General features: G+C 55.6%; 16 protein-coding genes across 19 annotated transcripts; 10 read left to right on the forward strand and 6 right to left on the reverse strand.

Annotated features, from left to right (window-relative positions):
- Positions 1-2937: 2937 nt before the first annotated feature.
- On the reverse strand, positions 2938-7817 carry LOC311218063 (zinc finger and BTB domain-containing protein 8A-like). Its single transcript, XM_084300530.1, has 4 exons — positions 7688-7817; positions 5650-6611; positions 4975-5144; positions 2938-4571 (listed from the first exon to the last, which is right to left on the reverse strand). The coding sequence occupies exons 2-4, from the start codon at positions 6587-6589 to the stop codon at positions 4239-4241; spliced, it is 1443 nt and encodes a 480-aa protein (XP_084156656.1). The 5' UTR covers positions 6590-6611; positions 7688-7817; the 3' UTR covers positions 2938-4238.
- An 8174-nt stretch (positions 7818-15991) lies between these two features.
- ZBTB8B (zinc finger and BTB domain containing 8B) lies at positions 15992-22071 on the reverse strand. The gene is made up of 4 exons (XM_084300785.1): positions 22059-22071; positions 20855-21802; positions 18155-18333; positions 15992-17845 (listed from the first exon to the last, which is right to left on the reverse strand). The coding sequence occupies exons 2-4, from the start codon at positions 21798-21800 to the stop codon at positions 17528-17530; spliced, it is 1443 nt and encodes a 480-aa protein (XP_084156911.1). The 5' UTR covers positions 21801-21802; positions 22059-22071; the 3' UTR covers positions 15992-17527.
- Positions 22072-22096: 25 nt separating this feature from the next.
- BSDC1 (BSD domain containing 1) lies at positions 22097-28928 on the forward strand. Its single transcript, XM_084300786.1, has 11 exons — positions 22097-22178; positions 22449-22509; positions 22885-23001; positions 23544-23714; positions 23822-23876; positions 24512-24627; positions 24786-24854; positions 25053-25134; positions 25296-25835; positions 26324-26427; positions 26990-28928. Exons 1-11 carry the CDS (start codon positions 22168-22170, stop codon positions 27020-27022), a joined length of 1359 nt encoding a protein of 452 aa, XP_084156912.1. The 5' UTR covers positions 22097-22167; the 3' UTR covers positions 27023-28928.
- Positions 28929-29455: 527 nt separating this feature from the next.
- Positions 29456-30663, reverse strand: TSSK3 (testis specific serine kinase 3; the record flags this gene model as incomplete). Its single annotated transcript, XM_084300526.1, has 2 exons — positions 29456-30117; positions 30519-30663. 2 exons carry the CDS (start codon positions 30661-30663, stop codon positions 29456-29458), a joined length of 807 nt encoding a protein of 268 aa, XP_084156652.1.
- Positions 30664-32624: 1961 nt separating this feature from the next.
- Positions 32625-50203, forward strand: KPNA6 (karyopherin subunit alpha 6). Its single transcript, XM_084300824.1, has 14 exons — positions 32625-32756; positions 40369-40502; positions 41242-41337; positions 41622-41721; positions 42024-42118; positions 43063-43194; positions 43421-43509; positions 44526-44625; positions 45636-45799; positions 46192-46270; positions 46636-46761; positions 47373-47500; positions 48004-48182; positions 49169-50203. Exons 1-14 carry the CDS (start codon positions 32753-32755, stop codon positions 49351-49353), a joined length of 1611 nt encoding a protein of 536 aa, XP_084156950.1. The 5' UTR covers positions 32625-32752; the 3' UTR covers positions 49354-50203.
- Positions 50204-50666: 463 nt separating this feature from the next.
- On the forward strand, positions 50667-57406 carry TXLNA (taxilin alpha). The gene is made up of 11 exons (XM_084300475.1): positions 50667-50892; positions 51304-51453; positions 52521-52859; positions 53009-53100; positions 54093-54263; positions 54665-54859; positions 55022-55141; positions 55441-55515; positions 56064-56156; positions 56550-56645; positions 56791-57406. Exons 2-11 carry the CDS (start codon positions 51336-51338, stop codon positions 57139-57141), a joined length of 1650 nt encoding a protein of 549 aa, XP_084156601.1. The 5' UTR covers positions 50667-50892; positions 51304-51335; the 3' UTR covers positions 57142-57406.
- Positions 57407-59593: 2187 nt separating this feature from the next.
- Positions 59594-61293, forward strand: CCDC28B (coiled-coil domain containing 28B). 2 transcript variants are annotated; one of them, XM_084300817.1, is made up of 6 exons: positions 59594-59647; positions 59972-60443; positions 60545-60702; positions 60779-60933; positions 61042-61064; positions 61153-61293. In XM_084300817.1, exons 2-6 carry the CDS (start codon positions 60298-60300, stop codon positions 61202-61204), a joined length of 534 nt encoding a protein of 177 aa, XP_084156943.1. In that variant the 5' UTR covers positions 59594-59647; positions 59972-60297; the 3' UTR covers positions 61205-61293. The 2 variants fall into 2 exon arrangements, with proteins under 2 accessions (XP_084156943.1, XP_084156942.1); XM_084300816.1 differs by lacking the exon at positions 59594-59647 and having other exon boundaries at positions 59806-60443.
- Positions 61294-61416: 123 nt separating this feature from the next.
- IQCC (IQ motif containing C) lies at positions 61417-64272 on the forward strand. The gene is made up of 5 exons (XM_084300815.1): positions 61417-61549; positions 61734-61877; positions 62410-62749; positions 62964-63082; positions 63318-64272. The coding sequence occupies exons 1-5, from the start codon at positions 61439-61441 to the stop codon at positions 63357-63359; spliced, it is 756 nt and encodes a 251-aa protein (XP_084156941.1). The 5' UTR covers positions 61417-61438; the 3' UTR covers positions 63360-64272.
- Positions 64273-64383: 111 nt separating this feature from the next.
- DCDC2B (doublecortin domain containing 2B) lies at positions 64384-67555 on the forward strand (the record flags this gene model as incomplete). The annotated part of the gene is made up of 6 exons (XM_084300582.1): positions 64384-64908; positions 65304-65361; positions 65784-65854; positions 66275-66406; positions 66577-66723; positions 67516-67555. Exons 1-6 carry the CDS (start codon positions 64631-64633, stop codon positions 67553-67555), a joined length of 726 nt encoding a protein of 241 aa, XP_084156708.1. The 5' UTR covers positions 64384-64630.
- A 1211-nt stretch (positions 67556-68766) lies between these two features.
- TMEM234 (transmembrane protein 234) lies at positions 68767-70734 on the reverse strand (the record flags this gene model as incomplete). Its single annotated transcript, XM_084300875.1, has 5 exons — positions 68767-69018; positions 69482-69574; positions 69714-69780; positions 70180-70331; positions 70722-70734. The coding sequence occupies 5 exons, from the start codon at positions 70732-70734 to the stop codon at positions 68957-68959; spliced, it is 387 nt and encodes a 128-aa protein (XP_084157001.1). The 3' UTR covers positions 68767-68956.
- A 44-nt stretch (positions 70735-70778) lies between these two features.
- EIF3I (eukaryotic translation initiation factor 3 subunit I) lies at positions 70779-75188 on the forward strand. The gene is made up of 11 exons (XM_084300850.1): positions 70779-70840; positions 71479-71571; positions 71687-71774; positions 72341-72406; positions 72703-72852; positions 72954-73081; positions 73351-73461; positions 73862-73951; positions 74180-74253; positions 74339-74431; positions 74760-75188. Exons 1-11 carry the CDS (start codon positions 70838-70840, stop codon positions 74839-74841), a joined length of 978 nt encoding a protein of 325 aa, XP_084156976.1. The 5' UTR covers positions 70779-70837; the 3' UTR covers positions 74842-75188.
- Positions 75189-76007: 819 nt separating this feature from the next.
- Positions 76008-79754, reverse strand: LOC311218231 (myotubularin-related protein 9-like). 2 transcript variants are annotated; one of them, XM_084300848.1, is made up of 12 exons: positions 79702-79754; positions 79317-79571; positions 79052-79111; positions 78635-78743; positions 78225-78350; positions 77956-78129; positions 77651-77868; positions 77360-77521; positions 77111-77252; positions 76809-77029; positions 76503-76654; positions 76008-76364 (listed from the first exon to the last, which is right to left on the reverse strand). In XM_084300848.1, exons 2-12 carry the CDS (start codon positions 79511-79513, stop codon positions 76201-76203), a joined length of 1725 nt encoding a protein of 574 aa, XP_084156974.1. In that variant the 5' UTR covers positions 79514-79571; positions 79702-79754; the 3' UTR covers positions 76008-76200. The 2 variants fall into 2 exon arrangements, with proteins under 2 accessions (XP_084156974.1, XP_084156975.1); XM_084300849.1 differs by lacking the exon at positions 79052-79111.
- Positions 79755-80659: 905 nt separating this feature from the next.
- Positions 80660-82013, forward strand: FAM167B (family with sequence similarity 167 member B). Its single transcript, XM_084300533.1, has 2 exons — positions 80660-81041; positions 81522-82013. Exons 1-2 carry the CDS (start codon positions 80760-80762, stop codon positions 81783-81785), a joined length of 546 nt encoding a protein of 181 aa, XP_084156659.1. The 5' UTR covers positions 80660-80759; the 3' UTR covers positions 81786-82013.
- A 4022-nt stretch (positions 82014-86035) lies between these two features.
- LCK (LCK proto-oncogene, Src family tyrosine kinase) lies at positions 86036-90620 on the forward strand (the record flags this gene model as incomplete). Of its 2 annotated transcripts, XM_084300827.1 has the most annotated exons (12): positions 86036-86137; positions 86237-86318; positions 86399-86489; positions 86615-86713; positions 86807-86910; positions 86996-87145; positions 87459-87611; positions 88539-88718; positions 89102-89178; positions 89261-89414; positions 89870-90001; positions 90335-90620. In XM_084300827.1, 12 exons carry the CDS (start codon positions 86036-86038, stop codon positions 90535-90537), a joined length of 1527 nt encoding a protein of 508 aa, XP_084156953.1. In that variant the 3' UTR covers positions 90538-90620. The 2 variants fall into 2 exon arrangements, with proteins under 2 accessions (XP_084156953.1, XP_084156954.1); XM_084300828.1 differs by lacking the exon at positions 87459-87611.
- A 1321-nt stretch (positions 90621-91941) lies between these two features.
- Positions 91942-105673, forward strand: HDAC1 (histone deacetylase 1). Its single transcript, XM_084300461.1, has 14 exons — positions 91942-92049; positions 95082-95194; positions 95586-95703; positions 98119-98193; positions 99292-99430; positions 100024-100165; positions 100884-100976; positions 101280-101388; positions 101563-101703; positions 102190-102298; positions 102404-102534; positions 103301-103447; positions 103543-103591; positions 103960-105673. The coding sequence occupies exons 1-14, from the start codon at positions 92001-92003 to the stop codon at positions 103985-103987; spliced, it is 1443 nt and encodes a 480-aa protein (XP_084156587.1). The 5' UTR covers positions 91942-92000; the 3' UTR covers positions 103988-105673.
- A 2188-nt stretch (positions 105674-107861) lies between these two features.
- MARCKSL1 (MARCKS like 1) lies at positions 107862-109848 on the reverse strand. The gene is made up of 2 exons (XM_084300506.1): positions 109716-109848; positions 107862-109064 (listed from the first exon to the last, which is right to left on the reverse strand). The coding sequence occupies exons 1-2, from the start codon at positions 109809-109811 to the stop codon at positions 108438-108440; spliced, it is 723 nt and encodes a 240-aa protein (XP_084156632.1). The 5' UTR covers positions 109812-109848; the 3' UTR covers positions 107862-108437.
- Positions 109849-124983: the final 15135 nt, after the last annotated feature.

Raw genomic sequence — 124983 nt, forward strand, 5'->3', positions numbered from 1 at the left:
ATATATACCAAATGGTTGGAAAAGGACATTCATTTTGAGCTTTTGGGTATTTTTTTGGTATTAATTGTGAAAATAACAGCTGAAAGCCTGTTTTCCCAAACCTTTTAAAAAGAAAGACAAGTGTCTTTTTCTTTTTTTTTTTATAATAAATACATAACTTTAGATAACTTAATGGAAAACAAAAATTTGGGGTATATTTATGCAGCAGTTGAAGGAGAAAACAAAATCAAGTATCACATAAATCATAGGTTTACCTGGCATGTGGAATTGTTTATGAATTACCTGAAACAGGAGAAGGAAGATGTTTTTGATTCCATGTCTCATCTTTTTAAGGAACAGCAAGATAGCTGCCAGAAAATAAGACAGTTAAAGCTGAGACACTAAATGGGGGATGATGAATCTATGTCTTTACTCTTGACTGTGGTTTTGTGAACACAATAAACATAAACCAAGCAAACAGAGACAGTCTTTCAATGACAAAGTACAGACAGAGGAACAGGACAAGGAACCCAGGATTGCACAGAAAAATAGAGGTATAAGAGAAACGTTTCTTGAAGTTGACACCCACCACCTAATCAGAGTAAACGAGGAATGGAAAAGCAGAAGACAAGAGAATGGCATATTGAAAACCAGTGAAGAATCAAAATATGCATTAAGAAGTAGCACTTAAGAGCATTCAAAGCAATCAGAAAGAGTCATGATGATGATGAAAAATGTACAAGGAAAAATAAAAATAGTAGCAAAAATCATAGAACTGCTGGTCACAGGAGAGCTCTGAGTGTCTCCAGTCCCACCTCCCAGAGGAAGAAGGCTAGCACCAATGTCATCTTGGATCAGCCATGCTTTGTCTAGCCAAATCTGGCACACCTTCGAGGGCAGCAATCTAGGAGGCTGCTCTCTGAACTGCCTGTTCCAATGCTGCACTACAATTTAAACCTTCTGAACTTTGACTTGGATGTACAATGGCAGTACAGAAACAGAATCTGAACGGATCAATATCAGCAGAAGCCAATGCAGTCCTATACAGCCTTCTCTAGCATCTAAAGATAAAACCAGGTGTCTTTCTTTTGACCTGACAAAGTTCTAGAAGCATCATTCAAAACAGTTGTTGTCAGGTAAATTAAATTATGTGGGAACAATCCTTTATGCCCTTTGCTTTCGTCCTTGGAGAAAAAAAAAGAAAATGTTACTTCTGCTAATGAGCAGCCTGTGAGCCTGACAAGAGTATGAAGACAGTTATCAGAGGCAATGCAAGGAGATTAAAAGAAATCAAAATAGGGTTACTTTCATTTAAAGAAAAACAAGCAAAAATACATGACCGGCTATGTAAAATGAATGACATAGAAAACATAAGGCACTTAACATTTATCTTGTCTTGTAATACAAAAATAACGGAACAACAACTGAAATGAAAGCAACAAATGTAAAAATGGTAACCTTTTTAAAATATAAAATGTAACTGACCTGTGGGTATCGCAGCCTTGGGCTAAAACTCCAAGCTTAATAAGATACTTTAAAAATGACTACAAATATTTAAGTACGCTATTTGAGAATAACAACGTATAAAAGCAGTAAAAACCCTTGTTTGCCAAGGCAAATCAGCAATTAATTTGCCTACAGTTAATGTCTTCATATGGATAGATTGTTCCATTTGCCCATTATAGCCACTTCACATCTTTTTTCTGAAGCATCTGGTCCTCACTATTCTTAGATTTACAATATCTAATTAAATTGAGTATTGATCCAGAAATCCCTTTGCTTCTAAAAACTCCCTCAGGTATACAAGAACACTTAATAGTCTTACCTTTGCAGTTGGCAGTTAAGATTTCAGGCCTAGAGTGACACTGTATATCCCCCAATGTACTTCCCTTTAATCAGTCCCCAAACACAGACAGAAATTAATCCCAGTTACTTTGTATTCTGGGACAGCAGGCACTGGTACCCAGCATTGTGCATACTGCTTAATTTAAAGGGAAATGAAAAATCTATTCAATTCTATTTTGGCAAGCATTTTCTGTCAAAATTTGCCATTGATTGAAGTTATTCTGTATTCCTTTATATATATATTTGTTATATATTTGATTTAGTTATGGTTGCCTGCGGAGTATTTCTTAACCATTTAATATTATGAATTGTAGGAGTAATAAGCTCCAAGAAAATAACTAGCTGTTTTCACGTCAAGTCCATTTTGTGGACTGCTGAGCAAAGGGAAGCATAAAATCAAGGCAAGTTTGTTTGGAAAAGATGTTTTTGTACAGCTCATCAGAAAGTTTGGTAAATTCTCCCCTTTTTCCTCCTCTCCTCCCCATGTCTAAGCCAGTGGACACTAATTTCTGTAGGAGCAATAAAATATCACTTCCTAACTGGACAAATGGAAAAAGAACGGTCTCCTTGGAACATACAGACTGGGTGCTGCTCGACACCCTGCATGTTTGAGGGAAGTGCTTAATGCTAGCACCATCAACTGAGGATGTGCTCCAGCTCTCAGTTGTGAGGCACCTAGGCTGGCCATCTGCAGCCTGGTAAGAAAATGCTGCACACTCTGGTAAATATGATAATAACAAGGCTATACAGTTTTTACAGAAATAAAAATAAAATAGTGACTTCTTAGCTGTCCCTGGGAAAGAGATTATATAGTGTATATATATATGTAATTGCTCTGTAATTAACCCCAGGTTTCAGCCAAACATGCTTACAAAATTGTTAAAAAAAGACAGTTTCCTAAGCCTGTACCCATCGAGTTCAACGATCACAATATAAAGACCAGTAAAACTCATTTCTGTCCAAGAAAATGCCAAGTAAAACCACCCAGCAGCATACTTCTCCTCTCCTCTTTGCAGTGCTGGTTAAGCAGAACTCACCAAGTTAGAAAACAAAGTGACTTAATTTTGTTTTAAAAGGAAACTTTCTTCAACATTAATCATCTCATCTCTTGTAGTCTAATTGTAGGTGAAGTTAAACAAATATGATGTCTAGAACTTTCAATACATATTTTTCACTGGCATACAGCATAGACTGAAAAGGGTTGGAATATGTTCTCTTGGTGACTGGGTGACTTTGGGAATATATAAATCGATAAGGACTCCATCTTAAAACTCACCAGTTTAAACTGAGGGCAGGTCAATACAAACAAGAGTAGTTAATGGTTTGAGATGTAAAATGTCATCAGTTCCATTTCTAATGATAGAGTATACATGCTATACAAGTTGGCTCTGCCTCCATTAATGGTGAATAAAACAGGGAACAAAGAGAGAACACAGCAGCCAAAGTAACCTTGTCAGGATTGTTTCATTCATGATGGCATTGAAAAGCTGCCACTGCCAATAGCAACGGTGTGGATGCAGGGCTACCAGTCATGCCACTTTGCCACTTTTGAGATGTTTTATAAAAAAAAAAAATTAATTATTTTACCAATGGCTATTAAAACACACTCCAATCTGAGTTCCCAATTTTCAGAATGAATAAAACAGCTACTGGCATCAATTACTGATCCATATTCATAACCACTTTATCTCTGATGCATTGACTGGGACTAGCATTCATGTGTTTATTTTCTTGTAAGGAAATAAGTCTTGAATGAATGATCTGCTAAAGATTCTCCTTATTAGAATAATTTTTTTACAAGAAAGTGCTTTTCCAGATATATGTGCTAAAAAAAATTACGCGCTTTTTCTTAATTCTCTGCCCAGCTTTTCTAATCATAATATGAAGACTTCATGAAATTTCCTGGAAGATTATCTTCATTTCTGAATGCTGAAGAGCAGTTGCCTTTATATTCTACAGTGGAGATGGCGGCGGTGGGGTACTTAGACTTTTCTCATCACTGGGAAATACCACATATAAAGCAAACATCTCTAAAAGTGTAAAAATTGGGTAATTTACAATGGTGTGCGACTTTTTTTCAAGAAGAGTATTTAGACCCTACCCCCATGAAAGAGGTTTTGAGAAGAGACCCACTGTCTACTACAGAAAGTAGTAGACTTCTATCCATGTAGTACGTCAGTGTCCATGTTCAGCCATCATTTCATTCAAGAATGGGTTATTTCTAGTGAAGCAAAGTATGGGTATTTCAATAGCAAAACTCAGAATGGACCCAATGATATGTCCATAAACATGCAAGTCCGGACCTGTTCAAGAGAAACCAATAAGACTTTGTACAATAACAGGCTGGTGGAGGGTTTATGGTCAGGACAGGAATTCCATGTAAAACGGAGAACGTACTAACGCTCATCTTGCAACTACCTAATGCTTGGTTTTACATCCTTTTCATCTGCTTCATCCTCACTGTCATCAACCTGCTGAATGACCAAGTCGGATGACCCATCCTCCACAATCTCCACATCAGATCTGTTGTCTTCTCCATAGTGCCACCTGGAATCCTTATCCCCATCTGCTGGAAATTCAAGGGGTGCTTCAGCCTCCAAGTCAATGCGAATACTGTCTATGCCAGCTTCAGCCAAGCACTCATTACAGAGTCTGTAACGTCTTGTCCCCTCTTGGACCACTTGTCCTGTTAGCTCAGTCACGTGGCGTTTACACTTTCTGCAGATAGGTTTACAAGCCTGATGAATCTGGGAAAATTGAAATGAATAAATTTGATATTTTATCCAGAGAGAAGTGTTTTTAAGATCACAGAAGTAGGGCTGGAGTAGCATCAAGTGGTAGCATTAACTCATTTCAAGGAAGTCATCAAACTTTAAAAATAAAACAATCGTGAGTGCTGTGATTGTCCACTTAAGCTCTATTACAGGACTTAGATAGCACACTACCTTTGCAAACCATCAATTAACAAAGAAATGCATCCCCTCTCATAGGAATTATGCTTCAAATTGACTTAAACAAAACCAGCTTAATTATCTACTACCTCTTCTTTATGGGAGTCAATATATCAACCAGATACACTTGTACTGTGTTTAATTTTACTGAGACAGATTTACACATTGAACAAATCATGCAGTTACTAAAAATACATACTGTTCGAAAATGGCTACTTAGGTGATCTAGCCTGCTAAATCTTTTCCCACATGCCTCACAAGGGTAAGGGCGCTCTCCTGTGTGACAGCGAAGGTGACGCTTTAGGTCTGCTTTTCTTTTTACCACGTGAGTACAGAACGGGCACTTGAACCTCATCCTGGGCAGATCATCTGTTAGGAAATAATTTTATTAAAAAAAAAAAAAGTCATAACACTTCCAGTCACGCTCTAAGAAACTGTATTCTAGTTATGAAAAGCAACAGAAACAGAACAGAAAATCACTCCTTTTTTTAAAAAAATATCATAGGTCTTTTCAAATACAAAGATTTTGTGTTTTCCTATAAATTACACAGTAATGCAACAAAGGAAAAGGAGTGGACCATTAGCTATATTAAAACGAGCTTAAAAAAACAAGATGATCATGAGTCTGGAGCTGTAGAGACACTAAAGATTATGTATGTTGAAGGACTACTTTGATTTAATTTCTTCGTAATTATTTCTTTATTCATTTACTTCATTTATTCATAATTACTGAAAAACAGAGCTTTGCTTTCCAAGCTTACATTTCTGGAAAACGGAAATGTATTTCTGGTAAACGCACACTCTTTCAGCAATGTGTATTTTCTCACTGACACCAGATGATTAACAGATGATTGCAGCATTAAAACAAATTTACCTTCAGTCCAGCCTCCCATGACACCTAAAATAGAGGGCATGCTTGCATACGGCTCATCTGCTTTTGAAGACTTGGATTTACTCGAAGAACGGGGTGATTCGTGCTCCTGCTGTGACACAGCCAAGCTTCTTGAGATCACATCAGACCCTTGACCGTACTGGTATCCCACATGAGGAGATTCAACTTCTGTTTCAATCTGAACTTGCTCCTCAGACTGAGTAATGTGGCCAGCAGGCTCAGCAGCCCTGTCCTCCAGTTTGCTTGATTTATAGTGAGGAATGTCAGAAGGTTGCTGTAGTCCCAGGTGCCGGGATTTCTTGACGGAATCCTGCCTTTGGTCATGTTTGGACAGCTGTTGCTGCGCATTTCTTTGAGAAGCAGGATAGTAGTTGAAATTGCTCCAAGCGTTTCCACCCATCATGCAAGTCCCTTGATCTGGATTTAAGTGGGAATGCGGGGGGCTGCTTTCTGCTCGCCAGCCAGCGCTGTACAAGCAGGATCGGTCCACGCCATTTGAATTTACCTCTTTGTCTGACAGGCTGAAGTAGCGATCCTTCTCCTTCTCGCTGATGTCTAGCGAAGACTTAATGAACGTTTTACACACGCTGATAACGTCGGTCATCTGAAGATAGCTCGCTGCTGACATGACTTCAATGACATTCTGACCGGTGAGGGACAGTTTGCCTGAATACACAAAATCTAAGATAACTGTAAATGTGTCAGGAGAAAAGGCCTGGAAGGTGGCTGTCGTTGGCTGAGTAGTTTCCTTCGAACTCTGTGAAAGGAGCATTTTGAAATACCCGCTGCTGGCAAACAGCACATTTCGGTGTGCTTTAAAGACCTTTCCCTCCACCAGGATGTTGCAGTCACAGAACAAGTCCTGCCTGCGCTGCTCATTTAGTTGCTGCAAGAGGTGAAACTGGTGAGAAGAAATCTCCATTCCAGACAAGATGCAAGTCACTCTTAGAAATAGAAAAAAATTAAGAATTAGAATCTTGATTTCAGCATTGTGCAACTCCGTAAAAGATGTCAAAAAACAGTTGTATAGATATTTTGAAAAAAAAATATATAAATAGGCTTAAATTTGTAAATCCGTTTAAGTTACAATATCCACGATCATTCATCCTTTTTCGAAAAGAAAAGCCCCAGGGGATGGCAGAGCCCGCTACGCCTGACCACGATAATCTCAGCCACGTCTGTGCTCCAACACGGCGCTCGGACACGCGAGGGCTGCGGGATGCACGATGCGCGCAGCCACCGGGAGCCGCGCAGCGCCCGGACCGGAGCCCAGGAGCCGCGGAGCCCTCCGGCCGCCGCGCTCGGACGCTGTCCCCATCCCCGGCGTGCCGTGGCCGCGCCGCCCGGGCCCGGCTCCCGGCCGCCGCAGGCACCGCGAGCGGGCACCCGGCGGCCGAGCCCTGGGCGGCCGCAGCGCTCCCGGCCGGGCTCCGCGGCACCACCAGAGGCCGCCGCCGCTCACCCGCGCCCGGGCAGCCCGGGACGCCCGGCGGCGCAGGGCCCCCGCCCGGCAGGCGCGGAGCCACCTCCCGGCTGCGCGGGCGGCAGCACCGGGCACGACGCCGCTCCGGCGGCTGCGGCTCGGCACGGCTCGGAGCCCGCAGCCCCCCCGAGCCGCTCGCCCCACCGGAGCCCCGGCTCCCGCTCAGCCGGCGCCTCGGGCGCTCCCCGCCGCCCGCCGCCCGGTGCCCGGCGCGGCCCCGCTGCCGCTGCCCGCGGCCGCCCCGCGCTGGCAGCGCCCCAGCCCGCCCCGCGCGGCCCCTCTCGCCGCGCACCCGCCGCCCGCTCCCGCGCAGCCCTTTGTTGCCGCGCCCGGCTCCTTCCAGCCGCGCCCGGGGCTGCAAATGGCGCCCGCGCCGCTCTCCCCGCCGCTCCGCAGCCCGGCCGCCCCCCGCTGCCGCCGGCTCCCGGCGCCCCGGAGCCCCCGACGTCCCTCGCCGCAGCCCGCCCCGGGCTGCCCCGGCCCCGGCGCCCGCTCCGAGCCCGAGCCCAAGAGCGGGGCTGCGCAGCCGCCACTCACCGGCTGGGTTCCGCGGGCGGCTGCCGCTCGGCCGGGAGGAGCAGGCGGAGGATGCGGGGTCCCGGCCCCCGCTCGGGGCTCGCTGCGGCTCACGGCGCCGTGCTGGTCGCGCAGCCCCGAGCCCTGGCAGCCCGAACGTGAGAGAAACAAAAGGTATTTGCTGACGTGGGCGTTGGACAGAGACGCCCGAGGGCTGGGGACACAATTAAAGGGGCAACGCACCGAATGCAGGCGCAGCCCAGCAGCTCCCTCCGCCTGCTCGCCCCGCAGTCTGGGCTGCTTTCCTCTTCCCACACCCACATGCTGCCCAGGAGGGGATGCGATGCCCTAGATGCTTCCTTCTCGCAGTTTTATGTGTAGCAGGGGTCCTGGTGACCCAAATCCTTCTTTAAGGTGCCTGCGGATTACTCAAGAGGAGATGCAATATCTTATGTTTTCCTATCTCAGTTACCTTCTGGGGAAAAAAAATGCATAATGTCTGAAATCCTACTACTTAAACCTCTTAACTTCTCTCACTGGAAGTTTGGTATCTTTCTCCTTCCTCTTCTTACCGCCAGGGTCTTTTCTCTTCTGTCTTGTCACCCCAGTTATTTGTCATAAATATTTGTTTTCCCATGTGAGCCATTCTGTCTTCACTGTATCCTTTGTGTCCTTTTAGCCCTCCCTTCCATAAAGTTAAGACATTCCATCTTGAAACAATTTACGTTCCTTTCCCCACTATAGAAAAAGCAGAAAGATATCTAAAGACTTTTTCCTCTGATAGTTAGAAACGTTCTCCCCATATATCATGCATTCATATTCAATTTATATCCGTTTATCTTGTGACAATATTTTTCATCAGCTTAATACTGCCTTTTTAATCAACATCCGTTGTCTTGTAAATTCCATCTCCTCTCACATTTTTATATGCAGGCCACGCTTTTAAAACCTTTCATGAGACCCATTTGCTTGTCCAAGACTCCATTCTGTGCTGACCAGCTTAAATTAATCATTCTTGAACATGAGAAAGTGTCTGGAATTTACACAGTATTTTTGCATGAATCTTTTCAGTCCACTGGACAATGGTGTTAATTATCAACTGGAAACATTTGAAACTATGTACCTACAACTGACCAGCCCTTTCCAGCCATGCTACATTGCTGGTTCTTAGTCATCTCTGATCAGTGTCAACTGCAAATGTCACACAATCCATCTTGCTTTTACATTCGAGTCAGAACCGTGTACTGAACTGGGCTGAACTGATCCCAAAGCCAGCCCAGAGGATCGTTAGCAGCCCTCTTAGTGCTCATCGTTCCCTTTTCAGGATAACCCAACACAACTCCAGTACCCAGCTTCTCAATTCTTACCATTAATTAATAGAGCATGTTGAACTCTGTTTGCAACCCTGGTGTCACTCACCTTAAGGAATGTATGTGGGAACCTGTAATTGTTCAGAGAGGGAGAGGAGAAATGATATAAGTGTGCCAGAGCTTTGTACAAATATCTAACGAGTGTGAGGTATCCAAATGAGTAAAATAAAATAAAAAAAAAATAATCAGGTGAGATCCATGGAAATCTCTAAAATCATGGCAGGATCAATAGGGGCTGATTGTTCACTGCTTATTCTGCTAAGAGAGTCAGGTGACAGCGAATGAAGCTGGCAGGTCAAGCCGAAGGATGTGGTTCTTCACATAACGTGCGATTAGGCACTGGAACTTCTTGCCCTAGGCTGTTGTGGATGTGAAGTGTTGGTGAGTGGTGCAGGGGTGTACCAGACGTGGTCACAGACAGACCTGAGAGTTCCATGCAGAAGTGCCCGTGCCTTTGGAAGCTGCCAAGTCATAAACTGGGGGAGGCTGGAGGAGATTGAGGTAGAAGTGTTGCTGTTTGCTTCTCTTATTCTTCCATGGAGTAACTGCTTTTGTCTGCTCTTGTGAACAAGACAACAGGTCAGAGGAGCTCACGCAGTTGCCCTTGTGTTAATTATCCCTCTGCTAGCCCTGACTTCCTAAAGCCACTGGAAGCTTGCTCCTGGCTACTAATAATGTACTTGCCTATCAGTTCAGCTAAGTAGCACAACTTTATATGTAACATCCTATGTATTTTTTCAGTTCTTCATCTGCTGAAAACTTCCTTCTGAAAAGAACATTCTGTAGGTATTCGTTCTGTTTGACTTAGCTGACTTTTCATTTACTAGGTACTTTCACTTGTGTACCAGAGAGTGCTGAGCTTGGCAGTTCGTATCAGTATCAGTGGGAGCTCAAGGGTTCTCCATCTGCTAGAAAGAGGTAACAGAATTTTAAAGGTAGAAAAAAATGCAGTGATATCTAGAGTAGATTAATTAGAATTTTTAAAGGTGTTGCAAGTGCTTTACTCAGAATACTTCAGAAACCTCGCCAAGGAGGCTGCTTGTGGCAGTTAAGAACAGCCAGGGAACAGACTGTTGGTTTCATCATACAGAGGGACTAATTTCATCCTGTTTTGCACAATAACACATCAAAAACAATAGACTGATTTTAGAAGGGCAGTTGTTTAATCTAGCGCTTTGCACTTCTAAATTTTAGAGATGCTGTATTTAACCAAGTTCCACTTGAAGTTGAGATATTGCTCAGAGAGTTTATCCAATGGAAATAAACTCAGCAACTATGCAGAGGAGGTGCTGCTCATGGCAGCAGGAGGAGGAGTGCTTCAGGTACAAGACTGATAGTCTGCATTTTAGAAAATAACTTAGAAATGACTTAAAGGGCAGTGTTGTTGGAGCTGATACAAAATTTATTAACATAGACTGTGCATTGTTTTATTTGGGTTTTGGTAACCAAGCGTGAAAGTATAGTTAACAGTTGCAGCAGTTAAAAGATATTTTCTGTAACACAAATATTTCAGGGAAATCACATTTTTCAGTTATGGTATGTTTTCTGACTTTAGGTATATTGTGATATTTCTTGCCAAAGAAAATTCAAGAGTGTAGACCAGAACAACTGACATACCATAGTTAAGGGAGACATGTACTGATTCACAAGATTAACTTGTTGGATTGGATTGGATGGAATGGTAATGGATTTTTCTCAAGTGTGTGAGTAAAGTAATATGAATTTACTCAGGTTTTTATTTTAAAATACAAGTAAGATTACATATAACCTTGGGCTAAAGTATACACAATTTATTTTGTCTTTCTGCCATGCAAGAAATAGCTGGATATTTTTTATGCAATCAGAAATTTACCATACTTGGGGAATTAATTAGTTGCTCGCTTTCTTTCTCTTTTTTTTCCTGCATGTAAAATGCATTTAATGAGAAGATGTGAACAGCAGGAATTTTAATCCATGCTCTTGCAAAAATAGTTGCTTTAAAAACAGTGTATCACCCAACGAGCAGGTTCTTTTAGGGGTCCCTGGTAGAATAAGGACCAGCCACAGGACTGTGGGTATGATTAGAGCTTTATTATCACACTAAAAAATTAGCAATCAGCATGGCTTATTACTATCTACAGTTTCTAGCAGCAAGAACAGCTTACTTGCTCAGCCCTCGGAGGAGGCAGATGGTGGCAGAGGTGTCCCTGACCGAGGCAGATCCCAAGTTTTGCAATCCAGCTGCAGTTCCAGTCAAAGTCCCACTTGGCGCTTGCTGCTGCTTGTTTTTATGGGCACTATCTGGTGTGCTGCTACGCTTCCTGTTGCAGACCGGGTGTCACCACACCCTGGGGACCCAGCACCTGGGCTTTGATAACTCCGCTGGACTTATCCCAGTGCTGGCAGGAGGCTCTTTCTGCAGCGTCAAACTACATTTCTGAGAACATCTGCCTATTCAAAAGCTTTTGAGAAATTTGTGTGATGTAAAAATACAGTATTTTTAGTTCATAGCTGAGTTATTCATCATTCCATCTCAGGCAACTTTCCAGTGTTCCAGGCTGTAACACCTTGCGAAATACAAAGTATACAGATAACAGATAAGGCCACGTCCGTCCCAGCCTTAATGAAGGAGCTTCTAAATTACGCAGACACAGCCTGGAGATAGGGGAACCATAGCCAAGACTCCAGAAATCAATTAAGGAGGAGATTATGATTTTCATTTAATATGCTGCTAGCTAATACCTGCATTTCACCTTAGTTCACTTGCCTCAGTATCACTTGACTATCACCAGTTCTCCACGTGACTAAGCCAGTAGTGATTTCTGTGTTCAGTTTCTGTGGTTTCTGTAGTTCAGCTTTCTTCATGAAGATCCCTAGCTGCTTCCTTGTTGTCTTCCACTACAAACACAACAAACACAAAGGCTTGGTCAGCCTCCAAGTCGCTAGGAGGTCACTTAATTTCTCAAAATGCCAAGGAAGTCATATTACTTTTCCTAATTTGTTTAGCATGGGGAGGAATCTCCCGTCTGCAGTAGGCCTAATATTGCCTGAGCAGGCTGTCCTCTAACCAAAGTTCTCAGCTTGGGAAAAGCCCCAAATTCGACTGCGGTGCTAACAGAGGCTGCAGCTCCGCCAGCATCTCAGCCTAGGGTGTCAGTGGCTTCATCTATGCTGGAAACCCAACTTCTGTACCAATAACTGAGAATTGTTGGGTGTATTCTTACCTTCAACCCAGCTTCCCGTAACACCTGAAGTTGTGAGCATATTCCCGTACAGCTCATCTATGTTGATGACTTAGACCTTGATCTGAACAATTAATTCTCCCCGACTCATTAGCAAGTTCACTGGCAGCCTCTCAACTCGCTTGATTGCCCTACCCTCAAGGCTGCTTTCCTTCTCCCACACCCACCTTTGCCCAGAAAAGACACATTTACAGCTGAAAGAATCCTTTCACCAAGCCGGGCCCTCGGGGCCAGGCAAACAAAGGCAGGGATGAGTGTGTCCTCCCTCTTTCTTGTCCCTTGAATTCCTCCTGCCCCGGCACATCAAAGCTTTAGTGCTGAGCAAGGGAAGAAACCTACACAGCTCTGAACGTCGTCCCTCTGTCCCCCGGAGCCCGTGGTGCCCTAGCGGTGGGGAGGGGGGGAGCTGACAGATTTACACTAAGGAGCATTTGAAATCCCTCACTTAGGATAGCCTGGGTACCTGTTACCTTTCACAGCATCCATCCCTTAAAATAGTAACTGCAAATCCTGGGAGTGTAGAAATGGTTTCTGTGTAGTGTTTGCATGGCCCTGCTGAATCCCACTCTCCTCCCCTCCTCTCTAAAGAAACCCTACCAAATCTACACTAAATTACATTTCCCGTTAGAAGACTCGATAGTAATCTTGTGAGATTTTTTAAACTAGTGTCCTCCCTTTGCATGGAAAATGGAGAAAACAACGCACTTACTATGAGATTAATATTTAATACTTTATGTTCTTTAACTATAAAAGAACCAGACTACATACAACAATATAAACATATATAGTACATATATTTAACATACAGTAAGGACAAATTCAGTAATGCACCACTGTAGAAAAAAAGTTACAAAAAGCACTTAAAGATTTGATCCCCACCCCTTAAAAAGGGTAAATTTTCTATACGGTGGGGGTGTACATTAACTCTCAACTTTGGTTTAATTTCTTTTTCTCTCTTCCACCCTGATACATACACTGGCAGAGAGCTCAACAGCAGGACAGGTACGCTGGCAGACCTGGCAGCTTGTGATAAATGTCATTGGAACTTCTCTGTTACTGATGTGCAAAAAACGTCCACTTATTAAATCTGGAAGGGTCTTCTGGGTTTGCACCATACTCTGAATTGTCTGTGAACACTGCAAAGCTGTCTTTTGTAACACACTATATTAAGACCTACGTAGACTTTTGATCCCAAATACCTGTGGAACCAGAGCACCAGATGCTGGTCCCTTCTTTCACTTTTCACTCCCTGGCATTTGTCTTTCTCATCAAACTAAACTATTGTTTAGTTTAGTGCGTACTCTAGCTTACAGTTTCACACAAGAGGAGAGAAGAATCCTCCCAGTCTCCAAAAAATTGAGGTATTCCAAACTTTTTGTGAACTAGAAATAGCTGTTTTAGCTACCAATAGCTATTATCAACCAACAAAAGATGTCTGTCTTGTATTAAAAACTCCTTCAACTACAACAGAAAAAGATCCCAATAAAATAAAAGTGATCAGATTTCATTGTTTGAAATAAAACAGTGAAAAGAAAGTGGAGGTTATTACATTTTTCATTGATTCAAGATACTCTAAATCAACAGATAAATACAGATTTTAAATAGAGTCTGTACAAGCAGGTTTTAAAAAGTCCGTATGTGAAATATCCAATATTCTTGCATGGTGATCTAGGAAAAAAATAAAATAAAAATTCCCCATTCGTTTTATTGTAGGCATTTGCCAAGATTTTTTTCTAGCTAGCATCTGTGACTGCTTCCCAGTTGCATGGATTTTTCTTGCCCAACATAAAAAAGAAAGGCTTTAAAAAGGTTTTTAAAAAATCATGATGGCTATAAAACTATGAGAACTGGTAAGAAAACAAAATCATTATTAATAATATAAAAGATCTTCTAATAAATCCCAGTTGGCTGGGTTTTGAGTGGACAGCATCCTTTTAATCCTTTCCTACCAAGAATCTCTTTTTTGCTTGCGCAGTGTATGTTAGCAGAAATGGATATGTTCATTTTTATCTCCCAAAAGTTGAAATGTGAGCCTTAATCTAGACACACTCAGGTTTACCAAGTCAATTTTTGAATGGTTAAAAAAAAATAAAAATCAAAGCAACCCTCTCAGAGAGTTTTATTTTCTAGACAGTCAAAAAACTCCGGAATGCTCTAAGATCCACAAATATAGTTAAGTCACTTCTACAAGTAAGGTTGGGTTTATAAGAATTCGTCACTTAAACTAGACTAAAGGACTCCAGTTATGAAACTGCCTTACAAAACATCAGTAAATTAAATGAGCACATTTGGAAGATTTACAAGGTCTTGCACCAAGAGGTTAAATGCACCATGAATACCAGTGCAGCATGTATTCCTTTAGAGAAATACAGTGCAATTATGTGCAAAAGTATACTAGAACATATACTCCTAGACAAAGTCAATTACATAGAGCTAAGACTTCAAAATATGGAGCCTGCATGGCCTTTAAAAAACTTTGAGAAAGAGATTATATTAGAAATAAGTTTCTTAAAAACATTATTTTCGATTCTTCATTAAGCACCATGTGAATATCTTATAACAGCTACATCATTTTCTCAAAGCTTGTAGAGGCTGGATTTACAATGGAAGATTTCAGAAAAAACATCAAAAACTAGGAGGAAAAGCACAGCAAACATTTACATGAACATCTGGTCACAAGAATGTGGATAAACTACATCCTCTTCTACCAAATACAAAAGCTGAAGGACCGCACTGAAAACAAAGTAGCACAATATGATGGATCAACAGGAAACATCGATTTTGGTGGTCACCTTCCATCTGGACTGCGAATGGCACACCCCCCACCCTCCCCAGTGTTACACGGACCTTCACACAGCTCCGTCCTCTATGCACAAGACACACAAGAATAATCTCTAAGACCAAAGGAAGCAGGATGAAGTAAAGTTGCTGAGATCTCCGCAGTCGGTCCTGCAGCTCTCAGTACAGACTTTCACGAGGTTAATTTCCCCTGCTCTGAATGTCTTCATAGCTTCAGAGTCAGCTAGCCTGCACCTCAGCACAGCTCAGCCATGTGGTAAGCTAAATCTTCTGACAGTTTAATTGCAGCGCATTAGCCCAAACATGCTCAGCTGATACTCCATATCTAGTGGCCTTACCAATATTTACAGTAATTTGGCATCTTCACGCTAGATCGGGATGCCTGGTCACTAAATATCATTGTGGATCCCTATTTACATTCTCACCCCGCTCTCATTAGTGAGCTAGTCTCCTAACACATGCAGATATTGCAACTTTTTCAGTGTTCTCACACACACAAGTCCTCCCGACATCAGGTAATCGGATTCAGAAAAAAACACTCTCTGAAGCTGTCTGCACACAACAAAAAATAGAGTAGCAGTCCAAAAGATTAGTGCCAGTAGGCTAGAGGTGGCATTTTCAAATGTGCTAGCACAATTTACAAGGCCATGGCTTGTTCAGTTTTTCAGAAGTGTGTAGGACCCAAAACTACAGCTGGATTTTCAGAGGAGCTCAGGTCCATATCTGGCACCTACACAAGTTGTCTCTGATGGTCCTAAGTTACATGACTAAAGTAGGGACTACAGAGCCCTGGATTTTCTGTCTTGTCCCAGTGAGATTTTTCTGCCTGTCACTGTGAGCTGTGTTCAGCTATTACAAACACAAATTTACAGATGATATGGAATAGGAAATACTGCAAGCTTAATCAGTTTGAGTTACAGAAAATAAATGTAGCAACAGTGTTCCTTGAGGTTTTTAGTGTAAAGTGGGAGGAACTGCTCCTACTTTGTCAGCTGCGTCTGGCTACAGTCTCTGTAGCCAGATCCCAGATCTACACTTACTCAGCTAGAAAGACTCAGGTATGATTTGCATTTTCATTAAACACAAACAACACAGTAAAGAAACATTAAAAGTCTTACTTCACAGTATCTTGCAGTTCCATCTCCTCTTTAAGGAGCAGTAAGTTACCCATAACCAAACAAGCCTTCTGTTTGGTGGTGTTTTCTTCTGAAGTTTCCCAGATTGATTTTGGATAGCTTACATCAACTCAGTTTTATCTGGAAAGGTAAAAATCTCACCTCCTTTGAAAGCCAACCTTTATCTACCCCAGCTGTGATACAGGAGGTCTACATTGGAGTTTAAAAAACAAAAACAAAACCACGACACTTGTATAAATTCGCACAGCAATATCAACCATGAGAAAGACTGCCGAAGACTAAAGGAAAATAGAGGAAAGGAAAAAGAATTTGCATACAAAGAGGCTAGTAAAAAATTCTGAGATTTCCCACCCAATTGCTTCAAAAAGGGTATACAGGGCTGTTTCATATGCATAGCTCATGTATACATATTTAACTACTCCTCAGCTACATCAGCTGAGGACTCACATTCACAAGTGATTATTTAATCTACTACAATTCCCAAGTAACCTGACTGATAGCTTTTCGCTTCTACTGTAAAAAGTTGAGAATTGGACCATTCACTTAGTCTAAACTGAGAGACCAGGACGCTAGACACCATAACGTGTGCTTAATGTTTCTTAAGCACAGACTACTAATGTCTAAATGACATTGAAGATACATCTGAAAATCTGTAGTCCAAGCTCTTGAAAGAGGAAGATGTAGCAAAAACAATTCAGAAAGAGAAACTTGTTCTCTAAATACCTGCAATTAAGGATGTGTGAAATATATTTATTCTTACTTTCTACACTTTCAGCAGCAGCATATTTTTGTTATTCTGGGTTGTTTGCCCTGGTTTCCAGGTCAACGCAAGTCTACAAAAACACTTAAGGTTTACAGCTTAGATAATACCATCCTAATACAGAAGGATCACAACCTAGTTTAGAAAAGTCCATGGTAATGGATGAAAACTACATTTCTTCAAATCTAATCTTCAGAGAGAAGACGGTGCCCCTTCCAGATCAGGGATTAAGGACCACGCCAATATTATTTGAAGAAACCTGTTATCAAAACAACAGATGTTCCGCCTACAAAATGTTGCCTCTTCCTCAAAACTAGGAAGCAGAGATACAACTGGAGATTGCTCAAGTAAAACCTCTGTGAAGCCCAGACAGAAGATTCTTCACAGAATTCTGGTGCACAGCACTGAAAACTTAAAAGTATTAAAAACTCTATTTCTCCCCATTCTTCAATTAAAAAATGGAATAATAATAATTAAAAAAAAAAGAAACAGCTCAGCCTCACTAACACAGTTTTCTGTTGCAAAGCAGCCACTGGCAGAGAGAGACCTTCAGTCCTCCCCCTCTCCTCCCACTGCTACATAAGTGTTTCTCGATCTGATAAACTCCTGTGGATCTCCTGCTTGTCATCAGCATCAGCATCATCATCATCAGCTGGATCGTTTTCCTCCCCGGACTCCACATATATGGGCCAGTCGTTATCCGTGTCACCCTTCTCCTGGCCCTCTGAGGAAGGTTCCATCAGGCTGAGGTTAATGGGCATCGAGTCGTCGTGCGTAGTGGTCACACAAGTGCAGCTGTCACACAAGCCAAAGCGTCGCAATCCTTGAGACAGGCTACTCGTGAATGTTCTCCTGCAACCTTTGCAGATAATTGGCTTGTTCGATCGATGCACCTGAGGTTAAAAATGAAATACTGTGATAAAAAGGCAATCTGGCTTCTTAGCTTTAGCTGTTTTTGGGGTGCTGGTTGGCACACGTAGAACATCTAAGCTAAGGGGCAGGTGACCCCACCACGCTGCCAGAGACAAAGATTTGGGACTACATAACTACTGCTGAACCAAACATCAGTTGCTTAAACTTATTATTAGCAAAGTTTATCTGAGTTGGCAGCAATCACTGGGTGCAAGATATTTTGGGAAATACAATTGGGAAACAATAAAACAGTCTGCTTTTAAAATTTCATGATCATCTTTCAAACTTACACTTAAAGCATGACTCCGAAGGTGTTCCTGCCGGGTGAAACGCTTCCCACAGGTCTCACAGGGGTAGGGTCTCTCACCTGTGTGAGAGCGAATGTGCCGCTTCAGTATTCCTTTCTGCTTGGCCGTGTAGGGACAGAACGGACATTTGTGAAGCTTGATGGGCACAACTAACACGTCTCCTTTTGAAAAAGAACACAGTGCATTAGATTAGGCAGCTCTGCAACATCAGGTATGTCGCCTTCTTGTCCTTGCTGCAAATCTGAGTCAAATTAATTGCATTTTCCACTCTTTTTGCATTTGGCTTACCTGGAATTTCTGTAGGTTGCGCAATCTCAAAACCCGTTAATGCAGCTGGAGATGATCATGTCTCTTGAAAATCAGCTTGCTTATATTTACATGGCTAAGTGAGTTGATTTTAGTGCACTGCACTGTCAGCCATAGAAAATCTTTATATATATATATATATAAAAGTATATATATATACCCTTATCATTAAACAGCATTCAAAACTAAAATCTTACCACGAATTACAGGTAGCAGTGCACTGTTTCCCATACACTTTTACAATGCACAAATTTAGGTACAGGGGACCCATCTGAAAATATGTTTGTTCCTACTGCCATTCACGTTAGCCTATCAGAAACAACAGGATGAAGGATTCCAATGTTCTTGCTGACAAAATTTTACTAAAATCAGACCACGTGCACACAAATATACAATTTATCAAGTCAGATGCAAAAATGGAGAATTAAATTTGAAGATCCTGTTTTATGTAAACATGGGTATTGCCAAGATTTTCAGTGTCAGCCCAGATATGAGCTGCCCTTGCAGCATGGAGGCTTAGATGTTACCTTAAAGGATTAGGTTTCTCTAACGTTTCAGGTACTGATTCAAAAAAGTCTTTGCATATTCAGCCTTGAACTCTTTAATAGTTACACCAATTTAGGTAAGACTGTAGAACATTCCTCTTACTGAGGTTTACCCAACTCAGTCTCAAAAAAAAAAAAAAAAAAAGCGTTTAATATCGACATGAAGCCATCAAGTGAAATTCATCTTGCCCAGCTCTGTACCTCTGTGAGGAACTGCTGGTCCCTCCTGGGCATCAAGACCTCCAATTACAGAAAGAAAAGCAGCTGGACCTGCCTTGCTTCCAGACTCTAGGGGTGGCGTTGACCCTCCATTGGCTGAGGTGGACCAGGATGACTGGAGCACATACACTCGGAAGGAAGTGGCATTTCTCATCTGTCAGCTTGAATTCATGAGCACACCATTCTTTTATCTTTTATTTTTGTCAGCCCTGGTGTCTTGTGAAAGTGCTGAAGGCAGCAGGAGCACTAAAAGCTGAGAAGAGGCATCTCCATCCTACCAAGTGCTTATGATGCTCGGTTTAAGCAGAGAAACATAGCTGAATGCAAGATGGTTTTTCCCCCCTCCTCTTATTTAAAGCACACCTACCTAGCATTAACATTTGCAATATGTTGCCACTAACACCTGATGTTCACTATCAAATCCTAGAAGCGTTTAATTTTTAATGAAACATTAACAATCCAAAGACCTTAAGAGGAGAAAAAGTAAGCAAAGTTTGGGTATTAGATGCTCTCGCCTCACTGCATGTCAGAAATCAGACATGAGCTGGTGATAGTGCTCTCTTCTGGTAACTTTAGTCTTTTGGTGACTGTAGGAGCAGATTATTGATTTTACTAGATTTGTTCTCTAAGAACAGTGAGAGAAGGTATTGTTTTTATTGGCTTTAAGATCACACTTGCATATTTGAACAGGAAATAACACAAATGTAAGCTTGCTATCTAGAAACAAATACTTGGTGGAAGATTCCCTTTCTGCTGCCTGCACTGTTATTCCATTTGTCATGTCCTCAAGTGACATCACTTGCAGTGTGTATTGGTCGCCTCCCTTCTTCGTAAGGCAGTTTGGACAAGGTAAGCTGTGCACCAACATGACCGTAAGCAGATAAAAATGCCTTCGTGCCCATTGCAGGAGAAATGCACATGGACACAACCACCTGCTCCAGGCCCCTGACACTGCTGCTGGGAGACATCGCAGCAGGCACAGGGCTTGTGAAAGCAGCAGCACCTCTGGTGACCAGCAGATGAAAAATGAGTCTGCCTCTGGAAGCAAAAGTTAAGTCTCGTCTTTATGCAGTACCACAGAGTTTAAAGCTTTCCACGCTCTTAAGGACATTCTAGGCATCACAGCATTGAACGACACCGAGTTCTGCCTTTCTGAAGGTCAAAGGAACGGCAAGCAGACTGATCCTGCAGCTGATTAGCTGGTAGGAGCTCCAGCGGAATAAGCTAATTCTGGTCTGTTCATCCCTCTTGGAGCAGCCCAACTTAACTTGCCAATTGCACTTTTAAAAAAGAAACTTCCTCTCATAATTTCAGTGTTTCAAATTCACCTGCCATTCAGCAGGATCCCAAATGAGACCGTTTATTAAAGCAGCATCACCAACACCAAGCTCCAGGATCAGTTTCAGACTGTGAACCCTACAGAAATACTTACCGCCCAGGTGCTGCACTGAATAAAGGAGTACAGCTTTCTTTGGAAGTCCACAACAATCGTTTATTTCGCTACGGCATAATATTCAGCAACACACTCCTCAACAAGAAAGTAACAAAGGAGGTCGCACAACTAGGCAGTTTCCTCACCAAGCACCCTGCCTACACCCTCGAGTCCTCTCACCTGCGTCCTCACCATACCAGTCGCTGTGAATGTCCATCATGGAGCTCATGGCTACCCCCGCATCCTCTGGCCTACCCTCAAAGCCCCGGACGAAGTGATGAACCACGTCGTCCTTCCTCTGAGCCGAGCTGTTGCGCAGCAGAGCCTCCAGGAACTGCTTCATGTGGTAGTTGTTGCAGGCCAGGTCCATCGCCTGCCCGCCGTGCAGCCCCTCGTCCATCTGCTCCAGGGACAGCGGGGTCGGGTACTGCTGCAGCCGCTCGCCCACCTCCACCTCCACCTCATCCGAGTCGAACTCCACCTTGGGTTCCACCCCCTTGGGCAGCGAGGAATTGACGTCCTCCGGGGAGTCGCTGCTCACCGGGTCCCTCACCACGAGCTCCAGGGGGTGGCAGCCGCTGCACTCCCCGCAGGGGGGGTCTCGCTGACAGCCCCCCACCCTCTCCTTGTCCTGCAGGGACGAGGCGGGGGCAGAGCCCTGGCTCTTGGAGCCGTACGAGGGGCCCTCCCTCGCGGAGCCCCCGCTCCCGCTGTCGGCCTGGTAGAAGGCGGCCTCCCTCTCTATCTTCCTGCAGATATCCAAGGACGACCTGATGTAGGCCTTGCAGAAGTTCACCACGTCGGTCATCTGCAGGTAGCTGGCCGCCGACATCACCTCGATGACGTTCTCCCCGCACAGATCCAGCTTCCCCGAGTAGAGGAAATCCAGGATGACGGAGAAGGCCTCGGAGGTGACGATGTCGAGGGACGCGGTGCTGTGCCGCCCGCTGTCCTGGATGTAGTGGATGAGCAGCGCGCGGAAGTAGCCGCTGTTGGCGAAGAGGATGTTCTTGTGCGCCTTGAAGATGCGCCCCTCCACGATGATGCTGCAGTCGCAGAAGAAGTCCCGCTTGCGCTGCTCGTTCAGCTCCCCCAGCAGCTTGGCGTAGTACGACTGCACCTCCATGGCTGCGGGCGGGACGGGGACGGGGACGGGGACGGGGACGGCGCCGTCACCGGAGGGCACCGGGAGGGCACCGGGGGGGCACCGGGAGCACCCCACCCGGTCCTCCCCCCCCGCCCCTCACACCCCCCTCCCCACGGCTTCCCCACCAGAGCCCGAGCCCCCGCCCCGTCCCGCCCCGCCCGGCTCCTCCCGGTGCCGCTCCCGGTGCCGGTGCCGGTGCCGGTCCCGCCCCCCCCTCTCCCCTCCCGGCCGCCGTACCGCCGGCCGCCCCGCCCGCCCGCCGGAAGTGACGACGCCGGGAGCCCCGCCCCGCCCCGGGGCTGCGGGGTGAGGGGTCGGTAAATAGTGGTGACGTCACGCCGCCGAGATGGCGGACGGGTGAGCGGCGGGGCCGGGACCGGGACCGGGCATCGGGGACGGGATCAGGACCGGCACCGGGCTGGGATTCAGGATCTGGGGACCGGGCCCGGGCTAGGATGGGTTGGGGTCTGGGCGTCGGTACCGGGCTGGGGTTCGGGAACCGGGCACCGGGCTGGGATCCGGTGTGGGGCTGGGCTCCGGGGACCGGGCCGGGCTCCGTTCCGTGCCGGTGCCGTGCGGCGGGGCCCGGCCCAGGCCCTCCCCTTGACTCCCGTCCTTCCCCGGCAGGGAGGAGGCGGGCTGGTGGCGGGGCTGGCTGCAGCAGAGCTTCCAGGCCGTCAGGGACAAGGTACGGGGCTGGGCACCGGGGGGCACCGGGAGCCGGCCGGGGGGCACCGGGATCGGGAGCTGGGAGGAGCAGCCGAGCAGCATTGCCCGGTGCTGTGTAACTTCCTGCGTGACAGCGCTGCTCGTGGTCATTACGCTACGTAACGCTCCAAACAAGGCTTTCCAAAACACCTCGATTTCGGTTTTTAACATAAAAAATGCCGTTCTGGGTTTTGGGAACGGCTGCGTCCCGACGTTACCCTGCTCACCACAGCCCTGCCCGTCGCACGAGTTGTGCCGAGGGCTCTCGGGGTGTCAGCTGTGTAAACGTCAGAGCGACCGTGGCTCTGCTGGAGAGCCACAGCAGGCAGATGATCTGTCTGTTCTCTTCTTGCAGTCCTCAGAAGCTCTGGAGTTCATGAAGCGGGACCTGGCCGAGTTCACCCAAGTAGTGCAGCATGACACGGCCTGCACGATCGCCGCTACGGCCAGCGTGGTCAAGGACAAACTGGCAGTGAGTAGAGGAGGGGGAGAGCTGGGGGCTGCAGGATGGGGTGAATGGGGCACGGCCACAGCTGGCACTGAAGGCACGATCCTTCAAACAGGCCCCAAGATACAAACACGGGCTGTGGGTTTCAGGCTTTGTTCCTGTGCAGATCTGATTCTGAGCCCTGTGTGGGATTTCCATGTGGTGTGAGGAACCTCTGGGAATGAGCGTGGGAAGGTGACCAGTGCTTTTCTGGCTCCTGGCAGTGTCACCATCATGTCGTATCAGACCTTTGCCCGAGCTGCCCTCTTTAGCCCCGCAGAGCTGTTGCTGTGCCAGGCCTTGAGCCTGGCTGCTTTTTCCCTCAAAGCCTCGGCTCCGTTCCCAACCAACCTCTCATGAAGGGCTTCCAGTCGGACCAGTGGCACCACACCCTTTGCACAGCCTGGACATGTGGCTGCATTGTTAGCACGCTTTGAAGGGAGAAAAATCATTCTTCCTGGAAAGAACACACCCAGAACGGACAGATTTGTCCTGTTACTTACACTATGCTGCTTCTCTCCTTCAAGAGGGCAGAAGGTTCCTCAGGTGCGACTGAAAAGGTGAGGAAGGGGATTTCTGACTTCCTGGGCGTCATCTCAGACACATTTGCCCCCTCGCCGGACAAAACCATCGACTGCGATGTCATAACGTTGATGGCAACCCCCACGGGGACCACAGAACCCTACGACAGCGCGAAGGTGAGTGCCCCATCTCAGAGCTTTTCCCCAGCACTGCACCTCGTCTTCCTGGCCCTGCTGCTGCCCCTCCACTGACTCCTCTTCCCCGTGTGTTCTCCTCTCTCCAGGCTCGCCTCTACAGCCTCCAGTCAGACCCAGCCACCTACTGCAACGAACCCGATGGTATGGGCACAGCAGTGCTGCCAAGAGCCTGGGGGGGTTGTTGTGGGGGCTGTGGGGTGTCCCCATCACCTACAGCCTGTCACCAGCAGTCCTGCCCTGCTGCCATCGGGACCAGGCTGGGCTGGGAGCCTGCTGTGGGTTCCACCACCCCTATGGCTGGTACTGCTGGCAGAGGACCCACCCTGCAGGGCCCTGTGTGTCCCTCGCAGCCGTTGCTGTGAGATTGGTGTCTGTCCCTGTGCGTGCTGAGCCTCGTGTGGGGCTTAGGGGTTTCTCTTGCAGCAGCGAGGAGCAGCTCCCTCTGGGGACGGGGAGCATGCAGTGGGTGGGGGGAATGCAGGCACTCCTCGGGGCTTTGGCTGCTCGGGGCTTGAAGCTGCTGCTCCTCCCCTCCCCAGTTTCCCTGCTTTGACTGCGTCCTGCTTGCAAATCCCCTCCTGCCTGTCGTGTGGGGTTTGAGGCCTCGAGGAGGAGGCCTGCTCGTCAGGGCTGCGTCTTGCTGTGCTCCTGCCTTCCCTCACCTGCCCTTTGCTCATCCCAGCTGGTCTGCTCTGGAGCATCTATCCGAGGAAACTTCCTGAAACTTTTTGTGCCTTGCTTGTGCCAAAAATTATCTCAGTGCCTCTCCTTCCCAGGCCCTGCTGAGCTCCTCGAGGCCTGGCTCTCCCAATTTCACCTGGAGGAGAAGAAAGGGGAGATCGCGGAGCTGCTGGCAACCAGCCCTTCCATACGGGCTCTCTACACTAAAATGGTAAGGAGCTGGTTTGTGGCAAACTGGCGCAGTGGTGCAAGTGGTAAAACCACTTGCCTTACACGGGTTGCAGTGGTGCCTGTGAAGTTCAGGGGGAGAGAGGGGTGAGGCAGCAGCCACAGCCCTCCCTCACGCCGTGATCCCTGTGTTGCTCCCAGGTCCCCGTGGCTGTTTCCCACTCTGAGTTCTGGCAGCGCTACTTCTACAAATTGCATCGCCTGGAGCAGGTAGGTCGGGGTGGGTGTTCCCCCTGCGGGTGGGCACGCCAGGCAAGGAGCTCTGTGAGGCAGGTCCAAGAGGCAGAAGGTTCCTTTTCCTGGAAGGGCAGGGCTCTGGGTTGCCATTCCTGGGTCCTTGTCCTCGCTGTGCCTGGGGGATGAAGGGACCGGGGCCACGAGCAGCTGCTGATGCTGAGCTCCCTGCAGGATGAAGCCCGGAGGGAGGCTCTGAAGCAGCGCGCGGAGCAGAGCATTCACCGGGAGGAGCCAGGCTGGGAAGAGGATGAAGGTGGGTCAGGGGGTGGGGGCCTGGGGGTGGGCTTGTGCAGACCTCAGCACCCTGAGTTTGGGAGGGCGGTGGCTGCTCCTCGCTCCCCGACGTCCAGCTCCTGGCCCAGCTGCTGCCGTGCTCGCTGAAACATCTCTTGCTTCTCTTCTGCCTTCCTACAGAGGAGCTCTTGGGGATGTCCCCCCTGCCTTGTGCAAACGTGAAATTTCCAGAAGCAGCAGAGAAAGCAGCTGCCCCTGCAGCCCCGGAGGGAAGCCACCCTGCTTCTCGCAAGGGTCCCTCAGAGGAAGGCTGGGCTGTCCTCCCTCCTGAGCCGGCTCCAGCAGAGGGGAGCCCCTCCGAGAGCAGTGAGAGCGTCTCCCTTGTGACTCAGATTGCAAACCCTGCCTCTGTGCCTGCCGCACAGCTACAGACTGGAGCACAGCCAGATGGGGCCAGAGACCTCTCCCAGAGGCTGCTGGAAGCCACTTCGGAAGAGCCGAGCTCTCTGCCAAAGCCCCCAGAACCTGGGCATCCTCCTGCACCTGCCCGGGAGCCCGCAGCATCCTCCGAGCAGCCGGCTGTTCCAGAGCCCAGAGAGGTGGAGAGCAGAGCCCAGGGCAGGACAGAGACTCTGAAAGAGGAGGGACCAACGGATCTACGGATCTTTGAGCTGAACTCGGACAGTGGGAAGTCCACCCCCTCCAACAACGGCAAGAAAGGTGCGTGTGTAGGGCCAGCGGTGCCGAGGCTGTGCTCTGTGCAGGGGGTGGGCTTCCCTCCCTCTGCCTGTCACCCCGAGGAGCATCCCTCTGCCCTGGGAGGTTGTGCCTGCTGTTGGGGCTGTGGCAGTCCCCATATCTGTCACTGTCACTCCTTACCTGGTGCGTTTTGTGTGTGAGTGAGGCGTGACCTGTCCCAGTTCTCCCAGCCCAGAGGAGAACGTGTTCTAGCACCCGCCTCTCCCACTTGTCCTGCGCCCGGGGGAGCAGCCCTCAGAAACAGCTGGCACAGAAACGCAGCTCAGTGCGTCCCACGCCTGGCAGGGAGCTGCTGGGAGCGGGGGAGGTTCTCCCTCCTCGGGCAGGGTGCGTTGGAGCTGAGCCCCGTGAGCGCTTCGTGGGCCTGCTCGGGCAGCTCCTGCGTTGGCCGGGGTGTCTGGAGAGCACGCACAGCCCTGATGGCTCTGGCGTGGTGTTTGTGCTTACAGGCTCCAGCACGGATATCAGCGAGGACTGGGAGAAGGACTTTGATCTGGACATGACTGAAGAGGAGGTGCAGCTGGTGCTGTCCAAGGTGGAAGCCTCTGGGGAGGTGAGTGCAGGGGAGGCGCTCTCTCAGCCAAGCGAGAAGGCTGCTCGGGGAAGGCGTCGACATTTCATCAACTCCTTGGGGTGATGCTGCAGCGCTCTGCCCTTCCTGGGTGCTTCCCCTGGGCCCGAAGCCAGGCAGGGAGAGACCACAGAGCAAAAGGGCCAAGCCCTCGGTGTCAGCCCTGCTGCAGGATGTGCGGATGTGGCTGCTGCTGGCCTGAAAGACAGCACCGCAGCAGGCAGGTGCCTGCCTCAAGCAGCTCACAGGCGGCTTCTCAAGGTGTCGCTCCCTCTTTGAGGACACGGGCTTTGCTTGGGAGCTCAGCATGGGGATTAGCTAGAGCAGAGAAAGGGTTTTCGTGCTTAAAGAAGGATGGATGTGCTTAAAGAGGGCTGAGTGTGCAGGTTGCGCAGGCGGAGCGCAGCAAGGAAATCTCTGCTGTGTGGGTGTGGGAGTGAGTGGATACGTCAGGCTTTGCACCAGCTCGGGTGCCCTGGGCAGGAGGATTTGCCAATAGACGTCTGAGTTACAGAAACAACAGAGATGTTCTTCTTGTTTGCAGCTTGAAGATGAAGAGTGGGAAGACTGGGAATAAACCACCTTCTTCCAGTGTGTCACAGGCTCATTTCCACCATCGAATGTGAATTAAATCACGGACCGGCTGTTCCTTTGTGTGTAACTGTGCTGGGGATCGCAGTTCCTGGCTGGAGGAATTTCGTTCCTGCTAAATCCTGTGGGCATCTCAAATGACCCCTTCAGACTTGGAGGAGGAGAAGGAAGCAGGAATTTGCTCGTACACGTAGCTGCTAGGGAGTTCATCTTCTCGGTAGGTCCTAGAGGCTGGCGAGGCCAAAACTGACTGCCCCAAAGGTGTCGGGTGGAGGCAGATGCGATGCAGGGAGGGGTCCCTGGGGTGAGCAGGCACTCGGGCACCCGGCAGGATTGCTTGGTGCTGCCGAATTGCCTGTTGGCTGAGTGTTTGCTTGTGTGTGTGTGTAATCGATGGTACAGCAGTTCAAAGGATCTTGGGTGCTGCTCCCACTCGCTCACTGCTCTGTGCTGCTGGTCAGGCTGTCCCCAGAGAAAGCCCCCACATGGGGAATGGCCAGGGGCTGGAGATGCTGCAGGAGAAGCCCCATTTGCTTTTTCACTCGTTGCCACAAAAAAGGCGGTTGGCTTGTGGCTTTGGCCCAGCGCTGGGCTGTTCTGGAAGGAGCCAAACTCCCTGCCAAACACTGAGCTTCTGCCTGGCTTTTTGTCTTGGAAGCCTTTTCTGATGGGAACTCCTCTTTGCTGCGGCAAGAGCAACAGCTCCTCTGAGAGCCAGGGCTCGATGCTTTCCCCTTCACAGCTAGACCAGCTGTGCTGCCTTCCTCTTCTGCATTCTAGGTACTTCTCATTCAATTCCCCAAGCAGAGTTCTTTGTGGCTTGCTCTCACTGAGCCCTTCTGGGCAGGCAGTGATTTGGGTCAGCTTGGGAGTGGAACCCTGTGCTGCGGTGCCCTCGCGAGGCCCCATTGTGGGCCACTGATGGCTTCAACACGCTGTGGTGCCAAGGCTCAGCCTCCTCCCAGCCCGGGGAGAGGCAGAGGCATCTGAGCACAGATGGCTCCTCTTGGTGTGTCTGCCCTCCTCGCCTTCCAGCCGCACCAGGGTCACAAAATTCCCTACGCTCACCTGGTTTCCCTCACCCAACCCCCTGTGACTGCTTGCAACGCTTCCTTCGGTCCCACGGCCTCTGCAGGCAGCTCTCTCGTGGTGCCACGAGGTGCTCCTTAGTGGGGGTCACTAACACGAAGTTATCCTAAAGGGGCAGAGCCCACGCTGCTGTTTTTTGGCCTTTTGGGTGGTGGTTTTATATGTGCTACCGTTGTCCTTCTGCCCCTTGCAGGGCTGCTCCATGTGAGCTGGGGCTTTCCTTCTGTTCCTGGATAGCATTAGCCTAGGTACACTTGGAAGACTTGATTTTATTTTTAATTTTTTTTTTTCTCCTCGCCGTTGGGGAGATTCTCAAATGCAGCTGCTCCCCTGGGTGGCTTGGTGGCAGCACCGACTTCAGGCCCTTGCACGAGCTCTTGTCTGTGCTGCAGAACCTGTGTGTGGGGTCCCGGGCCTGAGCTGCTGGTACACAGCAGAGCCTCTGAAACCTGCTGCAGCTTCGCCCTGGGGTGGGCTCAAGCAGCAGAAGCCCTTGTGGTGGAAGGTTTCTGCCGAGGGGTTGGGGCAGCAGGCTGAAGGCATGAGTCACAGCGGCATCCCTGGCCCAGCAGCAGAGCTTCAGGGTGCAGTGCTCCCATCTGTGTCATTTTGTTTTGTTTTTCTTTTGTCAAATTAACCATGGGGTTGTCTGTGCAATATTCTCTGTTCTGAACTATTCCGCATCTCCCTGAGCCTTTTCTAGCTGGGGCAAAAACCAGGAACACTTCTAACAGCTGGTAGTTTTGTAACAATGACTTTCTCCAAACCTTTTACAGACTTGCAGTTAACAGCAATTAAAGGAATTCTACAGAGTTGCTACCTGTGTCCTCCTTTCCTTTGCCGGCGGGGTGGGGAGAGCTGCCTTGAGGGAGCCAACTGCTTTAAATTTCTCTTCCCTTTCCTCCTACCTACCCTAAGGGAGGTTCACTTAGCTGGGGGGATGAATGGGAGAGGAATGAGGACAAGCAGAGGTGTCTGGGCAGCTGGGGTGCCCACAGCCGGGGTGCCCTGCTGCCTATCCACATGACCCCAAGTGTTGTACATCCTCCTGGCCCCAGTGCTGCACATCCCTGTGTCCCCCCCACATGCAAACACTGCCCCAGACTGCGTGGGGCTTGTGTGAAGCTTGCTGTGTCTGCCCTGCTCCCTGCCACTGAGGGCTTTGAGGGAGCAGGTAGAAGCATCCAGATACGAACCAGGCCCTGTCTCTGCCAGCCAGAGGCCTGGCAGGGCACCCAGGAGGCTGCATAGATGGTAAACACTGACATCCAAATTTATCGTCATTTTAGAAGCAATCTGTCCCATTGGGGGAGGGCAGAGCGGGCACTTCTCAGGGGTTCGCCAGCCAGGGGTGCCTGCTGACCCCCTCCACCGAGGGCCTCATGATCATATCTGGCTCCAGGAGCCTTTTCAGGAGGTCCTGGCACTCCCTGGAGACCCCCAGGTGCCTGGGCAGGGAGACTCCTTTCTGCTGCTGGCACAGCATCTGGGGGATGTTGGTGTCGTCGAAGGGCAGGTGGGCGCACAGCAGGACATAGAGGATGACGCCCAAGCTCCAGACGTCGCCCTTGCAGCTGTCGTGGGGCACCCCCTGCAGCACCTCGGGCGCCGCGTAGGCCGTGCTGCCGCAGAAGGTGCGGCTCAGCTCCCGGCGGCCCCTGGGGAGCAGCTTGGCGAAGCCGAAGTCTGTCAGCTTGACCGTGCGGCCCTGCAGCAGGGCGTTCTCGCACTTGAGGTCGCGGTGAGCCACCCCGCAGCCGTGGCAGTAGCGGATGGCCTCGACCAGCTGGCGAAAGAGCGCCCTGGCGCGGTGCTCGGGCAGGGGACCCTCGCGCAGCACGCAGTCGAAGATGTCCCCGTCCTCTGCCAGCTCCATCACCAGGTAGATCTTCCCCTCCGCGGACTCCAGCATCTCGTACACCCGGATGATGTTCTTGTGGTCCAAGCGCCCGACGATCTGGAGCTCCCGGGGCAGGAATCTCTGAATAAATTCTGCCAGGAGAGGAGGCAAAATTACTCACAGAGCAGGGCTGGGGCCATCCTTGAGCTGCTGATGCCCTGCACCTCTCCTGGCTGAGGCCACGGGGATGGGTAGAGGGAGGGAAGGGCGCACCGTGGGTGCTTAATTCCTTGTGGGGAACCAAACCTTTCCCCCAGGATGCTCGTCCAGAGAGGGTGCTGGGTTCTGCCTGCACTTGGCCCTCCCTGCAGTTGCAGGAGCAGCCAGCTAAATAATCGTTGGGTCACGGCCCCCAGCTGCTCTGCTGGGGGTCAGCATCCGGCTAAACTGCACTTAGGTGGAAAGTTTGGGAAACTTATTTTCTGGCAGGAATGGGACGTCTTCAAGGAGGGGTGGTGCCTCAGCCTGGAGTCCCTTTGGGGCCACCTCTTACCTTCTGGGCCTTCCTTCTTATCAATTATTTTAATTGCCACTTTCTTCTGATGCTTTAGGGATAAGGCCTCCTTCACTTTGGAGTAAGTTCCCTCCCCAATGGTCTTGCCAAGCTGGTAGCCATTGGCAAGCAAAAACTCCTCCATGTCCTCTTACGAGCCGGGACCAGTCAGCCTCAGGTCAACCCCCAGCAACTGCACAACAGCATCGCAGCACCCGGGGACTCCCCGTGCCCCCCAGTGGCATGCACAGCACCCCAAGGCCCCGCTCGTGGCCTGGTGCTGTGTGAAGGGGAGCATAGGGGGACCTCTTAAACCCGGCCGTGCTATTATGATGCAGCTGATGCTGCGTGAATCAGAGGTGACGGATGTGCATCAAAGTGGGTGACCACTCGACCGGGCAGGGGGGATAGGGCTGTGCTGGAACGCCCGCTCAGTGGGCACCGTGAGTAGGGGGGCTTACGGGGTGAGGAATGCAGGGGATGCGGGGCTGGCCATGCGTCCTCCCCCTCCTTTTGCCGTTGCTGCCCTTCCGTGTCCCTTCCCCTTTTTCCCCAGAGCAGGCAGGGGGGTGGCAGAAGGGGATTCAGAGCTGGCGTGCTGGGAACGTTTCGCTGCTCGGTGTCCTCCTGCACCTCCAGCACGGGGACACCGAGGGCAGGCAGTGGCCATGCCCTGTGCCAGCCTCCTCCTGCTGCTGCCTCGCAGCCGTGAGACCGAGCTGGGCACATCCAGCCAGCCCGGGCAGCTGGAACCAGAGCAGGCAGTGCCTCCTGCCCTTCGGCAGGGCAAGACCCGGCCCCGGCGATCCCCTGGGTGCTCCCCAATGTGGGGATGGGGATCTCAGGAGCCAGGCCCTGTGCTGCCAGCTCACGGCTCCTTCTCCCCCGTCAGCCACGTCCAGGGCCCGGACATGAGCTCCCAGGAAACACCGCAGGCCCGGAGGTTCCCCATCGAGGCAGGTGACTGTCCCAGCCTGGCCGCGGCTCCAGAGGCTCAGGAGCCGGTGGGTGCCGAGCAGCCTGCGGGAAGGTAAGGGGGTGCTGAGCCCCGCCAGAGGGACTCCTGTGGGGTGCAGGGTCCGACCTCGCCATGCCGCTGCCCTCACCCTTCTCTCTCCCCACAGGCAGCTGCGGCGATGCCCCGGGAGCCACTGCCTGACCCTGCCCCACGTCCCCATTGACGTCTTCCTTGCCATGGGAGGGAACTGCCGGCCACGCGCCACCTGATGCCCCCCGCGCCGCTCAGCCCCTGCCGCAGGAGGCCGTGGAGCTGCGAAGGACACAGATCCTTAAAACACTTTATAATGAAAGGACATCTTAGAGCGTTGCTGTGCGTGCTGCCCTGCTCCGAGCTGCACATGGAGCAGGATCGGGCCCGTGTCCCCTCAGTGCCTCCCCTGGCACGTGAGGGGATGTGAGGGGCAGGGGGGACATGAGGGGGCAGAACATGAAGGGACAGGGCTGAGGGATGGGGCTGAGGTGATGTGAGGGGATGGATTATGAGGGGACATGAGGGGACAGGTGTGAGGGGACAGAACGTGAGAGGACCTGAGGGGATGGGATGTGAGTGGATGTGAGGGGCTGGGGGGACACAAGGGGACAGAACATGAAGGGACAGGGCTGAGGGGACAGAGCTGAGGGGATGGAGTCTGAGGGGATGTGAGGGGACAGAGGTGAGGGGACAGAACATGAGAGAACCTCAGGGGATGGGATGTGAGGGGCTGGGGGGACATGAGGGGACAGAACGTGAGGGGACAGGGCTTGAGGGGATGGTGCTGAGGGGCTGTGAGCGGACCTGAGGGGACCTGAAGGGACGGGGCTGAGGGGACGTGAGGGGACAGACATGAGGGGACCTGAGGGGATGGGATGTGACGGGCTGGGGCTGAGGGGACATGAGGGGACAGACACGACGGGACGGGTTGTGAGGGGACCTGAGGTGACGGGGCTGAGGGGCCGTGAGGGCACAGAACGTGAGGCGCCATAACTGAGGTGACGGGGCTGAGGGGCCGTGACGCCCCCACCGTGAGGTGCCATAACTGCCTCAGGGGCGGCCGTTAGAGGCGGGCCGAGTCTGTCCCCCGCCCCGGTCCCGTCCCGTCCCGCCCCGGGGCGGGCCCGCGCGGCTCGGGGCCGTTTGGCTCCTCTCGGACGCCGTTGGCCGCTCGCCGCCCGCCCCCCGCCGCCCTCCCGCCATATTGTGGCCGCCGCCGGGAGCCGCCGTCTCAGGAGCCGCGATGGGTGAGGGCGGGACGGGACCGGGGGGACCGGGGACGGGACCGGGCGGGGGGCTGGGGCTCGGCCCCGTGCCCCTCAGCGAGCCGGGGGCTGCGGGCAGGGCTCGAGCAGCGCGGCCCCGGTAGGGCCTTTTCCCGGGCGGGGGGAGCCGGTGCCTCACCTCACGCCACCCCCCCCGGATTTCCCAATTCTCCTCTAAACCGGCCCAAAACCCCAGCCACAAGCGGCCGCTCCTGTCAGCGAGGGTCCCGGCAGCGCCGTGAGCCCCCCCCGGGGCCGGCCCCGTGCCCTGTCAGAGGCGCAGCGCTGTCGTTAGGGGCGGGTAATTAACCGTAATTAACCGCCGAGCGCTGCCCCTCGGTGGGTCCGGCGGTGCCAGGGGGTTTCTGCCATCCTGGCCGTGAGCTGGGGCTCCCCTCTCGGGGCCTTGGCGCTTCCCTGAGGGGGTGAGGGGGCTTTGGGGGGCTGAGGGGAGCGGGGAGCGAGGCCTGCAGCAGGAGCATTCCCCGCCAGCTTCGTCTCTGAGGTAAAAATTAAGGTCTTTCAGTTTTTAACTGCAGCAGCTTTTAAGCAGGCTTGTCCTCAGAAGCCTTAAAAATGCCCCTTGTGGAGGGATGCGGCCTGCCCGAGGGGTCAGCAGCTCCTCAGCCGCCTCCTGTGAGGCCGTGGCTGCCCCGGCTGCAGCAGCTCCCGTTCAGAGCAGCTTCTGGAACACAACGCAGCCTGGTGAGAAACCTCGGCCGGCAGCTTCGAGCAGAAAAACGTCCTCGGGCCTGTTGGAGCACGTCTGGAAACTGCGAGCGCTTTCTGTGGCTGAGGGTGTTCGAAGGAGCTTTCCCGTCCTTCCCCCCTCTGCCTCGGCGGTTCCTCGTTGGAGCTTGAAGCGTTTCTGACAGCGGCCATTCGGTGCTTCCCACTTAAACCTTTTAAAAGTAACTTTTAAAATAAGCAAAGGCTGCTTTTTCAGTGCTTTGGGTTAACAGGTCTAAATTGTGGCAGAATGCTGCTGTGCTTTGCATGGTGTGGGTCGGGGGTGCTGTGGTTTGTAGGGAGCTGTGGAGCGTTGGTCTCGCCTCCTAGAAGTGCCCAAAATCCTAGAAATGCCCCTCAGTCCTTTCCTCGTTGGCTGTGCAGGTTACAAATGTCCGGGTGTCTTTGCTGTGCTGCTCAGCCCATGCAGCAGGAATGTCAGGCTCTCAACAGAGCTCTCGTGGCTGATGAATTGAACTAGTTACTTGGCTGTTTTGCTTTGTTTGCTTGAGTTCGGGAGAGCAAACATGAACTTTGTAAAGGGGAGCCTGCTCATCAAAGTGGTGGGTGTAATAGGGGAAGTCCTAATTCCTCCAGCCTTTCACTTTTCAGCTATTGTACTTCTGAAGCCCAGACAAACATGCTTATCAAAGCACAATGCTGCTTGTTTCTGTAGAAAAGCACGTGCTGGGAGGGATGAGCTTTTTGGAATTCTGTAGCTCTCTGCAACTTTATTTCAGGCTGTGCTAGGGCTCCCGTCTCTCTTTTGGGTCAAGTTTGAGCTGATCCTTGGTTCAGAAACTGTTACGGAGGACTCCCTGACCTCAGGTGAGAGGGAGTTATGCTTCTCAGATCATCAATACACTCTTAAGGAAGTCTGAAGGTCTTGGGGCATGTAAATCAGGTTGAAGGGGATTTATAGGCGCCAAACCCCAGGCTTTCGGGGTGAAAAGGTCAGGAGGAAGTAGAGTTGAAGTTTGTGTTCAGAGAAACAGACTCAAGGACAGCGAGTTCTCCTGACGTCGGGCACGGGCAGCCAGCGGGAGGCCTCCTCTCGGGCTGACCACGGCGAAAGAGAAGCGTGCTGCAGGGCTCTTAATTCCTCCGAAGAGCATTTTTGTGCTCCCCTCCCCCTCGGCAGGCAGCAGCGAGGCTGTTGCACATTCCTGCAGTGATATCACGGCCCTGGCTCTCGCAGCGAAAACCGACGGGAATGAGCCAACGGCGACTGCTGCACCAGACAGCCAAATAACTGCGGGGATAAGTGCTCTGAGAGCACACCGTGTACTCCACGACAAGCACCCGGCCCCGGGTGGCAGCAGCTTGGTGTCTGAGACCTCTCTGCAAGACTACTGCCTCTGCTCGCTTGGAGCAGGCACTCGGAGAACCTGCAGGAGGACTTGAAAGCAGAATGAAACGAGCAAGCGAGCGACAGAGCGCAGCGCTTGGCCTCTCCTCCAGGGTTAGCAGCGGCTGGGTCACTGCAGGGCTGTGGAGGAAAAGCCTCGAGTTGCTGCTTGCTTGGCAGGACTCCTCCTGTAGTTGTTTGGTTTCCTTTTCCCTCCGTCACCTTCTGAGCAATGAAGCGATTTTATTCCCAATTTACTTTTCACTACAAAACCATCAAAATGACAGGTTCAGTATAAAATGAGAGGCTCAGCGTAGGAACCTGTCCTGGGCTCGTGTCTGCCAGCAGCTCGGAGCTGCCTCTGCATGCAGTGCACGTTAATCAACTGTTTGTGTACATTCAGCATAACCAACTTCACTTAGTTTGTGTTCAGGAAGCACTGATTATTTAGGCTTCGCTTTCTCCATTCCCAACTAAACCATTAAGTTGTCCTGGACACGCTCCTCTGAAGCTGGGTCTGTGTCTGTAGCTGCTGTCACGAAGAACCTTTATGCCATGTCGTAAAGCAGCTGCTTTAAACATCCCTTTAAGAATTGACTGAAGACGTGCCTGTGGTGGTGTGTAACGCATTACGTGTCTGAGGTTCAGAAGAACTTTTCTTTCTGTTGCTTGTCAAACTTCAGGAGCTTTCACAAATAAGACAGAAGAAACAGAAAATTCACACAAGCACCGCTAATCATCAAGTAAGTTTAGAGGGGGTTTACAAACTTACTTCAAGCAAAGCTTGGCTGTTATTCCTGTTACAGCTGCAAGACATCAGCTGTGGTCTTCAGAGCCACGCTTACAGAGAAATGGGTGGTTAATGCTTGGCTGTGTGGAGACAGGTTTCAGGTTTAGAGACACTTCAGAAATCCGTAATGCTGTTTTGTTTGGTGCCGTTGTGCTGATCTTTGTGGGTCAGGGCCTGCAGGGAGGCAGGTGGCAGGAGGTTCCTCAGGTGAGCTTTTGGACTGGAGAGACCTGAGGGATGTAAGCAGCAAGGTTGTCAGATGCATCTTTTTAGTTAATTGATTGTGTTTTGCTCTTATTTGTGGAGCTTAGGGCTTTTTCTTTCCTTGTAACTGACCAAGTTCATGCTGTTCATTGCCGTTGTGTAACTCTGCTGCTGTACTGAACTCCACACACGGGGCTGTCAGCCCTCCTTGCTGGCCAGGGGTCTTAGGTACGTGTCCTGTGGCCAGCACCAGGACTGTAGTAGACTCCTTACAAAGATTGCCTTCGTGGAAGGGAGTTTTGGCTCAAAAGCGCCTGGTGAGATCTGTGAGTGTAACTGTTCTGTTCTGTCCCTCCAGGCTGACTCAGCAGCACAAGTCCTGATTTAGACGTGCGAGCCCCTGCAGTGACTCAGCTTGGAGGCTTTCAGCAGCAGCCGAACTGTTGGAAGCAGTTGTGTTCTGTAAGGCAGAGCAGTGGGGAGAGCGTCAGCTGGAAGGAAGCAAGGCTGGGTGGTGATTCAGTGGTCTTGAGAAGCCGTTACAGTCCTGGCGTGGTAGCAGTGACCCTGGAGTCGCCTTTCTGGCTGAGTGCTGTGGCTTTGTTGGCTTCTCCGTGGGTGGTTACGGGACCTGAGGGCTCTGGTGAGCCTTCAGAGTCCACCTTTCACCCTGCTTTTTCATTGACCTGGTGAAAACTTTCTCATCGTTCAATATAGGGTAAGGAGGAGTGTGGTGTTCTGTTCGTTCTTTGGCTTACATGACCACAGGAGGATTTCTCCTCACTGAAGCCAACCATTGCCAGCAAAACCTACAGCAGGAGCCAAACTTCTGCGGCCTCCCCAAGGGGTTTCCTTTACACAGGGAACTGAGCAGGTATTGTTCCATTAACCTTCACCCCCAGGTTTGTTCCTGTAGCTCCTGCAAGAGAATTCTCAGCTCATGGACCACCTGAAAGCATTCCCAGAGTGAATTAACTCGATAATTTGGAGCAGGGTCCCTGGGGCAGCTGCAGGCTGCTCGGGGGAGCTGCTGCCGGGCTGAGCGCTGCGGTGCAGGAGGAAGCTTCCGTGGGGCACTGCAGGGAAGCCCAGAGCCCAGGACTTGTGCCTGGAACAACATCAGAACGATTCTGTAATTCCAGGGCGTGAGCCGATGCTATCTTGATGCAAGGCAGGGCCTAGCTGCTTGTCAGAGGAGAAAGCTGTCCTAGCAGAGGCGCAGTGCAAGGCGCTGTCCTAGCGCTCTGTGGGGGTTTTGGTGGCTGCTGAAACTTCCAGCAGCTGAAAGAAACGTGCCCTAGGTAGGTTTCCAGTGCTGCTTAGTCAAGAGCTTTTCTATAAAAGCAGAAACTTCTCAGAGCAACAACTGATGGTCAGTTGCAAAGTGCAAATGTGTGGCTTGAGCATTGCCTGCGCATCACTCGCAGATGATTGTGGATGAGTGCTTCTCCTGATCAGAGAATCAGACTGCCCCTCCAGCCTGGCTTAGTGTGGGTAGGATTTCAGTTAATAGTTAACGCTGCCGAAGCCTGGCTTGCAGATATACTGGATGAGCCAGATGTTTTGTGCAGAGAATTTGGATGTGCTGGGCCTCCTGCTGTCAGTTCTGTTCCACGTGTTTGCTGCAGCCTGGTGCTGACAGCGTCAGCTGAGCTCACCGTGGAGTTAGAATCTTGCACCGGTGATGTTGCTGCCATAGAGATGGGAGGTAACATCACAAATTGGCATTCCAAGGCCAAAGGATTGGGACAGGATGGACTGGAAACAGTCAACGGAAAGGACCTGAGGAGGTGTGTGCGCAAAATGAAGTAGGAAACCAGTGATGGTTGCACGGAGGTGTGTGGGTGTCCAGCCATGGGGGTCCCTGCAGTGTCACGGTGGTGCTCAGAGCTCCTGAAATCAGCAGCCTCATGCTGTGGGGCATAGCACACGCTGAGTGTGAGACCTTGGTGCCTGGCCGGGTTCCTTCTCTGCGCTGCCACCCAGCTCCAGGCTGCCAGGGTGTGCCTGGGAGCGGGGTTGTGCAAGTCCCCGGGCAGCTCGACTGTCATGTGCCACTCAGCTGTTTGTGTGACCAACTGGCTGGTAATCCCGGGCATAATGCTAAGCCACTTAACCACTTTTTTGTCCTCCCTTCCTTAAAAACTACCTTTTAATTGGGGACTTTGCCTTCCGAAGGGAGGTAGCCAATCTGTCTGTTAGGGATTCTGTTGTGATCCTTCTGAATTAAGCTGTTACTCCTTTATGTGCCCGTATCAGCCCTTAGAGCTGGGGCAGTCACAGGGATGCTTCACCAGCTGAACCAATGGCAATGGTGACATTTAATTCCTGAATTAAAATCTGCGTGTAGATGACGCCTTGCTCCTGGAAGATCATCTATAAACAACCCCCTGTACGTTTTGTCTTCTGCCTCCTGAAGTAGCTGCTACTCGGTCAAAAATAACAAAGATTCTCCCCTCCACCCTGGCATACAGCTCTGCTGGGAAGGGGGATGGCCAAGGGGGAGCAGGGGCCTGGCTTCTGAGAGCTTCAGGCTGCTTCCTTGCCGTGTCAGTGGTCCTTGAGGACGCGGTAGGTGTGTCAGACGCCTTTACAAACATGCCAGTTATTCCTCTGAACCTCTGCCTTGTGAGAGGTGAGCTCAGGGAAAAAGGAGCCCTGCTCTGACTTGTTTCAGCCCTCCACTCTCTTTGGAGGCTCTGTGTGTTTTCCTTGGTGGTGCTCATGTACGATGCAGTCCCTTTTTCATAGAGCTACTGCGTCCTAAACAACTTACTGCAAGGCTTTCTAACAGCACTGGAATACTGCTGCTTACTGATGAAGAGCTGGTGGCTTCTTTTCAGCCTCAGAGGTGCCAATAAGCTTGCAGCCTGCTGTGCCTACACCTCCTCAAGCTTCGGGATGTCTCTGGGGTCAGCTGAGCTTCAGAACGGGGTCAGGACTGTTTGCCAGGGGCATGTGTGGTTGTTGCAGTGCAAGTGACCAGAGGAACTTGATTTTTTTTTTTTTGGTGGTGTTTTTGCTTTATCTGTTGCCATTCACAAGAATGTCCTTGCTGATTTGACCAGGGAAGGGAATGCCCCCTCAGAAAGCAGATTCCATGAAAAGGAGCGTGGCTCTCCTAATGTTTAGTGTCTGCAGGTATTGTCTTGAAATCCTATAACTGAAAGTATTTTGTTTCCTCATGTTAACGTGAATTCTTCTGGTTGTTTCCTCTTTCCACAGCAGTGAGCTGCTGGACAGCTGTACACTGTACCTGTCTTTGGCTCGGCTGTGGGCCCTGCTAGCAGGAAGGCAGCAAGGTCTGAAACTTCTCCAGCTGATCTTGGAGGGCTTCCAGGGTGGCTGGAGGCAGCTGATAAGTCAGACGTGGACTTTCTGTAAGCAACGTGCCTGAGGAGTGCTTAAGGGTTGAAGGAGGAGGTCCGAGGAGGTAGCTGCCGACTTTCACAGGGTGCTTCACAGCTGCTCGGGGCAGGTGACAAAACACAGATACTGGTGTCCTGCAGACTGCCAGGGAATTGTTGGCTGGTCTCAGGGCTAACGGGCAGTTTGCTGCTCTGCATTATCACTGCTTCCTTCCTGCTCTGGGAAGGGCACGGAAGAGAATCCAAGGGATCTGTCTCATAAACGGGAGAAAGGGAGCGTTTGGGAAAATGGAAAAAGGAGTGGATGTGGTCGAAGCAGGGGGTTGTAGCTGGGTACAGCAGTGTTCAGGTTGCTGCTTGGCCCTGGTGGTTTTTACTCTGCCAAACAGCAGTGTCACTTCCCTGACTAGGAGGCAAATAGACGAGTAATCAGGTTTGAAGGACTGCGTTAGTCAGATATGAGGCAGCAAAATAAGTAGGTCAGGTACTGAACCCTCGCAGTAAGCTGGCTGGCAGGGCAAACGTGGCCTGTGATATGTGCAGCTTGTCTCTTGGCTGTGTTTTTAGTGGAGTTGTAAAATCAAGGCTGCAGTTTACTGCGAGCTTTGTTGGGTTTTTGCCATGCAGGTGTGGTTTGGTGCTTCCACGGGCTGCTCCGAAATGCTGAAGTTGGTGCAGTCACCCACTGGCAATAGGAACGGCCTTCAGCAGATGTCTGTGGCAAAGGGATGTCAAGGTGTGGGTTATTCCCTGATGGTACAAGGGAAATAAGATCTAACACCAAGCTAGAACTTAGTTACACACCTCCTGGACGGTGAAGCTCTCTGAGGAGAAGCTTTTCATATGGGTGACCTGCTCCAGTGTTGTGGCGTTGGATTCAGGTTCCTTTCAGAGCAGTAAATCTGCTCTGCTTCCTACAAACTTAATAACAGTCTTGCCTCAACAACACATCACCTGAACTAGTGTCAGGGTCATATTCCGGCCTGAAGCTTTTACTTCAGCGTGTAAGAGACCAGCTCTTGCTTTTTACATTAAAAGTCCATTTAATCTGGCTGTTCTTTGCTTTTTTATGTGCACCGACGTTCTCGTTGAAAATGACACGCTGGTAAAGGAACAGAGAGTGACCAGAAATCTGAGGCCTTTTCCTTTTCACAGAAACCATGGCGAGTCCTGGCAAGGATAACTATCGAATGAAGAGTTACAAGAACAAAGCCCTAAATCCTGAGGAAATGCGTCGGAGAAGAGAAGAGGAAGGAATTCAACTGCGCAAACAGAAACGAGAGCAACAGGTAACTCTCATCTTGACTAGCTTGTGTACAGCCTTAACACAACCAAGATTGTGCTGCTGCCAAACGGGAATCTTCAAGGATCTGTGCATTAAGGTTTGTTGGCAGTCCTCTTATTTTTCCTGTTCTGAGACTTTCCTTTGCTCTTCCTTTGTACCTAGCACAGAGTGTCGCTCACACCAAGGGCTCTCCAAGCACTTTGTCTTTACGGTACTGAAGGTTTTTGTTCACAGATCCTTGTTTTTAACTTTTTAATTAATTAGTGAATGGAGTTGCTTCAACCAGAAGCAGGGAGAGTAAGTGAAAGTATGGGCTGCATGCATTTCTTCACTCTGAGCTGTGTGTTTTTTTTTTTTGTTTTGTTTTGCTGGGAGTCTGAGAAAGTGAAAGGTGATTCTCGGGTGATCCGTGTGGCTCAGACTAAATGATTGCATCGTCTACAAGCTGTCTTCTCCCTGTTTTCCCTAACTTGTTAGGCCAAATTCTGCACTTGCCTATACCAGTGCTTCAGTGACTTGGGCATTTGCATATCTGAGAGCAAGCCTTAGCGTGTTTTATTATCAGGGCTTGTATGCCAAGCTAGTGTTCAGTGTGCAGAGCTGTTATTAATGACTACTTTTCTATTCAGGTTACGCTTCGTCTACAGCTGGCGGTATCTTGTTTGAGGAACAAGAATGTCTACTTGTGAAGACTGTTAATCATTGCTTTCTAATAATGACTCCCGTGTTTTGTTCCCCGTCAGCTCTTTAAAAGAAGAAACGTGGAACTGATCAATGAAGATGCCTCCATGTTTGATAGCCTCCTCGTGGATTCCTATGTTAGTTCCACAACATGTGGGGTAAGGTGCCTCTCCTTGCTGCGATCATGCCTTCAGATAGATTTAATGCTGATAGATTTAAAACTGATAAACTGCAACCTGTTTGTTTTTCCCTGGTTTGGGGAATGTTGCTAGTACTACTACAACAAACTGGAGAAGTCTGCGAGGAAGCAGATAGTGCGCTGTAATCTCAGACAGCGCATCTCTGGATTAACAGCTAGCACAACATTGTGGTAGGCTGCCTTGATTGAGATACCTTAAATAAGCTTCATGTGACATGGAACTGTTGTTCTGTCTCCTTTCAGGAGGGAGTGATCACAAGAGAGATGGTAGAGATGCTTTTTTCAGATGACCCTGACCTACAGCTAGCAACCACACAGAAATTCAGGAAGCTACTTTCCAAAGGTAAAAGTCCCTCATCCCTGCCCTTGGGTCTGGCATAGGCTTTATTTCAGAAGTATTTGTGCACTTGAAGTGTTGTACAAATCCCCAGCTTTGAGTTTGGGGAAGGCTATAATCTAGAAACTTGATAACCTAGTAAATTTACTAACTATTTACAATTTAATGTGTGTTACTGAAAGTGATTCTGAGGAGCTGTCCTGCCAAGTTCAGTACAGCTTGAAACCATTCAGGACAACAATAGTTCATGCTTGTTGTTCCCTTCTATTAGACCTATATACTATTTTGACACTGCATTACTATTTCAGAGCCAAATCCTCCAATAGATGAAGTGATAAACACTCAAGGAGTGGTGGACAGATTTGTTGAATTCCTGAAAAGAAGTGAAAATTGCACGCTACAGGTAAAGCAGCCTGTTAGGAATTCTTCACGGCGCGTAGCTGTTAAATCTTTGCAGCTGAGCAGCATGAACCCACTGGTGCTATTAGAGAAAAGTGGTTTTGAACCCAAAAGATGCAGGGTGTATGATATATGGGAGAAGATAAAGATAGTTTTAATGCTTGGAAAGGAGCAACAGAAAAGTTATAGATTGCTCTAAATTCAGTTCTTGGAAGAACGCTGGCAAAAATAATGAAAAACTGTATTTCAATTGTAGCAGAGGGGAATTTGTCGTTCCTATGTCTGATGTTGCTGCTGGAAGCTAGAGGAGCCACAGAGGAAATGTGTAGGGAGCAATTGTGTAAGGAAAAACCTCCATTATTTGAGGCTTTCAAGAACAGGCTAAGTGGCTGTTAGAAGTGACATAGGTAGTACTGACCCTGCCGTGGGGCAGAGGGATGGACTAGATGGCTTTTTGAGATTCCTTCCAGCTTGGTAATAACTATAGTTATCTTGCAGGAGTTAAAGATACTTCCATACATGGAGTTGGATCTCAGAGCTGATGGCTGCCTTCATAATTTTCTATCTTCCCTCTGGCCCAGGGCCACGTATCATGAGGCATCTTTGTAGTGTTAGCCAGATGAGAGGGTGGGCTGGAAGTGCTCGCACTGAATAGATAAAGCTTCCTGTTCTGTGTATTTCTGGGCTATGCATCTTCACTTTCATACAGGAAAGTGGTTGTGTAGGTAAATGTCTTCACTCATTCAGCTGAGCCAATGAGGAGGCAGGTGTGGGTTTTTCCTACTGTACAAGAAAGATCTTTTTCTTAGGGTATTGAGGTGTTTTGTTGGGGGATGCTTTCTCAAGTGTTTTAAGAGAAGATGAAAGAATTGTAGCTGAAATTTAATAGCAAATACCTCGCTACGTCACGGTTATTTTATTCACACTTCTCTTTTCTACTCGTTTCAGTTTGAAGCAGCGTGGGCACTGACGAATATTGCGTCGGGAACTTCCCAACAAACAAAAATAGTTATTGAGGCCGGGGCAGTTCCTATCTTTATAGAGCTGTTAAACTCTGACTTTGAGGATGTTCAAGAACAGGTAAGGTTCGCTTCTTTCTTTGGGGTTAGGGAATGAACCACAGTGGGTTGCACACAATTAAAATGCAATGTTTAAAATAAGTGACTAGTCTGAGAGCTGGCTGCAGACCACAAACTGAAGTGTCTGTTACCTGGAGTTACAGGAAAATGCTTTCTTAGCACACTACCCTTTTCTTCCTCTGTTTGGAAACTGCGTGAATGCTAAAACTGTTGCTGTTTCCTTTCAGGCTGTCTGGGCATTGGGGAACATTGCTGGAGACAGCTCTGTGTGTAGAGATTATGTCCTTAACTGCGCTATTCTTCCTCCCTTGTTAATGTGAGTAGCCATGAATACTTGCCAATACACTTTGTGAAGTCCCACTGCACTGCAGCAGAGCAATATTTGAGCTGGATGAACAGATTCCCTAGCAATGTGTGTTGATGGGAATCAAACCATTGGTACCAGATGATAAACTGGCAGCTCAGACAAGTATCTGATAACTAGTGGGACTTGGTAGATAACATGCCTTCTCACAAACCTTTACACTGCTCTGAACCTGCAGCGGGTGCTGTTGCAGTGTGCTTGCCTCTCTGAAGCCATAGGCCTTGCTGTTTCACTGTGTCCCTCCAAATGCCTGTTCTCGTGCTTATGCTGTGGATTTCAGGTGCTTGTCTGAGTGGGCTTCTCTAGGACTGAGGAAAGGGAAGCAGGTCTCTGCACACCACCTTGCCTCTGAGCTCTCAGGTGTGGTGCATCCCACCACAGTCAGAAGATCTGGCTGTCAGGAGTGTGCTCTCCAGCATCACTCCCTGCTTTGGAAGCGATTGTTTGCTGTATCCCATCCTTGGCAAACTGATGCTTTGTTACAAATGACCTGGTTTGCTATACTGGTCCTCCTGTCAGTCCTCTCTCTCAGCAATAACTGACCGAAGCATTCCTCAGCCCCCAGGACTTACCGTCTTCACTGCAGAGTAGAGGCAGCAGTTTGTCAGCTGGCCACTGAGAGGCCATCTCACCTCTGGTGCGAGTGTCTGGGCTGAGTTTGATCTTGGAACTGCATTTGACTAACTTACACTGCTTTCTGCAACTTGTCCAGCATGGAGCTTGCCTGTTCCATGTCACTGTAGTGTTAGGAAAGTAGCTGCTTGTTCTAGAAGTAGTTGTTTCACTCCTCTTCTTGCTCATTGAGAGGCTCGAGTGACAAAGGGCATGGCTTGAGCTACTACAGCAAGTGGAATAGTGGTTTGACTTCCTTACAGTCGTACAAGTGTTTTATTTTTTTTGATTCCCTTGCTGGTTTCCAGCAACTTACGTTCTGCACCAAGGGTAACGCATGGTAATTGTCTCTCTAGGCTCCTTACAAAGTCCACCAGGTTGACAATGACACGAAATGCTGTCTGGGCCTTGTCGAACTTATGCAGAGGGAAGAGTCCGCCGCCCGAATTCGATAAGGTGAGAGTAAATGCCTCGTTGGCAGATGTGATGGGGAGACACCCAGCCAAGATGTTTGTCTAAATTATTTTTGGCCGTTGGACTTCTGTAAGATGTTCTGGGAGGGAACGGGGTGAGGTTCTTCCTGCTGAGGTGGATCTTAGTGTTCAGCAGATATTTGAGTGCCTGTTTAATATTCTGCCAACCTCGCTGCATGGCTCTGTTGGCAGCCCATCAGCTTAAGCCCCTTGAGTAAGGGGCAAATGCAGACTTCTGTGTAAGTAGCATGTACTCTGGGCTACCCTGAACTCTTTTTTTTGTGATTGCTGGAAGCCTGCAACTTTGAGTTTTAGACTGAAAACTCAATTCTGAGGCATCCAGATTTTACAAAACAGGAGCTCTGTATCTATGTTTCAGCTGTGGTAGCTTTCTTCTTGCCCTTCCCTGGTATGCCAGTGGCACTAACAGAAAGTTCTGCTGGTCGTTCAGATCAGTCTCGTTCTTTTTGGTTTGGTAAATCTGAAATGGTTTTAGATCAGTGAGGTTTTTTTGTGTGTTTTTAAAATGAAAGCTTCCTTATCAAAGCTGGGAAGCCTGCAGTGAGGGGTGAAATCTAAATTGAGTGTAAATATAAAAACAAATACTTGAAGCACTTGGAAGTATAACTGTTGGTGTTCTGAATACTGAGCTTTTTAGGGTTAGTGAGAACAAGAATTGGAGCAGTGCTCTTGCATAAGAAATGGAAGGAGCTTCCAAACTGCCGCGTGCATGGTAGCACTCGTCTCAGGAGTCTACACTTGGTCCGAGAGGAAGGGATGTAATTTCAGTTTAGTATTAAAGCTGTTGAGGTAACTTTAAGCCGTGATTACGAGGTACGTAAACCAGCAAGGCAGCTGCTGACTTTGGGGAAGGAAGCTGTGGACGTTCAATATTGTTATCTTGTCAGTCAGCGTGGCCGTGTGGTGTTGGTATGCAAATGTGGTGGTCCTTGACAGGCTGTGACTAATGCGGGGTGGTGGCTGTTGTTGTAGGTATCTCCCTGCCTGCCAGTGTTGTCCCGACTATTATTCAACAGTGACTCTGACTTGCTGGCAGATGCATGCTGGGCTCTTTCCTATTTATCAGATGGCCCCAATGAGAAAATTCAAGCAGTTATTGACTCGGGCGTGTGTCGGCGACTGGTGGAGCTGTTAATGTAAGTATCTTGTCTCACTGCTCCAGCCCAGTGGGACTGGGCAGCAGTTCACTCCCAAATCATCAGAGCTCTCCCCACCTTGTGGGGGCAGGATCCGGGCACTGCCTTAACCAGCTCTGCTGGGGCAGTTACAAAAGAGGGTCTGAAGCAGGGTGGGAGCTGTAGGTTATCGGCCTCCTCTTTCTGAGAGAGGCAGAGCATTTTCTAGTGCTGGAGTGCTGGTTAATGCTGTACACTAAGAAGAACTTATTAAACACAGGTTTGGACTGATACTTAGAGTGTATGCTAGGGAATGGAATACTAAGTAATGCAGATGGGAGACTGGAGAGAGGATTTCCTAAATATCCAGGTGCAGTGATCTATTTGTTGTCCTTGCACCATCTTCCTTGCAGGCACAATGACTACAAAGTGGCCTCCCCAGCTTTGCGAGCGGTTGGCAACATCGTGACAGGAGACGACATCCAGACCCAGGTGAGGGGGATAGGAATGTTTTACAGATGCACCTGAAGAGGAGTACAACTCTTCATAATATTTGTCTGCAGCAAATTTTCCTAGGATCAAGGTGCACCATTTGCTTTTCTATTGTGTGTTTTTTTTTGTTTGTTTGTTTTTTTTGTTACTCTGGAAAGTGTATTTTTGGTGCAGTTTCAAAAACTCTGTTTTGGAAGGTGGGGTGGGATACCTTTCTTTACTACATAATGTAGAAGTGCCATTGCTCCCCCCCTTCCCTAAAAGGTCAGGGAGTGCCCATACGGCATATTCCCTGTGTGAAAATGGAAAGCATTTAACTTTCTGCCTGATACTGGTGATCTAACTACTACTTTCTTTCTCTAAAGGTGATTCTGAACTGTTCAGCCTTGCCGTGTCTTCTTCACTTATTAAGTAGTCCCAAGGAGTCAATCAGGAAAGAAGCCTGCTGGACTATATCTAACATCACAGCAGGAAACAGAGCACAAATACAGGTACAGCATCGAGTCATTTAACCCATCTGTAAAAATCCTAGATTCCAAGCTCAGCATGAAGAACTTGCATTTTTTCATATCTGATACTTGGAGGCTGGTTTTTCCATATCCTTTATTTGGAAGTTATTTGCAGACTTCTGCACGTAGCCATCTGCCACACAAAAGCTTTTTTTTTTAAAAAAAAAAAAAAAAAAGCTAATTGTACCTACAAAGACTGGGCTGAAATGAGTCCCGCAGATTGGATCATTGGAATAATGAGAGAGACAGCCCCAGTTTCTCTATATGCAATTAGAAATACCCCTTTGAAAATTTGTAGGTTGTTGAATTTTAATTATCCTTTCAATGACCTATGTACAAAGGCAGATAAATGATGAAAGCATTCCTACAGTATTGATGTAATAATAAAGATCACTGTGCTGGTTACAGAATTGGGTATCTTGCATTACTAGGATCTGGCTGAAGAATGAAATGGAGGAATCATTGAAGGGAATAGCTTGGAAAGTTCTTTCTGAATTGGAAAATGAAAGTAGAGATTTTGTTCAGGTTTCTTAATAGCCTTTTTAGAAACCATGTTGTCAATTCAAACACTTCTTACTATTCTCTCTCCCCAGGCAGTCATAGATGCAAACATTTTCCCGGTACTGATAGAAATCTTGCAGAAAGCAGAATTCCGTACGAGGAAAGAGGCAGCATGGGCAATTACAAATGCAACGTCAGGAGGAACTCCTGAACAGATCAGGTACTCCCTGGGGCTCCTCTTAAGGGAGATCTGTCTGAATGTATGGTAGCTTTGTCTTTATGGGAACTGCAAGAATAAGTAACAAGGGGCTAATTTGGAGAACCTCAGGGAGAGTACCTGAGACACAGGCCAAGCTATACAGGTCACATGCTGTGAAACTAGTTTCATTCTGAATTGAGGATAAGCCAGTCCAAACTACTCCCTCCCGTCCTGTTTATATAGCTTAGACTAGGCTAAATGTCCAAACTTGGTGACTGATTAAAATCCAGTGTGGATCTAATTTGAATAGTACCTGCATTTCAAGAAAATTATTATATAAAAATAAAAAAGGGAGGGGTTGTATACAAATGCAGATAAGTAGCTAAAAATTAGCCTTGCAAAATAGAAATCTTACATAATAAAGCAATATATTTTAGTTTGACTCACTTCTGTTCTTTATAACGGAGCAAAGGGGATGCTAGCTATCCTGGAAGGTGAATGTGTGTTCTTGGTGCTCTCTTTAGATACCTGGTAAACTTGGGTTGCATCAAGCCTCTTTGTGACCTGCTGACTGTCATGGACTCCAAGATTGTTCAGGTGGCGCTGAACGGCCTGGAGAACATCCTGAGGCTTGGAGAGCAAGAAGCCAACCAGAGCGGGACAGGCATCAACCCTTACTGTAGCTTGATTGAAGAGGCGTACGGTAGGTTGTGGTTGGTAGTCTTTGAAAACAATAGATTTTATTGAAAGGTTTGATGCTAGGTGGTTTTTGGTTGCTTTTCCAACTAGTGAAGGGATTTGGTATATTCTAAATTAGTCAGTATTTGCTCCAATAATAGATCACGCTGTCTTTTTTTAGAGTCTTACGACACAGCATAAGACAAAGCACTAGGAAGCAAAAGCTGTCATACTTATCTGGGTTTCTTAGAGCTGGATGCCAACTGCGTAATTGTAGCTCGTGCTGTTGGGAATATTAATCAAAATAAGCTGAGCTAAGCAAGAAGTCCGTGACTCTTCTTGCTGCAGTTGTATGATGGAAATCCAGAGAGACTTAGCTTTTCCCCAGAGAGGCCTAATTTGGTGTTTCTTGTCCTGTTCCTAATGCTTTGAGGAACAGTTCCTATTTTGGTCTGAAATGTCCTGTATACTGCCAGCGTCTTTTTTGCCCTCTCACTGACTGTTACATCGTGTGTCCCAGTAAGAATAATTCTTGAAATTCTTGAATATGTAATGCTTGGATGCTTCCTGTTCAGCAGTGGATTTAATTAGGACAGCTAAAGCTGTTGCTGCCCTTCTGCTGGAGATTACTGGGACAGGCCCTACCTCCTTCCCCCTGCAACTGCCAAACTTTTCACAGACTGTGATATTAATTTCACTGATGATTGGTTTTGTGCTCGCAGCTCTCTGCTGGAGAGCCGGTAAAGCTCTCTGCTTTAGCTGTATCAGCTAAACCTACAATTGGAAAGGCATTAATGCTTTCCGATACAGATTAAGTCCACAAGCAACTCTGGAGAAACAGGGATAGTTTTAGCTGTTAGTTGGCTTTAGCTGTTAGTGCTGCTCACAAAATGCTAATCTAACACAGACAAGGGTCTTGTAGTGAATAGGGGGAAGGGTGGAGGATGGATTTGGGACACTGAACAACAGGATCTCCTTGTTTCATTGCATTTCACTTTTTTCTTCTCTAAGGCTTGGATAAGATAGAGTTCCTGCAGAGCCATGAGAACCAAGAGATCTACCAGAAGGCCTTTGACTTGATTGAGCACTATTTTGGAGTAGAGGATGACTCCACCCTAGCTCCCCAGGTAGATGAGAACCAGCAGCAATTCATCTTCCAGCAAGCTGAAGCCCCCATGGAAGGTTTCCAGCTATAATGTGTCCGGGGGGAAAAAAAACAAAACAAAAACACCACCACAAACTTGCCAGAAAGCAACTGGGAGCAGCTGATTGTCCCATTCCTCCTTGCAAATGGAAGGCTGAACACCCACTCCACCTGTTAGGAAACAATTCTTCCTTCAAACAACTAGAAACAGTGCTTTGTCCTCATGGAAAGGAGGGGATATCTTGCACATTTTTTCTTTTTGCTGCTGCATATGTGTCTTTAATGCAGGCATCTGGGTGGAGGAAGAACACTGAGGTAACAGATTGCACCTCTCGGGGTTTTTTCTTTGTGGTGATCTCTCCCAAATGTCACTTCTTACCTCGGGTACTTAATTGAGATTTCAGCATTGGGTTGGGTAAGAACACAAATAGAAAGTAAGCATTCTGACAACAATAATTCTGGAAACCTGGGTTGATCTATTTAATTTTTTGCACATATTACTCTTATTAAAGACTCTAATTTGCCAAGAGCAAAGTTTGGCCCTGGCCTTTCTGCGACCCTCCTTGAGTGGACAGTCCTGACAGAGCTGAGTTCCCCTGAGACATGCTGTAAATGGACAAAGAAGCGGGACGACCTTCTCCCCCTCCTGGGATGAGTTTTCTGGGGGAAGGAGTCTTCCCTCGGCCTAGATTTTCGTGTTCCCGAAGAACTGCTGGTAGCACTCACAAGGAGAAAAGCACCAGGAGCGCTGGTAGCTGAGGGCAGGGTGCTGCCTGCACAGGCTTTGTTTGCATTGCTACTGATCGGAGTCACAGAACTGTTCAAGTGCTGAAACCCACCCTCATCGTTACTTGAAAGCTTTTTTTTTTTTTTTCCTGTGAGAACACGCTCTGAGTTCTGCATTTTCTTTATTTTTTTCTGACCTGGGGTGGGGTGGGGGTGGTTTAAGGGCTGTGTGGTGCTGACTGCGCCTCACTTCGGGCTTTACCCCGGTCACATCATGTACATTTACTTCAGGAAAAGAACCCAAATCTCTGTATTTTTATATAAAAATATATAAATATGCAGGGAAAGCGGCCCCGTGAGGCGGGTAACGGCCTTGGGGGGCGGGGGAGGGGCGGGGTTGAAGGCTCGGCCGGGCCCCAGCCCTCTGCGAGGGCTGCTGAGGGGGAGGGCGCGGGGCACGCCGGGAGTTGTAGTCCTGGAGAGGCCGCGGAGAGCCCCGCGCGGGGCACGCCGGGAGTTGTAGTCCTCGGGGCTGCCCGCCGCGGCTACCGCTTCTTGCCGGCGTTTCCCGGCAGGCCCCGCGGTGCCCGTCGCTGATTGGGCGGCGGCGCGGGGCGACGCATGCGCGGTGCGCGCACAGCGAGGGGCCCGGGCCGGAGCCGCTTCCTGCAGCGCGGGGACCGGGACCGGGACCGGGAGCGGGGCTGGGGCCGCGGCCGGCAGCGGCGGGGCCGGGAGCGGCGGCGGCGGGGCCGTTCTCCTCCCCTCCCCCTCCCCACCGGTCCACCGGAGCGCCGCCGGCTGCTGGCCGCTGATTGGCTGAAGGAGAGAGGGGCGACTACGTCACGCCGCTGACGCCACGGGGGTACGTGCGTGACGTCACGGCGGGGCCGGAGGGGGGGCACGCGGGGTCACGGGGGGGCGGCACCGGGGGCGCTGCCCCCCCCCCTCCACTCCCCCCCCCTTCAGCACGGGCCGGGCCCGGAGCCCCCGGGAGCGGCGGCCCCGAGGGGGGGGGCAGGAACCGGCCGCGTCCCGGTGCCCCGGAGCTGCCCTGCGGCGGGGGGGGGGGCGCCTGCTGCCCGTTAAACCCCCGGGCTGGGCCCCCGGGACATCGCGGGGCTTTGTCCCGTTAAACCCCGGGGCTTGGCCCCGTTAAACCCCAGGTTTCACCCCGTTAAACCCTCGGGCTTGGCCCCGTTAACCCCCCGGTTTCACCCCCGTTAAACCCCGGGGCTTCCCCCTCTCCCCCCCCTCCCCGTTTCTCTTCCCCCAGGACTCGCCGACACCGAGCGGGCGCAGGCGGCGATGAAGAACCAAGGCGGGGAAGCCAAGGCAGCCCCGCGCCCCGCGGGATCCTCCGTGGCCGGCGGCGCCCTGCTGCTGGAGGAGGGCGACACGGCCGAGCCCACGGCGGGGCTGGAAGGTGGGGAGGGGACACGGGGACAGGGCTGGGGGGTGCACTCCCTGCCTGCGGCTGGCAGCACGAGCAGGAGGAGCGGGGAAACCCCAAGGGAGGGTTCCAGGCCTGGAGACAGTGGGGCTGCTGCTGCTCCTGGGTGCGGGCAGGGTGCTGCGCTCACCCCTTGGTGCTTGGGTGAGGGCAGGTGTGGTTTCGGGGGCAGAAAGTCCTGGTTTTCTGTAATTCCTGCGTGTACACGGGTCTGAGGTAGTTCCTGCTGCTTTTCTGAGGCGTGGAGTTGATGCTGGTGTGGAAATGATGGGGTGTTCGTCGGGCTTAAACCCTCAGGGTCCCGTACAGAACGTGTCAGCCAGCCCTCCTGGGGGTAGCCTTGAGCGATCTGCCCTGTCGTTAGCACTCGATAGAAATCATTCTATGAAAGACAAAAAAAACAGTAATCAGGGGGTGCTTGGTTAACGTTAACCTCGCCTTAGATTCTCACACCTCGTAAACGTGTGATGTAGGAAGTGCCCAGTGGATAGAGATAGCTTAATAATAGAGTTAACGGAGTTAATTTAATAACCCAGTGCTGTAAATTCTCCCTTTGGGGGAACTTTGGAAGCACAGAGGTGTGCTGAAGGATGTGCTGTCTGCTCTTCCCCACGTGTCTGCTGCTGGGGATGAGACGCGTTCGGTCTGAGCCAGTGCAGCTGCTCCTACGTGTGGGAAGAGGGAATAACCCAAAAGCTGGGCTCTGGGGAAATCTGCAGGCTGCTCCTCTGAGGGAGAACTCGTGCACAACCTGCTTGTGCTAAAGGCTGGCGGGCAGGGGGCAGATCTTGCTCTTGACAGATGTCAGGGGCTCGGTCATGCTCTCGTGATCAAAGGAGAGGCTGCCAGGAATGCACCTCCATTGTCAGGGCGGCCGCCTGGAGCCTCCTCCTGAACAAAGCGCCTCGTGCTGCTGGAAGTTCAGCCTGCCCCGTGCCGTGGGGAGCTCGGGGAAACCTCTCCCTGGCCGCGTGTCTCTGGGGAGCAGAGAACAGGCTGCGTGGGGGCAGCGTCATGCCTTGTGTCCGCGTCTCCCGCAGCTCCTCTCGCGCAGGAGGACGCCAAGTCCTCCCGGCCTGCCGTGCGTGACGTCTCCGAAGAGCTGAGCAGACAGCTCGAGGACATCTTGAACACGTACTGCGTGGATGCCAGCCAGGAGGGTCCGGGTGAGGACGGCGGGCAGAGCGAGCCCGCGGAGCAGGAGGAGGCGGAGAAGTGTCGCAGCGAGTCCCCGAGGAACGGCGAGCAGGAGCCGGGTGGCCCCGAGATGAACGGGGAGAAGGAGGGCACCAAGGGGACCGAGGAGTTCCGAGCTGGCGAGGAGTGCGGGGAGCGGGACCAGAAGAAGGCTCAGGAAAAGAAGAAAGCCAAGGGCCTAGGTAAGAGCTGCCCTGTGGTGGTTGTGGAGTTGGGAGCTCTGGCCCGGAGCAGTGACGGCTGCGAGGCCTGCTTTGTCTCTGCCTTTAGGAGGCAGAATTCTGTGTGAGTTATGTTTACTTTTTTTTTTTTATCCTGTGTCTCGTTCCAGGCAAGGAGATCACTTTGCTGATGCAGACGCTGAACACCCTGAGCACTCCAGAGGAGAAACTAGCAGCACTGTGCAAGAAATACGCTGAGCTGGTGAGTCCTTGCATCTGCGTGCCAGGTTCTGGGGCAGAGGGAGGAGTGCTGCAGCGAGCACCAGGGCTGTGCGGTGAGGCAGACGATGGCTGCAGATTATTTTGCTCTTGGTGTTGAGAGGGACAGTCCAGGAACACGCCTGGAGCTTTGCAGTGTATGTTCTGGGATCTCTGTGGCGCTGGATATCGAAATATCAGAGGGCAGGCGTTGCTTGGTCTGGCTGGGCACTGTTGTTTTGATGTTCTGTAGAGGTGTAAGTAGGGACAGGAGCATTTTTGACAGGTCTGCATGTAAGAGAACTTCAGACACGCTTCCTGTCTGTTCCTGTAAGTGGGAGCTGCATCTCTCACCCATCTTGTCCTGGTGGCCTGTTCTGCTGAGCCTGCGTTCCTCATCTCTGCAGGCAGGGCTGAGCCGTGAGCTGGCAGGCCCAGCTGTGACAGGACCAGATGCATCTCCTGTCTCCACCGCTCAGTCACTGTGTTTCTGTTGATAATTTCGTAGCAAGAAGTGGCTGTTTGGCAGAGCCAGTGTGCTGCTAGGTGCGTGTTGCAGAGCTGAGCATGCACACAAAGCCCTGTACAGCTCTCATGGGCCACATTTAACCTCAGCACGTGCTGTATTCAGGGCAGAGACACATGGGACTGTCCGTGTGCATCCCAAGGGGTCGTGTTCAGGTTTCCCTGCGGGTGGCCGTGTGCTCAGAGCTCTGCTCCGATGAGCAAAGTGTGCGTGGAGATGCTGGAGAAACGTGCGAGTCTGTCGGGTACTGGCAAGATCCTGATTCAGGAAGGAGAAAGGCCCAGTCCAGGGGACTTTGGGCTCTGCATCAGCTCTCCTCTGCTCAAAACCAGAACCTTTTGTGTTATAAAACTCCCGTTCTCCTCTTACGGTACACAGAGCACTTCTTTGGTCCCCCTGTTCCCTCGTACAGGCACAGCTTTGCCCTGGTCTGTTTTGCTACATCTGTGCCCTTTGCTCTCCTGCCCTAGCTGGAAGAGCACCGTAACTCCCAGAAGCAGATGAAGATCTTGCAGAAGAAGCAGACGCAGCTGGTGCAAGAGAAGGACCACCTGCAGAGCGAGCACAGCAAGGCCATCCTGGCCCGCAGCAAGCTGGAGAGTCTGTGCCGTGAGCTCCAGAGGCACAACCGTACCCTCAAGGCAAGTGTCTCCTGGGTGCTGCTCCACGAGCTGCTTCCTCCTGAGCACTCAGATCACTTGCTACAGGGCTGGGAGCCTCTTTGGCAAGCTGACCTCTGCCCGTGGTAGCCCACAGCCTGATGGCTTCCAGAGCAGGCGTTTAGAATTGCTGTTAAACCTTTGCCTTGCAAGGGAGAGGAGGGCAGGGGGCTGTTCCCTGTTGTGTTCCCTGCAGAAATGCCGGGGAAAGGCCCAGGGCAGGCTGAGGAAGGGGTTTTCAGGCAGTGGCCCATGGTTCCTGACTGACTGACAGCAGGGGGAGGCTGGGTGGGCTCCGAGCAGCACGGCGTGGGCAGGTTCTCTCACCTGCCTGCCCGCGCAGAGCCTGACGTGGCCCCGCTGTCTCTGCCCTGCTCGTGCAGGAGGAGGGTGTCCAGCGTGCCCGGGAGGAAGAGGAGAAGAGGAAGGAGGTGACCTCCCACTTCCAGGTGACGCTGAACGACATCCAGCTCCAGATGGAGCAGCACAACGAGAGGAACTCCAAGCTGCGCCAGGAGAACATGGAGCTGGCCGAGCGGCTCAAGAAGCTCATCGAGCAGTACGAGCTGCGGGAGGAGGTGGGTTGGGGCAGCCTGCTCTGCCCCATGGGGCGTGTTTCTGGGCAGGGACTGGTGGGAAAAGGGGCCTCGGGGCTCTGGGGTCTTCCCTCGGGATCTCTGCCACCCTGGCAGCAGGGCCCTGGCCTGGCGTGTCAGTGACTGGTGGTGTTCCCTTGACAGCACATCGAGAAGGTGTTCAAACACAAGGACCTGCAGCAGCAGCTCGTGGACGCCAAGCTTGAGCAGGCACAGGAGATGCTGAAGGAGGCAGAGGAGAGGCACCAGCGGGAGAAGGACTTTGTAAGTCTCGCAGCCAGTCTGTAACAGCGCCGAGCACTTCGCTTTTTGCCTCGTTTGTGGAGGTTTGTTGCTGCTGGGTTCCCAAACGCAGAGCCCAAGCCAGATGAGGCCATCCCAGGCCTGCTGTTTGCCCGGCAGTGACTGTTCCCCAGCTGCCTCAGGAGCACGGCTGGAGCCCCCGCTCTGCTCTCGGTGTTTCTCCCAGCCCTCTGCTGTCTCCAGGCCGAGCACCAGCTGTGCTGCACACATCAGGAGCTTCCCCTGGTGGCAGCGAGGTAACTGCTTTTGTTCTTCCCTAGCTGCTGAAGGAAGCTGTGGAGTCGCAGAGGATGTGTGAGCTGATGAAGCAGCAGGAGACCCATCTGAAGCAGCAGGTGAGCTACCTGGGCTGTGTGTGCTCAGCCTGCTTGCTCGTTTGCCTGCTAGTTTGTTTGTTTTCTCTTCCTTTCTCCCTCAGCGGGGAACAACCTGAAGTTGCTTAATCTGGAAAACACAAGGGCAGGACTGTTCCTGACTTTGGTATCGGTGTGTCTGTGTCAGCACAGTGTTTGCTGAGACCTCTTTCAGCTCTTCTGCCTTGTGGGAGAAAGGGGCCCCGGTTTTACCAGCACGTTTGGCAGTGCTGGGAGCAGTTGGGTGGTCATGCTCTGCTGAATCAGACCCAGCAATGCTTCCTGCCGAGGCCAGGAGATGTTTGCAGAGCACATCACTCTCTGAGGATGTTTCCCTAAGAAAGGAGAAATACTGCTCCACATTTTCCAGTACCTAAAGTTGGCAGAGCAGCCCCATGCTGCTAGTTTGTTTGTCATAAAGTTCAGTCACAAGAGAACTAGCTCACTTCTTGGCTAAAACCTCCCCTCTCCCGGGGAAGGCTGTCGGGAGGTGCCATGGCGAGGAGCCGTAACCCCGTCTCTCCCTGCAGCTTGCTCTCTACACAGAGAAGTTTGAAGAATTCCAGAACACCCTTTCCAAAAGCAGCGAAGTGTTCACGACATTTAAACAGGAGATGGAGAAGGTGGGTAACGCTGTCGCTGCCTGGCAGAGCGCGTGTGGGCTGGAGGCACTGCCTGTCCCCTCGCTGCGTCTGCGAGCAGGATAAGCCGCAGCTCTGCTTTGTTGATTTCTGCTGGCATTAAACCAGCCACGAGCTGGCTGCTGATAGGAGGTGGATGCTGAGCTTGTGGGGTGGCTGCTGCACCCCTTCTGAGTCACAAAAAGCAGCGCTGCCCCTGTCGCCTGGTTTGTTGTTACCTGCTTGGTGTTTCCCACTTGACTCTGACCACAACAAGGCAAGGAGATGTGCAGGGCAGCAGGGTCTCGCTGTCTGGGACAGCAGGTGCCTGTCTGTGGATACCTGAAGTGTGCCCCACTGCATCACTGGCTCATTTGTTCCCTTTCTGTCACTTAGATGACTAAGAAAATTAAGAAGCTGGAGAAAGAGACCACCATGTACCGTTCTCGTTGGGAGAGCAGCAACAAGGCTCTCTTGGAAATGGCTGAAGAGGTGAGGAGGCTCTGGCTTTCTGTGCTGAGGCAGGCAACTTGCCTGGTCTTTTCCCCCCGAACTTCCCTTTGAGGTTTCGTCTCTCTCCCTTTCTGCCTTCGTCCCCGGCGTGGTAAGAGTCTGAAAACTGCCTCTCTGTTTGCAGAAAACCCTGCGGGATAAAGAGCTGGAGGGGCTTCAGGTGAAAATCCAGCGCTTGGAGAAACTGTGCCGAGCCCTGCAGACGGAGCGCAACGACCTCAACAAGAAGGTTCAGGACCTGTGTGCCCACGCGCCCCGGGCAGACATGGACCTGTCGGAGCCCCTGAAGGACCCAGCCCGGGAGGGCTCCGAGGCGGTGGCGGGAGGTGCCCCGGCAGAGCAGCGCCTGGCTGAGGATTGCCTCCACTCGGGAAAGCCAACGCACGGCACAGATCCTGCGGAGCCGCTTGGAGAACTGAGCATAGGAGGCCTGGGGCAGAGTGGGACTGAGGAAGGCACTCAGGGCGCTGACTGAGCTCGCCGTGTGGTAGGCAGAGGTAGGGCGAGGGAGGGTAGCGCGAATGTTTCCAGGCTCTGATGGCCCTCTCCTGGTCCTTGGACAGGTGCAAGAGGACAGCCCTCCCTGGGCTTCGAGATTTCCTAGCGTAGGTTTTTGGAGGGTTTTTAAATTTTTATATATATATATATATGTGTGTGCGAGGCATATATATATATGGTATATAAAATCTGTGCAGGGCAACGTACACTTTATATACGAATATATACGGAACCTAGAACGACCCACCTCCCTGCGTGTGCGTGAATAACTAATATATGGAGACTCAACTGATTGTCCCTTTCACTAAAAGACCTTGGCATTGGCAGGCTGTGACTCCCCCAAAATCTAGTGCAGCTCAGGAAAGCAGGCGTAGGGATCGGCCCCAGCCCTCCTCCGGCTCGTGGCACTGGGACAGCTGGAGGCTTCCTCCGCCTTTACGGCGACGCTCTCGTGTTGAGTGACAGCAAAAGAGTTGAGCGAGGGAGAGCAGAAGCGTTTCCCAGCTCTGGATTCTCCCTCCCTCCTCTGCAACAGGCAGGAGGGAGCTCCTGGACTTGCTGTTGCTTTGGCTGGCAGCTCTCTTGAGTGGGAGCCGAGCAAAGGAGGGTGAGAGAGGCCGTTCCTCCTCTGTGTATGGGTTTTGTGTATTGAATGGGGACAAAAAGAAGCAAACTGTGGACGCCTGGTTCACCCAGGCCTCCTGCAGGGTCTTTGCTCTTCCCAGAACCTGCCAATGTCTTGATAGCCTTATGATTCACAGTTGCCTCTTTGCTATACGCACATGTGCACAAGTGTATTAAACAGTTAATCCAAAGGTCTAAACTCCCAAGTGTTTTGCACAAGCACGTGTGACCAGTTGTGCAAGGGGACGGGGAGGGCCTTCAGCTGAGCTCTGCCCTGCGCCGGGACCACCCCGTGGTGCTGAGCTGCTCCTGGGGGCGTTCAGGGGGCTGGGGCTCCAGGAGGATCCAACCCGGGTCTGCTCCGCGACCTGAAGCCGAACCACTGGGACCAGCACAGGCCCGTGCTGTGGGCCGGGCCCTCCTGCAGCCCCCCGTGGGCCCTCCAGTCTGCACTGGTGCTGCCCGGCCCCCTCCTGGCCCTCTGCTTGGTCCCAGGTGCCAGCTGCTGCTGTGTCCGGGTGCCTCTGCCCACAGGACCCGACCCGCTTGTGCTGGGAGGGCGTTGAGAGACACGTGAGGCTGGCTGGCACGGGGCTTGGGGGATTTCTCCTCAGTTTCTCAAGACTTCCTCTTTTCACTGTTGTTTTGGGAGATCTCTGCTTCCTTGAAACCCTTCCTGCAGCTTCTCTACAGCAGACTTTATTTTCAGCATTGCCTTCCTTTCGCTTGAAGCTGAAGTGAGCCGGCCTGGGCCGTTCCTTGCGGTGGCTGCATTCAGTGGAACAGCTTTGGTTTCTTCTCTGGTGATGCAGCTGCTCTTGCATCTTCTCTCTGCAACTGTACAGTGCCCTTGCGAAGGACCTGCCCTGGGAGCAGCCTGCAGCAGGTGCCTCTGCGTCCCCCTTTCCTCCAAGGGAAGTCCAGCGAGTTCAGGCTCAATGAATGTGGTCATCTGCAGAGTCCAATACATCTCTGTAGAGCCACAGTCCTGAACATCCACTAGGACACGTTCCCTGGAGTTCTGTGGGGCTTTTTCCTCTAGCCCTGCACCGCCAGCATCGCTTCCTCCTGCATGGGGACGACTCTGCCTCTGCCAGGAGCCTTCTGGAGTGAGTGAATGTAGCTCTGGCCCAGCGGGAGCCCCCAGCTCCCCGGCAGCAGGGCTGGCCGAGGGCTGCAGCCTGGCTCTGGACTTCTCTTCTTGCTCTTTCAGTCAAAGAAAAATCTCACAGCAAGTCACCACCACCACCACCACCTTTTTTTTTTTTTTTTTTTTTTTCTGTTATGGTACAGATAACCTCGGCGGGGGGCTGGTGTATGTATCTTGGTACCCAATAGAAATGCACCCAAACTCGCTGCTGCTGTCTGTGTTATTTCTTGGGCTTTAGGGCCGTGTTTGGGAGCGAAATGGGGGGCTCTGGGGTGGCTCTGGCTCCTGGGGTGGGAGGGGAGAGGCTGGGAGGGGGGCTTCAGGTGCAAACCTGCTGGCACGTCCCTGCCTAGGGGGAAGGGGTGGGGGTCTGTGCCCAGGACCCCCAGCACGGGTCAGCTCCTGCTGCTCTCCCCTGGGAGCTGGAGGGGCCCCGCACTTCACCCACCCTGGGGTCCTGCAGGCACAGCCCAGCCGGGGACCCTCCTGGGGGGGGCCGTCAGCCCCCTGAGGGCTCAGCCCTTGGCATTTGCGACACCCCCCGATTTTACTGGGGTGCCGGTGTCGGTGCCGGCGGTGTCCGGGTCTGTGCGGTGCCCGGAGGAAGTTCCCGTTCCCTTTAAATGCAAATCCCGGCCCCGGGGCTGGGGAGGCGGCCGGGCGGCTCCGAGGGACGGCCCGGGACGGAGCTGGGGGGGGTCTGGCACAGGTCGGTGTCGGTGTCCCCGTCCCCGTCCCCGTACCGCTGCTTCGGGGGGGGGCAGCCGGAGCCTGCCACAAAGCGAGGGGCTCCCGCAGCCCCATCCCAGCACCGCCGGGGGCCCAGGAGGAGTTTGGGGGGGTCGAAATGTTCCGGGGAGGGCTCGGGGGGTGTCGGGTCCCTGCGGTGGGCTCAGCTCCAGCTCTCCCTTAGGGCATCCGGGGTCTCGCCCTGCCCCGCTGGGGCTGAAATCCTCTTTTCTTTTCTGCTTGGGCTCTGGGAGATGACGCTGGGAAGTAATCCCTGGCTGGGAGCTCCCTGGCTGCTTTTCAGGTCCCAGCCTCTGCCCTGCGCCGTGATGCTGCGGCACAGCCCGAGATAACGCAGCCCGAGCCCGGCCGCGGATCCCAGCGAGTGCGGGCAGAGCTCCTGGCCTCGGCCCTCCTGCTGCTGCCGAACCTCGCTGCAACCCACCGAGCCCCACCACAACTTCTGGAGCCCCGCTGCAACCCACCGAGCCTTGCTACAACCCACCGAGCCCCACCGAGGCGCCTTGCTGGGGGCGTGAGGACGGAGAAGCCCCCCAGCAAGGAGCTGCCAAGAGCCGTGCGTCCATCCTGCGCGGGTGCCTGCCCCGCAGCTCCGGGACCCCCTCCAGGATGGAGGAGCGGAGGAAAAAGCGGAGCCCCAGGGCCCAGCCGGCGCCTGCCGGGGCCCCACGGCCGCTGCCCATCAGCAAGAGCGCGTCCTTCGCGCTGCCGCTGCCCGCACTGCCCTCGGCCCAGCAGCGCGCCAGGCCTCGGCGGTCAGTGCTGGTGGGGGGGACCCTCGGTCCCTGGGGCGCCCTCGGGTGCTGGGGGGCCGAGGGGGGATCTGGCGGTGCCAGCAGCTGCTTGTTCTGCGCAGGGCAAGCAAGGAGAGAGTGAGGGCAGGTGGCACGGGGGCGGCACGGGGGGCTCCGCTGCAGCACAGCTTCCTCACTGAGGTCTCCGACGTGTGCGAGATGGAGGGGGGGCTGCTCAGCCTCCTCAGCGACTTCCACTCGGGCAAGCTGCAGGCTTTCGGTGAGGGGCTGGGGGCCACAGGGGGGTGCAGGAGCTGCGCTGGTTGGGCTGTGACGGCTCCCACCCATGGGTGCAGGGAAGGAGTGCTCCTTCGAGCAGCTGGAGCACGTGCGGGAGATGCAGGAGAAGCTGGCGCGGCTGCACTTTGGCCTCGATGTCTGCGTGGAGGAGCTCCCCGAGGAGCAGAAGAAGGCGGTGGCCGACAGGAACCTGGACCAGCTGCTGGTGCACGTGAGTGGCGTCTCCACGCCCCGTGCCCAGCCCTGCCGTGCTGGTGGGGTCCCCGCCGGCCCCCGGCCTCCCCACGGCTGCTGCAGCCTCTCCCTTTGCCTCCCGCAGCTGGAGGAGCTGAGCAGCTCCATGTATCCTTGGCGTGGGGTGGCAGTGATGGTGGTGGCAGGGGATGGATGATGGCACGGCCTCCGGTGCTTTCCCTTGACACGAGCCCAGACAGAAGCTGCACCTGGCGGAGAGCCCCGGCCCCGAGGAGGCTGCAGCCTGACCCGGCACCGTCCCAGCTGCAAGGAGGAGGCTGCTGCGAGGAGGAGACCCCGTGGGACGGGACAGGAGCAGCAGCCACAGCCCCACACGGGGAGGACCCCCCCCAGTGCCCCCACTGCAGGGCTGACGGCGGCAACACCTCAGGCACCCGCCTGGGGGAAAACAGCGGGGACCGGGACCGGGCCCTTCCCCTTTCCCCCCCCTGCCCAGCCCCGCCGCCATCTTGTGGGCCCCCATGGCCGGGCGGGTGACGCCATCGGCCGGTGCCCGCTGCCCCGCGGTGATGGCGGCGGTGGCGGAGGCCGAGCAGTGGCGGCGGCTGCTGGGTGCCGTGACCCGCCTGCAGGTGGGGGCCCTGGGGGGGGGGGCACAGCGGGAGGGCCGGGCCGGGGCGCGCTGCCATTAAACTGACTTGGCTCCAGGCTCGGCCACGATCGTTTCTTACCCACGGGGGGCCGGGGGTGGCTCTTGGGGGTGGCTTTGGGGGTGCTGGGGGGGGCACGGGGCTCCTGAGGTGCCTCTGCCCCCAGGCCTGCGTCAGGGGCTGGCAGCTGCGGCGGCGCTTCAGGAGCTTGCAGCAGGAGTACGAGGAGGTGGTGAGGGAGATCGAAGGAGACCTGAGTGAGCTGCAGTGGACGGGACGGTACCTGCCGAGGCCCATCTTTGTCCCCAAGGTCCGTGCCCGTGGCCGCCGGGGGGGTAGGAGGGTGGGCTGGGGGCTCGGCTGCTCTTGGGGGAAGCATGGACTGGGGGGTGGGCGCCGTGGGTGCTGCTCGCGCTGGGCTGCCGCAGGGACCATCTCTGTCAGCCCTGTGCTCTATTTCTACCCAAGACAAAGTGATAATTACAGAGCCAAGGCTCTGGCTCGTCCCATTTTGTCACCGAGTCCCTGGCTGAGGGTTCAAACGCCCAGCCTGCTCCTGCAGACCTTGCCTCCTTGCGCCCACCTCAGCCATTCCTAGCACACAGTCCAACCTGCTCCTGTGATAGCTGAGTGCTGCTATTTAATGCCTTTGCTCCCTCTGGAAGAGAGGCCCTTTAAAAATCTGCGTGCCCCAACCAGGGCATGTCAGTATCGGGGCAGGATTGCTGGGAACAGCAGGTGCCTGGCTGGGACCGAGCCCTGGCCCGCAGCACAGCCCCCTTCAGATCTTTCTGTTTCCCTCTATGTCTGTTTGTTCAGTTTGTCGCATGTTGCTCCTCTAGAATTCACTGCAAGGAAAGTGTTCAGCTGTACAAGAGTCTGTACCAAGTGACAAGGCCAGCACAGATAAAACAGAGCAGGAGCTGGATGCTTCCGAACCGGAGCGGGACTGGGGCTGCAGCAGCAGTGTGAAACCTCCAGCCCAGCTGCAAAGCAAGGAGGACCCGAGCTCCCTGGGTGAATGTGATGTGGCGAGACCCCCAAATCCAGGGGCTGAGGCAGATAAAAGCACTGCAAAGGGGTGCAGTGCCCTAGCAGAGAGCGAGGAGTGGCAGAACAGCAGTGTGTCATCCATGTGGGACAGCACTGTCCACGAGTCGGAGTCCCTCGAAGCCTGCCTGGGTAAGGGATGGGAGCCCCTGCACTCTGTGGTCAGGGCTGTGCCCTCTGCCCATGTGCTTTGAACAACCTGGTGATGAGCGTGGGTGGCATAGTGTAGGTCCTTGGGGAATCAAAACCTCGAGACTGTACTGGAGAGGTTAGAGAAACTCATTGCAGGACAGACGGTAGCTGCAATGTGAGTGTTCTGGTAATGGTTTCTTCCATTTCTCTGCAGAAATTCCACTTGAGGACATAAAGGAGCTTCCCCGAACTCGGGCTGGCCTCCAGTCCTACAGAAATCACTTGATCATGGAGCTGCTGTGGCTGCAACAAGCTATCGTCAGCCGTAAAAACGTAAGGGCCTGGCCCTGCCTCTTAGGAATCAGGAATGATTCTATGATTCTATAGAATCATATAATTTTTTCATTATTCCATATATGGAATCTATTTCTATGATTCTATAATTCTATGATTCTATGGTCCTGGCTGAGTGTTATGACTTTGCTGGCTAATCTGCAAAGGCAGGTGCTTTCCTGCTTCTCTATACCTGGGATTTAATTGTTAACACTTGATTTTCTTTCTCTTACAGTACCTGAAGCTGAAACAGAGGCTGGGGACTCCTGACCCATAGAAAGGCATTGCCAAGTGTGGGGAACATTTGTGCTGGTGTGGAGGAGCTGCAGCACCACGGCATCACCTCAGGGACAGCAGTAGCCTGATGGGACTACAGCTCCACAGGATGATGTTCTCCATGTCAGATGCATGGGGCAAGAAAGACATTTAATTTATTTTAAATTTGAATAATTGGTCAAAGAAGGGGTTAATAGTCACTGCAGCTTGTGTGCCCTGGAGGGAGGCCATCCACAAAAACCCTGTTTTTCTTGGCAGAGCTGGGTGGTTCTGGGGTAAATTGAGGCTGGGAAGACTGTTTCATGCAGGAGGTACTCTTTGGCTAGCTGATTGCTTGGGGTGGACCTGAAATGCCTGAAGACAACAGGTACTTTTAATTTGTAGGAATAAGCTCTTCTCCACTGAACTGTGGATGACCCATACCAGGATCTGAGCTGTATTTTTGGGTTGTCACAGCTCTGGGGTCTCCAGGTGCTCATGGTAGGAACACCTAGTTGAAGTATTGAGTTAGGAGGGAAGTTTCCTAATGTGCAGCTGGTGGGGATAGAACATCAAACCTGACCTTCAGGAGATGAGGTTCCTGACACGCACGTTTCTGGCTGTGTGTGTGGCAGGATCACTTGGAGAAAATGCCTCACGCTCCAGGGAGCAAGTAAGGAGTTAAGGGGTTGGTGCTGTGCTTTGAGAGCACTTCATTTGTAGAGATATTTTTTATTTTTTTTTTACCTTTGTACTAGTTCAGGGATATTAAAAGGGGGACTTCCTGCATGTTGCTCTGGTTCCTCACAGGGACCCTGAGTCTCACGTGCAAACTCTCTGTTTCTATGCTCTGAGTGGGCGCTGTTATTGTATGGCAGAGATATCCTTCTGTTCCTGATGACACCGACTGTATGTGAATAAAAAGTTTTTCTGCAGTTTGTCTGTGAATCTGCCTATTCCTGCCTGCCCTTCTGCTCCTGGCCTCTAAGCCATTAATCAGAGCCTGGTGGCCACAGTACTCGACGTGCAGCGAGGGTGAGGTTGAGGAGCCGTGTGGTTCCTGGCTCTCAGATATCAAGGTGTTTGCAGGTTGTTTGATGTGGCCTCCGGACTGGCCCACAGCTTCCTCCTGCTGGGCCCGCAGCCTTGGAGACGGCCAGTTGCTCAGGGGACTGCTGGGGAGGGACAGCAGAACACGAAGACGGCTGCTCAGAAGGCTTCAGGCTGGCCAGGAGGCTGACCACAGCTCTCCTCCGTGCTCTGCGGTCGTCTGTGGGGCTTTGACCCACGGGGATGAGCTCCAGAGGCTTAACTCTGGCACCTCCAGCCAAGAACGTGGTGGTGTACCGCAATGGTGACCCCTTTTTCCACGGGAAGAAGTTCGTGGTGAACCAGCGGCGGTTCCTGACCTTCGAGGCGTTTCTGAAGGAGGTCACCAGGAGCATTCAGGCGCCCCTGGCTGTGAGGAATCTCTACACCCCCAGGCACGGCCACCGCATCGCAGAGCTGGGGGACCTGCAGGATGGGCGCCAGTACGTGGCTGCGGGGTTTGAGAAGTTCAAAAGGCTCAAGTGAGTAGGTGGTCCTTCGGTCCCAGGCTTTGGTTTAGTGGAGGTGTTTGTTTGTTGTTTTTTTTTTTCAATCCTGCATGAAGCAGAGCTGTTCTGGTTCATCCTGAAATACAGAAGGATAAAGGATAAAGGAATACAATGTTCTGGGTGTCTTTACCATGGATATTTGAACTGGTCTGTGATTGATCAGGAATTTATTAAATGTAACAGACTTTAGAGTGAAATTCTGTAAGCCCCTGAGATGTGGCACATAGAGGATTGTTTCTAAAGTGACCTAAATAATAAGTATATCTGGTGATGATGCACCAGGTCAGAGCAGTTGGCCATTTCCTTACTGCTCTTCAGTCAGTCGTGGCCCAGCTGGTATGTGGAGTGTCATCTCCTTGTTCCCACAGCTATTTAGACCAGGGAAGGAAGGAGCTCCGTGGGACCAGTAACAGCAGCGGTGTGCAGGTGAGTCCAAACTGAGTGGGGACGGGCAGGAATGCAGAAGGGGGGAGGTATGAGAGACATGGAGGCTGGCACTGATCAATCAAAAGTTGAGGTTTAAGGCTGCAAGGTGCCCAGCGGAGATCAGGTAAAAATACCACAGGAATCAGTAGGCTGATGTGTGTGTGAGGGGCTGCTGCTGGGTACCTTCCTCCCATCTCAGCCGTGCAGGGGAAGGATCTGTGCACAGAGGTTCTCTGGCAATTCTGGAACGCTCTCAGCTCTGTGAAGAGCCTCTCCAGGCCTTGATGTTGCTGACAACAAACCCCACCTAGCAGCAGCAAACATGAAAGCAGGGCAGACAGCTCCTGGTGCAGAAAAGGGAACAGCCCTGGGAGGCTCAGTGCCAGGGCTGTGCTGTTTTTTTGCACTGACCTTGTCTCCAGTCCCACACCGTAGCTCCCTGGAAGTCAAACATCGCAGCACGACGGCAGAAGCACGCCCACCTTGCCATACAGTAAGTGCCTCAGTGTTTTCTCCTTGGAGGGTCTTTGGGAATGCTTCTGGAGGGAATTTGTTGTAAATACTGTCAGGCATCTGCCTGTTTCCCCTCCCTTCCACATACTGTCTCCTTTGGGAAATTGAACAGAGATGCTGGTGGCACAGTTACAGCTGTCACCATGTCCAGTGATGGTCTTAGATGAGGAGCCATCAGGCGTGGGGAGAATCGATGTCTCCATAGCTGTTAATGGAACATTTCTGCTCACTTCTGGCTGGTTGTGGCCCACAGGGTGGTGCGTGTGATCTGCTGATTGTAAGGGGCTGTCAGCAGCTGAGGGGCTGAGATGTGTGAAAAGTCTTGGGACAGCGAGTGCTGTGTTCACGGGAGCTGCAGGAACTCTGGCTCATGGCATGCTCTGGGCTGTTTCTGCTGCAGTGTTTTCCGGAATGGGGATTTGCTGAGCCCTCCTTTCCAGCTGCTGTTCTCTCCGAGCGCCCCGCTGCAGTGGGACACGCTCCTGGCTGTGCTGACAGCAAAAGCTGATCTGCGCAGTGGAGCTGTTAACAGGTGGGTGTCTGGACAAGGCACTGCTCCATCTTCCCTCTTTATGGCCAGGAACATAAGCAGCACTGAATAAGTAGCACACAGGACTGGGAGCTCAGTGCTTCCACACCGAAGGGCTGCTCACTGCCTTGTGACTTTCCCCGGTGTCGAACCCTTTGCTGTCTTTTCCCAAGGCTCTGCAGGCTGGATGGCACGCAGGTGCTTGGCAAGGAGGAGCTGGTGAATGGCGGTTACTACGTGGCTGTGGGGGATGAGGAGTACAAAAAACTGCCTTACTTTGAGCTGCTGGTGCCCCAGGATTCCACACGCAGGACACCGTGGTACGTAGGCTGTGGCTGAGAGGTTTAAATGTTCATCTCCATGGTGCTCTTTAGCTACAGCTATCCTTAGCCCTCCCATTCAGCGCTGTCACAGGTCCTGCAGCTCGCTTCTGCCTGATGCTGAGAACCTGCTTCTTTTTTTTTTTGTTTTAGGAACCATCCAGATAGACACAAAAAGCACAGCAGAAAGGTGGGTGGCTCGGCTGGCACAGGGCTGTGTGTGCTACGATCACAGCTGCTCTGTGCAGACATCCATGAGATGAAGCCGTGGATGTGTGCAGCAGTCTCCCTCCCCAACTGCCATGGTTACGGCATCCTTGCTTGGCACCAGCCTTGTGTGAACACGTTAAGAACAGTTTGTAGCAATTGCTTGGGAAAGTGCACAGCGCTGCGCTTCCCCCTAGAATGTGTAAAGATGAAAGTAACCACCAGGGGGAACTTCTGACACCAGAGGAAGCGTAGCCACAGTGCTCTGCGTTTTAGAAAGCCAAAAGATTGTCATCTGGGTCATGAACATTTCCCTTCTGAAGCACGTTACAGCTCCCCACGACAGTAAAGATATAAAAGGCTTTATTGTATATATATATATAATTTATTTATTTATTTATTTATTTTTGGTGTGTACGTGCCCTATTTCTATCCTTACTCCTCTACCAGAGAGTTGCAGAGACTGTAGAACAACTTACACTAAAAGCCCAAACAGTTTACAGCAGTATTTATTCCACTTAATGTGTCTGTGCAGTGTGTAAGATCCCTTGTGGCTGTGTTCTGATTTCTTGCGCTAAAACTCAGTACCCCCAGATACAACTTGTTAATTAGAACTTGCCTGTAGCTAGGTGAATCTTTGAAGCTGTCATGGAATAAACATGTAATTCCTAAAATGCCTGAATATATGTTAAATAATAATGAGCTTTACACTTTTTTTAAAAGGGAAAAGTCTCTGTTTTCATTTTACAGAATTTTGTTTTAAAATGTCTGAAAGATGCTTATTGTTCATGGGGCATTTGTGGCTTAAACTTGTCATAAGCACACTGAGAATTGATATAAGGGGATGACGTGCGTCATACTATAGCTGATTCACCGTTCTGCCTAGGTAGTCTCATTAGACTAATTAGAACTTCAAAAGAAAAGAGCTCCTTTGAACTGAAGTTAGAGAAAGCCCTAGTGAAGAATTAGCTACCAGGTAGTGACGTCTGGGCTCAGCGGGGAGCCTGATGCTGCGATTTGCTTTAGGAGCTGTGCTCTACAGTCAGAATTATCTGGGTGCCATAGCTCTGCTCTGCAGCGGGAGGGGTTATTAGGCCTTACAATTACCTTTGAATTTAATGTAGAGACCCAGGTCTGCACACCAAAGCCTGGGTAAGACTAGAAACAATCCACGAATTTAGTCCCAGAAGCTTTCTGTAACAGCAAAGTGCTGCATTAATAACTGTATTTTTTTTCTTCTTTCTACAAAAAGGCAAGGACTGCAGGCACAGCACAAAAGCCCGCGGCAGGGAGAAGGGATGGCAGCGATGCTGAGGATGAGGATCACTGAATGATGTTTTCCCTCGGCAGCAATCCTGCTCTGAAGAGCTCACAAAGGGACGGTGATGGGAGGACAGCGAGGTACGCTGCTGTCTGCCTGGCTGCAGATAACAAAAGCATGCGAGTCTGAGGTCTGTGTAACGTTATAGACTGGCCAAGCTTTTTGGTGAATTAACAGACTCTTAGCAGGCACCCGAATTATCTGGGCTTGAGGAAGACTACCAGTGAACCATGAACCAGATGCACATTTCTATTAAACAATGCAAAACGTTCCTCCTTTCCTCAGCTCTGTGGGTGGTGATGTGGCAGAGAACAGGGCTGCTTTTCTGAGCTTTAATTTAAAAAAGCAGTTTGTATCTGAACTTGGGAAGTAAGAATTACGACACAGAACATATTCCTTTCTAACAAAAGATTCCTTCCATACAAAGTCAGTCGATCCCAGAAGGTCCATTTGAATTATTTATTAGAAAGTTATTACCCCTCCTCCCATCCCTGCTTTAAAACACCCACAGAAAAAAAATCCTTAAGACATTAAATAAGCTGTCCTTGCGCTATGCCTTGCTCCACCCTGGTGCTTGGTGAATCCAATCCATGCTCCAGGTGTGTGAGTATGAGAGCCAAGCAGTCAGTGGCTGAGCCAGGAGCTCCCCTCATGCCACGGGGTCACGTTTAAACGCGTTCTCTTCCTCTGCTTGCTGCGCCTTGGTCACGAACCAGCCACGCAGAGCGTGACACCCAGGAGGGTGAGCGCCATTCCTGCCACGGCCCCTGCAGAGGCAAAGCACAGCGTGTTCCTACAGCTATTTTGCCAGGCACTGGGGTTTAACTTTTCATTTTCCTGCCATTTTCTGACTTTCTCAGCAAAATAATGTTATGGGATGGAGTGAAGGATGGGAAGGGGTATGAGTAGTCACGTTTTGGAGCTTACTGGGCATCCTGTTTCAAAGTGGGCATATTCCTTAGTGTTTCTCTTACGGTTAAGCAGTTAGGTAGAGGCTCAGGCCTGTAAATTCTGCTCGCTTAGAACAGCCAATTCAAATTCACTTGCCCTACTCACGTACACATCAGTTTCACTTCCTTTCCAGCTTCCTAGCCAGAACTGCCACTTAACTAGTTACAGGGCTTGTGTCCACATTTGCTGGTTTTCAGGAAAACAGAGGGGAACACGCAACTCTAAGTTAGCACACAGATGCAGCAGACAGTCCGCCAAAATGTTTTAAGTGTAACTCACTTTTACCACCGATATCCTCTCCCAGCATCCTCCCAGTCACCAGAGTGAAGATCAAAGCCAGGGAGTTACAGAGCGGTACCGCCAGGGACAGGTCTGAAAATGAGCAGCGTAACACAAACAGATTGTTACAAGACATCTGACTGAACACCAAGCAGGTCACCAAACTAATCACTAACACGGTTCCTCCCCCACATCCCGATCAACCCACTCCACAAAAGCAACAACAGCTGACCTGCAGAGGCCAAGGTGAGGTAGAAGAGCAGCGATCCGCACTGATTGAGCAGGAAGGGCACCATGTACTGCAGGAAGAGCACAGCCCGTCAGTCACGGCACAGAAACCACCACAAGCCCCTCAGTGAGCAGCAGAGCCCCAACCCCCTTGTTCTGTGCCATGTTTGGGGGTGGAAATGCAGCCCACCACTGACTGCTGCCAGCCACGAGCTGTTTGGTGCCTGAGTTCCCCAATCTGCAGGTGGCAGGCAGGGCTTACTTCGTGTAAAAAGTGAGGATTAACGACCTGCTTTCTACAAAGTGGTCTGAATTCTGCATGGGAAGAGCAGCACTATGGACAAATAAGTGAAATATTACAGAGGATAAATAATTCTTCTGACAAATCGAACATTTAACAGTTTAAATAAAGGTATTGAGTGCAGGAGCACACAGGAACGATCCCGTGACGCCCCCGGCTCAGGCCTCACCTTGTAGTTGAGGCCCAAGAAGCGGATCTCAGCCAGCAGCTGCCGCAGGCGGCTCCGGTGCCGCAGCTCCTCCAGCCCCGCCGCGCCCGTCCGCAGGAAGGGCCCGGTGCTGCCCCACAGCGCGGCCACCAGCAGCAGCACCGCCGCCTCCCCTGCGCCACAACAGCCTCAGCTCAGCAGCCCCGGGGGACGCGGACCCAGCAGCGGCCCCTCGGCCCGCCCCGGCTCAGCCTCTCCCCCCCGCACGGGGCCTGCCCTAACCCGGGGAGGCCCCGAGCGACCCCTCAGGGGGAGCCCCGGGCCGGGCCTGCTGCCCCCAGCCCCCCGGGGCCGGCCCCTTCAGGGCCCTGCCCGCAACCACTGGGGCCTGAGGCCCAGCCTACGGCCGCGTCCCCTCGGGGAAGGCCCCAAAGAGCCCAAACCACGACCGCGTCCCCCCCACAGCCTCCCCATGCCCCTCTCCCGCCGCCCGCCGAGCCCCGGCCCGGCCCGAGCCGCCCGCCGCCATCCCCGCTCCCTCGGCCTCCATCCCGGAAGCGCACCCGCGGTCGCCATGGCAACGGCGCCGGAAGTTCCGCCGGCCGCGCGCCCTCCGACCCGGAAGTGGTGGCCGGGGCCTCCTCATCTGGCGAGCAGCAGCCTCGGCAGCGCCGCCGCCATGGTGGGAGCGGGGAGGGGGCCGTGAGGGGGTTATGAGGGTGTTATAAGGGGTTATAAGGGGTTGATGAGGGGCTATGGGGGGTTGGGGAGGGGCTGTGAGGTGTTTATGGGGGGCTGTGAGGGGGTACGAGGGGTTTGTGAGGGGTTGTTCGGGTGGGAGAGGGGCTGTGGGGGGCTCTGAGGGGTTGATGGGAGGTTGTGGGGAGCTGTGAGGGGTTTTGGGTGGCTCTGAGGGGTTGGTGGGGGGTTGTTCGGGTGGTGAGGGGGCTTTGGGGGGCTCTGAGGGAGCGGTGAGGGGCAGTAAGGGGTTGTGGGGGGCTACAGTGGGGCTCGGAGAGGTAGGTGAAGGGCTGTGAGGGGTTTATGAGGGGTTGTGGGGGGCTATGGGGGACTGTGAGGGGTTGTTTGGGTGGTGAGGGGGCTCTGGGGGACTATGAGGGAGTAGTGAGGGGTTGGTGAAGGGTTATGGGGGGCTGTGAGGGGTTGGTGAGGGTCTCTGGGAGGCTCTGAGGGGCTGTGAGGGATTATTTGGGCAGTGCAGGCCCCAGTGGGGGTTCCTGGGCTGTGACAGCCAGGTGGGGGATCCTGGCCAGGTCCCTCGGCCCTTTCCAACCCCAGCTGTCACCTCCCTCCCCACAGAAGCCGATCCTGCTGCAGGGCCATGAGCGCTCCATCACGCAGATCAAGTACAACCGTGAGGGAGACCTGCTCTTCACCGTGGCCAAAGACCCCGTGAGTGCAGTGTGAATCAACCCCCGTCCTCCTTGGGTGGTGGGAAGGGGCGGCGTTGGGTTTTGCGAGCCTCCTGAGGAGGTCTGCGTGGTGAGGGCTTCTCTCCTTCCCCCAGATCGTCAACGTTTGGTACTCGGTGAACGGGGAGCGGCTCGGCACGTACAATGGCCACACGGGAGCCGTGTGGTGCGTGGATGCAGACTGTATCTTTTGGCCGACGAAACCAGTTTGTCTGTGCCCTGCTTATTAGTTCGAGTGATTCAGCTCAGCCGTTCCTTTCAGCTGCTGCCGTGTGACAGGCCTGGAGGCCACGTGGTGCATTTAACTTGCCCTGACTCCATCTCTTGGATGTTTTTGCTTCTTTTTCTTTCTGGGGTGTTGTTTGGAGTAACGTGTGCTGTGACATTCGCTTGCGTTCGTGCTTGAGGTGAGCTCAAGGAAGGTGTCCAAGTTGCACACAATCTTCCCTCTCCATTGTGGGTAGGACATAGCAGAGGTGAAAACGTACAAAGGTTGTGTTAAAGCGAGAACTGTAGCCTTTTTAGCCTTTTTCTCACCATTTCAGGAGGAAAGCTGTGGGTTTTATCGTAGGAGCACTGGGACTCGCTGTCTGTACTGGAGCATGGCCATTCCTGTAATGGAATTTGCTCAATCTCAGCAATTTCTCGCTGTAATGCACCCTTTTGACCTTGTGTATAAATACTTTCTGGGTATCTAAACAGCTTCTGGGGGCTACAAACACGCTGATGTTCCTTAACTGGTGACCTAGGGGACACCCGACACGTGCTCACTGGCTCTGCAGATAACAGCTGTCGGCTCTGGGACTGTGAAACAGGTACGGCTCCCGTGGGGACCTCCCCCACGCCACGTCTGGCTCCCAGCTTTGTCCTGCTCTAGAGTCTGTGTGCAACGTCTGCTTGTTTGATCCCTGAAAGGGCTGAATCCTAACAAGTGTGTGTGCACACCTAATTTCTAGGGAACATTTGGCCAATTTACTCACCTCCTGTTTAGTCTGAGCGTACAGTCAGTGCCTCAGCTCATCAGTTGTGCCTGATACCCTGCCCACTCGGTCACTTTGATGAATTTTGCAGTGCAGGCCCCAGTGAGTGACGGTTTCTGCTCTGTGTGCAGGAAAGCAGCTTGCCCTGGTGAAGACCAGCTCGGCGGTGAGGACGTGTGGCTTTGACTTTGGAGGGAACATCATCATGTTTTCCACGGACAAGCAGATGGGCTACCAGTGTTTCGTGAGCTTCTTTGACCTGCGGGACCCCAGCCAGATCGGTGAGGAATCCGAGCCTGCAGCGGGGAGCAAGGGGAAGCACTGACGGCCAGAGCTGGTGCCATGCTGTCTGTCTGTCTGTCTCCTTCCTTCCTTCCTGCAGAGAACAACGAGCCTTACATGAAAATCCCCTGCAGTGACTCGAAAATCACCAGTGCAGTGTGGGGCCCCCTGGGGGAGTTCATCATCGCAGGCCACGAAAGCGGGGAGCTCAACCAGTTCAGCGCCAAGGTCGGTGCCACGAGGGGCAGCATCTCCTCCGCCAGCAGGGCGTGGGGAGGACGCTGCAGCATTCCTGAGTGGTCACGGGGCAGAACGTGGGCTTCTTGGCTCGAACCAGCAGCCTCGTGGAAGGATAGTGAAAATATGTGGTTCTCTTGAGCCAGGCTGACGTAGAAATGCCTGCCCTAGTGCTGACAGCGATATCTCCTAAATTGTTTTCACTGGGGAAGCGTGCTGGCTGTGTTTGCTCACTGAACGTGCCTTCTTTGACCCTCCAGTCAGGGGAGCAGCTTTCAAACATCAAGGAGCACACCAAGCAAATCAACGACATCCAGACCTCCAGGGACATGACCATGTTCATCACTGCCTCCAAGGACAACACAGCCAAGGTGAGGCCTCTTGTTGTTAACTCAGCCAACTGCTGCACCTGCTGGTAGAGACTGCCTCAGGGGTCTGCTCCTGGGAAATCTGAGCGAGTGTGAAGTCAAATTGGGTGGGAGACTTCAGTGGGAACGGGGAGGCATCGCCACATTAAACTAGCAGCAACAAAATGAAGGCTGCAGTGTGCTACCTGCAGAAGGTGTAAAGGTGATGGTTACCTTGGGCAGGTATTTGGGGATTCTGGAGAAATGCCTTTGTGTTTTGGGTGCCTGTGAGCAGCTTCAGTGCTAATACCTGCTTGTGTGAGGACTGGCAGCCAGGGGCTGGGGTTTGTATGAGTTAATTGGGCTGCACAGCCTTTGGAACATAACTAACTCTCTCTTTTTCTCTCTTCCTTTTGCCTCTTAGCTCTTTGACTGCACGACACTGGAACATTTGAAGACCTTCCGGACTGAGCGACCGGTGAACTCTGCCGCACTCTCCCCCATTTTTGATCATGTAAGAACCCCACTCGTGATGGTCTTACTGCAACTCCTGCCTTGTCCCAGGTCCTCTCGTCTCCAAGTGTGGCAGAGAGGCAGGAACTTCTTGGGGCCTGTCAATGAGCTCCTGGGCTCTGCTGGCGTGGTGGGAGGCTTCCCCAGGGCTGGGCTCCCTCCTTCCCTGCCTGCTGCTGCGCACGTGGTGGAAGCAGTCCTGCAGTGTCGTGGCCTCTGCTCTTTGCAGGTCGTGCTTGGTGGTGGGCAAGAGGCCATGGATGTGACCACGACCTCCACCAGGATTGGCAAATTTGAGGCGAGGTTGGTGCTTTACAATTGTGGAGGTTTTTTTGAGGAAACCCCGATTGTGTCCCGAACCAGGCTCCTGACTTCTTCCTTCTCCCAGGTTCTTCCACTTGGCTTTTGAAGAAGAGTTTGGCAGAGTGAAGGGGCATTTTGGTCCGATAAACAGTGTCGCTTTTCACCCCGATGGAAAGAGGTAAGGAATTTTGCAGATCTTCCAGCATGCTCAAATCAAACCTAGCCTGTGCTTTGGTTAGGATATGGCTGGGCTCACAGGAGCTCTGCAGTGGGAATGCAGCCAGCACCTTCCCCAGTTCTCTCATTCCAACCCTGCTGGCTCTCGGGTCATTTATGCCCTGCTTCACTTTTTGCTGTGTTACTGATATTTTTTTTTCATCTTGTGACTATTTCTTAGCTTTTGGAGGGTGTTGTGAGAACAGATTCCATCTCTTGCTGGTATAAAGCTGGATGCAGTGGGCTCCTGACAGGACTGATGACTTTCTCATCTTTTTTTCCCCATACAGTTACAGCAGTGGTGGTGAGGACGGCTACGTTCGCATCCACTACTTTGATCCCCAGTACTTCGAGTTCGAGTTTGAAGCTTAAAGGAGGGCGTCCTCTCCTCTTCTTCCCTCTTCCCATCCGTTGCCCAGCCCATTGGCTCCTGAGCAGAACTCTTGTAAGGCCTGAAGTTGGTTTGCTCCACAGGAGGCAGCAGGAAGCAGCAGCAAACTCAGGGGCTGTATGGAGGTGGGCATCTAGAACCCCAACCATCTCAAAGCAGCACAACCTGGGGCTTTCTCAGGAGGTAGAGCAAAGGTGAGGAAAGGAGCTGGGTTGGCTGCCTGCCTGCCCCTGTGGATGCTAACTTCCTGGCCTGCTGGGCATATTTATATATCAGTGGAGGAAAAAAAAAATGGGCAGGAAATAAATAAATCTTTTCTAAACGCCAGAAAAAAAAAAAAGTTGCCTCTATTTTTGTGCTCTCAGGGACAAAATTAACCTGGCTCTTTGCTCTCCCAGCTCTGCTGGCAGTGCCTCGCTCTCCACCCCCTGGCAGGCAGCGGTGCTGCTGCTCCCCGTGCCTCTGTCCTCGCCCAGGCCTGGGTTAACTCCTTCCCAGCAGCGATCTGCAGCTGCTGAGGTCCAGCCCCAGCAGTGCTGGATCTGGGAGCGTGGTAGCCAGTCATTGTTTTCCAGACGATGTGCGCCCAGTTCTAGGGCTTTGTTTATTTGCTGGCTTGACCCTGAGCCAACTTTCCTCATGGAACAGTTATTTCCTGCACTGGGAAGGTTGCGTTGCAAATCCTCGTCCTAGCCCTCTGTCCCCGTGTCTGTCTGCTTGGAAGGGTGGCTCCTATCTCTTTCCTTCCTCGAAACTGGGTTCAAGGACCCATTTCCCAGGCTGGCTCCCTGCTTGGAGTGACTGATGCAACACTTACGCTGCAGCCAGCGTGCCTTTTGTGGAGAGGTCGGTGTGAGTTTAGGATGTTTTGCTACTTAGAAGCTTTGCCAACCCTGCCTCGGTCACGGAGCAGGGCTGATGTGCTGCAGGGGAGCTGCTGGGCACCTCGGCCTCCTGGCATGGTCCAGGTCCGAGAGCTGCCGTGATCCCGCTGGGGAACAGAGCAGGAACCTGCCTGAGGGAGCGGGGCTGCTCCTGCTGCTGCAGAGCCCTGCGCTGCCCAGCTCCTGCCCGAGGAACACCACACAACGCAGGAGCAGACTGCGAGACACCACTTTACTGTGCCACGTTCAGTCTGCATGGCTGAGAGGCTGCTGAAGCGCGTCTGTCCCCCCTCTCCCTGGGCTGTCCACGCTGCTGGTGCGCGCAGCCTTCCCTGGGCTCCACAGGGTGAGTGTCCCGCACACATCCCGTGGAAAACTGCATTGCCTTGACCCCTCAGCCCACGGTGATGGGTGAGGGGGATGTGATTGCCAGGACCGAGGTGCCCGTGCTGCCGATCATCTTTCGTTCTCCGTCCGAGCAGCAGGGTCGGAGAGCGACCGGCTCAGCCTGCTCCCTGCGCTCTCCTTGGCAGGCGCCTCGTTGGCCTCCACCAACCTCTGCATCTCTGCCCGGGCCTCCTCCAGGTACTGGGAGGGACGGATCCAGCGGAAGAATAAACCTAGGAGGAGAGGGGTTGTGTCACAGCAGGAGGAAGAGCTGAGCAGCTTGCCCTAAGCCACCCAGCCTGAGGTGGTGTCCGCGAGCACGGCTCCGGCCTCGGGTTTGGGAAAAGGCCCCAGGGCTGGCCCCGGCTTACCCTGCCACAGCTGGATGCTCTGGGGCTCCACGGAGGGCCAGATGACCAGCGGGTTGTGCGAGTAGAGGGGGTTCAGGTACTTCTTCTTCTCCTCAGGCTGGTTCAGCCAGGCCCAGAGGGAGTGCGTGTTCTCCTTCACTTTACACAGGCACCTACGGGAGCGTCGAGAAGCGTCTCAGTCCCCGGGGCACGGGGCTGGGGCTGACCCCAGGTGTTACCGAGAGGGTTTGGCTCTGCCCAGGGGCAGGGAGGTGGCCGTGGCACTGCTCCTACAGGGCGCTGCCATCCCCACCTCCCAGCACTCGCCTCTCCTTCTCGTTGTTGCAGAGGAAGGTGCCGTAGTCGGAGGCATAGGCGTTGTCGAAGAGGGTGAGGAGGAGGCTCTCGCCGAACTCCAGGGAGAAGGGGAACTGGCGGCTCAGCTGCCACACGCAGTCGAGGAAGAGGAGGAACAGCGGCGCCTCCTGCTTCAGCCGGGCGTGGGAGTAGGCAGAGCGGGCGCAGCGGAGGTGGAAGGGGTGTCCGGCCTGCGGGACCCCAAAAAAGCGGGGTAAATAACAGGGGTGAAGGCAACCGGGGGTGCCCAGCCTCGCTTCTGCCGCTCTCACCTCGATCCACTCCCGCTCCAGCAGCCCCTGGAAGCCCACCATGGTGCGGCAGCCCGGGTCCAGGATCACCTGCGCCAGCGCCGTCACCAGCAGCGTCGTGTCCGTCCCCTCCGCGCCGTGCACCAGCACGCTGGCCTCCTCCCTGCGGGGGGGGCACAGGCAATCAGGGCACTGCCAGCCCTGCCCGTGGCTGGTGCCATGGTGCTTTGGTCACAGCGAGGGGCTTTGGGGTGGCAGCAGCCCCCCTACCTGTCGAGGCACTGTGCGGCCAGGCAGGCCGTGCTCAGGGCTGCCTTGACGTGACTCAGCCAGCGGCAGCTCTCCAGGCGGCTCAGCCAGCGGTCCATGCTGAGCGAGGCGTCGTTGCAGGCTTCCACCAGCTTAATGAAGCTCTCCTGCAGCGGGCGGCCTCTGGGCAGGAGGGAAAATGGGGTGAGGGGCTTGGTGGGGCTGGTTTTGGGGGGCTGGGGGTGCCGTGCTGGCTGCGGGACAGCATGATCGCCCTAATTATGGGAGCCAGGCTTTGGCGCAGCTCCTCACCGCTCCAGGGGCCGGTGCAGCCGCTTCCACTGCGGGTAGGAGGATTTGGGCTCCGTGCCACCCCCCGTCATCCGCGCCTGCTTCGCCGCCTGTGCCGACCGCGTGTCGATGATGAAGCCCCGCTCGCCCTCGTCCAGGACCGTCCCCAGCAGCGCCTCGTCCTCGGGGCAGCGCTTTCGGTTGGGGCCCGTCAGCGGCTGGCTGCTGCGGAGCATCACCTGCGGGGCGAGGGGCCGCGGGTAGCTGGGGCTGGGGGCTCGGCAGGGTGGGACGGTGGTGGGAGAGGGCTGGGGAGACGGACTCACGGTCCCGTTCCTGGGGTGGTAATAGCTGAGGACGGGGAAGCGCCCGCCCTGCCGGAATCGGGCCGCTCTCCGCAAGGTGTCGTCGCTCACGGCCGCCGGCACGATGACGCCCGCGGGGTACGTGGGGCAGGTGGTGAAATCCCTGTTCAGGTCGCTCAGCCGCCACTGGCTCGTCTGGGGGAGAAGCGGGATGGGGGCAGCAGGGTGTGGGTCGAGGGAGTCGCTTCTCCCCCTCCCCTGCCAGCTGGGTCTCCCCTCCCCAGGCTCACCTCTGCGGCGATTTTTTGGAAGTATTGCTCGAGGGGGAAGAGGTGCCAGCCCTCCTCGAGCCGCAGGTCCTGGGGTCTGTAGAAGAACGGGTACATCATCATCACGGAGTCCACCGAGGAGAGAGCCTGGAGCAGAGCGAAGGTGGAGCTGGGGCGTGCGGGGACATCTGGGAACGTCCCCACCGTCCCCCCCCTGCAGCCCCCATCCCCGTTCCTTCCTCATGGCCACGTCCCAGCTGCAAGCGAGGGCTGGCATCGCCGAGTGCCCGTGCAAACAGAGCCCAGGAGCTGAGTGTTTACCCACGGTAATGACGGACCCAGAGCAAACACTGCAGGCAGCCACCTTCTCCTGCCAACCCTTTGCAGCCCGGAGCGGCTCCGGCACGGCTCGCCCACCACCCGGGGCTCACCTCGATGGAGCTGGCGATGTTCAGGCACTCCTCCATGCCCGGGATCTCCAGCTGCAGCACCTTCAGGTCTTTGCACCGCAGCGTGATGGTGCCGGAGGAGCCGGCGAGCCTGGGGAAGGCAGCGGGGTCAGGGCCGGCAGCGGGGCTGCGCGGGCAGGAGGGGGCTGCGCACGCGGACAGCCAGCAGCAGGGAGCTGCCCCCGCTCCCCGGGAGGATGGAGCAAGGCAAAGCGCCGTGCCGAGGCGACCGGGATCCCGTTGGCTCTCATCCGGCACTGGCCTCACGTGTGCCCGGAGCTGCGATTTCCATCATCTCCCCTCCTCGGAGCAGCTGCCCCTGCCCTGCGGAGCGGGGTTAGCACGAAGCCGGGCGCTGCCGGGCGGGTTTAGCAGAGCCGAGAGCGCTAAAAGCCAAACCTGGTGTCTCGCGGGGAGCCGTTAGTCCGGGGGGGCTGGTACCAGCCTAAATTCTGCACTCTGAGGCACGGAGGAGAAGAGGAGGTCAACGCCCGGCGCTGCAAGCATCCCCAGCGTGGGCCGTGGGGAAGAGGAGGGACGAGGCTCGGCGGCCGCAGCCGCTGGGAGGGCAGCGGGGAGGGGAATTTTCCCCCCCCTGCCGACGTGAGGTGACGCCACTGAGGGGGTCTCGGGGCCGGCAGCGGGGGGGGGGCACCCAACCCACCTCTTCTCCACCGCGTCCACGTTGCGGATGAGCAGCCAGAGCTCCACGGTGCCGGGCTGGCCGTCCCCCCCGGGGCAGGAGGAGAGGAGCAGGTGGTGGCTGGTGATGCACAGCGTCCCCCTCACCGGCGGCAGCCCCGTGCCCGCCAGCAGCACGCTCTCCACCGTCGCCGTCTTGATCAGCTCCGAGAACTCCATGGCGGCGGCGGCGGCGGTGGCCGGGCTGCGGGTCCCGCTGCGGCTGCCTCCGGCGGGGCTGGAGGGAGAAAGGGGAAATCGTGAGCGGGCGCAGCAGGGCCTGGAAATCCCCCTCCGCACCCCGTCCCCCCCGTCCTTTTTCTTCCCTCCCCGAGCCACGCTGGGGCCCTTCGGCCTCTGCTTGTCACCTCTGCAGCTTCCTCCCCGCGGGGCGCCTCGCTCGCTTCCTCCCCGCGGCGCAGGTGGGGAAACTGAGGCACGGGGCCGAGGGGGGTGAGCAGCCCGCGGGCACCCAGCGCTGGGTGCTGGGGGGGGGGATTTGGGGTTGCTGGGTCCTGGGTGTCCCCCCCCAGCTCTCCGCGGCACGGGGCGGGGGCGGCTGCAGGGCGCTGCCGGGCGGGGAGGAGGAGGAGGAGGAGGAAGAAGGGGGGAGGAAGAGGAGGAGGAGGGGGCGGTGAGTGGCTCGTAGCGGGCCCCCCCCCGGGCTTACCTGCTCCGATCCGCGGCTCTCGGTGGTGGGGGGCAAGCAGGGGGCGACTGGGGGGGGGAACGGGGCAGCAGCCGGGCTGCGAGGGGGGCACATCGGGGTGCCAGCAGGGACCTGGGGGGGTAATGGGGGGGGGAAAACGGGGGGGCTGGGGGTGCCTGCACAGCCCCGGGGGCTCGCAGGGCTGGGCGGAGGGGGGGGCGGGTTTAGGGTGGTCCCAAGAGGAGAGAGGGGAGGTCTGCGGGGCCGGGGGGGAGGAGAAAAATGGGGCAGGGAACGGCTGAATGCTGCCCCGGGGGGGCCGGGAGCGCTGTGCCCCCCCGAGGGTCCCACCTTTAAGGCCCCCCAGCGGTGCCCAGATGCGCCCAGAGGTGCCCAGGAGCCGGCAGCCCCGCGTCCTTCCCCCGTGTCCCGCCCCCCCCCCCGGTTCACGAGGAGCCGCTCGTTTTCCTTCCTTTCCCCTTTTTTTAGCAACCTTCCCCCCCCCCCCCCAACCCCCCCGCGCCCAGCCCGGGGCCGGGAAGCCGGGGTCAGTCCGTGCCGATAACCGGGCTGAGCCCTCGGGGCGCCTCCTCCCAGCCGGAGGCGATGATGCTGGACCCGCAAAGGAAAAAATAAAAACCAAACCCCCAGTACAAAGTTCCTGCCCGTTAGCATCATCCCGGCGTGTCCGGGCGCTCCGGCTCCGGGGGTGGATAAAGGGCTGCAGCCAGGAGCTTTTTGGGGTTGGGGTCGGTGCCCCCCCCTCCTCCCCGAGCCATGGCCCTGGGGCAGCTGAGATTCAGCGAGCTGGGTGCCGAGGAGCCACCCATGGGCGAGGAGAGCCTGGCGGGCCTCAAGGCGCTGACGGCCAAGCTGAAGCTGCAGACGCGGCGCCCGTCCTACCTCGAGTGGGAGGCCAGGGTGCGGGGGCAGCCCTGGGGCAGCCGGGCCCCCGCCGGGGCCGAGGGGACCCCGGGGAACCCCAAGGGCGAGCGGGACGGCGGCGTCTGCGGCTTCCCCACCGTGGGGGCGGCTCTGGAGTGGCTCAGGACGGAGCTGGTGAGTAGCTTCTGGGGGGCGAGGGGTGCACGGGGTGGTGCCCAGCCCTGGCAGGGGGGGCTCCAGCTGCAACCCCCCCAGCTTTGCCCTTTTTTTGCCAGCACGGCCGCTGGACGGGGATTTTTGCCAGGTGCTTGGGGCTCTGCCCAGTGCCATGGGTGGTCGCCCTGTGCTTGGCACCCCCTCCTGCTGCCCTGCTGGGGCATGGCTGCCTGACCTTTGCTGGTGCAGCAGAGGCAGCAGCCGTGTGGGCACAAACCTCCCTGAGCCCCCCCCAGGGCTGTGTATATGTGCACACCCCCCTGCCAGCCTGGGATTTTGGCTCCGTGCTGACCCCAGGACCGCACATCCCCAGTGCCCAAGGGGGCTGTGCCCCGGCCAAGCCCCAGCACCCTGCTGAGCCCCCTCTGGCCGTGCACCGTGGCTGTGTCCCTGGGGGGGGGGGGCTGCGGTGCTGACGGCCCCGTGGTGTCCCCGCAGCAGGAGCTGCAGGCTGCAGACCAGCGCCTGGCGCAGCAGCTGATGCGCCTGCGGGCGCAGCTGCACCGGCTGAAGGTGGAGCAGGCCTGCCACCAGCACAAGGAGATGCTGGACGACGCCACCTTTGGCCTCGAGGGCTGCGAGGAAGACTCGGATCTGCTCTGCAACATCCCCCCCAAGGCCGCCTTCCTGCTCTCCATGCCGCTGAAGCACATCGGCGTCACCCGCATGAACATCAACTCCCGGCGCTTCTCCCTCTGCTGAGCCTGGCGGGGCCCCGCGGGCACCCAGGGGTGCACCCAGGCTCGGTGGGGCTCGCGGGTGCCTCCTGAAGCAGCGTGGGGATGGCGGGGCTGGGGCTGAGCTGCCTGGTGCAGGGGGTGCTCAGTGCTCTGGGAAATGCCACTGTCCCCGTGGGACACAGGGCGTCCTGGGGCACCCACAGCCCTGTCCCCGGGGATGGTGGGGTCAGCAAGGTGCACAAAAAACTTGAGGAGGAATAAAAGGAGGTGGTGGTAAGAGCCAGGGGGTTCTGTTCCGTGCACCCAGGCGCCTGCCTGTGCCCCCAAAATGTGGCTCCCAGCCCTTTGGGGTGGGGTGGCCGGAGGGGGTGCGCTCCTGGCGCTGTCCCGTGGGCTGGGGGCTTCTCACCGCCTTTGTCACCCCGTGCAGGAGGGATGGGGCTGTGTTTTGGGCACCCCGCTGCCAGCCCCTCCCCAGGCACCGGCTGCGATGGGTGCTGGGGCTGTGCCACCGCAGGAAATGCTCGTCACCGAGCCGCCTGTGGGCTGGGAGCTGGGTCTCGAGGCCAGGAGGTGCTGGGGGCTGCGCTCGGGGCCCCCACAACCCCATCCTGCCCCGACCCCGGCCCCCCGGTGCAGGAGAGGGGCCCTGGGTGGTGCTGGATGGGTTGGGGGGGGCTTTGCTTTTGCTTGTTCCATCCACACCAAACACTTTGCAGAAGAAGTTGTCACGGCCGGGGTGCGACTTTCACAGAATGCTTTTCACAAGCGGTGTCAGGGGAGACGCGGGATGGCGCAGGGACCTCAGGGGGTGCCTCAGGGACCTTTTTTGGGTGCTGCTTCCCCCTCCCAGGGTAACAGCGGGACACAGGGAGAACTGCACATGCCCCCCGAGGCTGCGGCACGCCTTGCCTGGGGCACCCCTGGCGTTGGGGAGCACAACGGGAGCGGGGCCGCTCGGCTGCCCCGGGGAAATGTCTCCGAGGGTGGGTGCTGTGTTTGCCACCGCGCTCCCCCCGCTGACGCAGCTCCCCCCCAGCACAGGCTGGGCTTCCTGCCCATGCCTCCGCAGAGCAGCCAGCAGGTACCTGCGGCTTCATGTCTGATCACAGAAGCCAAGACAATAGTTTTGTGGTTGCTCTGCTCTGAGCTGTTTCCAAAAACCCAGGGGGCTGGTGGCGTGGCACAGCCTGGGCACGAGGCGTCCCCTTGGCTTTGTCCCCAGCCCGGCCAGCGCTGTGGCTCTCGGGGTGCTGAGGCCTCGGGTGATGCAGTGGGGGCAGCCAAAGCGGGGGCTGCGGGTGCGAGTGGTGTCACACAGCCCACACGGGGTCCGGCACGGCAAAGCCAGCACCAAGCCTGCAGACATTGAGCACTGGGGAGGGGGCTGCAGAGGGGACAGGGGGGTCAAAACATCCTGGGCAGTGGGTGACAAAATCCCAGCCATTGCTGGCGCCACGCTGACAATACCCAGCTCACGGGACCCCGCTCCCCTTGAGCAAACATCTCCATGTCCCTCCGTGTCCCTCGGTGTCCCCTCGCCCAGCTGGGGCTGGGGGCGCCCGGATCAGGGACCCCCCTCGCGCAGCCCAGCTGGGGCTGAGCAGGAAGCTTCGGGGTTTGTCACTAGCTCTTTGCGGTCGTGCGCGAGCTGTGAACCAGCTTCTCTAGAGTTTGCTCATGAGGCAGGAAACCAGGGCAGGCGGCGAGCAAGAGCGAGCAGCAGCGGCGGCAGGGAGCGCGCGCCCGCCTGCGGGGTCGTGGCTGCGCACCCGGCCGGTCACCGCGTGCCCGCTGCTGATGGGGAGGACGTGAGCGGGGTCGGGGTCCTCACTGCTGCTGCCCGGCCATGGGAATCTGAGAGCTGCTCGTCCTCACCTCGCTGCCACCAGGTAACGGGGGCCGGGGCAGGGGTCTGCGCCCCTCAACGGGTGCCGGGATCCGCGGGGTGCCTGGGGCAGGGGGTGTTGTGCCTTCTGATGTGGCTCCGTGGAGGGGTGTTAATGGGGGATTGCCACTGTGGCACTGGGAGCACTGGTTGCCTAGGGGGTCGGGCGGTGACATGGGGAGCAGCCCCAGTGCTCCCCGTCCTGCTGGAGCCACCCAGGGGGGGTGACAGCGGCCGCCCCGCTGCCCGGTGCCCACCCGGGGTGCGAGCGCTGCCCCCTCACAGTCCTGACCCCGAGCCCCCATCTTCGGGGCAAAACGGGCGCCGTGTCCCCAACGCCAGGCCCTGTCCGCAGAGCTGTGGGAAGAGCAGCGGGTTAGTCCTGGCCCACCACAGCCCCGTTGAGGACGGTTTTAGGCCAAGATGTGTCTGTTTTTGGTGCTTTTTTGGTGCTGTTTTGGAGCAAACGCCTCCCTGCCCGCCGTGATGGCGCGTCGGGGCCGGCTCCCCGGGTTCAGCAAGATGCAGGGCTGGTGTCCAGCTGGGTCACAGCAGATTTGGGGACACCCAGCTTGGGGACCAGCCCAGCCACAGCCCTGCTGGCGCCCGCCCACGCTCGTGACCAAAGTGTCCAGCCCTGGCCGGACAGGCACATGCAGCAGGGCCGGCACAAGTAGGAGGAGGCCGGGGGCTGCTCGTGTACCCCCGTGCACACGCAGCCACGCACCGGGGGGGGACACGGCGAGGCACGGGGTTAGGGGCACGGCCACCTCGCTCTCACGCAACCTTCGCAGCAGAAATTCGTTTGCACAGATGCAGGCGCAAAAACCTGACTTCAAACGCCCCGAGCCGCGGCGCAGCCCTCGCGCCGAGCAGGTGAAACGGTTGCTCGGTGGAAATTACGCTGTGGCTTGAGCACATAAGAAAAAAAAAAAGCACAAAAAAACGACGATAGCAGCACCTCCCTCTGAACCCCGGCTTCTCGCAGAAAGGAAAAAACATCTCCTGGCACCGCTTCGGTAGACGGGCGTTTGAAGTGCTACGTGCAGGTTGGGAGCGTGGGGGCTTTTCTTCCATGGGGCCAGGCTCAGGCTCAGGTTCGGGTCCTGGCTTTGTCTCGGGGCATTGCCGGGGTCTTGCCCGTGCCCTGCAGGCCCCAGAGGCGGCCGAGGTGCTGTGAGAGAGCTCTCAAAGAGGCGGCAGCGGAAGCCGAAAGCACCAGGGCGGCTTCCAGGCCCTGGACATGGTGCGGGTGGGCTCGCTCGTCCACCTTCTCCTTGCCACAATCACTCCCGTCAGCCACCGTGGTGGTGGGCACCCCGAGGTGGCCCCGTGGGAACGGTGCTGATGTCCCCTGTGTCCCCCCAGGCACGGTAAGGGGGTGGCCCTGCCCCTGTCCTGCTGCCCCCTCCGTGGGGAGGTGAGCGCAGGGTGCCCCCGCTCTCCAAACACGGGGCTGTGCCTCTCCTGGTGGCACCTGGCTCCGGTGGCACCCAGGGGACACCGAGCCCCCCAGGGACCTCTGCAGGGCCATTCCTTGTGTCCCCAGCGGCACAGAGTGGGTGCGTGCCCCTCGGAAGCCCCGTGCACAGCTGTAATGTTGCCCTCCCCAGCAGCACCCCAGGTTTAAGGGGGTGCCTGCGAAAACAGAGCTGTGCCTGCCAAAATAAAGCTGTGCCGTGAGTCCTGGTCGGGAAACCGAGGAGGAAAAAGTGACGGCAGCGCTGGTGGGCATCGTCCCCAAGCAGCTCTGGGCTCTGCCATCCCCGGGGACCCCCCCTGCTGCACCGCCTGCCCAGAGGCCACAGCTCCCCCCCACCAAAAGCGGCCGCTAGTTCTTGGGCAGGGACCCCTGGGTGGCTCCCGGAGGAGGCTCCGAGAGCTTGGCGCCTGCAGAAACCACACGGGGCCCCCCGAAGCCCCCGAGCTCCCCGTCAGCGCCTGGGGAAAGGGGTTTGGGGCCAGGCCTGGGAGGGGGCAGATCCTGGCGGCGTGGGTGCGGGGGATTCTGCAGAAGAGCTTTTTCCAGGGCCGTGGGCTGCCATTTCCACGTGACGCAGCGCCGGGCTCTGACGGATTTTGCAGGAAGGCAAAAGTGACACGAAGGAGGCCCCCTCGGCCCACGCAGGGCACCGGGGCTGGTGCTCGAGGTGGGGGCGTCTCGAGAGAAATCACCCTCCGTGCTCACCTAAGCCAGAAGAAAACAAAGCTAGGAGGAAACAGGGCTGGGGACAGAGCCGGGGGATGCCCTCGGGGCGCGCAGGAAGGGCCCGGTGATGTGGGCGGTGGGACGGATGGGAGCGGGGTTGGGGCAGGGGGGTGCAGAGATGGGGATGGGGGTGCCGTGGGGGTGACGGCTGCGCTCACTGCCCCGTGCAGCCACCATGGGCTGCTGCTGCAGCTCGGACTACGACGACGACTGGATCGAGAACATCGACATCTGCGAGCACTGCAACTACCCCATCGACCCCGACAGCAAGCGCCAGGTGAGTGTGTTGGGGGGAGAGAGCAGCCAAAAAATCTCCCCATGAGTGATGTGGGGCTGTGGGGGGGTGGCACTGATGTTTCCCCCTGTCCCTGCCCAGCAGCTGATCCGCAATGGCTCCGAGGTGCGCGATCCCCTGGTGTCCTACGAGGCCACGTCTCCGCCGTGCTCCCCCCTGCAGGGTAAGGGTTGGCCGTGGAGGGGTGGGGGGGTGGCTGCGGGTGCCCCCATCACCGCCTCCACCCTGCCCCTGTTCCCCCAGACAAGCTGGTGGTGGCCCTGTACGACTACGAGCCCACCCACGACGGGGACCTGGGGCTGCAGAAGGGCGAGAAGCTGCGCGTCCTGGAAGAGTGAGCGAGCACCAAGGGGGTCCCCATGTCCCTGTCTCCCCATGTCCCCCCCCCAGTTGGTGCCCCGGTGCCACTGGTGGTCCCGGCAGCAGGGGGGGGACACTCAGGTGGCCGTGTCCTTGCAGGAGCGGGGAGTGGTGGAGGGCGCAGTCGCTCACCACGGGCCAGGAGGGTTTGATCCCCTACAACTTCGTGGCCATGGTGAACAGCCTGGAGCCCGAGCCGTGAGTAGGGGCTGGGGAGCAGCCGTGCGGGCACGGGGGAGAGATGTAAGGGCTTCAGCACCCCCCAGCCCTCACCCTGCCCTCTGTCCCCAGGTGGTTCTTCAAAAACCTCAGCCGCAAGGACGCCGAGAGACAGCTCCTGGCCTCGGGCAACACGCACGGCTCCTTCCTCATCCGCGAGAGCGAGACCTCCAAAGGTACCGGTGCCACCGGCACCTCCTGCACCGGGGAGTGCTCCAGGAGTGCCAGGGGCCCGTGCCCACCCTGTGCCCCCCTCCCCAGGCTCCTACTCGCTGTCGGTGAGGGACTTTGACCAGAACCAGGGCGAGACGGTGAAGCACTACAAGATCCGCAACATGGACAACGGGGGGTACTACATCTCCCCCCGCGTCACCTTCAGCAGCCTGCACGAGCTGGTGGAGTATTACACACGTATGTGCCGGCCTGAGGGGTGGGGTGGGGTGGGGTGGGATGGGATGGGATGGGATGGGATGGGATGGGATGGGATGGGATGGGCACAATGGGATGGGATGGGATGGGATGGGATGGGATGGGATGGGATGGGATGGATGGGATGGGATGGGATGGGATGGGATGGGATGGGATGGATGGGATGGGATGGGATGGGGATGGGGATAGGATGGGATGAATGGGGATGGTTTGGGGATGGGAACGGGATGGGACAGGACACCCAGGCACCCTGTGCTCGCTGATGCTGGTGCTGCCTCCCCCCCCTGTGCCGCAGGCAGCTCGGACGGGCTGTGCACCCGCCTGGGCAAGCCGTGCCGGACCCAGAAGCCGCAGAAGCCGTGGTGGCAGGACGAGTGGGAGGTGCCGAGGGAGTCGCTGAAACTGGTGGAGAAGCTGGGAGCGGGGCAGTTTGGAGAAGTCTGGATGGGTGAGTCAGGGTGAAAGCGGGGCGCTTCCTCCTGCACCAGGGCTCTGCTGCGGGCGGCATCGGCACAGGCTCGGGGGGGGGAAGCCGGGGCCCCACACGGCGCAGCCGGCACCTCCTCAGCTGTGGGACACCGGCTTTTCAAAGGGCTCTGGAAGAAGGGAGAAAACCAGCAGTGAAAGGAACCCCGGGGATAAACCAGAGCACACAAACTTCCCCTTTCTCCCATCCACGGCCACCCCGACCCCTGTGCTGCTCCCTGCCAGGACATGGCTGCAGGCGTTTGTGCACGGGGGCTGCGTGCACCTGGGGCTTGGCACCAGCACAGGAGCACCGTGCGTGGCTCTGCAGGGGGAGCAGGGCTCGGGGAGGCTGCTGAAGCCACGCTGGGGGCACCCGGGGCTCGGCGGCTGCGTGTGGCTTCCAGCACCCTACGGCTGAGCAGCAAAAGCTCCTCCTGCTGTCCCGGTGCCGTAGTGGGGAGGGCACCAAGCAGGGTCCCTGCCCTCGCTCCCATGGGTGCTGCAGCACCCGAAAATCCCCTCTGGGTCTCTCTCAGGAGCTGGGTTGTGGCAGCGCTGCCCGGCTCCGCCAGCTGCCCTGCTGGGAGCCGCTCGGAGGGTTAAAAGCCCAGCACCAAGTTTCCTTTCCTCTCGGTGGCTAAAAGCCACAGGTAAAAATCTCTGCCTGGCGGGTTCAAATGTGGCTACAGGCTTCTGCCCAGGAGGTGGCCAGAGCACACACGGGGCTGGGACTGTCCCCTGCTGCAAGAGTTTGGGGCCAGACAGTCCCTCGCTGTCCCCAGTGCCCCTGGGACCAGGCTTCATCCAGCAGCCCGAACACCTTCCTTGTGTGCTTTTGGGTCGGGATGCCCGAAATCAACAGCCCTGCCTCCCCCGCCGGTCACGCTGTGCCCCTTTCTCTCCGCAGGCTTCTACAACGGCCACACCAAGGTGGCCATCAAGAACCTGAAGCAGGGCAGCATGTCGCCCAGCGCCTTCCTGGCGGAGGCCAACCTCATGAAGAACCTGCAGCACCCGCGGCTGGTGCGGCTGTACGCCGTGGTGACGAAGGAGCCCATCTACATCATCACCGAGTACATGGAGAAGGGTGAGGGTGCCAAGGGGTGCTGCCCGCCGCGGGGCTGGCACCCAGGGGGGCGGCTCGGGGCCGTGTGGGGTTGGGGTCCCTTCCTCTCCCACCGCCATCCCCAACAGGGCAGGCACAGGAAACCCACCAGGGCACCACGTGTCGGTGCTGGCTTTTGTGTTTTGAGCTGTTCCGGGGGATTTTGAACCTGCACACCACGGCACTGTGCTGGCTGGGAGCTGGGGGACAAGGACCTTGCAGCAGCCTGGTCTCCTGCCCCCCTCCCGGGGGCTGTGAGCCCCCCAGCCCCACACCAGGCGTTGCACTGAAGGGGTCGGTGCCCTGGCAAAGCCTCTGCCACGATGGCAGCCGGTGGGAGGCTGAGACCTGTGCCTTCGTTGCAGGCAGCCTGGTGGATTTCCTCAAGACCTCGGAGGGAGTGAAGCTCAGCATCAACAAGCTGCTGGACATGGCTGCGCAGGTGAGGGGGCACAGAGCCACGGGGAGGGGGTCCGGTGGAGCTATCCCACTCCTCCAATTAACGTGATTAATCCCTCCTGCAGATCGCCGAAGGCATGGCCTTCATTGAGGCCAAGAACTACATCCACCGCGACCTGCGGGCTGCCAACATCCTCGTGTCGGACACGCTGTGCTGCAAAATCGCCGATTTTGGGCTGGCTCGCCTCATCGAGGACAACGAGTACACGGCTCGTGAGGGTGCGCCCATCACAGCCCCATGCACATCCCCTCTGGGGCTGCTGTCCTTCCCCGGGACCCCTGATACCCCATCCCCTCCCTCATCTCGCTCCCCCCAGCCGCAGGGGGCTGCCCAGAGCCCACAAGCCCACCCAGCCCTGCTATCGGTGGGCTGCCAGCCCTATCTGCTGGCTGCTGCAGGCACAGGCGTGCTGCCCGCTGCGGGGTCCCTGCTGGTGCGGGTGGGCAGCTGAGCATGGGGGGCCAGCCACCAAACCCACCCCATCAGCAGGTTAAAAAGAGAGGGGGGCAAAGCTCGGCTGCAGCACTTTATTTTTTTCCCCCTCCCTTTTTATTTTATTTTATTTTATTTTATTTTATTTTATTTTATTTTATTTTATTTTATTTTATTTTATTTTGTTTTGTTTTGTTTTGTTTTATTTTTTATTTTTATTTTTATTTTTATTTTTTTTCAGGGGCTAAATTCCCCATTAAGTGGACGGCGCCGGAGGCGATTAATTACGGGACGTTCACCATCAAGTCGGACGTCTGGTCCTTCGGCATCCTGCTCACCGAGATCGTCACCTACGGCCGGATCCCGTATCCAGGTCAGGATTTCCCGGCAGCAGCGTGGCAGACGGGCTCACACACACACACACACACACACACACACACACGCATGCACACACGCAGGCGCACACGTGTGAGTGTGTGCATGCACTCCCGCACGCACACTCGCTCCGCCTGGCCCCGCTCCCTGCCAGCCCTCCATGGGTTCAACCTCTTCCCAGCGCACGTGGCCAGCCGGGCCCAAAATTCAGGGGGGATTTTGGGGTTTAGGGGGGGTAGAGGGAACGTTTCCCGTGGGGTTTGCCAACTTAGGGGGTTTCCAGCAGCAAGGGGGTGACTTGAATTCGGTGCCACCCGCTCTGTCCTCGCAGGGATGACCAACCCCGAGGTGATCCAGAACCTGGAGCGCGGGTACCGCATGCCGCAGCCCGACAACTGCCCGCAGGAGCTGTACGAACTGATGATGCAGTGCTGGAAGGAGCGGCCCGAGGAGCGGCCCACCTTCGACTACATGAAGAGCGTGCTGGAGGACTTCTTCACTGCCACCGAGGGCCAGTACCAGCAGCAGCCCTGAGGGCCCCCGCAGCCCCGGGGGGGGCCCCGCTTTGGCCCCCTCATGCTGGGGGTCCCCACAGACTCTTTCTGCATCCCCCCATGGGCGCTGCTTGGACCTGGGGGGGCAGCGGCACAGACTTGGGGTGCTCCTGAAGGCACACATCGCCCCCCAAAAGGCGAAGGGCCCACGGGCTTCGAGGACATGCCACTTGCCAATGTGCCCACCCGGCTGTGTGCCACCGCCGCTGTCTGCACCGGTGGTGGCTGTGGGGTCCTGGGGACTGTGTGGGGACCCCCAAAGGGCTTCAGGACCGGGGAGCCCCTTGGGGCAGCTTCAGGGTCCTGGGAACTGTGTGGGACCCCAAAGGGCTTCAGGACTGGAAAGGTTTCAGGCCCTGGGGTGGCTTTGGGTCCCTGGGGACCATGCGGGGACCCCCAGAGGGCTTCATGACGGGGGATGCTTTGGGACAGGGGAGCCCCTGAGGTGGCTTTGGGGCCCTGGGGACCATGTGGGAACCCCCAAAGGGCTTCAGGACTGGAAAGGCTTCAGGCCCTGGGGTGATTGTGGGGTCCTGGGGACCGTGCAGGGACCCCAAAGGGCTTCAGGGTTGGGGAGCCCCTGGGGTGGCTGTAGGTCCCTGGGAACCGTGTGGGGACCCCCAGAGAGCTCAAGACCAGGGAGGCTTCGGGACCAGGGAGCCCCTGGGGCGGCTGTGGGGTCCCTGGGGACTGTGCGGGACCCCCCCAAGGGCTTCAGGACCGGGGATGCTTTGGGACAGGGGAGCCCCTGGGGTGGCTGTGGGTCCCTGGGGACCATGTGGAGACCCCAAAGGGCTTCAGGACCGGGGGCACTTTGGGACCAGGGAGCCCCTGGGGACTGGGGACCCCCCGGTTCCCGGGGGGGCAGCAGCCGGGGGGCCCCACAGCAGGGGCTCAGGGCTTCAGCCTCAGCCCCCCCCCGGTCCCGCAGCGCCTGCCCCGGGCCATACAGGATTTTGGAGACCCCCCCGCCAGCCCCACCGGGACCGGGGCCCTGGCGGTGCCCCCCCCACACCGGGGGTCCCTCACCGGGCCCCCCCCGCCTTCACAAATGGTTCCTCCCCACCTGCCTCCCCCCCTCCCTCCCCACTCCCCCCCTCCCCTCTCCACAATGGTTCCGCCCCCCGTCCACCCCACAGCCCCTTCCCCCCCCTCTCCCCAGCGATGGTTCATCCCCCACACCTCCCCCCCTCGCCCTAATGGTACATCCCATGCTCCCCCACACACACCGCTCCGCCTAGCCTGCTACCACTCGCCCCGCCCCTCCGCCGACGCGCCTCCCCATTGGCCGGCGGGCGGGAAGGGGGCGCATGCCTCGCGTTCCGATTGGCTCAGAGGCCGCGCGGGGGGGGGCGGGGCTACGGGGCCCCGGCGGCGGGGCGGGTTGCGTTGCGCGGCGGCGGCGGCGGCGGCGGCGGCGGGGTCGGTGGCGGCGGCAGGAAAATGGCGCTGACGCAGGGCACCAAGCGGAAAGTCTGCTACTACTACGACGGTGAGGGGCCAGGGGGGGCTCCGGGGGGGCGTGGGGGGGGCTGGGGGTAACGGGGGGGGCGTGGGGGTAACGGGGGGGGCGAGGGAGGGGGGTAACGGGGGGCTAAAGGGGGTAAAAGGGAGTAAAGGGGGGTAAAAGGGGGGTGGGGGGGTGTGAGGGGGGGTTTTGGGGGGTAATGAGGGGGTTGAGGGGGGTTAAAAGGGGTTAAAAGGGGTTAAGGGGGGTAAAAGGGGGTTAAAAGTGGGTTAAAAGGGGGGTGGGGGGTGTGAGGGGGGATTTTGGGGGGTAATGGGTTTTGGGGGTGATGGGGGGGTAGGAAGGGTAGGGGGGCAGGATAGGGGTTGGGGGCACTGAGGGGGGAGGTAGGAATTAGGGGGGGCACTAGGGGGGGCTAGGAATTGGGGGGGGCACTAAGGGGGGCTAGGAAGGGTGGGGGGGGCATTGGGGGGGAGTAGAAATTTGGGGGGGGCACTAAGGGGGGCTAGGAATGGTATGGGGGGGCTCTGGGGGTACTAGGAAGGGTTGGGGGGGCAGGGTAGGGGCCGGGGGCACTGAGGGGGGAGGGGTAGGAATGGGGGGGGGCATTGGGGGAGGGCTAGGAATAGTGGGGGGGCACCGAGGGGGGCTGGAAATGGTGATGGGGGTGTTGGGGGGGGGCTAGAAATAGGGGGGGGGCGCTGGGGGGGGGCTAGGAATTAAGGGGGTTATTGGGGGGGGCTAGGAATAGTGGAGGGGCACTGAAGGGGGCTAGGAATGGTGCTGGGGGGGGCCCAGGGCGCTGAGGGGGGTGGGCTAGGAAGGGTAGGGGGGTAATGGGGGGGCTAGGAAGGGTGTAGGGGGTACTGAGGGGGGTTAAGAATGGCGATGGGGGCACTGGGGGGGGGGTTAGGATGGGTGTGGGGCACAGCAGGGCCAGGGGGTGTTGGGGGGGGATTGAGAAGGGCTGGGGGCAACGGGGAGGCGGGGGGGCAGCCCTAGGAGGAGTAGGAGGGAGAAGGGGCTGGGGGTGATCCCAAGGCTTTGGGGTGGGGAGGGGGCAGGGGGGGCTGGGGGAGCCCCCAAAAAGGGCTTGGGGGGGCCCGGGGGGGGCCGAGCCTCCGTTAGGGGGGCACAGAGGCTCTTCGGGAACTCCTGCTTGGGATGGGGGCCAGCCCCATGGTGTATTTTTTGGGGGGGGTCCCAGCATCCCGGGGCATCGTTCAGTCCCATCTAAGGCTGGCTGGGCTGCAGGCTGGCAGATTTCTTTCTTCTCTCTTTTCAAAGGCTGGGGGGGGGGATGGTTTTGGGCTCTGTAACCCCCCCTCGTTGGGACAGGGTCGTAACGGGGGGTGGGAGCTGCCTGCAGCCCCCGCTGGGTTCCTCAGGCACTTTCCCCACATCCTGCCCTTCATCCCGGGGTAAAAATCGTGGTAAATGGCCCACCTCGGGGCCCGTTTTCAGCCCTCCGGAGGCGGTGGGGGTGCTGCGGGGTCCCCCCCCCGCCCCTAACGCGGAGGCTTTGGGTCTGCGAGGTCAAATAAAAACTTTTCACCGCTGTTTTTCCTTCCTAAGCGGACGTGCTTCGCCGGCGAGCAGCAGAGCGAGGGGTTTCGTGGGCCAGGCAGGCAAAAAAAGGGCTTCGATCGCTTCCCAGGAGCCGGGGGGGGGCAGCCCCGGGGCGGGGGGGGGTCTCTGGCTGTGCCCCCCATGACAGCAAAACCAGCGGGGTGCCGGGGCCGTGAGCACTGCGGGAGCGCTCTCAGGAAGCACCAAAACCACCTCCAAACTTCCTCCTGCGCCCCGAGAGCGTTGTGGGGTCGCGGGGGAGCTGCTCAGGTCCTCAACGACCCCAGACCCTAAGAGGCACGGGGCGGGGATGCCCTGAGCGGGGGGTACCCCTGCACGGTGTCCCCGTGAAACGAGCGCTGTCCCCTCCTCGTTCACTCCCTGGGTTGGTTTTAGTGCTTTATTTCTGCTCTTTTACGAGGGGCTGGCAAACACCCGCAGCCCGTCCTGGGGTGAAGGTGTGCTTTTTCTTTGTCGGGGAAGGTGTAAACTGCACTTAGGGGAGGCCGGCTTGCTCGGGTGTCATGCAGGGAGCTTAGGGCTGGGCAATCTTGGCACAGTAATGCCCCAAAATGAGGTCCCTGAGCCATAAAACTCAGATGGGAGAAGGAAACTGCAGTGGGGATCAGCACCGAGCTGCTGGGAAGGGTCCGGGCACAGGGGGGAGGCTGGGAGAAAGCAGCTGGGGACCACGGGGGTCCTTCCTGGGGCCCCCGAGGTGCACGGGGGGTGTGTAAGGTTAGAACTGCCCTGGGGGTGACTCCTTTATTAGCGGGGACTCCCATCTTCTAGAGGGGCTTTTGAGCATCCCTACCTAGTTCCCCAAGGCTTGATTTCACCCCATTTTGCTGTAATTTTGGGGTCTGGGATTTGGCGGTGACTCGTCACCCGGTTAAAACCCCTCGCTGCAGACCGAGGACGCCCGGTTTCGCTGCAGGACCCACAGAATGGTTTGGGGTCAGGCTTTGCGCCGTTCCCATCCCGCTGAGCAGCAGGCAGGGCCGTGCTGCGAGGAAGTGGCAGTTTGCTGAGCGCTGAGGCCGGTGACGAAATAGCTCCCAGCTGAGTCACAGCCGGGCTGGGCTGGGTCTCCTGCTCCCTAAAGTGACTGCGAGCTGTAAAACTACGTGCACAACCCGCTCTGATTTCCCAACAAACCAGTGCTGGTGAGGTGCTGCTGCCGCTCGTGCCATCCCCTGCTCCTGGCAGCCCTCGGGCTCTGCGTCCCGTAGCCAAATGGCAAAATCCAACAGTTAAATTTTGTGAAAAAAATCGTGAAAATAAACCTCGTGGGAGAGGAGGGGGAACACAGCGGTGCCTGCTGTGAGAGCAGCGTGAGCTCAGCTTTATGAGGCAGGGGAATATCGGGGTGGGGAGGTGACTTGGGGTAAACCCACAGATGGGTGACGGCCCCGTGGCTTCACTCTGGTCGTGTCTGGAGGAATTTGTGTTTTTCCCTGCTGTAACAAACTCCCTTCTGTCCCCAGGTGATGTTGGAAACTATTATTATGGCCAAGGGCATCCAATGAAGCCCCACAGGATCCGGATGACCCACAACCTGCTGCTGAACTACGGCCTCTACAGGAAGATGGAGATCTATGTAAGTGAGGAGAAATGTGTATGGGAGATGGTAGTTCAATCGTCAGCTCTTAGTTTAATGAAAGAAAAGAAAAACTTCAATGGTTGTACTGATGCATTTCTCCTTTCTCCCGTTCCCATTTCCCTGAGATGCTCTGTGCATCAGATAAGCTTTGGAGACTGGAAAATTGGTTTTCTCTCTGTAACTTCAATATTTTCCTTGTCTAGATGTGTAATGTGTTCCACTCTGTGGTAATGGCATCCTTGCCTTTGAGAATAAGTTCCTCTTGTCTATTGCTGCTGGGTTGGTTGTTGGTTTTCTTCTTTCCCTGGGAGTAAATCTGAGACTGGAAACGGGCTTTAGGGGAGAGATGTGTTTCCAAACAAGCCTTTGCTCTTCTTTTTCCTTGCAGCGCCCTCACAAGGCAAACGCAGAAGAAATGACCAAGTACCACAGCGACGACTACATCAAGTTCCTGAGGTCTATCCGCCCCGATAACATGTCTGAGTACAGCAAGCAGATGCAGAGATGTAAGCTGCGGGCGTAGTGCTGTAGTGCTGCCAGTGCTAAGTTTGTGTGCCTGGGATTCCTGGGCGAGCTTTAGAAGGTGGTGATAAGCAGAGCAGAAGTTATCTTTCTGGCTTGGAGATGACCGAACTACTCTATTTATGATACATTTTGTGATCGTTTAACTTTAACCAAAGGTCTCGGGGTGGGAAAAGGCTATTTATTTATTTGTTTGTTTGTTTAAAAAAAGCTCATCAATCACGTCCAAAACCTGCAGTTATTCTGAAGGATTTTCAGAGCAACGGCAGTTTGGAAGCGGGGAAGTTTGAGATGCACAATGGTGCCTGTCCACTTTGTGTTAGAATGTTTTTTTGTTTTTTTTCCTTGAGATATTCTCCATTCTCTTCCAACCTCTACAGTCCATGAAAGCACTGAAAACCTCTTGGCAACTTTAATGTTACAGAAACTGTTTTTGGGTTTATGTGCAGCTCTGAGCTGAAGTCCTTTGGCAATGACTGTCTAGGTTTCTAGCTAGTAAGGACAAATAGATGGGGAAGGCTTGGGGTTCATTTAAAGTGTTTTGATGATGCACACTGCGTTCCTCGAGAGCAGAAAAAAAGCCCATGGGATTCATTTATGTGAAGTGTAATTTCCAAATTAAACGAAATAAGGGTCTAAGGTCTGAAGTAGGGGCACTTGGAAATCTGCTATGAGCTGAAATACTCATGGCTGAAATAGATATTTAGGCATGAGCATGTGAGAGACATGACTAATGTATACTGAAAGACTTCCTACAGTAAATAATATGCCTTAATATACCAAAGTACATATTTACACAGTGAACTGTTTACCCCTGGAGCTGATATGGCTCATAAACACCCACTCTGCTCTCTGGTAGTCCACATTTTCTGTACTGTATTTCCACAGAACTATATTTACCTGAAGGAGGCAAAATAAGAAAATTAATCTTAAACACGCATAGGACAGGTCTTTCCTTCAACAAGGCCTGTAAAATGCAAGCCTCTGCCTAGCTAAAGGGCTAGCACGGGAGGCTCAGAAGGGATTAGTGGTACAGGAGACAAGGTCACTGCTCCTCGGTACAGCAGCAGGTCTCTGTAGCCTGCTTTAGCTTTCCTTTCAGGAAAGGGTAAGGGCTGGGATGTCCACAAGGATGTTTCCACGTCCGTACTGGACTCTGTCTCGGATACAAAGATCCTCACCCACCCGCTGTAAGGAGGAAAGAGCATCTGCTCCTCTTGTCTTGCTTTATGCCTCTAGCCAAGCGATTGACCCCAGTTATTAATATCCCTCCCTCCCTGGTAGTCCTGGCAGCTTCTAATGGGAAGCCTCCCTGGCTTCTGCCATACAGCAGCTCCTCCTGTCTTTGCCAGCAGAGGAGAACCCTCAGACACTGTCAGTGCTGCCCACAAAGTTCTGAGGGGCAGTGAAGGTAATGAACGGTTTCTAATTTAATTTTGCTAATGCCGTGTTGCCTGTCCAAGGAGTTGAGAAGACTGCGCCGCAGCCTAAGAAGCAAAGTGTTTAATTTGCTGTAATGGGAAGCATGCAGAAACTGATGACTTGAATTCTCCTCGCTTCACAGGAAAAGCTTCTTTGAGTTAATTATTCAAACTCTGCTGTTTGCTATGCCCTGCTGAAACAATTGGGAAGGGAGAACAATTACTTCCTTTGAGTGTCGTGATGGGCATTGTCCTTTTCAGAGGTCTGTGTCCTGCACGGAGACCATTCAGTTCCCTTATCACATCGTCTAAAGACTGCGTACTGTTGAGTTTCTAATGCTGAGATCTGCAGCTTCTGCCTTTCCCATTAAGCAGAGAAAAGAAAACATTTTAGAGAGATTGCTACAAAAATACAGATTTTTTTTTTGCTTGTGAAAGCAAACCTTGCAAAATCTCCCTTGGATCCAAGCCTGCTGTTACTGCCTTGATTTATGATGGTGAGGGCTGCTGGCTATTTGCAGGGGCTGTGCTGACCAGCACGCCCTGCCAGAGCAGAGCCAAATCCCGTAAATGAGCTGCTGTGACAAGGGGCACGGGGGTTTCTGCTAGGGACATGTCCTGGTGTTGCACAGCTCTGCTCCATAGCATCTCCCTGCTGCCCACTCTTTCGAGGTTCTGCATCTCTTCGTGGTGCGCCCCAGCAGATGGCGTGCCTCTCTCAGCACAGCCCCTGGCACTGGTTTTCCTGTGCTCCTACCACATGCACAAGGGTCAGGAGCACCTTCCCGGCAGCAGCAACCTTTTTGCCTCATCAGGCAACCTCAGGTTGATTGTATTTGTGTACAATGATTCCTTTGTAGTTATTTTTTCTGTTGATTAAAATGCTTATCTGGTTAGTTTTTAAAATCAGATCGGTAGCATAAGCTCCAGCGTTTATCTGTGGCTTTGTCTTACTCATTCTTGTGTATTCTTTTCAAGTCAACGTTGGGGAGGACTGCCCCGTGTTCGATGGGTTGTTTGAGTTTTGTCAGCTCTCTGCTGGAGGCTCCGTTGGTAAGCTTGCAACTCATCTCTTCTTTTCTTCTCCTGAGCAGATGTATGTAATCCTTGTAGGTGGTGGTGGGGAAGCCCTGGGACTCTTTCTGAGTTCTTTAATAATTAGACCCAGATTTCTTGTCACGTTACAATTCAAGCCTTGCACATTGGCAGATCCCTTTGTGTTTGTGGTGCATAGCTTCACGAGTTGGGGTTACTGCAGCGACTGGACGAAGGAGCCTGTGGGTGATAGAACAACATGTGATAGACAAAACCCCAGCTGCAACAGGGATTTAATTTAAAAAAAATCGATGTGAGCTTTACAGGAAAAAAAGTTGTAAAAATATTGCTCTGAGTAGGTGTAGCCTGGAAAGCAGAAAGGGGTTACTTAAAGCCACTGGCTCGGGGCCTGAGGCAAGAGGGAATCGAAAGCTGGAACATTTAAAATGCTTTCTCTGTTTTCAAATACTTTGTTGCAGAAAGTCTTGGTATTACCAAACCGGGTTGCTGTGCAAAGGCCTTAAAGCTTGGTGGCCGCTACTCCCGCGGTGACATCTAGAAATCTTTGTTTCCTGGAACAGGGCTCAGCAGCGCGTCCCAGGACTGACTGCAGCGTGCTCTGCGGTCCCAAGGTTGCACGTTCCACAGAATGTAGCATTTGTTTCCATCCTTGGAGACTTGCAAAATTGCAGAAAGTTTGGGAAGGAGCTGGGGGAAGAGAACTTCCTTTGTCTGAATGCATATTCGGTGACTGACCCAAGTGTATATGGGATAAAACCGTTTGTTAAATCTCGTGCTTGTGGCCCTGAGAAATCATCTCTGTCTTCAACTGTGCCCCAAGCTAGATGCTGCGGGATTGTTTGTGCACATTTTGTGCTCTGAGGCATAAATGGGGAGCTGTTAAAAGTGTGAGCAGGCACAGGAGTGGCTGCGTTGCTCTTCCCTTGTCTCTCTTAGCTTGTTGAGCCAGCCACCGTTCGAACCCTTGGTTTAGGCTTGTGCTCAAAAGCACAGAGGAAAAACGAGGTGGTCACAAGGGACCTGTGCTTTACCCCTCTGTCCCTGCCATGGGTACTCTGCCCTCGTGCTAACGGTTTGTAATCCTTCTCCCAACAGCCAGTGCTGTGAAGCTGAACAAGCAGCAGACAGACATCGCTGTGAATTGGGCAGGGGGCCTTCACCACGCTAAGAAGTCGGAGGCTTCTGGCTTCTGCTACGTCAACGATATTGTCCTAGCCATCTTGGAGCTCCTCAAGTAGGTGGATTTCTTACCGCTCTTTGAGTCCTTACCACTCCTTGTCGCTTTTTTTAGCTGTGCATTTCAGGGAGGTCTTAGTGAGCTACCTCTTTGGGATGTGGTGCCCTCTCTGCAGAAGGGCTGTGTCCCGTTGTGGCTCTGTGCGGGAAGCAGAAGGCTTGGAGCATTGTGTGGTTGCTCTTAGGCCCTCCTCCTTCCCCTGAGAGAAAGGGGGCACAGCTGTAAGATGTGTCTGCTGGTTACCACCCTGACAGCTTTTGGCTCAAGGCAAAGCTCAGTGGGAGGCTTGGACGTAAAAACGCAGAGTCCATTGGCTGAATCTGAATAAACTGAGTCAAGTCTGCCTTCAGAGATCAGCTGCAGCAGTCAAAGCCACTTTGTTTTCCTTGGTGATTCTGTTCCACTGCTGACTGAGGCACGTGCCCATTCTCCACACTTCTTGTGCCCGTAGACACCAGAGCGACAGCTGCTTGGAGCTGTGCAGCCTCAGGATCAGCACCGAGCTCTTTGCCCTCTGCCCACGTACTCTGCTGGGGAGGGCTCTTCCTGCTCTGAAGAAACACAGCATTTTGACTCCTTTCTGATCCTAGGTATCACCAGAGAGTGCTGTACATTGACATTGATATTCACCATGGGGATGGCGTGGAGGAAGCCTTCTATACCACAGACCGTGTGATGACCGTGTCCTTCCATAAGTACGGAGAATACTTCCCAGGAACAGGGGACCTACGGGTGAGAACGAAGGCTTAGCAGAAAACTCCTGAAATTCTTAACTAAAATCACTGCTCTCCTGGGTTTTCCTGCTTTAAATAATGCTCTCAAAGTAGCGTCCTTTTAGTGAAAGCAAAGGTGTATACGTGAGGCAGCTGACTTGGCTCTTGGAGTGGGTGCTTTGGTCCTGTGATCACGGTCTGGGTAGCCATAAAATCACGGCTGTGATATTGGTCATTTAGCAGCCTTCTGGTGGAATTATGCTCGGAGAAGTGACTCTGAAGATGGCATCTGGGTCACCTGCAGCTTCTTCCAAGCTCAGTTTGGTCCCACAAGCTTTTTGTGGAAGTTTATCAGGGGGTGCCTTTGTGTGTGTTGGTGCATCTTGCTGGCGTTTCTTCCTCTGAGTCAGTTCTGCGTGTTAAGGAATCGCATGGTGGTCACAGTGGCACTCTTTCAAGTCAGGTACAGATGTGGTATCAGGTTGGAAGTAGAATTTTGACCACCAGTTTTACAGCTGTGGAAGAGAGTGGCTGTTGCCAGTGGAGTGGGAGGCTGTGTGCTCAGAACAACATGAAGGTGACAGTAGTAGATTCTTGTTCCCCGAGCAGAGAGCCAAATGCACCCACGTACACTAAATACCTGCTGGTGGGGTCAACTGGCTCTTGCCTTCTGATGGACAGTATTTGTGTTGTAGGTGATTCTCTGGTGACCTTATGGTCTCTCCTCTCTTTAACAGGACATTGGTGCAGGCAAAGGCAAGTACTATGCTGTCAACTACCCCCTTCGTGATGGAATCGATGATGAGTCCTATGAGGCGATATTCAAGCCGGTGAGTGGCTTTGCTGGGTGATTCTTTGTGCATCATACTTTGTCGTTGGGTACTTCTGGAGCCATTCTTTGGGGAGACTCAGACTGCTGTTATGAGTTTCTTCGGGGGCTGTATTTCTCCCTAACAATCACAGCCTGTCATCAGTAAGCTTTTCGTTGCAAGAGCCCCAGTGTTACCAGTACAGGGGAGCCAACAGCTGTGGGAACACTAGGGATGTCTTCTTGTTGCTTGCTGACGTGGACATTACTGTGTTGTTGTGACACTGTCCTGTGGAGAAAGTGTAACAATGGGTTTCTTGTTTAGGTGATATCTAAAGTGATGGAGACGTTCCAGCCTAGCGCAGTTGTCTTGCAGTGTGGGTCGGATTCTCTGTCAGGAGACAGGCTGGGTTGTTTTAATCTGACCATCAAAGGTAAGAGTACAGTGCTTCCATCAAAATACCAAGGCCTGGTCTGTGATCCTGAGAGGCCAGAACTGTATTGTACAGTGCCTGTGTTAAACTGGCACAAATAATCGGTTTTCACTGAGAAGTTTGTCCTTTATGTCATGAAGCTATGGCCTTTTTTCCCCACTGCCTTTGCTTCAGGTCATGCCAAGTGTGTGGAGTTTGTAAAAAGTTTTAATTTGCCTATGCTGATGCTGGGAGGAGGTGGCTATACGATCCGCAACGTGGCTAGGTGCTGGACCTACGAAACTGCTGTGGCTTTGGACACTGAAATCCCAAACGGTAATAATTCTCCCCTGCAATGTTTGAGGCAAGACAAAGGGACAATGACTATCTGGTAACAGAGCTCAGGGACACAATGTTGCTGCAGGAGAGGCAGGAACCCTAAGATGTTTCTTTAACTCTTGATTATTACCATGGAAGAGCTTTTTAATTCTCTGATTTTCAGTAGCTGTTGCTTACGTTACATTTCTGTAGGTCTCTCCTCCATTAAAAGGTACCCAGCAGGTTTGTTGTTGTACTGAAATGAGATGACCTTCAACTGAAAACTTTTGTGTGCACTGAGCGTGTTTAACTGCCAAGTAAGCTTAGGCTCTTGTTGCTAAGCTATCTGCTTTGATCTGAGTTTGGGCTATGAAAGCGTCAGCTCCTACCCCTAGGAAAATGCAGTTGTGCTCTTATGTAGCACTGAAGCCCACTGTGTATGAGGTATTTCATTACTGGTCCATTGTTAATTTGGGCTTTTGTTCTATTTTATCTTGCCTGCAGAACTTCCATATAACGACTATTTTGAGTACTTTGGACCAGACTTTAAGCTGCACATCAGTCCCTCCAACATGACTAACCAGAATACCAACGAGTATCTCGAGAAGATCAAGTAAGTGTTTGCTCCTCTTCACAAGACTGACACCTTCTACTGGGGGCTTCAGAGCCGTGGGTGGCTTCTTGCTGACGGAGGTATTCCTTTTCTGGCCGGCTCTAGGCAACGTCTCTTTGAGAATCTGCGCATGCTGCCTCATGCCCCTGGTGTCCAGATGCAGCCAATTCCCGAAGATGCTGTTCAGGAAGACAGTGGAGATGAAGAGGAAGAAGATCCTGAGAAACGCATTTCAAGTAGGCACTTGCCTCTGGCATGGCTGCATTGCCTTGCTGGGAAGTGTACAGCTCTGGGCCTCAGGGTGCCAAAGCTGAACGGGATCAGTTAGCTGGAGAACTGTGCAGGCACTAAACTGAATTACCTTATAAAGACAGGAGGATACGTGATTTAGATTTATTTTAATTCTGGAGTCGTTCAGTTTGAATCTGTTTCCAGTGTTCTGATTGATTTTGTAATGAAGCAATGAGGCTGAGTACTGCGGGGCTGGTAGATTTCTTCTCCCTGGGAGAAATGTCTCCCTGGGAGACAATTTCCATAAAGAAAGAACTTAGGCCTTAATGTGAGAATTTAAACAGTTCCTGTGATGTAGGTGCAATGACAGTCTCCCAGAAAGTATTCTATCAGGTTTGATCCCAGAAGTTGCCTGCCTCAGTGAAAATGCTAGTTTTTATCCAGATTGGCTGATGGCCTTTAGATCTGGCAGTCAGATTTTCTCAGTGTGAAGTTGGTTAACCTGCTTATGCTGTCAAGTCTAGACATCACGCTGTATCTAATCCAAGCTCTACATGTGATCTTAGATCTTAAGCAGGAGCAGTCAGAAGTGATCAGTTAAAAGAGACGGCAGGTAGAAAGATGAAGTGCTTTCGCTGTGGCCTAATTGTGACTTAGGTAGATTTATCAGTTCTTTCCCACGTGTGTAGATGCACTTGGAGAAGTTAGTGCTCAGTGTCTTCTGACTTTTAACTCTGCCGAAACAACCTCTTCTCCCCTTCACGTTCTCAGTCCGCAATTCTGATAAGAGAATATCGTGTGATGAAGAATTCTCTGACTCTGAAGATGAAGGGGAAGGAGGGCGCAAAAACGTTGCCAACTTTAAGAAAGCAAAGCGTGTGAAAACAGAAGAGGAAAAGGAGGAAGAGGAAAAGAAAGGTAAGATTGGAAGCCCTCCCAGCTGCATGGAACTTTGCCTGGTGTGTGCTTTCCTACTGTTCTACCATGTCTTTTTTTTTCTTTCTCATTTCCAGAGGAAAAAGAAGAGGAAAAAGCAAAAGAGGAAAAACCAGAACCCAAAGGGTGAGCCCCGTGTCTCTTGGCTTGGCAATTAACTGGCTGCCTTTGTACTTCCTTGTGCATTCCCCCGATGGGTTATTGTGTAACTTGTGGGGTTGGAAGGGAGATGTGGTAGCTGGGATGGCTTTGTCATGGGGAGAAGTTTGCATAGGTAGAACAGCACACCTGATAAAGCACTGTGAAAGCCCTCAAAGAAAAGGGCTCAAAAGTACTGTGTATTCAATACATTACTAGTTTTAGGGGGAGATTGAATCAGAGTATGGTGTTTTTAGGATGGGCTATCTGATCAGCCTTTTTAAGGCTGCAGCTCTAGCTTGGGTACAGCCTGAGGTACTTGTTTAAACCATGTTCTTCCCTATTTCCTTCCACAGGGTGAAGGAAGAGACAAAATCTACCTAAGATGGCTGCAGCTGGACAGTCCCTGTCAGTGCATAGTTATCATAGGTTAGCTTCTCCGGTTGCCTCCCATTCCACAGGATTTATATTTTATATATGTTTCTGTATATATTTCTATATAAATATATAAATGACTTGAGAACTGTAAATTATTCCTTGCTGCACTCCTCTGGGAGCAGATAGGGAGGATTCTGCGGAGTAGAGAGACCTGCACTGCCCAGGATTGGTGACTGGGAAGTTTCACTCTTGCCTTCCACTGCCTCCTTAGTGTGTCTTTTAAAAAATCACTTCCTTTCTTTACTCTCCTCTGAAGTAACCGCCCTTGGAAAAGAATAATTTAAGTAGAAGTAGTATCTGCATTTCAGGTTAGGTGGAAAGATGGCCATGAAACTTTTTTCTTTTTTTCTTTTTTTTTTTTTTTTTTTTTTGATGGGAGATATGAATTCCCAAACGAAGCCTGTGAGAGAAGACTGACTATTCCTTTGGTCTTCAGTCTGATTCCACCATGGCAAGTAACTGCAAGCTGGTGCCGCTTCTCAGGGTCAAATAGTGCAGTTCTTGAATAGAGTTGGCTACCTCCCTGCAGCAAACTTGTGGAAAGAGATGAAGCAGCTTAAAAGCAGATCTGAAAATTGCTTGAGTGAATCTGCCCAAGAGCCCTGCAGGTGCAGATCTGGAAAATGCAAAACGAAAATCACCCTAATGTGGTGGTTAACATTTTCCAAGATCTTGCAGATCCAGTTAGTGTGGCAGCATTATGCATCTCGAGTAAGAGAAGGGGTGAAGTTTTTATACATTTTTTTCTATACTTATGCCCCTCTTTGCAGGGGGGAAGTGAGTTACTGCCCGTCTGGCCGCCTGCTTTGCTTTTCCAGCTTGTTCTGCCCTCAGCTACTTGTGCTGTAATTTGCTTTCTCTATCCCTATCTGTGTCCTAACTGAAACCACGGCAGAAATTCCCAAGTCGTGTAAAGACCAGACAAACCGAGCCCAGCTGAAGTGTCTTGTCGACATGTGTCGCTCACTGAAAAACTTCTCTGAAGTGAAGCATACAAATGTTTTCAGGTTGAACCTCTCCTCTCTTTGCTCTCAAGGCCAGTAAATAGGGAGAACTTTTTATCAGCAGTCTGAGCTGTTATCTGTACAAGGGAACAGCAGATGGGGCTCTGTACATTTTTATAACTACTCCTCTTCCTACTCCCACACATTATCTCACACCCAAAGGTCTTTTGTGATCAGAACTGGCCTTTCTCTTGCATCTCGTTTTGTACAGCTGATCGGTAGATGAGCTTTCTGTGAAATGCTTTGCTGAGCTCCAACTTTGCAGAAGTTTTGCAGGCAGTTTTGACTCGCTGCTCTCCTTTCTCAGGGGGATTCCTCTGTCCATAAGAGGATCTGTACCTCCCACGGAGTGCTGCTGATGGTTTCAACTCTAATAATGCTGCTAACTTAACACAGGTTATTTTTAAAATGTTTTATTTTTTTAAATACTTTTTTTCCCTTTTCCACCGTAAGTTTTTTAGTCTCTTGGAATCTGAGTGACGTCTCACTCCCGCTCTTCAGTGTTTGTATGTGAAGCGAGAGAGATCAGTGTATCTTTGTGTCTGGGGGGGGAAATATATTGTGGTTTTTTAAAGATGCTTTTATTTTGAATTTTGAGAACCTTTGTAATAAAACTGGTACATTTCTATGGTTGGCCTGAGTTTGTACTGCTTTGTGCTGAGAGGAAACACTTGGATAGAGTGGGAGGGTGGTTGGTTTTCAGAGTCACTACTGGAAAATGTTGCGGTGGCTTTATGGTGATCATAGTGTAGTGTAGATCCCTACGACAAAAAAAATGACAGTGGCTTTGAAAAGAAATGTAAGGCAAGATTATTTTTCCCGCTCTTTTGGGGTTTTTTGGGGGAGTGGCTAGGTATATTGGTTCAAATACATCTACTGAAGCCTGTAGCACTGTATATGGAACATGCTCCATGCTGCATGTAAAAGAATGCTTCAGTTCCTTTGGTAGATGTTGAAATTGCCTTGACTTATTTTTTTGTTCCCCTGCATTTGATAAAATAGCCTTGAAATTCTCCTTGTGACCCTTTCTCTCCAGAAAAGGTAAGTTGAAATGCTGTACATTTTGTGTGCTCACACCTCTTCTACTGAGGATCGTGGGGGCAGTTCTTGTCCTCCTGAAATTGCAGCCAGGTTCTCCTCCAGCAGCACTGCTGATGCTGATTGGGGTTGCAGCTTGGTGGTACAGTGCTTCATGCACTGACTCTTGCTCTGAAAGCAATGTTGGTCTGGAAAGGGAAAAATAGGTTATAGGAAGGGAGTATATTATATATTATTTTGCATGAGCTTAAATGGTTTTAATGTGGTATTTAATTGAAAAAAATAAAATTAGGAGCAGGTTAATTTTGCACTGAGTGCTGATCACAGCTGAAATGCACATGGAAGGTTCCCAAGCCCAATCCGTTCTTTAGGTAGTTAAAGAAAAGCTTTGAGTGGCTCAGCTGCCTTTCAGGGCCGTAACAATACTCCGGGAAACTTAGCTATCCTTCTCCCCCCAGCACACAATTAAAATCCTCTTCTCCTCGAACAAAAACAAGCGTACAATTCCAGTCACCCCTGCTATCTCATGCATGCCAATGTGCGACTGCGGCCTCCCTCCCTCCCTCCCAGCCTCTCTTAAAATGGCTGCCGCCGCGCGGCTCCGCCACAGGCCTGGAGCCCGGCACCTCTCGGCTGGGCCTGCTGCAGCTGGGCCTCGGGGGGCACGCGGAGCCATCTTCCAGCTCGGAAATAATCTGCAGATCGCAGCGCCTGCGTTTAATTTTATTTTATTGCCCCAGGTTAATGGGGATGAATGCCTGCTGCGGTTGGAAGCGGGTTGCTTGCTGTAGTTTCCCATTATTGATGATAATAAATACCTTCTGCAGTTGGAAGTGGGTTATTTGCTTTTTGTTTCCCGTTATTGATAGGAGGATGAGCTGCATAAAGCCCTTTGGGCTTCTATCGAGGGCCATGGAGGAGCTCTGGTGGCCCTGCCTTGGTGGTGCCCAGCAGCCCTCGGTCCTGGCTTCTCTCCGGGCTCCCTTTGGCAGCCCAAACAGCAGGGGCAGGTGGTTAAAGGGGGATTAGGAGCCGGCCATTAGCTGCAGGAGGCCCTGCGCTGTCCTACACAGCCCGAGGGGGCAGGAGGAGCTGCTGGGGGCTGCTGCCTTTGTGCTCTGCAGCTGCTCTGAGGTGGGCAGCAATCCTTCCTTCCCCAGGGCAGACCACAGAAGAAATAATGGAGGCATCCAAAATGCCTTCATTTTGGAAGGAAAAATCTTTGATTCTGGCTGCTAGCTCTTACAATCAGGCATGTCCCCATAGCGCAGGATCAGCTCCTTCCTAAAGCCACAAAAAATTAAACCAAACTTACACTGGGGCATCCCTAGTGAGACATCCCCCCTCCACCCCCCCAGGAACCATGCTTAGGGCTCCCGAAATCAGGTACAGAGCCAAGGGGCATCCTAAGGTAGCAGTGACAAGAGGCTGGTGTGAGAAAGTCCTTTGTGGCTGTAGCTCTACATCTGCTGCAAGTCAATTAACTGCGAGCAGAGCCAGGGCTGGGGTGATTAAATGCAGCAGCTGTTGAACTAAATAAGCAACTGCTATCTTCACTGGCCCTTGTCTGGCATCCAGGACAAGAAGGACTCAAGCTCACCCATAAAGGGGTCACCATTTATTCCTTTCAAATGTTACAATAAAACCCATACAGCTTTTTTTTTTTTTTTTTTAGAAGTTAGAAAATTGCAAATCAAGTGTTTTGGCCATTAAAAAATTATTTACAGAGAAAACAAATGTTGCTTCACATTATACAGCTGGCAGGCCCCCTCCCTCCACCCCAGACCCTAAAAGTTATCCCCTAGAAGCAGAATTAAACACAGCGGACTTACAAGCTTTACGGTTTTAAGCCAATAGTAAGACTTTATAAAAAAAACTAACCAGATTAGCTTTTAAACCATTGGTTTCTATAAAAAGCACAAAATACTTTAAATGAAGTCAGAACCAGGAATGTAAACTGAGAAAAAGAATCCACTGAACAGTCACTGGCTTGCTGGGCTCGGAGGAGCGTGGGGACGGTCGGGAGGCCAGCAGAGACCAGAGCAGGACGCGGGCTCTGGGGTCTTACAAACTGTAAATTCCAGTTATGTCCAGGATAGTCTTCCTCCACAGTTTTAAAGGATTCAGGTAAAACTACACTCCGAGTTGTGATGGTGGTGGGAATCCAAACCAGCTTCCTAACAGGAGAGGTGGGGGCGGGGGGAAGAAATAATAATTCAGGGCTGGGTTTTAGAAAGCGCTGTCAGTTCTACACCGGAGAGGGGAGGTGTGTGGGCAAGGCAGCGAGTCCGTGGTGTTACTGGGGTGGAGAGGATGGCGCAAGAGTCTCAAGTTAGGTGGATGCCAAGCAGGCTCTACTCTTCCTTCTGCTCCGCCGCCGCGGGAGCCGTGGGCTCAGGCCCCGCGGCTTTCGAGGGCTCCTCTGGTTTGGCTGCATCCCCCTGGGGGTCCCCCGGCTGCTGCTTCTCCTCCTCCTTGCTCTCCCCTGCTTCTGCATCCTCCCTCTTGGGCTCGGCTTCCTGCTGCCCCTCGCCAGCGGCCCCGGCCCCGCTCGGCCCTGCATTGCCCCGCTCCTCCGCCTGCCCCTCCTGGGGGGGGGCCGAGGGCTCCGTCCCGCTGCTGGAGCCGGAGGGGGGCTCCTCTCCCTTGGCCTCTGCCTTGCCTTGGTCCTCCGTGGGAGAGGACGCGGAGGAGTCCCCGGCTTCTTTCTTGTTCTTCCTAAAGGAGATCCCGCTCAGCTTGAAGGACTTCTTGAACGAGAACTTCTTCTTCTTCTTGGGGGTGTCCTTGGGGGCCGCGGCGCCTTCGGGCTTCGCGTCCCCACCTTCGGCTGCGGGGGCCGGCTCGATGGCATCCTCGGCGCCCGGCTCGCCCTTGCTGTCCTCCTGGGGGGGCTCGGCCGAGCCGTTGCCATTGAGGGGGGCCGCCTCGCCCCCCGCCTTGGGCGTCATGTCCCCGTTGAGCCGCAGGTGGCCGTTCTCCTGCGGGAGCAGCTCCGCGTTAGGCACACCCAGGACCCGGCACCCACTCCCCAAAACACCCCAAATCCACCCCCAAAAACCCTCCAAGCCCACCGCCAGCTGGGACAAGAACCCCTAAAACCCCAAATCCCTCCCACCCCACAGCCAGCTGGGGAGGGGGTGGTCACCAAACCCCCCAAAAACCCAAATCCCCCCAAACCCACAGCCAGGCGGGGTGGGGCGCCCCAAAACCCCCCAAAATCCCCCCGCGGCCACCTGGGGCGGGGGGCACCGAGCCGGGAAAAGGGAACGGGGGGAGAGACACCGGGGCGGGGGCGTTCGCACCGGGTGGGGAAGGGGAAGGGGGGGGGTCCCCGCGTTGCCACCGGGCGGCGCCCGCGCTCCGCGCCCGGTGCCGGGAGGGGGGCCCGGGGCGCGGCTCGGTGCCGGCCGGTTCCGCAGCCCGGAGCCCCCCAGGGAAGACCCCATCCATATCCCTCCCTTCTTTCCTCTCCCCCCCCAACCACGGGGTTTCGGCCGCCCCCTCCCCTCCGAGCAGCAGCCACCGCCTTTGTCTGTCTGTCTGTCTGTCCGCCCTGCCCCGGCGGTGCGCACGGTGCCTCCCTCCCGCTTCCATCCCGGTTCCTTCCACGGTTCCCTCCCGGTACCCACCTGCCCGTTGGCTTTAGAGGGCTCGGTAGCGGCGGCGTGGCCGGCCGGGGGGGCTCCCCCCTCCGCCTTGGCCGCCTTGGAGCCCTGGCTGCCCATGAGTGCAGCGCCCACCCCGCCGCGGCGGCTCCGCTCGGCGCCGAGAGGCAGTGGGCGCAGCCCCCCGGCGGGGCGCTGATAAGGAGCGGGGACGGGGCGGGACGGAGCCGACACCGCCCCCGGGGCGGGGGGACCGGGCTGCAGCCACCGCCCCATCGGGGCCGGGGGGCTTCTGCCCTTCCCCACCTCCCCCGACGGCCGGGGAGCCCCCGCTGGGGATGGGGAGGGAGCCGGAGGGGGAGCGGTGCTGCCCCCGGTGCCGGCACCCCGGGGTGTCGCCCACCTTTGGGTGTCTCCCACCTTGGGGTGTCGCCCACCCTGGGGTGTCGCTCACCCTAGGGTGCTGCCCGCCCCCGGGAAGGTCCCTTGGGGGTGGCATTTGGGTTGTTGTTTGGCTCGCCCCCGCAGGCAGCCCGGTAGTTTGCCCCCGCAGCCCTCGCCGTCCGTTCTTGGATTTCCCGGAAAGGAAGAGTTTATGGGAAAGGAAAGTGGGACTGAGCCGAGGCCGATGCCAAGCAGCAGGGACAAGGGACAAGGGCCACAGCTCCTGTGGGGAGCCAGCAGCAGCTGGGGGGCAGCGACCTGGGCTCAGCCCTCCCGGCACCCCCAGGAGGGTCCCAAGAGCGAGACCCCCTTGTGCCAGTGGGAGCTGCCCCCCCATACCCCACCAGCAGCATCCACGCTCCGAGAGCTGTGCCCTGAGCCCCAAACCCTGCCACGACCCATTCCAGCACCGTGCCGGGGTCTGCAGCCCCCCCTGCCAACGCCACCCCAACCCCGGGCAGCCCCCAGCCCCCAGCACCCAGCACCCAGCACCCAGCCCCCAGCACCCAGCACCCAGCTGGCCGCAGGGGCCGTGCAGCATCAAGGCCAGCGTCTCCGGGGGGGGGGGAAAACAATGCTGGGCTGTGTGCTCTCCGCCAACAAGGTCATGTTTTGTCTCCGTCCTCCCTCCCCCCCCCGGCGCACATCATCTCCCCCCCGCCGGAGAGAAATTGCGCTGTTAATTAAAGCAGGCGGCATCTTCCTTATTGACTTTTGGTCGCCAGTTGATAAAGCCTTTGCCCGGCTGCTGGCTCGCCCGCCCGCTCCTCAAGCCGCCTGCGAGGGGGGCAGCGGCCGTCGGGGCTGCAAGGGGGCTGCGGAGGATGTCCCGGGTCGAAAAGCACCCGTTTTTCAGAGCGCAGCGAGGCTGCTTGCTTTGGCAAGACAAACGGCCCAAGCGAGTCCATTAAATCCGTCGATAAACACAAAAAACGCCCCGTGTCTCTGCCACTTGGTGCCCAGTGCCCCCAGTGCTACCTGCTGGGTCTAAAATCTGGCAGAGCCGGGGGTGGTGACCCCCAGTTTCTGCCCCTGCGGCCACCCGGTGCTGGGCAGTGTCCAAGCCAAGCCCAATTCCTGTCCCCACGTCCTGGGCACGAGCATGGCCTGGGTCCCCTGCTGCCATCGGGGGTGTTCGGAGGAGCAGCAGGGTCCCTGCTCGAGGTGGGAGGGATGGGGTTGGGGTCAAGGCTATCAGGGCTGCTGCTGGGGCCGTGCTCCGTGCCGCTCGCTCGGCCCCCACGCAGAGCCCAGGTCTCTTCCACGCTTTGCTGGAGGGGACAAAGCGCTTCACACCCCGCTGCCCCCCTGCCACAGCCATCGGAGGGCCGAGCTGAGGTGACGGGAGGCAGATGTGATGTTCCTAAAGGGCAAAATTTAGCATGATGAGACAGGTCGAGATGCAGCCCTGCCGGGGGGGGGGGGGCAGCCCCCCTTTTGGCATCCAGCAGCAGTGCCGCAAAGCTCACGTGTGCTTTTTTAGTGGCTTTCATCTGCATGACATCCCTGCTTGCCACATTGCTCCCGATCCCAGCTTTTCTTGAAAGCCTCCTTCCCCTGCAAGCTGCGCAGGGGATGGCTTTATAAATAGATTCCTTCCCCGTGGGTTCCCAACCTGCCTCCCCCTCCCAGGGCCACCCTCCCCGCGATGCCTGCCCTGCCCGTGCCGATGGCAGCGGGGTCAGGAGCGCTCAGCGGGCTCTGGAGGGGTGCTTGGTGCTCCTGGGGTGCAGCCAGCAGCCCCTGTGCTGTCACCAAGCTGCTCTCGGGCGTGTTGGTGGCACGGAGCACGCCGTGCCACGCAGGGTGACACTACCAGGGGTGTGCACACAGCTGGGTGGGGGCAGAAGCTGTGACGCACAGTGCTGGAATCCACAGCACGACCCAAAACCTGAACCCCACGAGGGTTTTGCTGGCTCCCAGGGCTTGGGCTGCTCGGGGAGCGGCGGGGATTTGCAGGGTGCAGGCGGACGGGCAGATTACGGGGCTGTCTGCCTCTCCAGCAGATGGACAGGCAGACAAATCTGTCTGCCTTCCTGCGCGCCGCTCCTGCCTACAGGGCCTCGGGGATGAGACATCTCTGCTGATGTTATTTTCCACTTTCCAGACCTACTTAAACGGCTTGCTGATTATTAATTTATGAGGTGCGAAGCGCTGACAGCCTGCAGGACGCAGCGGCGACGGCAGCCCCCGCGTGCACTGGAGCCAGGGCAGGAGGACGCAGCCCCCTGCCCGTGCCCTGCCCCTGCCTCCCGCGTCGCTCCCCGGCGAGGACCTGCTGCGATTATTTATTCATGGATCTGGAGCCACTCAGCAGCCTCGCATCATCTGCTCCAGGATCTTAACCGAGTTAGCAGGGGCCCAGCCAGGGCAGCCAATGGCGCTGGGAATGGAGCGGAGGGATTTCCATATTGATTTATAAATAGCAAAGGAATTAGCTAATTAGAGCTCTCCAGGGAGAGAATTCCAGCAGGGAGAGCGCGGGGCCGGGCTGCACGCAGAGGGACGGGCGGATGGTGACAGCTCCTGACCCCGTGGCAGCTCCTGCAGACAGCCCTCGGCTGCGGTTATGGCTGGGGTCTGCCTCCACCGTGCCCCCCCTGTCCCCGTGTCCCCTGCCGTGCCCTGCCCGGTCCCTGCTTGTGCTGCACTGGGAGGTTGAAGGCTCGAGGCCGTGGGGCTGATTGGGGCCATCCCCATGGAGAGGAGGAAAACCTCCAGCCATGTGCTGGGGGATTTCGGGAGGAAGAGGTCTGGCCAGGCGCAGGAGGAAGACGAGGGCCTCGTGGTGATGGAGGGGGCTTTTCCAGCCCCTCGTGCAAGCAGAAGTCACCTCCAAAGCCACCACTGCAGGGCCTGGTGGGTCGCTGCCGAGCACCCACCCAGGTCTGTGACATAAAAAGGGGTCCTGGGCACCTTCAGGGGCTTTCTCTTGGCTCTTGACCCATGCTGGGTTATCCAGGCCCCGTTCTCCTTGAGGTTTCTTGCTGCCACTTGTGGGTAGGTGGGAACGCGCTGGGCTGAGGGATTTTGGCCCCAAAGCCCTGCTCCCCACCAGGCTCAGGGGCAGAGCCGCGGGGCTGGGGCTGGTGCCGCAACCAACGGCTCCGAATCCGTCCTGCCCTGGGAAAGGCTCCAGCCCGGAGGCTGCAGCAAGGCGCTGACTTCCCATAGAAACACATAAAAGGGCCCGTTCTTGTATTTGCCAGAGGCCCATCATTTTTGGTTGTGAAGATCCCATGGCAACCGGTGCCTTGTGTAACTGCATTTTCTATTTCTGGGGCTGCTTTTCACTTCGGTAACATCCTTCTCACATCCCCCCCGTCCTGCGCAGGGGCAGCACCAGCCCTGCTGAGCCAGAACGGGCACGGGATGGGTGCTACGAAGCAGCCAGGGCCGAGACACGTTCCCCACTGCTCGCACTCCTTGCACCCCGCTCTGCTCGGCCCCGACACAGGGAGGCTGCGGGCAGAGGCTGGCAGCTGGAGCAGGGCGAGCCCCGCACCTCCTCTCCTCTCTCGGAGGCCATCTGCCCCGCTTTTTGGCCAGGAGCTGGAGCATTTGCTGGGGCTGGCTGACCCAGGGGACAGCCCTGGCTCTGCTTCACCCCAAGATGGGGAGCGAGGGCCCCCGGGTGCCTCCCCGTACCCAGAACGGGCACCCCACACCGGGTGGGAGAACGGGAACCGGCCGCAGCATCTGCGCCCCGGCGGGACGCGCGTCCCCCACACCGTATCTCCTGCCTCCCGCCGTAGGCTACATTTCAGCGCTGATAAAGGGCTCCCTGACCCTGACCAAGCCGTGTGCTGCCGGTTCGGTCACGTTACGAGCTCAGGACGGCTGCCAGGCGTTGTCCGGAGAGAAAAGGGGCCGCAGTGTCCAGCTGGCAGCGGGGACGGGAGAGCGGCTGGGTGCTGCTGGGCTCCCTCCTGCCTTGGCCGGGGCTGCTGGCAGGGTCCTGCAGCTGGGGGGCTGAGCGGGGAGCGTTCCGAGCCTCCTTCCTCGCTGGAAGGGAAGTTTATAATGGAAACAAAAGCGGCTCTGAGGCCAAGTGCAGCTTTTCCCATCCCGTTTCCTCCGGAGCCGCCTGCGGAGGTGCCCCGGGAGCGTGCCCACGCGCCGCGCACCGCCACGGCCACAGCGTGGTGAGGAAGCTGGGGCCGGGTGCGTGCCTCACCATGGGCAGCATGGCCATGTCCTGCTGTCATTGTCCCCAGCAAGGGCTCAGCTCCCTCCACCTCCAGAGCTGCCTGTGCCCGGAGCGGAGCTGCGCACCCAGGGGACACAGTTTGGGGTCATCCCTTGTGTCATCCCCAATGGGGCTGCACGACAGCAGCTCGCCCTGGCCTCTGCTGCAGATGGGGATGGGGTGAGGATGGTGTGTCCCTTTTGGGGACACTGCTGCTCCTGGAGGGCTCCCGAACCCTGCGTCTCCTTGGGGTGCTGCTGGAGGGGACTCGGCTGTGGGTGCCCCAGGTCCCGCGCACCCCACACACCTGCAGCCTCCCCATGCAGCTTCTCCTCCTGCACATCCAGACCCCGAGGACACTGCTGGGCGCAGGGGCTGGATGCAGCCCCCCGACCCGGCAGCCCAGGGGGGGTGACCGCCTGTACCCGAGCCCCCCGGGGCTCGGTGGTGGCCAGACCCGGGACAGGAAAGCGGCGCTGGGCTGCAGCGGTCCCAGCCCCCCGCCGCCGGGGCTGCATGGGCCCCTTTCTCCCGGGCAGTCAATGTGTCTTTTTGTTGCGCTGCTGGGTTTTGATGCCTGCGAGCAGGGCAGACAATACGTCGCATTGTTCCCTTTCAGCAACATCTGACGGCCCGGGCAGAGAGAGGCCAGTGTGTGCGCGGGGGGGACATGGGGAGGCCGTGGGGGAAGGGAGGCAGGGAGGCCAACGGGACTCTGCTCGAGGGACCGGGATCGGGAGGGAGGTTTGGGGTGCTGGGAGCCTCTGTTCTGGCTGATTTTGGGACCTGGGGGAGGGCGAGCCTCCAGCCTCACTTATCCTGCCCAGCCTCGCTCGTCCTAACGATATGGCCTCGCTCGGAGGCTGTGGGTGCCGTGCCCTTACCCTCGCTGCTGTCCTCTGCCAGAAATCCCAGCTAATTTGGGGGTGATGGAGGTGTGTGTGTGCATCCCCGGTCTCTGTGCAGCACCAGACTGGGCTGTGTCTCTAATAAATTTTGGGGGTCGAGGCCAGGAGCCCCGCCAGGCCCCCCCGTGACCCCCACAGGCTGCGGGCAGACGGGGATGGGCAGCACCAGGGCAGGGGCTCGAGCCGCCGGGTGGGCTGTGGGGAGGAGCTGGAGGGGGAACTGCGGGGAACTCAGACGTCAGCGCTGGGATTGTCTGCAACTTTCCAGCAGAAATCCCCTCCTTCCCTGTCCCTGCTGTCCCGGCCTGGATTGCCCAACCGCCTGGAGCAGAATTCCCCTCCACCACAGAGCAAAACCGAAAGCGTCCCCGGGGCCACGCAGCGCGGCGCAGGACACGGCACGGCGCCCACGGGGCTCCGCCTGGGTGCCCGCAGAGCCCCGGGACCCTCACGAGGGGTTTTGGGGGGCTGCTCCCCTTCAGGGGTGCTGTGCCGTGCCCCCAGACTTTGCCTCCTTTGTTTTGAGGGGATGTGCTGCGGGGGGTCCTGGAGCCAACCCCCTAGGGTGGGCACTTGCAGCAGGGCTGCAGCAGGCAAGGAGCGCGGTGGCACCGCGCCGTGACCGCGTCCCACCGGGGTGCAGCCCCTGTTTGGGGGGAAAAACAGGGAAAGGAGCACTCCCAGCCCCCCCCCACGTGCTCCCCAATCTCCTGCTACGGACTTCACTCTGGGCAGAGGTGCCAAGGGGTGCTGGGGGTGCGGTGGCCGCGCGGTGGCCGTGCCGTGGCCGCCATCCCCCGGCAGCGGGGCCCTCCCCGCCCCCACCGCCGCCGCAGCTGCATTTCGCCCAGACTTGCATGGCCGTAACCATGGCAACGGCTGCTCGGCGGCAGCGGGATCCCCGCGGGGCTGGGGGCGGCGGGATGCGCGGCACGGGCACGGGGACGGGGACGAGGATGGGGATGGGGTCGTGGCGCTGCACCGCGTCCCCCCGGCGCAGCCCGCTCCCAGCAGTGCCACCGCTGCGGGGCTGGGGCACACCCGTGCACGCATGCAGCCGTGCACACGCGTGTGCAAGCAGGACGGCAGCATGGTGGGGAGGGAGGGGGGCTTTATAACCCCGTTATCAGGGCTGGGCTGCCATAAAGCCCGGGCTGTTTGCGGAGGCGCGGGCTGGGGCTGCCATCGCCGCCGCGCTTTGTCTCCGCGTTAACTTTTAACCGCGGCCGCCTCCCCGCGCCGCGCCCTGCAGGCATCGTGCAGCTCCCGCGGCTCAGGGCTGTGCGTGGACCCCCCCCGAGGATCACTGGGGACCCCCACGCCTTGCCCCCACACCATTTGGGGGGCTCTGGTTCCTCCCTGCACGCTCCCTGCCCGCCGGGGATTTGTCCGGCTGTGTCCCGCTGCTGCTCCTCGGCTCCCGGTGGCTGCGAGGCTTTTGGCTGATGCCTCCAGCGGGGAATTCCCGGGGCTGGCGGGGACGTTGCAGCCCCGGGAGCTGCAGCCTGGGAGCCGAGGGCAGCCCCTCACCACCGCCGTGCCCGGCCCCTCGCCGCCGCGCAGGCAGCGCCGGCCCCGGTGGGTTTGGCAGCGCAGCAGCTCAGCTGGAGCAAAGCCTCTGGCGCTGCAGTGACCCACTAACCCTCTTCCTCTGAAAAATGCATGAAATGCAGGCTGCTGCCTACGGGGACTCGTGCACTCACGCTGCTGCTGCTCACGCACGTGGGGGCAGATTTTCGTCACCGTACCCCCCCGTGGCTGGGCCAGGCAGCGGCACTGGAGACCCCCCCAGCAGGGCCGGGGTGCGCTGGGATGGGGTGAGCGCTGCGCTCGCCTTGCTGCAGATTTTGGGGTATGAGCAGTGTCTGTGTGCTCCCCCTCTGCTGCTGCTGCTGCTGCTCGGTGCCCTGCACCTCCCCAGCCCACGCGAGGGCACGGCAGGTTGCTGCAGCAGCCGGGGCTGGCCCCGCTGCTCTCCCCTGGGCTGCGATAACGTCACGGCTGCGCAAAGTCCACGCTGCCGTCCCCAGCTGTGCCAGCGAGCTGGAGGCTGGGGCTGGGGCTGGGCAGGGCCGGATCCTGCTGCCAGGGAGGGGAGGAGGGCACCAGCTCACCCCAGCCACCGTCACAGCCCCGGCCTCGCAGCCCTGACCTCGTTTCTCTCCGGCTCCTCCGCTCCTTTAATACATCCCGGCCAGATGGCTGCGAGCCGGGGGCTCCTCCGCAGCACAAGGGGAGCCAGGGGCTGCGGGGGGGCTGCAGCTCAGGGCTCTGCTGTTGCTGCTGCTGCCCCCAGCCCCACCAAACTGTCCCAGTGTGCCCCCCCCCCCCCCATTTGCAGGGAGCTCCTGGGGCTGGGTGCTGCTGGTGCCGCCCCGCCAGGGGTTAACGGGTTTGTGCCTCGCTCGGCTGATTGAATTTTGGGCGCATTTGCATCGCTGATTTCGTGGCTGCAACACCTCAGCTGCTGTGCTAGAGACGCAGGCAGGATGTTCACTGCTGGGTGGCCCCGGGCAGAGTCCGGATCCAGCCCCACGGAGGGTGCCTGGGGGGTGCCCGAGGGGTGCCCAGGGGGGGTCCTCAGGGAACGAACGGGCACATCCAGCCCGCACCAGCACCGCGGCTCTCAGCGGGAGCAGCAGGGGATTTGCAGGGCTGCAGGGATCGAGGTTCTGCCTTCCTTTTGTGGTTGCAAAAAAAAAAAAAAAAAAAAAAAAGAAGAAGAGAAAAAAAAGAAACACAAAAGCTGACAGCAGCCAACCCCCCCGGTGCCTGCTGGCCTGGACTAAACGCACCGCGGCACGGCGCGAGACGCAGCAGCCTCCCCCTGCCAGCACAGAGGGAATCACCCCCGGGCTGGATGCGGCCACACCACATTTCCCGTGTCCTCTTCCTTCCCCAGCTCTGCTCCTCTCCCTGCCTGCTCCTGCTGCAAGCTCTTCGCGTTGCTCCTCTGCCCCCAAGGCAGCTGCGTTTCCACCCGGCGGCACAACCCTTTCCTACAAAAGGAAGCAAAACCCCGCACCAAACCCCACCAGCGCAGCCCCAGCAGCAGCAGCCGGCGTCCCAGGGTCCCCAACCCTTCGGTGTGACAGCTCCCAGGGGACTGAGCTTTTTGGAAAGGCCGAAGAGCTGAGCACAGCCCGGTGCTGTGCTGAACGCCCCCACGGGTGCAAGTGGCCGGGGCTCTTGGGATCTGGGGGGGGGGGGGCAGCTGTGTGCAGGGCGATGCTGGCGGCTGCGCTCGAGCAGCCCCCGGAGGTGTTTCCGTGTGATTTAAAGGGGAGGGGAGAAAAACAAAATAAAAGAAACCAAAAAGCCCCGAGAGGGGATTTGTTTGGCTGGCAGCAGCGGGCGGGAGCCGTGGGAAAGCAGCGCAAGGTGCGGGGCCGGGCAGGGGCAGCCGGGGGCTTCCAAGGGGGCTGCCAGGGCCGGATCCTGCGGCATCGGGGGGGTCAGGAGAGGGTCTCGGTGGGTACGGGACACGGAGAGGAAACAGCAGCAGGGCTGGGGGAAGGGAGCATTCACTGAGCCCTTTTGGAAATCCCTGCGGCTTCCTGTGTGGTTTCAGCTCTTGCTCGTACGGCAGCGCAGCCGAGGAAGAGCGTGAATCAGCGCAGGAAGCCGCGCACCGCTCATCCCTGCCTGCACCCTCGCCCCGTGCCCTCCTGTCCTCCCCGCGACGTGGCTGCCCCCCTCCCACGTCACCGGGGCCACGGCATCGGGGTGGGCTCAGCTTGGTGCGCTGCGGGGCTGCGGGGGTGCGGGGGTGCACATGGGTGCACATGGGTGCATGTGAGTGGGTGCACGGGTGCACGGGTGCATGGATGCACGGGCGCGTGGGTGCACGGGTGCACATGTTTGTGGGTGCACATGTGGGTGAGAAGAGGCTGAGTGAGTTTCCAGCTTGCAGTGTGCGCAGAGGCCCGGCAGCTCCCCCCAGCAGCACTTCGCAGCCTCCTCGGTGGTCCTGGTCCCGCTCTCGTTGTGCAAGCTGGGGGTGGCAGCACACACACACACACACACACACACACACACACACACACGTGTGCACACGCATGTGCACGCCCCCAGGTGTGCGCACACCTCTGCAGCCCCACGTGTGCCCCCCCTCCATGCACGTGCCTGTGCCCCCCCCTCCCCGCCCCAGCTGGGCTCTGCGCTTGCCGGTGCCAGCCAGGTGGCAGAGGAATCAGTCTCTCGGCTCCTCCAGCTAATTAACATAAATTGACACTGACTAATTAACCGTCCCAGCTCATTAGAGCCTGCGTGCTGCATCTCGGGGAACAGCAGGTAGCCGAGCGCTCGCTGCCTGGTGGGGCGGGTGGGAGCCCCACGGCCACCCCTGGCCTCCTGGAGCACCCCAGTCCCCGTCCCTGTCCCTATCAGTGTCCCCATCCCCATCCCACAGCCCTCGCTGAGGCCGCAGCGATAACGAGCTCGGCTCCTAATCCATTTATTCCTGGAAAACGGCCTGGCTCGGCTTCCTGGCACAGCCTGGGGAATCACCCGGCTGCCCTGCGGCACGCGGGGTGCCCACGGCTGGGTGGGGGCACAGGAGGAGACGCGAGGGCGGCCTGGGCGCAGACGTGGTGTAAGAGATGTGGCAGGATCACAGCATCCTGCTGGGAGCAGGACTCTGTCCCCGCGGGCAGGGCTGGCCCTGCAGCAGAGGTGACAGTGGTGTCACCCACCCTGCAGCAGGGTGGCCTCGGCAGCAGCTTGGTGACAAACCCTGCGTCAGCCGGGGAGCCCTGCCCGGCCCTGGCGCTGGGAAACCCCCACCTGGGACCGGGCGGGTGCTGGGGACCCCCGGGCGTCCCCAGCAGCACAGCCCCGGGGTGCTGCCGTGAGACGGGGCAGGAGGTTGCACCCAGCGCCCTGGGGCAGGATCAGACCCGCTGCGGGGAGCGGGGAGCGGAGCTGGGCGCAGGAGAGGGCGGCCGTGCCGTGCCACCACCTCCACGGCCCTGCAGGAGGAAGGAAAAGGAAACTTCTCGCTTCCCTCTGTGCTCAGGGCTTTGGCGTGGCTGCCCGGGAAGCGTGGCCCCGTGCAGGTCCCATCCTGCACCCACCCCCCCCCCACAACCCTTGGGGCTGTGCCCCCCGCCCCAGCCCGGCCCCTGCGGCCTGCCCGCGCACGCCGCTCCCCACGCGGCCGCCCCGGGGCTGAGTCAGGGCCCCCGCTCCGACCGGTTTGGGGGGGACCCGGCGTGGGAACGGCACGGCCCCCGCGGGGAGGCGGCGTGCACCCAGCGCCAGCCCCGCAGCTGGATGGGGCCCGACGCCTGCGGACCCCAGGGGGCTCTGGAAGGGGACGTGTCGGTGCCCCCCGGCAACGTTTGCCGGTCCCTGGTCCCTGCCTGGTGGCCTCGGCAGCCCGGGGATTACAAACTAGGTCAGCGGCAGATCCCCAAAGTGGCGGCAGTCGGGGGGTTGCTGCTCTCCTGCTCCGCTCGATGGCGTTACCACTGATCTGGAAGGGAGCGGAGAATCGCTGCTGCTGAAACGCGGGGGCACGCGGAGGGGCTGGGGGACAGGGCCTGGGGATGGAGCCCACGGGGAGGGAACAGGGACCTGGGGCTGCTGGTGACACACTGGGAGCACTGGGAGCACTGGGAGCAGCCCCATCCAAGGCTGGGAAAGAGCCACAGGGAGGGTGGAGGGTGCTGGAACGGCAGGGAGAGATGGAAACGCTCAGTGCAGGGAGACAGGGATGGAGAAGGAGGAACTGCGCCCCGTGCCCAGCAGCAGGGCAGGATTTGGGGTCGAAGGGACCCCGGGTGCAGCCGGGGACGGACGTGGAGCAGGGCAGGAGCCCGAGCCACGAGCCCCAGCGCTGGAGGGCAGGAAGAGGGGCGGGAGACGGGGCAGGAAGGCAGCCGGCAGCGGCGGAAGGAAGCCCGGCAGCGGTGCAAGGCTGCGCCGGGGCTCGTGTGCCGGCCGTGCCACCGCGGGTCCCTGTGCCAGGCGCACCGGCTGCGCCCTCTGTGCCGCATCGTGCCGGGAAAGGGCCTTGTCCCGGGCGAGCCCCGGGCTGCAGGTCGCAGCACCCCGCGGCACCGGCACGCCGGGGCTTGTCGCTTCGTGCCGCAGCCGGCTCTGCCACGGTGCTGGCGCGAGGCTCTCAGCAGTCCCGGGGCGGTGCTGCCTCACGCTGTGTGCTCAGCCAGCTCCCTTCCCCACCCAGCCCCTTTGCACCCTGCGCTGCCAGGGCTGGGGAAATGTCCGGGTCCGGCCCCGGATGGGGATCCCTGGGTGGATTTTTCCTTGGAGCAGATTTGTGTTGTTTTTTTTTTTTTTTGTTTTGTTTTCCAGAAATGATGCAGCAAACCTGGTGAATGGCCCCGTCCTTGTCCCCGCCACGGCAGCCCCAAAGCTTTTCCAGGCGTGCCAGGGTCGTGGAGCTCAGCCCCGGGGCTCAGCCGATCGAGGCTGCGGAGGGGCCGTGGGGTCCCCGCGGGCTGCGGGAGCTGCCGCCCGCCCGGCTGTCGGCTCGACAGCAGCGCCGAGGATGGAGCTGTTAAATATTTATGGGCGCTGCTGGAGCCGGGTGGGTAAAATGGCAGCGGGATCGGGGAGGGGGACACACACACACACACACACACACACGGCTCTGCTCTCTCCCTGCGGCCCATCTGGCCCCGCACAGCTCCGCGCATTGTGGAGCTGCAAATCGCCATCTGCTCCCCGCGGAGGGCTCGTGCCCTGCTCAATCCCCGGCCGTGCTCCCGTGGGGGGGGCTCCGAGCTGTGTCCCCAGCCCCACTGTGTCCCCAAGACGTGTTGTCACCGCTCAGCTGCCTCAGTGCAATGAGTTTGGGGGCCTCGGGTGGTGAGCAAAGGACCAGAGCACCCCTGGGTGGGTGCGTGGCGGAGGTGGGGATGACCCCAGGGAGAGGGGAAGGGAGAAGAGGAGGAGGAGATGAAGGCACAACGAGCAAAATAATGGACGGGTGTGCGCAAGACACGGGGTGTTCCCTCCAGCTGGGTGTCGTCTCCCCTCCCCGGCTGTGCCGTGCCCATCCATCACCCATTTTTTACCCCGTTTTGGTTATCTGATCCCTGCGGGGGCTCCAGGGGTGCAGGATCCGTGCCCGCTCCTCCCCACACTCGCTGCCCCCTGTGAACTTGTTCAGATCAGAAAACGAGGGCGTGCGGGCGTGTGTGTGTGTGTGTGCGTGTGTGTGTGTGATTGCTAATCAGGCCCTGCACGGGCTAATTCGGGGCTGCCAATTACTGCAGGTCTCTCTGGCTCGGGACGGGGCCTCGTGGGCCGTGTCCTGCCCCGGTTTCGGCAGGGCAAGCCCCGGGCAAGGTCGGGCTCGGGGGCAGCGGTGGGCAGCGGGGCTCGGCTGGGCTCAGCCCCCCCCTGCTGTGGGTGCCCACGGAGCCTCCGGGGTCAGGAGATGCTGCGGGGTGGGCACAAAGCAGCTGCCCTCCCCCCCCCCCCCCCCCACCCCATGGCATTTATCCCCTTCCCCATCTCCCACAGCCCCTGCCTCGCTGTGAGATGGCAGCGGGCGAGCGAACCCTTTAATTAGCCACTTTAGGGATTTGGCTTTATTAATGGCATAAACGATGATGAAGGAAGAATTAAAGCTACCGGCCTGCAGCTAAAGGGCACGGCGCAGCGGGGATCTGCACGGGGGGCTCCCTCCCGGCCCCCTCTGTGCTCTTTCAGCCTCATCAACAGCCCCGTGCCCCCCGTTTCTGCCCCCCCCGTGGGCAGCAGGAGGCTGGAGCTCGGCCCCTGCTCGTGTGCCACGTTCTCCCCAGGTTTTGACCCCGCTGCCAAATTGGTGTTGGGGTCCTGGGTTTGGGGGCACCCCAGGACAGGACCCCGGCACCCGTGGGCTCCCTGGTGGCTCCGGAGCTCGTTAGGGGCAGGTGTGGGATTAGCCCTAATTGCCTGCACTTTGCTGGCCACAGCCTCCTCCCCGAGGGCTCCTCGTTACCTGCAGCAAACCTGTGCCCGGCATCTGGCTGCTAATCCCGGGATTAGGGGGCAACGGGGGGGGGGCAGCAGATGGAGCCCGGCCAGGCCAGGACCCCCGGGGGCTGCTCCCATGCCTTGCTTTGGTTCGGGTGGGCCGGGGACCCCCCCAGGTCCCCAGGGCATAGGGACGAGGGGACGAGACCCCCACTTGCAGTCCCCCCAGGGCCGGGTCCCCCGTGCGGCTCACCCTGCTGCTCCCGGGGGGAATTCCCACCCGGGATCTCCCCGGGGACATCATCCCCTCCGGGTCCCCGGGGAAAACCCCTGCGCTCACCGCTGGTGACTCAAGGGAAAGGAGAAGTGCCCCCCCCCGTCCCCCTGTCCCCCCCCCCCCAGCTCCCTGCCGCCCTTCCCAGCTGCGGGGCCTTGCTGGGAACGCGCTGGCCCTGTGGGAAGGGGCTGGGATGCATCGGGGTGCAGGCACCCCTGGGGCTGGGGGGGTCTGCATGGTGCTGTGGGGTCGCGTTGCTGATCCTGGCGTGGTTGGGAGCCCCAAAATTGTGGCTTTGTTTGCTGCAGCCACCCCCGGCCTGGCCACCCCAGGGATGCTGCGCTGGGCCGTGTCCCCAAATATCTGCAGCGTGCTCAGGACGAGCAAGGGAATGGGGGTAAAACCATGGAAAAAGAGAAAGAAATGGTTGCAGGGCTCCTTCCACACCCCTGCACCGCCAGCTGCCTCGTCCCCCACCCTGGGGAGGCTGCGGGGGTCCCGGCCGGGCAGCGGGACAAGAAGAGGGGGGTCCCGGTGGGAGCTGCCCCCGGGGCTGCGTCCTGGGGGGGTGCCCCACAGCCGGACCCCCTCCTCCTGCGGGCCGAGGTCCCCCCAGGGCTGCGTGCTAACCCCAGGGTCCCCGCTGAATGGGAGGAAGGAAATCCTCATCCTCGGGAAAGGCTGGACACGGCCGCTTCCTCCTGCTGCAGCGGGGAGGGGGCCGGGGCGCAGCTCTGCTCCCGGGGCACGGGGGCAATGGGGGCACCGGGGATGGGCTGGGGACCCCCCCTCCGGGCTGGGACCCTCCCCAGGCTGGCTGCCAGCCCCAGCTCCTCGCTTTCCTGCTCCTTCTTCTTCTTCCTCTTCCTCGCCGTGCCCTCGGGGGTTTCGCCCCGGTGGCTTTGGCCCCTGCGGTGTCGCCGGCTGGGTGCTGGGATCCTGCACTGGGGAAATTGGGAAAAATGGAGCAGGGAAAAAAGGGGAGAAGGGGAAAATGGGGGAGTAGGGGAAGGTGGGGGAACGGGGGGGAGCTGGGGAACAGGGGAAAGATGGGGAGCAGGGCAAAAATGGAGAGATGGGGAAAGATGGGGGGGAAGCGAGAAGATAGGGGAGCAGGGGAAAGCCCCCAGCCCCCAGCCCCAGCCCCAGCCCCCTCCGATGCCCCCGGAGCCGTTCGGGCTCTCCGCGCTCTCGGCCCCCCCTCGCACTCCCCGGGCGCCCCCTGGCGGCGTTGGAGCCCCCCCGAACAAAGGCCGGGGGCGGCGGCGGCTGCTGGGGCCCCCCCACCCTGAGCCCCCTCCCCGTGGGCGCCTGAAAAACGCCCCCGGCAGCAGCCCCCAACTCGGTGATGCGGCTCCTTGGGGCTGGGGGGGGTCGGGGTTTGCATCCCCGGGGGCTGGGGGGGGTGCAGGGCTCTGCCCCAGCCCCCTGCACCCCCCTGGGTTTGATCCCGTGTTTTTTGGGGCTCCCTTAGGGTCACCCCCCCCCCGAGCCGCAGGGACGGGTGGTGCTGGGGGGCTGCGCACAGCACGAGGCTCTCCC

The sequence above is a fragment of the Netta rufina genome, assembly GCF_964035555.1.
Source record: "Netta rufina genome assembly, chromosome: 23".
In the NCBI taxonomy this organism is placed as follows: domain Eukaryota; kingdom Metazoa; phylum Chordata; class Aves; order Anseriformes; family Anatidae; genus Netta; species Netta rufina.

Excerpts from the sequence above, each read along its gene's own strand:
- ZBTB8B (XM_084300785.1), bottom strand. The coding sequence starts at position 21,800 with ATGGAGGTGCAGTCGTACTACGCCAAGCTGCTGGGGGAGCTGAACGAG. Across the intron at positions 18,334-20,854 it reads CTGGTATGGTGAGGACGCAG|GAGACGTGTTAGTTGTGCCC; the intron begins GTGAGAGGACTC and ends CTTTTTCAAAAG. Across the intron at positions 17,846-18,154 it reads TTCGGAGTCATGCTTTAAGT|GTGCATCGATCGAACAAGCC; the intron begins GTAAGTTTGAAA and ends TTTTAACCTCAG.
- TXLNA (XM_084300475.1), top strand. The coding sequence starts at position 51,336 with ATGAAGAACCAAGGCGGGGAAGCCAAGGCAGCCCCGCGCCCCGCGGGA. Across the intron at positions 51,454-52,520 it reads GCCCACGGCGGGGCTGGAAG|CTCCTCTCGCGCAGGAGGAC; the intron begins GTGGGGAGGGGA and ends CGTCTCCCGCAG. Across the intron at positions 56,157-56,549 it reads TTAAACAGGAGATGGAGAAG|ATGACTAAGAAAATTAAGAA; the intron begins GTGGGTAACGCT and ends TCTGTCACTTAG.
- LOC311218231 (XM_084300848.1), bottom strand. The coding sequence starts at position 79,513 with ATGGAGTTCTCGGAGCTGATCAAGACGGCGACGGTGGAGAGCGTGCTG. Across the intron at positions 78,351-78,634 it reads ACATCGCCAGCTCCATCGAG|GCTCTCTCCTCGGTGGACTC; the intron begins GTGAGCCCCGGG and ends GCTCTGCTCCAG. Across the intron at positions 77,253-77,359 it reads GCCGCACAGTGCCTCGACAG|GGAGGAGGCCAGCGTGCTGG; the intron begins GTAGGGGGGCTG and ends CCCCCCCCGCAG.
- CCDC28B (XM_084300817.1), top strand. The coding sequence starts at position 60,298 with ATGGAGGAGCGGAGGAAAAAGCGGAGCCCCAGGGCCCAGCCGGCGCCT. Across the intron at positions 60,703-60,778 it reads GGGCAAGCTGCAGGCTTTCG|GGAAGGAGTGCTCCTTCGAG; the intron begins GTGAGGGGCTGG and ends CCATGGGTGCAG. Across the intron at positions 60,934-61,041 it reads TGGACCAGCTGCTGGTGCAC|CTGGAGGAGCTGAGCAGCTC; the intron begins GTGAGTGGCGTC and ends TGCCTCCCGCAG.
- KPNA6 (XM_084300824.1), top strand. Across the intron at positions 43,195-43,420 it reads TTGAGGATGTTCAAGAACAG|GCTGTCTGGGCATTGGGGAA; the intron begins GTAAGGTTCGCT and ends GTTTCCTTTCAG. Across the intron at positions 48,183-49,168 it reads CTTGATTGAAGAGGCGTACG|GCTTGGATAAGATAGAGTTC; the intron begins GTAGGTTGTGGT and ends TTCTTCTCTAAG.
- IQCC (XM_084300815.1), top strand. The coding sequence starts at position 61,439 with ATGGCCGGGCGGGTGACGCCATCGGCCGGTGCCCGCTGCCCCGCGGTG. Across the intron at positions 61,550-61,733 it reads GTGCCGTGACCCGCCTGCAG|GCCTGCGTCAGGGGCTGGCA; the intron begins GTGGGGGCCCTG and ends CTCTGCCCCCAG. Across the intron at positions 61,878-62,409 it reads GGCCCATCTTTGTCCCCAAG|AATTCACTGCAAGGAAAGTG; the intron begins GTCCGTGCCCGT and ends TTGCTCCTCTAG.
- FAM167B (XM_084300533.1), top strand. The coding sequence starts at position 80,760 with ATGGCCCTGGGGCAGCTGAGATTCAGCGAGCTGGGTGCCGAGGAGCCA. Across the intron at positions 81,042-81,521 it reads AGTGGCTCAGGACGGAGCTG|CAGGAGCTGCAGGCTGCAGA; the intron begins GTGAGTAGCTTC and ends GTGTCCCCGCAG.
- LOC311218063 (XM_084300530.1), bottom strand. The coding sequence starts at position 6,589 with ATGGAGATTTCTTCTCACCAGTTTCACCTCTTGCAGCAACTAAATGAG. Across the intron at positions 5,145-5,649 it reads CATGGGAGGCTGGACTGAAG|ATGATCTGCCCAGGATGAGG; the intron begins GTAAATTTGTTT and ends ATTTCCTAACAG. Across the intron at positions 4,572-4,974 it reads TAAGTAGCCATTTTCGAACA|ATTCATCAGGCTTGTAAACC; the intron begins GTATGTATTTTT and ends CAATTTTCCCAG.
- EIF3I (XM_084300850.1), top strand. Across the intron at positions 72,407-72,702 it reads GCTCTGGGACTGTGAAACAG|GAAAGCAGCTTGCCCTGGTG; the intron begins GTACGGCTCCCG and ends CTCTGTGTGCAG. Across the intron at positions 74,432-74,759 it reads TTTCACCCCGATGGAAAGAG|TTACAGCAGTGGTGGTGAGG; the intron begins GTAAGGAATTTT and ends TTCCCCATACAG.
- HDAC1 (XM_084300461.1), top strand. The coding sequence starts at position 92,001 with ATGGCGCTGACGCAGGGCACCAAGCGGAAAGTCTGCTACTACTACGAC. Across the intron at positions 98,194-99,291 it reads CTCTGCTGGAGGCTCCGTTG|CCAGTGCTGTGAAGCTGAAC; the intron begins GTAAGCTTGCAA and ends TTCTCCCAACAG. Across the intron at positions 103,592-103,959 it reads GAAAAACCAGAACCCAAAGG|GGTGAAGGAAGAGACAAAAT; the intron begins GTGAGCCCCGTG and ends TTCCTTCCACAG.
- BSDC1 (XM_084300786.1), top strand. Across the intron at positions 25,836-26,323 it reads CTCCAACAACGGCAAGAAAG|GCTCCAGCACGGATATCAGC; the intron begins GTGCGTGTGTAG and ends TTGTGCTTACAG. Across the intron at positions 26,428-26,989 it reads AGGTGGAAGCCTCTGGGGAG|CTTGAAGATGAAGAGTGGGA; the intron begins GTGAGTGCAGGG and ends TCTTGTTTGCAG.
- MARCKSL1 (XM_084300506.1), bottom strand. The coding sequence starts at position 109,811 with ATGGGCAGCCAGGGCTCCAAGGCGGCCAAGGCGGAGGGGGGAGCCCCC. Across the intron at positions 109,065-109,715 it reads CCTCTAAAGCCAACGGGCAG|GAGAACGGCCACCTGCGGCT; the intron begins GTGGGTACCGGG and ends CTGCTCCCGCAG.